Source organism: Sturnus vulgaris, chromosome 2 (assembly GCF_052056855.1).
Source record: "Sturnus vulgaris isolate bStuVul1 chromosome 2, bStuVul1.hap1, whole genome shotgun sequence".
Classification (NCBI taxonomy): Eukaryota; Metazoa; Chordata; class Aves; order Passeriformes; family Sturnidae; genus Sturnus; species Sturnus vulgaris.
The window spans coordinates 106150681-106294859 of record NC_142244.1 but is presented as its reverse complement, the minus strand read 5'-3'; the positions used below and the strand labels follow the sequence as shown (position 1 = coordinate 106294859).

The 144179-nt window shown below is 40.2% G+C and overlaps 3 protein-coding genes and 1 non-coding gene across 8 annotated transcripts in view; 1 reads left to right on the top strand and 3 right to left on the bottom strand.

Moving 5' to 3' along the window:
• POLA1 (DNA polymerase alpha 1, catalytic subunit) overlaps positions 1-38858 on the bottom strand; it is a 184013-nt gene extending 145155 nt beyond the window's left edge. The window contains exons 1-26 of one of the 2 annotated variants that reach the window (XM_014879714.2): positions 38771-38858; positions 37254-37378; positions 36209-36305; positions 35659-35739; positions 34738-34853; positions 34425-34487; positions 32892-32990; positions 31846-32041; positions 31448-31637; positions 30371-30549; positions 26927-27039; positions 26340-26456; positions 19671-19745; positions 19175-19313; positions 17963-18120; positions 16614-16698; positions 15800-15861; positions 14977-15066; positions 13307-13423; positions 12266-12441; positions 11653-11782; positions 11199-11318; positions 10023-10119; positions 9393-9517; positions 7523-7672; positions 7172-7294 (exon numbers count right to left, since the gene is read on the bottom strand). In XM_014879714.2, coding sequence (XP_014735200.2) covers positions 7172-7294; positions 7523-7672; positions 9393-9517; positions 10023-10119; positions 11199-11318; positions 11653-11782; positions 12266-12441; positions 13307-13423; positions 14977-15066; positions 15800-15861; positions 16614-16698; positions 17963-18120; positions 19175-19313; positions 19671-19745; positions 26340-26456; positions 26927-27039; positions 30371-30549; positions 31448-31637; positions 31846-32041; positions 32892-32990; positions 34425-34487; positions 34738-34853; positions 35659-35739; positions 36209-36305; positions 37254-37378; positions 38771-38801 — 3054 coding nt within the window. In that variant the 5' untranslated portion in view covers positions 38802-38858. The remainder of the gene's footprint in view (positions 1-7171; positions 7295-7522; positions 7673-9392; positions 9518-10022; positions 10120-11198; positions 11319-11652; positions 11783-12265; positions 12442-13306; positions 13424-14976; positions 15067-15799; positions 15862-16613; positions 16699-17962; positions 18121-19174; positions 19314-19670; positions 19746-26339; positions 26457-26926; positions 27040-30370; positions 30550-31447; positions 31638-31845; positions 32042-32891; positions 32991-34424; positions 34488-34737; positions 34854-35658; positions 35740-36208; positions 36306-37253; positions 37379-38770) is intronic. The other variant, XM_014879716.2, reaches the window with a different exon arrangement.
• LOC148224948 (small Cajal body-specific RNA 24) lies at positions 9681-9810 on the bottom strand. Its single transcript, XR_015802023.1, has one exon.
• Positions 38859-41887: 3029 nt separating the features above from the next.
• On the top strand, positions 41888-81610 carry PCYT1B (phosphate cytidylyltransferase 1B, choline). Of its 3 annotated transcripts, none has more exons than XM_088160337.1 (8): positions 41888-42184; positions 62285-62384; positions 63737-63853; positions 67014-67165; positions 68019-68097; positions 71148-71290; positions 73441-73629; positions 78646-81610. In XM_088160337.1, the coding sequence occupies exons 1-8, from the start codon at positions 42113-42115 to the stop codon at positions 78850-78852; spliced, it is 1059 nt and encodes a 352-aa protein (XP_088016463.1). In that variant the 5' UTR covers positions 41888-42112; the 3' UTR covers positions 78853-81610. The 3 variants fall into 3 exon arrangements, with proteins under 3 accessions (XP_088016463.1, XP_014735199.1, XP_014735198.1); XM_014879713.2 differs by lacking the exons at positions 41888-42184; positions 78646-81610 and adding exons at positions 50867-51059; positions 77769-78086; XM_014879712.2 differs by lacking the exon at positions 41888-42184 and adding an exon at positions 50911-51059.
• An 8818-nt stretch (positions 81611-90428) lies between these two features.
• On the bottom strand, positions 90429-140902 carry PDK3 (pyruvate dehydrogenase kinase 3). Of its 2 annotated transcripts, XM_014879711.2 has the most exons (11): positions 140681-140902; positions 122120-122261; positions 115420-115491; positions 107700-107884; positions 105502-105591; positions 102116-102193; positions 100015-100091; positions 98709-98810; positions 98017-98127; positions 92874-92987; positions 90429-91853 (listed from the first exon to the last, which is right to left on the bottom strand). In XM_014879711.2, exons 1-11 carry the CDS (start codon positions 140784-140786, stop codon positions 91710-91712), a joined length of 1221 nt encoding a protein of 406 aa, XP_014735197.1. In that variant the 5' UTR covers positions 140787-140902; the 3' UTR covers positions 90429-91709. The 2 variants fall into 2 exon arrangements, with proteins under 2 accessions (XP_014735197.1, XP_088016462.1); XM_088160336.1 differs by lacking the exon at positions 98017-98127 and having other exon boundaries at positions 90722-91853; positions 140681-140900.
• Positions 140903-144179: the final 3277 nt, after the last annotated feature.

Here is a 144179-nt window from a genome sequence, read left to right as displayed (position 1 = left end):
GGGAGTCTGAACAAATTACCTTAGTCTGTATGCCTGAGTTACAACCTTCCTTGCTTATGTTAAGAGATCAGGTATGTTCCAGCTTGTTAAAATACACCTACTTCTCCAGAGCCCTTTGTTTCAACCAGAATTCTTGATGCTACCCACCAAGACCTCCAATATCCTTACAAGGTATTGCACCTGCAGCAGTAGAGACAGTCCATCTTTCACAGATAAATAAAGGTCTTAAACTCTTTCATCTGTCTCATAAGTATATTTCAGTGCTGAAAATAGCATAAGCTGTTCATGCTTATCTTCTAAATTAAGCCAATGAATTTTGGCACAGGCCCAGGGCAAGGAAATAACATGCAAGAGACCACACAACTTAACCTGTACAGTAAAACCTGCATTTGAAGTACTCAAATATTATTTTTTTAGCCCTGAAACCAAAACAGCCTGGTAAGAACAAGTATCACTGCTGACATATCTCCTTTCTTCCAGTTTTCTTCCCTTCAAATGACAAGTTTCATCTGTTGTATCTTGTTGACCTTGGAGATAAATCTCAGTGAGAATCAAAGGAATTTCTAAAGTGATGGTTATAAACAAACTTTAGTTTGAAGGGATCTCTAGACATCGTTTAACCCAACCTCTGGCCCCAGACAGGGCTAGACCTGCCTGGTGAAAGGCTGTGCATCTCTGGGAAGAGTCTGGCTCTTGGAGACATTCCACTTTAAGTTGTTGAAGATCACAGTTAATTCCATCCTCAAAATTTTTTCCAGTGCGAAGGAACCCAGCTTGCAGCTTCTTCCTATATGTCAAAGTAGAATCATCGCTATCCTGAAACCACTACCTGAAAAGAACAGACCTAGTAGGCTCAAATGAGTATTTATCCAAGAGTAAAAAGAACAGATCATTGTGGATGGAACTTCTATGAGAATTTGTGGTGAAAAAGTCAGCTTTTGCACAGTGGGCAAGATTCCCAGGAAATATATGAAAATTTTTGATTATGAGATCAAGGTGTCATATGTTTGAAGGACAGTATGAATATTTATTTAAATCTCGTGGGAGACAGACACTTCAGTTAGACTATTTTTCTATCCTCTTAGGAATAGTACTTGAAAATGAAAATTATTTTTAACTCCCATTTGAAGTATCTTTTCTTTCGAAAATTTTATAACCATCTAGGTATCCAAACCCAGGGTTTCTAGAACAAGCCAACATCCAATTTAAGACAAATGCAAGATGCAAAAGAGTACTAAATGTATGACGCAAAAGGATACTAAAGAACAACTTCTGTGGAAGTCTCAAAACCCCAAGTAATCTTTGACAAGCCACTAATGAACTAAGAAAATGCATACTGCAAAGATATGTAGTGCTAACAAATATACAGGCTGGAGAAAAACACTAACGCATCAGTTAGCATTTGTGCTCTTCTAACCTTAACACGGGGGTTTGGAAAACAAATGTGTCTGAAGACAGAACCAAGGTAGTTTACAAATGGTGGTGTGATGCTGCTAAAGCTCTCAACCTTCATGGTGAAGCACCTATGCTACCTTTTATAAGGTATCTCTGTGAGAGAACATGAAGGATCTCTCTTAATCCCTGCAATATTCTAGATAGGTTTAAAGAATTTCTTTAATAATTCTGAAACTGAAGCATGGCAGACTTTGGAGGGTGCAGGATTCAAGTGGATTTCCCAATACATTATTGAACACCTGAGAGTCCTTCCTGTTACCACTGGATATGTTGAGACATTTCTTCCTCTCCTAATCTTAAGGTATCAGTTCTCTACCCAATACATACAGCTGCTAAAGGGAGACATACCATTACAGTTCAGACACAGAGAATGTTCCAGAGATCCTGCTCTTCCCAGTACTCTGGTTCTCAGTTTTACCACAATTCTGGGTGAGGAGTATCTTGTTGTTACCTAGTCAGCCAGGTTAAGATATGACACAAGGAAAAATCTGTGTCTTTAACAGGAAACCATAAGAAAAAAATAAAAAGTATATAAGAAAGAAAGCAACAGCCAAAGAAAATGTGCGTGTGTTATCATATTAGCAGTAACCCTGCAGTTTCACAGTCAGGTATGAGCTGAAAAATGGCTGGTCATGCCTGACCCCTCCATCTCACACTGGGCCTGCCCCCACTTTCCAACCTCCTCCTTTCCACTAGCTCTCAGAGCATGCAGTGAGTCACTGAGCGATTGATCCAACTGAAATCAATTTGGTTTTCCTCTGGAGTTAGTTTTCAACTCGGATCACCAGGCTGATCCAACACACCATGGGGCCATGCAATTGCTATAACCCATCCACAGAAATCAGCAGTCAGGAAGTGAGAGGCACCATACCTCTTGTAATAGCACAATCTTAAAATAAGCAGTAAAAAAAAAAAAAAGTCTCTCTATTCATCTGACTTGCTGTACAATCAATCTGAATCTGATCAATCTTCCTAAACATTTCTTGGTGAATACCCATTAAATAAAACCTTTCTGTCCAGAAGGAAAAAGAAATACCAACATGCCATCCAAAATAAAATAAAATAAAATATACTTTTTTCCCTTCTCACTAAATTCCTCCTCCCCTAAAATATTCTGGCCATTCTTCTTAATTGAAATGTTTCATTTCCTCTCCTTGGAGATGCTAAAGTCTGTATTAGATCAGATGTCATCTCCTGCACTTAACTACCAATATTTCAACATATGTGAAGATGCTACATAATTTTTCCACTACTTGATACTCAGTTCCCATTTCCAGATTGTACACAGCCTCTCCTTGTGTACTCTGACTCGTTTTGGATATCGGCATGCAGGGTTAACATAAAGAGCTTTTTCACAGGCTCACAGTCACACACACAATGATAAATTTAACAACAGTGGCAAATCATTAAACCTCAACACTTCCCATTTTGGGACAATGCAACTTTTTAGCACTATGTCTCCCAAGATTTTGGGTTGCCATTTTTATATTTAAAAGCAGTTAGAAACTCTTTGCCTAGCCTTCTGCCATCAAGTTTCAGGTCTTCCAAAACTGTTATATTGACGTTGCATTCCCTGTTTAAATATAGATGGCATGCTGATAACAAGACATTAGGAGGCTCCTTTTCCTCTTTCAGCAATCCTCTTTCTCCCACAGTACATCATGGAAGAAACCAGGAGTCTGTCAATTGCCCCATTCACGTGACAACTCTTGCAGACTGTATAACCAATGCTTTAGGTGCAATCAAGAGAAAGCAGCTGATGATCATTTTCTCTGGATGAACAAGACTTTAAAAAAAAAAAAAAAAAGAAATGCCTGGATTTCTTTACAGATCATAATTACAGTAGACAGCCATTAACCTGCTTACCTACCTTTAATTTTTTTAAATGAGCTCATCTTTCTCCACTTCATTTTTCTCCTCCCTCATCCATTCTTTTCTCAGACTGCAGCAATAACATGCTTTTATTCTTTCCTTTTGACTGCCAGGGCCTTAAACTAATTATTAATTGAGAATGTATCTAAAGGATCTGAACGAGAAAGTTGGAATTAACCCAATTGCCTCTTTCCCCCTTTTATTTTGCACATTTGAACACTAGGTCTACCTGTCAGCCCTGCTGAAAACAGCAAATGTGTTGTTTGCCTTTCAAAGGCAAGTTTGCTTGGGCAAAAAATATGCAACAGAAAAAAACAACACAGAAAAGAACAAGTACCTGAAAAAGGCCTCAGCATTGAGTGAAAGCCATTAGCAAGCAAGCTGCCTACAGTTAAATTCTCTCAACAACTTTGCTGTCCTGTAGGAGAATGCTGCAGCAAACGGCATCCTGCATTTAGGAAACCAGACAACTGACACTTCATCAAAAGGCTTGTCCTTTAAAGAGGCGAGAACGGCATGACCCCACACTGCCTGCTGCTGCAGAGCTGGCTGCTTGTACAGCTCCGACTCATCTTGTTTCCAGTTGTTAAATTACATTAAAGGACAGCTAAAAATATATTAAATATTTTCCTATTACTTTTCCATGCAAGCAACTGCTATAGTTACAACGAGAGTAATGTCCAGGCAAAGGCTTAGTAACATGGAGGGGGTGGAGGGGAAAGTCCAGGAATCCCTCTAACAAATTCCTGATCAATGGTTTGCAAATGTAGATTTTTTTTATTATTATTTTGCTGAACTGAGGCATTTCTTACATTCAAAAGATGAAAATATTTACATTTGCCGAAGTGGTTAAACAGGTCTGAGCTATAGTTTTAACTCATTTCTACCCCAAAATTTTTCCTTTTTTTTCTTCCAAAACACACACGAACTTAGCAGTCTACATGTGACACCTAAAGTCGGAAAAATTCACACTGATATGCCCCCTTAAAGGTAACCCACAAATGAAAAACAAGGTAGACCTATTCGAAAAGCCCGAGAATCAACGTTTAAACACTTCGACAAAAATGAGTGTTAATTGACTAAGGATCTCCAGGTCTCTATCGCCATCTAGCGAGCAGTGCCCGCCATTGTCACACTGTCCTCCCTAACGCGTTCGCTGGAAGGACAGACAGGATCCAGCGCTGGAGCAGCCCGGCCAAGGCAGGGATGTAAGGCCCTGGAAGGACAGAAGGATGGCAGGGTGCAAGGCCTAGCTACATTTCTATTCCCTGGATGATGGAAAAAAATCAATCAATCAATCAATCAATCAATCAATCAATCAGGCACTGTCCCATATTTCTCTATAGCTGACTGAAGACAACTGAGCTCCTATGGATTACACTGTCATAGAATCATAGAATGGTTTGGGTTGGAAGAGACCCTAAGGATCATCTACTTCTATGATCTGGCTTTTTAAAAATAGCCTTTCCACACCATATTTAATAACTTCTGCCATCAAAATGAAGTGAACATGTCAAGTTCTACTAGAATAGTTCAGAAGTTCACTAATACAGTCACACACAAATTTTTATAATGGCAATGTGTAATTACAAGTATTTTTAGTCACCATAAGGAACCCCATGGCAGCTCCACTGCTTTTACTGCACCAGCATCTCCAAACCACAAAGAGAAGCTAAGAGTCCAGGAGAAGTGGTATTCAGTACTTGGCATCAGGTGCATGAATCTTCCCACAGCCTCAGTGGAAAGGTTGTCAGTCACACAGTTGAAAAGCACCAATTTACAGGACTCATCAAAACTCATTCCCAGCTACATTACAACTTAATGCTAGGATGAGCTTTAACAACTTCAACATGAAATACATATTTCCCACTTTCAATTATTCTGCTAAGACTTACGATTGAACTGTAATTGTGTTAGTGCAAATATTAAGTTCAGTTTTCATCCCACACAGTATTTTTCCCACTAAGACTTTTACAAGCCTACCTGCATTTACTCAGGTGGCCTTGACAACAGTTAAAAAAAAAAAAAAAGGTTATTAACTGCAGATCATCAGAAAAGGCCATTTAAATTTAGACCATAAATTTTCCGTAATAGTTACTTTTTAATTAACCTTTTCCCATAGAGAACCCAAACCTCCAGATACTTAACATTTACTTCTTTTATATTAGAACTGAGTGGTAAGAAGAAATCTATGAATAGAAAGAGTAATATAAAAATTGAAAGTAATGTTTTTCAGATCAGACATTTCAACTTAAAGCAGAAACCAAAGAAAAAAACAAAATCAAACAAACAAAAACATTAAAAAAATAAAAAAAAAAAGGTGTCCTCATGTTACCTTCTGTGGCAAAAATTCAAATGTGTGCAAAGGCTTGGCAGAAGCCAGCACAAGTCCAGCACCATCCGAATTTAAGAGGTAAGAAATCCTTTCCAACCAAAGATCAACGTAAGAGAAACCATCTCTAACCACTCCCTAGCACATTCCATAGTACCTATTTAGGATTTCTCCATTTTACCATCACTCTGGAACATAAAGCAGGAACATCAGAATTTCACATAGTTATCTCATAACTGATATTACAGACAAATGAGAATAAACTACATGTGCAAACAAAAACGTATTTTCCCATCTTAACATAGGCCAAAAGCTTAAGTATCCATAGAACACCAGGTTTGTGGCAGGTGATCCATATGACATATGGGTATCATTTAAAAAAAAAATCAAAATGTAGAATTCATTACTTTTAAAACACCATTAGGAAATATAAAGGTATGATACTCAGATGCTTTTCATACCAGCCTCAGAGACAACATGAGGTTGAATCTTACATCAACATATGCAATACCTTACTAAAGGAAATACTAACTTCTGAATTCACATGGCTACATGGCACATTTGCAGTTACCAAACTGGGAAATTACTTCTGAGTTAAACAGATGTGTAAGGTTAAACATAAATGCTTACATAAATTGGGAAGACAACAAATCTGGGGCTCTCTCTGGAGAACTGTTTAGATAGGAAGATAATTAAAAATAAAGATGTGTTACCAGAAATAAAACATCCCCATGCAACTGAGCTGGGAATTGCGAAGTGGGTGTGCCCTCCCATCACAGGGAGGATGAGCCTGTCAACAGGGATGTGACCTCACCCATCTCCCTCATCAACCAAAAGACACACCAGCCATCCTGACACAACTGCTCCTGGCACCTTTGCAGACTCCTGCTTGGTGTTCTCTTTCATAAAGAACTAATATCAAACATCATTATGTTTTAAGACAATGAATGTATATCAGTAGTATGTTTTAGATCATTAAAGATTATTTTTCGCACAGGGAAAAAACAAATGTGGTCTGTATTGAGCTACCATCCTAATCAATAGCATGAGTAGTTTTGCCTATTAAGTCAAGTGCAATTCTTAAAATTAAATCTGAGGCTAATGAGAAACTTTATTTTAAGGAACAAACAGTTTCTGAAAATAAGCCCTGATACATAATCCTTTGCCTCCCGTGATTAATTATCCCTATCACAAACTTCAGTGTTTCAGGGAGTGATTTCAGGCCACAGGACAGTCTGGCTACAAGCAAGCTGATCCAAAGCTGAAGCATATCACCATCAAGTAAAACTGGAAATTCATGGAAAATGTGAAAGCAGCCTTGATTTTTTTTTGTCGTCACCACAATCTGGCCCATTGAAACCAAATAGTTTCACAGTACAAGAAAGATAAACTTAAGAGTTCTGAAATAAAAAGCAGGTTTAAGAACAAAATCATTCTTGTATTCAAGGAAAAAAAGCAGGTGGCTTAAATCTAGCCTTTTTACATGTGTGTATAATCTATTTAATGACTTACCTCTCTCCCTTTATGTGTCACCAAAGCAGCCAAAGGCTTGGCATAGAATCTGCTGTAGGAAAATCCCAGGCAGCCATACATGCTGTTAGCAGTGAGTTTCAAGGCTTTCTGTCTGATATCATACTGAAAAGAAACATAACCAGAAAAATGATCTAACCACAGCCATCAGGGAACAGAACCTAATGCTCACAATTACATTCACAGTTTTTTTTATACAATCTGCAGCAGTGATGGGCTACAAATAAAGCACATTACAATCACTTCTCACTACTAATCATCCCTATTCTACAAGGCTGATCAGGGCACTTAAGGGGAGAGGGGGAAAAATCAACGGAGTTCTGTAAAACATACCTGTAAATAGAGGTCAGGATTTAAATCTGGCTGTTTCATTAACTGCTTAACTTGGCGTCTTCTCTCCACCAGTTTCCTGATTTCTTTAGGCAAAATTCCCATTTCCAGAGATGGGTCTGGAAGCTCTGGAATTTCTTCCTCTTCTTCGACCTGTGGAATGATCACCACTGCTTATCATTTTATTGCTTGAAGATTAGATTTTAATGCATTAAGTGAAAAGCATGGGGAAAAAAAAACCAAAACCACACAGCTTGTGCCAATTCCTGCAGAGCACCCAAAGCACAGTTTAGAACAAGCATGAGAGGTTTTGTTGCAGTGTTTAACTGTATTACTTTGCCCCTGCTGGGGGACAGGGCCTAAGTCTGTTTCACTGTTGGAGAAACACAAAGAAGGCATGGACCAGTAGCAGGAAGGTTTGTTTTTTAAATCAATATGTGTGTCATATTTATGTACATACAAATATATATATATATATATAAATCCAGATAAATAGCATACATACATTCTCACTCTAAAGTATATATAGATAAATACTAAAATATAAAGAAAAGTACACATGCAGCAATTCTTTCTGTGCTGAAAAATCCATCCCTTTTTTATCATCACGTAAGTACTTTTGGTGTTGTGGAACTGATACTTAGAGTGATACAACTGACAAAAGTGAAATGGAGCACAGCAGTGGAACAAAAACTCCACCCCAAGCAACTCTTGATTAAGCAAAACAACGTAGCAGAAAGGACACCACCTTAGCATGACTGAAGAAATGGATGATCAGCAAAAATGGAAAAGTATTTCAAGCACAATGAAAGTGACAGAAATGTACAAAGGAAGGTGAGGTTGGCAAGTTTAGTAAAGCAGTCTGAGGAGAAGTGCAACAAGAAATTACACCAAAGCCTGATTAAACATCATACAGCGAGAGAAATCAAAATTAGCTGCTTCAGGTTGAAGCACACTTCAGAAAGCAGAGAAAATCCAAAGACGACTTGAAGGAACTTATTGACAGAGCTCCACATACTTGTCTTCTCATTTCTACTACTGTGTTCATATTTCAGTTGCTACAGGACTAACTAATTCCAACCTGTGAGCTGATACCAATTAAAAACAAAAGCCTCTGGTTTAACCTTTAGACCTGACCAGTTCAATGCTTCAGTTTACAACACAGCTCCACCAACAAGTGATTCAGCACAGCTGAGGAAATGAGAATCTCCAGCCATGGATAAGCCAGAACCAACACAGCTGCTTATAAAACAGTGCATCCAACTGCACCTTCATGAGGTTTTTCAGGTGTATTTAACATAGTCTGAACAGCATGAGTTTTTGTGAAGCTGGTGTCACAGCTCACAGAGTCACAACGTCCCCTTCCCAAGTCACACACATAATTTTCCTGATGTCTAATACGGCTTGAGCTCATAATCATATTGTTTCCTGTAGAAAACATGAGACTTTTGTCTACCTCCATCAGATATATTTGCATGAATTCTGTGTCAACCTAACTTCAGGAAGCCTCCATTAAGCTAGGATGAAATTAGTAAAGGGGCTCAACAACTGCCAGGGAGGACGTGTGGCTGAAAAGGGTCACAGAGCCTCAGTAGAAATCTTGTTTCATGAGGATACCAAGATTAGATGGGAGAGAACTTAACAAGATTCTGTAAGAGTATTACAGAAAGGAAGATCACAGACAAAATATTCAAGAGTCCCAACCCACAAATTAATATGATACATCTTTAAACAAGAATCACTTTTTATGTGTGAGAGGGGACAAAAAAAAAAACAAACAGTGAGAAAGAACAGTTTCTTACGAAGCTGATACACAGAAAACACTCTGAAGTTTTAGACAGTGCAATTTAAGCCACAAGTTAAAGCACACAACCTCTGCCCTTTTCTGTGCTTCTGATGACAGTCGCTGCACTGTGGTAAAGCAGATGTTGAACTCCTGAATAATCGATGGGTACAAGCTGTTGAAGTCGAGAAGCAAAATAAACTTGTCATAAAAACCTAAAACAGAGTTTAAAACAAAAGTCATAATTACTCAAGTCTCCCAAAGGACTTCATACAACTCCACAATTAATATTGAAGTGACAGTAGTATCTTGTACCACATTTCCATTATCTAAATCCCTTCAAGCAGCTGTTGAGATGCACCACTGCCCTTTACAGAAAGCTGTCAGAAGTGGAACGATCCAACCCCATTAACTCACCAGAGTTGAACAGATACCTTCTGTGTTACTATAGGACACTGGTACAGTTTTCCCCACAGAGAGGAGAAACTGAAAGAAAACTTAGTGTCCATTAGAAAATGATACATAAATATACAGTCCTAATTCCTCAAAAGAAGCAATGCCACAATCAATGTTGGGAATTCTGTTGTATGCAACAAGATTCCCCTCACAACCACAACACCAAACACCCACAAACACAGATTCCCCACTGCAATCTCTCTGTATTAATATAACCTACCTGTCTCTTAATTTCATTGAAGAAAGGAAATTGCCACATCTTACCGACTTTGGGATCCAAGACTAAGCCCCCTGCATATGCTGCTTTCTTTTTCCCTATCTTTGATTTATTCTGATCTTCAAAATCTTCATCTTCATCCACCTACATTTGGCATTTAAAAAAAGTCATTATCTAGTGTCTAAGATTTCTGTAACGTTACAGGAGTTTATTTTTGGCAAGTCAAATACAAGTTTGGGAGCCAGTGCAGAATTCCTTTTAAAATATATGCAAAATACAGTGTTTTCATCATGATCCTTACTAAAGCTCTCCACCTGTCAAAACAGCATTTAAACCAACTCCAATAGGAAAAGACTGCTAACAAGATATTACAAAGACCTTAAAATATGGTCATCATTCAACATGGCACCAGAATGCCTCTTCCAACTGGCTGTAAAAGTCCACATTAAGGAAAAAATCAACTCATGACCCAGAAGTGGTATGGTTGCCCAACTAAAATGTTGTTTTTGCAAACAGAATGGCTGGGCTTGAATAAAACAAATAAAAACATTACTACTGACCTAAAGAATATTCTGGTATTTGTTATGTTATAAAAAGAATTCTTCTCCCAGTTGTTCAATTCTACTCTGAATCATTTAGAATTCCAGCGCTACTTTGTTGCAACAATACAATCAACAGAAATCATTGCTTTCAAGTTTGCTGTTGAACTTATTTTAAAATAAAAGACATAATATAGTGAAATAGGAATATTATCTCAAATAATTATTTGTTCACTAACAAACATCTGGATATTTCTCTAATTATTATTTGCACTGGTATTAAACAAAGGATTTTTTTTTAATACCTTTGGATATTTCATTCATATAACAAATTTTTCTTGAAATACTGTTCATCAAATTAACTAAATGCAGATATTGAACAACACAGATTATCTTCTTTACTGTTTCCCCACATAGACAAGTACTTAGCTTATTTTAATTTTAAACTAACAGACTGAGTTTTTATAGATCTGCAATGCAATGGAAAAGCTGTTACACTGTCCCACTCTCATTATCAATTCCACACAAAAACAATGTTTTAATTAAGCATATGCTGTACCATTAAGTTCTACTCGAGTTACGTTTGGGGTTGTGCTCCCATAGAAGAGTAACACACAAAAGATGGAATAAAGTTTTTTCCTTTTTTTTAATAAAAATTCTTGGGAAGATAAAAACTGGACCCACCAGCTTCTGTGGAGGCTTTTTGAAAACTTGTTTGTCTGGCACTATGTAATCCTTCTCATGAAAGGCATGAAGCAGCAGGAACTCGTTACGTTCAGATCGTCCTCCCATCATTGTCCTCGACTAAAGAGGGGGTGAAAAGAGATCTCAAAGCAAAGCACAGAAAACATTGACAGCAAAAATATACTAAGCAATGTCCTCAACTATTAACTTCACCTAGTATTACTACTATTCTGTATCATTACTGTGCACAGAATTAAAATGTAATATTTTTAAGGAAGTTTTACATTATTACTTGATTAGAACATTGAACTCTCTTACTCGTCACAATTAAAAATTTACTGCATCGTGCATTCTAAATTAGTGTTTAGAAATTAAACTCAGCAAATCAAACACAGAAAACATGGAACTGTTTTGGGGGGACAGTGGAGAGGGGTGAAAAGTAATAAAAATGTACCATGACATTGCCAGAGATGTTTGTTATCTGAAGAGCCAGTGGCAGAACATTCAGCTCACACATGATCTGGAGAATGAACTTGGCATCTGTCCAGGTGTTTTCCAGCATGAACAGCAGGCGAGGAGAATCACTAGGGAAAGAAGGGGCATGGCCTAGCAAAGTAAAATCAATTTCCTTTGTACTCTTGTGGAGTTTAGACGTATGTGCTGTACAGAACACATGGTATCTGTAGCACACGAATGATGAATTTTATAGCAAGCTCCTGTAATTGAAAAACCACCCCAGAACTTGGGCTTGCATCTCCTGTTAGTGTGTCTACACCAATGCTCCCACAAATCAATTTGCTTCATACATAATAAGCCACCAGCAGCCACCACAAGTAGCTTGAAACACTATTTTATAATGTAAAAAATGTTAAAATTATTTTATTATGTTAAATGTTTATAATATTAATCATATTCTTTCTACAGGAAATACAATTATGAGCTCAAATCCCAGTATGCTAAGTCAGCATCCCCATGACAAATCAAATAAGCAGAAGTAAAACTATTTGTCAGGGAACCAGCTCCTCTGCTCTCCAGAGAAGGATTAAAAGCCCCAGTCAGCAACATACCTGTACATATTCCGAATTTCCTCTGGCAGAATTGTTACCTTCTCTGTCTTCAAAATCTGATGGACCAGTTCAGACAAATGGTAACTTTTGCAACGAATCAGTTCTTTAGCAGAAATTTCTACATCACAGATCATTCGACCACAGGCAGCATTCCTTTCAGCAAACCCTCCTCGGCCCTTCATCATATTACACAAGGAGAGAAAACCCAAGTGAAATGAAATATACAAACATTAACAAAAAGCATCTACCCACAATATATGTTTATAGGACTCAGTCAACTCAGCAGTCAAGACAGTTAAGTCAAATATTCTATTAAATACCACTAACACTCAAGGGCTTATAATTATGCCCTCAAGGAAGCCATGGTATTTTTCACTGTCCGTAGATACTAAGAAATAGATAGTTAACTTTCACTACTAGTTATATCTTAACTCTTAAACTATCATGCTTTTTTTCTTCCTTCAATCATTAGAATAGCCTCAACAAGAACCTAGGTATGGATTTTGTCTTTCCTCCAAGGATGCTTTTTGAAATAACAGCACGATGAAAAAGTCACAGAACCATACAGAAATACACAACTTGGCCTCTAGGAAGGACAAGAACACAGCCATGTTCAACACTTCAATACTCCAAGCTTCACACATCGTGTTCTCTGAACAAATATGTAACAAGAACTACAGAATTATGAGCTTAGCAGCTCTCTATGGGATGATTCACCCATCAATCCAAATTGCTTTTTCTCTTTTTACAGTTACAGCAGACAAAGACGGTTACAGTAAAGACTACTGCAATTAATCTGTCATTACTATCATCTAGTTGAGATAAGTAAACTAAATTAGCCTAACTTGAAAATCAGTTTATCCTATTACTGTAGTGAAAGTCATATAAACACTCATAATTTCTGATCTGGGACCCATGAAATTCAGCATGACCAACAGTCAAAATACATCAGTGTCACATTTACAATTCCTCGGAAAAACTAATTCATTTTTAATCACATGCAACATAAAGGGGCTTAAAAGACTTAAGCAATCTTATTACCCCAAGCTTTGGCATGTTAGACCTCCTCAGTCGACCTATTTTGGACCAGTGAGGGACTTTGCACAAATTAATTCTTTGAAGCAGCACTTCCAGATCAAATCCATAAATATTATGACCCTTGAAGCAGAAAAAATAACAAAAAAGGTTACAACAAATGCAAATTGAAAGACTTACTTTCACACACTCAGTATTCCTTTGCCCTTTGTGATTTTTTCCAGCTAATTGATGGCATTATCTCTCTTGTAGAAAGCACTTTCCAAGAGAACGTTCATCAACAGTACTCATTAGTCTTAACACTAACAAAGCTGTTCAGTAGAATACCAAAATCAGCTCTATAACTGGCTCATAGCACACACAGTACAGCTTTATGCTTTGATACAAGAGATTAGGATCTAAAGCTTTCCAGAATAATCCACAACATTCTTCATAGAGCATATAAACTGAAGCTAAGAGTAATGCCTTTTCTCTCCATCTGTGAAAGTCACAATACTAGCATCAAAATACTGTAATCTTTTTTCCTTTGGTACTACAACATGAACAGCTGTTAAATCTGGGTAGGAACACCTTGCAAGAAATATTTACATATCAAAGCACTCCAGCAGTATTTTGAACAGTGTACATTGATGACACTGGTCTGTATCCTCAGCTGAAAGCAAAATGCTACCCTGAGGAACATGAGCCAGTCACCAGGAACTGCAGGTCCACTCCAGCAGGTACCTCTGTGCAGTGCAAGACTATGCTACAGAAGCAGCTCCTTAAAACAGCATATAGGAGCAGCATTTCAACAGCACTAATTAAACCAGGTGCAAATTAAACTGCACTAACACAGCTCTGCTGTTTTCAGAATAGAAGCTCTCAGACCCCTGCTCTTGGCATCTTCAATTTTAAGCCACTGGCTGCAGTGTTTCTTCTGATTCCTTGCCATAGCCACTAGCAAGTTTAGGTCATAGGGCAAGCACTGGATACCAACTGCAGTGAGCTGAAAACATCAGGCATTGATTGCTCATTTCATCACATTCCCATCACTTAATTATTTCTATCTACCTACATAAGTTAGGTAAATATATACAACCTAACAAGTTGTATGTAATCAACCTCAGACTTACGATCAACTTCAAATTGTCAGAATTTTATAATGTGAAAGTCAGAATTGCACATTAAAAAAAAAAGAAAATTATTAACTATAATAAACCCTCAGCTGCTAAAACAGTAGAAAACATAAGAATGCTTATTGCAAAACTTTGCTCAGATCTCATGGATTTGTATAGATGATTATTTTGATTTACAGCACAAACAAAAATTATATGAGCATCTGAACTGCAACAGAATCTTAAGTATATCAAGAGTTCCCATTTTTCTAGAAAATCATCAGAGTTTTTTGTTGTTTTGTCTTTCTGAGTAAAGAAAAAAAATGAATTTGTTTCAGGTATTGTGAAAATACTGCCTATTTTAGCTATTATGGGAAATAATAGTATGTATAAAATGCTGTCAGGGAAAATTCCGTATCATCTTTGTATCAAAATATACCTGCTGTCTCATAGGCAAACTCAATTCATAAGGCAGTCTAAGACAAGCATTAAAAAGCCTAAAAGGGGACAAAAGAAAAAGAACAAAGCTGACCAACTGACAATATGCTTTAATTTAACTCTCAAAGTCTCAGAACTACTCACCACAACAACATCTGGGTCAATTTTGTGAATCTTCGCAAGGAAAAATCCCAGCAGTGTTCTCTCTGTTGCAGCAATTTCTATTTTAGCATTCTAAAAGGAGCGAGAGAGCACCTGATTTCAATGACCCGATAAGTTTAAAATGGAAGCATCTCCTCTCCCCTACTAGTTACAAGACAATAACAAAGCACCACAGCGTTCTGCTTTTCCTTCTGTAATTCAAGGATTTTTTTTCTCACTCCCATAGACATTGGAAAGCTTTTTCGCATTCTGCTTTTGAATGCAGGTGTCTAGTGATATTTTAAGAGCCTCCTAAGAATCAAGCACACCAGGAAAATCTCCATATGCATCCTTCACTCACAGACTTTAAGATGACACAGAAGTAGAAGGAAAACAAAAATAGGTTATTTTATAATTCTTTCAACTCTCCCACCACCCTTTAGAAAAGATATCTTCTAAATTTTGACAGACTTTACTCTCCAAGTAAAGACAAAACAAATTCTCCCAGTTTACTACGAGTACAGAGTCAGATATAATGAAAATTAACCACAATTTTCGCCTCTTTCCAAAATCTTTCCAACTCTCCTGTCTAACACCCCGTCTATTTTAAGAGCACAATTAACAGCAGTACTGAATCACAAAGAGCACACACCACTTTTTTACAAGCAACACAGAATAAATACCTGGATTTAAGTTTGCAGAGTGGAAAACTAACTAATTAATCATTCCATTCCTTCGACTATTTCTCTTCACCACCTACCAAAAGCACCATAAAGCTCATATTCTATAAGGCACTGCAATCAGAAGGGTAACAAAATGAAATTACCTTCTTTTTAATGGCTTCTTTGAAGTCATAAGGAAAAATGCAATCACTTGGTTTGGAAACAGCTGCAAAAAGTAATATTTGTGCTTAAATTCAAGTTCCTAATTGTCCCCTCCCCAAAAGCATCCATTCACAACAAAGTGAGCTGAGAAAACTAACCTCCAATTCTGAAACACCAGCTTTAAGTGAATACTGTCTTTAAGATAACCAAGCAATTACTAAAGCATTAACCAATCTGAATCAGTCATATTTGAGCTTATAATTGGACATTAAAACTATGGGCCACAGCTCCTGAAAAACCTCTTCTCACAAGCACTCAACACCTCGTCACTTCCAGTCAGGGTCTGAAACTCAAGGTTTAGCTGCTATTACTGCAATGACACTGCTGCAAGACCTTTTTTAACTAAGAAAACTTAATAAATAATTCTATTCAGAAGATCTGAACAGAAAAATAATTAAAGTGACAATAAATAAATGGTCTAAATTAATGGGCAGAGAAAGATGGAGTAAAACCAATAAAAATTATAAGAAACTGTATAGAGCAGGGTTACTTAGCATAATCTCAAACTAAGATTTTTTTAATTAAGTCTTCAATAAAAAGTCCGTAACCAGCGAAGTTAAAAATGGGGAGAAAAGCCTGTCTGGGAGTTGAAATTTTGTCAGTTATCTGTTTTAAACCATTACTGCTGTAGTGACAGAAATAAATAAAAATTTAAATAAATTAATTAATATAACCCCCCCACAACCAAAAAAGAACAAAAAAAGAAAAACCACGGAATTCATTATTTTTCTTCTCAAAACTGTTCGGAGTACATACCACAGAAGTGTGTTTGAAAAGGAGGCTGAGGTGGAGCCTTATCCAAAGGAAATTTCTGATGAACCAGAGCTGCAAGTGCCACGACCTATACCAAGGAGATATAGAACACACAACTTAATAAACACAAATAAGCATGACTGCTATCCATACTCATTTCTTCCATCTTTTTTAAACTAGTTTCTCATCTCTCTTCCCTTGTTTCTCCAACAGATCTTTCTTAAATTAATTCCAACAACAAACAGTTGAAAAGAAGAAAGTTATCAATTGATCACAAGGAAAATAAAATAGTACTTGCTCCTAAACTATTATAAATTTGAGAGGAAAAATAATTCACTTTGGAAAACTTCTACTTTTTTCAGCTCTGGTTCTGAATCTGACCAGGCCCCACAATGTAAAGGATTCCCTATGGAGTGCAGAGGAGATGTAAGCAGGGCAGAGAAGCTTTGATTCAGGAAGGGCTGCCCCTAAGCAAGCAGTCAATACTGCCAAGAAGCCAAGAGGTTTAGTGTTTGGAAGCCAGTAGCTTTAATGATGCTTTTGATTGCTTTGCTGGCAGGATGGCCTGCCTCCCCACACACTGATCAGGAAAACCCAACAGAAAACAAAGCAGAAAGGCTCTAAAGCATCTTGGCAAGCAGAGTCCTGTTGGCACCTTTGTAGGTCCCATTACTTTGGCCAGAAACAACATATTTTCCATACTTCTACCAAAAAATTTAAGTTCACCAGGAGGAATAATTCTGCTTGAAAAATTTGCCAACCTACTACTCTTCAATTAAATTAGCCTGAAATTAAATCCTATCATATTTGTGCAAACTACATCTCTTCCAACGTTAATGAGAGTTAATATTAAAAAGAAGTGCCTAAGTACACACTGTAGTCTGCAGTCCACAATTGAGAGTGGCCACCTACATCTCTCCTTTCTGAGGAAAGATCTTGCAGCATAACAGCAGGTGATCTAAGATCAAGACCAAATTCTCATTTTAAAATGAATTTTATTAGCAGAAAAGCCTGGTCATTTAACCTATAACCTGTGATTAGCTCTAGCTAAATTAATACTGATCCATTAACAGCTGTGATGAGGCAGTCTCACTTATAACTATAAGGCACAACAGACAAAATAGAAGGCTTGAAAACATGCATAGGATCCACTATCACAGTAAACATTCTCAGCAAGCAGGCCCTCTAGCCCAGACTGAGACCCAGTAAAAATTTCTTTGAAAAGTTCAGAGCAGAGAAACTTTTCAACAGTAAATATATTTAAACATGTTTAAGGAGGCCCCTCCAAGCCTTAGGAAAATTAGTATATGCCAAAGAACAAAACCAAACCAAAATGAGAGCAGATTACTTACCTCATTCTGGTGAGTCTTTGGGTTCTGAATGGTCTTCATGCTGAAGGACATGACCACCAGAGGAGGAGGAGGACAAAGATCTTTAACCACATTCACCAAGGCAGGCTTCATGGCCACAGCCTCCACTTTACACCAGCTAACCGGCTGATTTGAAGGCTCTGAGGAAACAACACAAACCACCTCAATTCTTCTGGGAACCACAGACAAGGCTTCTCTGATTGCTGCACAGAGCACATCCTTCAAATATTTTGCCCTGGTGGGACAGGCCTAGACTCACACTAATCCTGCCCAATTTTTGGTAACTCCCTGGGCCCTGACTTCTCAGTCAGCAGGAGCTATTCAACACCAAATAAGAAAGAGAAGATTTGGATCAAGGTCTGCATAACCCAAAACATACTTCAGGAAGCTTTACACAGAGTCATCTGTACTGGTTATCAGTTCTGTCAGAGCCTGAGCGAGCTGCTGAAGAGGAGAACCCCCCTGGTGTCAGCATTCATACAGTCAGTTCTACCCTGCAAGTGCCCCAAGGAGATTGCAGTGAGAGATGTAGCTTTTGTCTAGGAGGATCAACATCCCTATGTTCATGGGAATATGCAGCATACATTGAATAAAGGGGTCTTACCAAGCCAAAATAAAACAGCATGACCACCTGTAAGTGTTGCACACCACTCGAGGCAGAAAGGATTTAAAACTAAAACAGCTCCACGCCACAAACTTTTCCATGTGTCAGGAAAAATAAATAAAAAGCTAATTCACAAAAAAAAACCCATCTAGCAGCCGTTTGCTCTTAAAATATGTATTTGCAGAAAAAACCCAAATCTTAAGTTATCAAGAGCAGAAAGATGAGTAATTTTCAAGCCAACTAAGTTCAGTAATGTGTATACACAGCATTGAGATAGGCATCAAATAGCAGCTGCTAGGCACTGCACAGTTCCCACTCACAGGCATTAAAAGTTATAATTTCATCTCTACAGTGCACAAATTCATATGGATAGCTGCCACTCCAAAAAAAGAAGAGTAAGTTACAATTTGTACTAGATAATAAAAATTAAACCAGTAAGTTGCAAGGTTATAGATAATGAAAATTAAACTAATAAGTTGCAAGGTTAATGTACAGAATGATAATTCATCCATACAATTTAAATTTCCTTCCCCATGTATAGTTATATGTGCTTCCTAGTAACCAAGTATTTCACAAGCAAACCGCCATACGTGGATTTTTTATTTCCAGCCAGCAAGGTCCTTTGATCTTCTGATTCATCAAGAGAAGTTCCAGACTAGAGGTGTTGGTTCCAAAAACATGAGAGAATGTTTGTCCCTTCAGATCTTGGGGAAGCCGAGGGCATTCAGCCTAACAAGTAACAGAGAGCAGTGAGTCATTTCACCCCACAGAAGTCTTCAAGGTTGACACACCATATTCAGACAGCCCCTTAACAAAACTACAGAGTCCTGAAATCACCATCGTTCCCCACAAGCAAAGCCCTAGTCCATAATATCTTACAGTGATTGAGGAAATCACACTATAGGCTCCACTTAATCAGGACAGTAATGTAAAAACACACTGAAGTTTAAGTTCCTCATCGACACTGGATACATCAGCCAAGACTACAATGTTCAATGACCATTTTAATACAGCAACTGCTCACATTGTAAACTTAATTAGATTTAAAAAAAAGTTATGGTATTTTATCAGATTAATTATACTTACTGAATATTTAACTTCTAGGTATTCAGATTTTGCTGGTACATCCGGAATCTCAAAGGCATAGTATTTTTCCACTTTCTATATAAAACAAAGGTATCATATTTTCAGTATCTCACAATTTAATATTCATTCTGTCCAATAAGAAAGCTAAAGAAAAAAAGGCCAGGCAAAACACACATTTCAAATATCATGGGCTTGATCATGTATTACCAGTTCTGCAACTTATTATAATCAGCTGAAGACAGTAAAAATGTTTTAGTGCCCGTTTTTAATCTCTAGACGTTTTCTTAGCATAAAGAGCTTCTACAGAACTGACTTGCAAGTATACTAACCCCTACCAAAAAAACCACCTGGTAGCTAGGCAAACTCAGAAATATTCTTTAAATTCACAGAATTCAGACATACTCATGAGAACTGGTGGCTGCAGATCACTGTAAAACCCCAAAATGGCTGAGATGTAAAGGGATCTCCAGGCACTGTCTAGTCCAGCTGCCTGCTCAGAGCGGAGTTGTTCAGGGCTCTCCAGCCAGATATGAATAGCCTCAAGGATGGAGACTCCACAGCCTCTCTAGGCAACCTGTGTCAGTGCTTGATCTCCCTTACAGTAAAGCAGTCGTTCACATTCTCATAAATTTCATGTGTTTCAAATGGTATCTGTTGCTCTTGTCCTCCACTGGGCACTAGCAAGAAGTCTTTCACAGTCATCTTTACTACACTCCTTAAATGTTTATATATGAATAACAGATTTGCACTGCCAATCTCTTACTCTGAACCTTCTCTTCTGCAGGCTGAGCAGTCCCAGGTTTCTCAGCCCCTCCTCACATGACAGATGCTCCAATCCCTGTAATTATCTTTGTGGTCCTATTCTGGATTTGTTCCAGTAGCACACATTATTCCTCACACAGAGGAGCTCAGCTGAACACAGCACTCCACAGGTGCTCACCAGGGCTGCAAAGGGGAAAGGACCAACTCTTGACACTTGCTGATAGCCCATGGCAGTCTTTTCCCCAAGAGTACATGGTTGGCTCTTGTCCAACCTTATGTGTACCAAGATGAGCAGGTCCTTCTGTCCAAGGCTGCTTTCCGGACAGCCATCATCTACTAGTGCCAGAGGTTATTCCAGTCTTCATACAGGACTATTTCCTCTTTTTTTTTAATTTGATGGGATTCCTGTAGGTCATAAGATATATTCAGCCTGTTGAAATTCCTTTGACAGCACATCCATCTGGTATATCAGCCTCTCCTGGTTTTGTACTGCAAGTCTGCAGACTTGCTGTGCGTGTGCTTTATGCAACCATCCAAATCATTAACAGGATGCTCAGCAGGACTGGATCCAGTATCAACCCTTGGGTTGCACCCCTAGGGACTGGCCTCCACCTGGATTTTGTGCCAGTGATCACAACACTTTGAGCCCAGTAGGGCAGTTGGTTATCAGCCCACTCCTCTGCCCACTTCACTAGCCCTCACTTCATCTGTTTGTGAGAATGCTATGGTAGGCAGCGTTGACAGCCTTACTAAAATCAAGATAAACAACAGTCACTGCTCTCCTCTTGTCCACCAAACCACTCCATCTCTTCCCAGAAGGCTACCAGCCTGGTTAAGCATCATTTTCCCTCTGTGAATCCACACCAAACAGTAAAGCAGTAAAGACCAAGGTGAAGAAGACATATCACAGCTTATTCCACAATCTCTGTCACCACATCTCCTGTCCCTGTCAGCAGCACTCTTCTCTTAGTCTGCCTGTACCTATAGCAGCCTTTCCTAATGGTCTGTCTCCTTCACCAGACCAAACTCGGTGCAATTTGGCTTTCCTTTCTCCACCACTATGTCCCTTCCATTACTCCATCCTCTAATCCTGACCAGCTCTTTACCCACCTTCAGGCAGGGCTCCATGCATTCCCACTGCTCTGATATACAAAACGGCTTCCCCCTCCCTGCTATCCCAGCCTGTCTTAACCACATCCTATCCCACCACAGAATCCCAGCCAGACTGTATCCCTGTAACTGCACACAACTCCTCCCTTTACACTGCAGGCTTTTGTGTACCAGCACTTCTGAGAGGAAAGAGATGATTTCCCAACCATCTGCCAGCTTTTATCATGTGTTTACAGCAGATCATTTCTGTGGTACTACTGTATTTTTCATTTTAAGTGACTTAGGTTTTACTAGAAAGTAGCCACGTTTGTTTATGTATCTCTAACTAAGACAGATGAAGTCTGAAGTTCAGTACAACTTTATTGAAAGTTAAGTATCACTTCTGCTTTCTTCAAGAACAATAACAATTTTCTACAACAGATACAGCTTGTCAGTTTCTAAGAATAATTACCTTTATTTTCCAAATTATTACAATATCCCTTGCAACAATGATCTGGCACCTGCTGAAATGCCACACTACTGTGTTGTATGTGTATTCTGCCCTGTAATACTTTACAAGCCATCTGTATCACTGTTACATACTATTGTTATTATACAATGTCATCACTACACCAGCACTTTACTTTACTACAGGAATTCCTAGAGGCACCTTAAATTAAAAATCACATTTCTCACTGGACAATGCACTATGTCCATCACTTCATACACAACACTCAGCATACTATGCCACTAGAGCAAGTTTAATAAGAAAACGCAAAATCACCATAAATGGGTATAAAATCTACAAATTAACAAAATACATTCACAGTTAGGCAAATTTGAAGTTATTTGGTTTGGGGGTTGGATGGCTGGGGCTTTTTCCCTTAAATTAACAGCATCAGCAATAGTTCCCTCAGGGTGCTACAAGAGGCAGTTAAGCTTGTTACTTCATGTACTACTGCAGTTGTAAGGCTGCAAAGCCCAGGCAGGAGAGGAGAGGGGCCTCAGCTATAAATAGGAAGCAGATAAATCCAGAAACTACTATGGCATCAACAGTTTCATGGAAACAGAAGTGTAACATAACTTGATAGAAGAGCACCACTATGAAGCCAGATCAGCATTGCAAATTACCATGCAAATGTAGATCTGAACTGCTGAGCCACCTAACACGAGGAGATCAGAGCTGTAACATAATAGATGGCAATGCACTGCTTTTACCACATATCACTGGTGCTCCCCCTCCTCTTTTAATTTAAAAAATAACCTCTCAGGCTGCAAACAAGTTCTTGTTGCAAACGCAAGATGAACATAGTATAAAAATAGTCTGCTGTAGTGTTTCATCTGCGTTATTCCACAGAGCTCAGCTCAATTACACCAGCGTCTGGTCATAACTCAGTGAATGAATGCTTGCTGCAGAATAATCTGCCCTTCAAGTGGCCCTTCAGAGAGCAGAAATGAGCAGCAGTGATTAGCTGCTAAGTTCCTAAGTGGAGTAAGGCTGCTTTCAAATTGATTTGTGAAGACTTGCTAACTTGGCAGCAGTGCAACCCATTGAGGCTACAATTAGCAGCAGGTGCAGCAGGAAATGATATGGCTTAAGTGTGTTCAAAGGGACAAAGTTGGGTGCTGGCAAGGCCAAGATGCACAGACCTGTCTCAGTGTCTCCACATCATCACAAAAAGGGGTATGCTGAATAAAAGAACCCTGGGTGCATGGCAGGGATGTCAGTAACCTTCCTGATTTCCAGCTAAGGATGGAAGAAGAGTGGTTTTCAGTTTCACAGTACTATGCAAACACTGAGACTTCTGGTACCCTGAATGCATTGCTCACAAGTCTTGTGACCTGAGCAACACAACCATTAGTTTGTTTGAAATTTTTCAAAACACCAACCCCTAACAACGCAGCACTGAACCACTGGCTGCATACCACAGAGCAGAAGAAATCTTCTAAAGCACGTTAGCTCTTTACCACATAGTCACAACTAGGTAAAGATCATTTCTTTGGAGCATTCTTTTAGGTGATGCCATAAACCATTTCAATTCGAGAGCCCTGCACACCCCTATGGACACACAAATGCAAGGGCTGTGTAACAACACATTGTCTCTGGTGGTTTGAGTACCATGAAAAGGAGGTTGATGACTCCTTGTGATAAACAGACTCAGGTATATAACCAGGCAAATTCAGGTATCTCAGGGAGGAACAGAAGAAAAGGAGGGCACAGTAATGGGACAACCCCATTACTTCTACAGTTATCTTGCAGAGAGCACAAAACCCCCCTGCTGCAGAGGCGAAAGCCTGGCCAAATTTGGTGCCACTTGTTCACAGTCAATTTTGTGTAATCTGGAATATCTGAGTTACTGTAATAATATCTTTGTCTTTTCTCTTACATCCCATACTACTACTGCCATACCGTCCTACTATCTTCAGTTCTCATTAAACCCTCCCAGAATGCAGTAACTATCAAAATTAGGAGAAAATTACACTAGCAAAATAAAGCTGGATAGCTTTTATCCTTTTAATAAAACTCGGTTTACTTAAGAATTCAACATAATTTGAATTCTTACTGTTCAGAAACAATTCTGGTAGGTTATTTCAGAGCTTCCCTGCACCAACTATCCTGCCTAATTTATTCATGAACTAAAAACTACAAATTGACTCTTTTGTTAAAACTGTCCCTTAAATAGATCTCTTGCTGCTCATCCTCTTTTAATGTTTCTAGAGAGCAAACAGGTCTTATCATTATTCTTCACTTTACTAGCTAAAAAAAATTAAAGCTCTTTCACAGTCATCTCTGGTATAACTGATTCTCCTTTTGTCTCATCCTTCTAATTGCCATCTTTTGTACCTGTAGTCACTTGAGTTAATCTTTCCTCATGAGGGTGACCAAGTATTACAATATTTAAGGGAAAATCTCAACAGTGTCTTAGTGCTCCCACTTCCCTATTCTTATGTTATCTCCAAGAACCCCACATGTACTGTAGCCATGTACCCAGACAAGACTGTTGGGTCTTTTGCCCTAAGTTCTGTGTAAGCTCAGTAAAAGCTTGACAGGTTTTACCTTGATTTTTAAGAGCCATCTCTGAATATTCAACTAAATTAGTCTATTACCTCACTCACTTGGCATATCATGGAAAAGATGGAGATTTCCCAAGGTTCTGTAAGCAGATGGGCATCTTTTTGGAGACCTTTCTCCCTCTTTACTTTCTAGAGTACAAGTGTTTTCATCCTCTCTTTTAATGAAAAATTGTTTTTCTTTGAGTTCTCTCCCTCCCTCACTCCTGAAAGGATTTTTGAACAGTGAGCTATCAGCAACTTGTTTTTTATCTGTTGTTAAATTTACTCCTTTCCAAGTACATATACTCCTGATCCCACGTGGTAATTATAATTAACTATATATGAGAAATAACAGAAAACTGAAAACCTAAATTTACATCAAAGTTTTGAGAAAGAAAATAAACCAGAGGAAAAAAAAAAAAAAGGTTTTATGAAGTACTAATGTCACATGCATTTCCCCTGAACTCTGTAAATAATGCACTAAAGCTACAAGTTGCTGGAAAGATGTAATGTCTTGCATGGCTTTGCTATTTGAGAAACACTGCTCACATTCTCACTTTAACAACTTAAACTTTCAGAATTACTGTAGGTAGCTTTGGATGAGATGACCTCCTGAGAATCTTTCCAATTTGAATCACCACACAAACTGTTTTTATTTTCCCTCATTTACATACTGTTAAATTCCATTCTTCCTGCATTTTTACTTATCATCTCACTTGCTGATTAACTATTCAGGAATGAATCCTGTGAAATCACAAGATTTTCATTAGTTGTAACTTTCCCCATCCTGGCAATCAGCTTTGCCAGATTAATGACATGTTACTTCAAGAAATATAAACTTTTTGAGCACTTCAGTCAGAACAGATTTTTCCCCTAACTTGAATGTTTGCCACATTTCCCCACCCAAGCTTCCCACCTCTGCCCTCCCATGGAAAACACAAATGCTCTATGTAAGTGGATAATAAAGCTCTGACACTAGGAAACTAATTCAGTCCAAATCTGCAACAGTATCAGCTCTTTTCCTGCAGACTTGTGATAAGTATTACATTAATTTTTGTGCAAAGTTTCCATTATAGCGATATTTTGTTTTTCCAATGTCATTTTAAAGATTTGTTGAGCAAACGGAGCACAGCAAAATAACACTTTTAAGACTATTGCCCATAACTCTAAGCACAAAACAGCTTTCAAGACTGAATGACAGTCCCCACTTGTTACCTCCTATATAGCCACACTATGACAATCCACACTCTGAACAGCATGCACTCTAAAAAGATAAATCTACAAAGGTGAGCAGAAGGATGAGACATGCCAAGAGATAAAGTTCAATAAGATATCTGGTCAAATGCAAAGACAGTGTAATCCCAGAGTACTGACTGACCCGCTGGACAACATAATCTTTCATTTTAAAATCTGGCAGCATGAGCTGACACTAAGGCTTTAGGTGTCTGAACTTCTATCTGTTCTGCATTCTCAAAAGCAGCTCCAGCAAGCCAGTCTGACACTCAATCCAGTTTTAAAGAAGCTGATGAGTGAGTATTTACAAAAGCATTGTTTAAACTTCTTGTGGAACAACCATGTTGCAGATTTACCATTCTTAAAGGAATATAGGTATTTAGGATGGTTTTTACAAGGAGGTACACTTACACAAAAGTTATATATTTGCATTTTGGCACAACCTCCCACTCTTGACAGTGTTTCAACAGCCTTCTCACCTTATAAATCAGAACAACAGAAAACGACCAAACAGGCTGTTTGCAAACAAACCTTGGATTTGAACTTCATGATCTTGTACTTTGGTGAAATGCTGTCATTAAATTCCTTGAAAACACTCATTATAGTCACTGGAGTCTCCGTCTCTTTACCAGTAGACAGGTCAATTTCCTCAAAAACAGAAGTGAGGTTTTACAAATTAACAAAAAATGCCAGCAGACATGACAATAAGCTGAATTTTACTTTCAATTATTATGAATCATACTTTTTTTTTTTGGGGGGGGGGGGGAAATAAAATGCAATCAGCCAAGAAATCCCAAATTTAGAAAATATTACTTGAAGCAGAATGTTCAAAAAGCACTATGCTGTCTAGTAATACTTCACAACCACTTCTTTTGCAAAGCACAAAGTCTAAGGGTAAAAATGTGTTTGCAGTTATCAGTTCGGGTTTAGGGGAAGTCACAGGGCTCTACTCTGCAGCTCACATGTGATACATTGTGTACACATTGTTTTTACCTTTACCACCTACATCAGACAACACCGGCTTCCAACAGCTTCCATAAACACACTGCTAAACTCATAACCTGCCATAAGCAGAATGAAAGGTACTTACATCTGACGTGCTTAAAAGTCACACTTACTGTTTCACGTGGCAGCAGATAAACAGTTCTCTCAATATTTTTCACTGTCACACAACAGCTGACATAGGTGGTTGCAGATTCAATCCAAACTTTGCCAAACAAAAATACCACACCTAAGAGAGAAGGGCAAAGAATTCATTATAAAATTTTAAAGTTAATAATTTCTAATCTTGCTTGAAGGAGCTTATAATCTATTCTTGCATTGAAACACAACCATTTCTGTGTTAGGTCCTTGAACAACAAATCTTTCCAATGTATCAGCACATTCTAAATTGTTTTAAACACCAGCTTTACAAGCAGACACCTGTTATCATTCTTCATGTCTCTACCTCCATTGCTATAGTAACATCTGGTATGTAAAATTCAAAATGGCATTTCAGAGCCAGTCTCAAAATTTTGTTCTGATATTCCATTGCTACCTATATTAGTTTGATAATCCCTGGAGAGAGGGAGGAAGGAGAGAGATGTCAGTGAAAGCTGAAGATTATCAGAATGTCTATGCTGTCAATCAATCCTCTAACATGTGTTATCTACAGTATTTCACTCTTTAGCTAGACCAGTACAATTAACTCCTTTCCCCTACACTTCAGTACCATGAGAACAAGACTCTATTCAATAAAGCCTGTAGAAATACACCCTCAAGACAACAATTAGAACCTGATCAGCTTTCAAGTGACTATTTTTAACAAATGAGGACACCAAAAGGTGCACGACATTCCTAGGAATCCTGGGTGCCAAGACAGCAGTTGTAACCAAGGGAGACACTCAGAAAGATTATACAGAGCAGGACTAGTGGCAACTGACTGTCAACAATGTCATTACATTGACATTGAGCCCAGAGAACTTGGCAACAGCACAAAATGCTGCAAACTGATAATCAAATTATGTCAGACTTTAAGATAACATAGTACCAAGCCACCCGACTGCCAGTTTGCAAATTACAACCACAAGAAACTTCCAAGTACAACTCAGAAACCTGGATTTACCAGGTTCCCTTCCAACTCCTAATAATCTGACTGTCTCAGATTTTGGACGATTTTGGAATCTGCATTTCTCCTTGGCCTGGCAATGTACAAACAAGTCCTTGGTTAAGAACTATAATTTATCTTTCCAGGAGATCTATCAGACATAAAGGCACCTTTCTTACTCCATTAGATCAAAGATAAATCAGTGAAGATGTACTAAGATGGATGACAAAGTCAAAGTGACAGGCTATGAAAAATCATTTTCTGAGTGCTTGGAATAGATGTGAACAAGACTACTTTTGTCAAGGACAGAGAATGCTGCAGTTTTGAAGATGATGAGAGCAAGGATACAAGTTTCAGCTGCACAAAGTATCTTAAGAAATTTTAATACAGAGGCAATCTTGAAGATTTAGACAGTTTGAATAGAAGTATCGAGAAAAAGCTCCAATTGCAGATCTAAGTGACAGGGAATATGAAGTTCTTGTCCCCAGCAATCTTTTACTTTTTTGTTAGGGGATAAAAAAAAAAACCACCTAAGATAGGTTTGTATCATATAGAAAGATGAAACTGTGAGACCACAAAACAGCAGCTGATTGCTTGAACAGCTGGAAATATTAAAGAGCATGGAGTAGTTAATCTGTCAGAGGAGTACATATAAGCAGGGGAGGTAGAAAGAAGGATAAATGAGCCAGTCAAAGATAGAGTAAAAAGCTGCCTGGATTGCAAAGACAAACTTCTATCAACTCTAGCACAGACAAATAAATGGTCTTAATAACCAGACTTCATAGAGTCAGATTAATTTAGAATGGAAGGAACCTTTTGAGATCATCCAGTTGAACACTGACACACACCACCACCCCCACAGACAATAAAAGCAGAACTAACTTCAAAGAGTTTTCAGAGACATTTCATGCAAAACCAAAAAAAAAAAAAAATCAACTCAGAGATATTGGGCCCTATCCCCTGCAAGACTATGGAAAGAATAAAGAAAGAAAAAATACGAATAAAGCTTATAAATCGAAACCTGTGAAAAGAAAGAGCATGCTACTAAATGAACCAAAAGGTAAAGTCAAGACACAAGGAAAATGTCTTGCAGAGGGGAAAAAAATAAGGGCAAGTTTTATTCATTATTTCTTTAAAATGTTAATAGGATCACAATTCTCGAGTTCTCTGCCTAAGACCATAAAGGGAATTATGAAAAGAAAGCCTCCAAAAAATCATTAAGTTTGAAAGAGTCTTATGATTATGCTATAGTATTTACTCTTCAGGCAATGCATTTGACATCACAGCAAATGAAGCATAAACAAAGATCATGAACATGTTAAACAAAAAGCAATATCAAAATTTTCCCTTCTACATTACTAATTGAAAGCAGGTGCAGTCTTTATTATTCAATCCTGAAAAAGTCATAATGAGAAAAGAACACTCCTTGCATGCGAGGAACAGAAATCTTTTCATAATTATGTTCCATTCAGCAATCACCGACTTTAAAAGACAAAAAAAAGAAAAATAACAATAGCGGGTTCTTTAAAAGTAGCAATTTTATATTAGAACCATTGATTTCATCAAGATATCTATGATTATTACCACTCCCATCACCAAGCTGTTCAGCCCAGCACAGTCTCATATTTAAGTTTGGCATCTCAACTCACAACAAAAGGTGTTAACAAAGAAATGTATCTGACTCAATGCTTACAGCTTCTACCGAAAAAATCCTCCAACAACATGTGAAAGAACCTTCTGGTAAACACACATGAAACACAAACTAGAAACCCAAGATCCTAAAGCTGCTGATGAAATGAGGGGATGGATGGGAAGTGCTCATAACAGATATAAACACAAACTGTTTTGTCAGAGCTGAGATCAGAATGATGCAATTTGAAGACTATGAGAACTAGGATTCACACTTTAACTGCACAGAGTATCTTACCACTCTTAATTCAAAGAGAATCTTCAAGATTTAGACAGTCTGAATTAGGGGACAAGAATAGAAGACAGACCTCGTATTTTTCAGACCACCTTCCTCACTTGACAGACATATCTTTCCTTTGTGTAAAATCATGCAACTGCTATTGTACAGGCTCCTTATTCACTCACATGAATTTTGAGCTACTTTTCCAAAAACAAGAAAGCATACTCAGTTGTTGCATCACTGAGCAAGAAATTAACAACTTCAGCTTGCTCCAGGAGCATATAAAATGTTAAGAAGGACAACGGGTCACTAACACTGAACAGTGCCAGTAAGTCCCTTTTACTTCCCTACCTCTATACTAGACCAAGAGATGACATTCTTCTCCCAGCCACAGTGCCCTGCTCTGCAGACAGAGGTACAGAAAAATCAGAGATGAACATCTTAGAGCATAGGGACAAAGGGTAACTGGATGTAATTTAGTCAAGTCTGAAAACCCCAATTTTCAAAAAAGAAAATCTGAACAAAAATAATCAGATTAGCATTTTCCACCTTTAATTGAACAGTTACCTGGCTGACTGAACTGATCTTCATAAGCATCCAGCCAATAAAATCTTAAGACTTGATCACCACTTTCCCCATTCACAAGTGGAAGGAGATTGGGGTCCAGCTGAACTTCTGCTGCTAATAGATCAACTTCATCCTCATCAATTTGGTCCCAACACGAGAGACCTGGGAGAGAACAACTTCTGCAGATTTTGCAGAAGAATAAAGAAACAATTAAAATTATGCCTTTGCTATAATCACCACTTGGCTTTTTTTCCAGGCCTATATTCTCACACCTTTTGTTTTTCTTTCCACTACCAGGCAACATTCCCAAAAGCTGGGTTCCCTCAGGTTTCTTCTGAAAAGAGAGATGGAGTAACAAAGATCGAAACCCACATTTAAGTATGGTTCTTGATACACCACACACAGACTTTAAAAATCAGTCACCTGGTATTTCAGCCTTGGTCAATTCAAGTCTTTACCTATCAAATATATCCGTCCATCTATCAAGTTGCTTAGTGGGAACAACAGATTTTTTCAACAAAACTACCTTTTCAGTCATTAGATGTTTAGGTCTTTTTCATCATTCAATTATTCTATAGTTTGAAATATTTTGTTATGGGAACACATGATTTAAGATTTTCTAAACAATTAAAAAAAAAAACCAGGGAAATCCCACCTTTTTTCCTATTTCCAAGGACATAGCTGTTCACCATTACTTTCAGCAACAAAACTTTTACCTACATCTATCACAAAATACTTTCACATTCACTTGGAATAAGCATTGTTAGAAATTTCTTGGTTTTGCTTACTGACATCAAAATTCACTATTCAACATCTACACTGAATCACCTCAGTGTGCGGAAATACATATTGTCACATGCTAGATCCCAAAAACATCAACTACTTTTCAATTAAGTAGCTATCAGCACATCACTATTCCTAATGTAACTACAAAGAAAAAGCATTGCATAGCATTATTACCATTCCGCCTATATCACAATTACCCCTTTGACAAAGACAAATATGAAGCTAGATCTAAGGTTTATGGAAATTGAGAGCCTTCTTAGGGGAAGAAAAAAAAAAGAAAAAGACTCTTACAAGACAGATGTCTCCTTCTTCTCTGATTCCAGCTGCTCTGTCTCTTTCTTCTCAATGTCATTGTTTCTTTGCAAGCTTTCAGCTGTCTCAGGTATAGTTTCCACATGCTCTGCTTCCATAGGTTCATCAAAGTCCTCCTCATCAAAATGCATCATTCCCTGATCGTCATCTGGAAGTGCTGCAGGTAGAACTAAAGGTTTGAATCATTAAAATGGCACACTGCATACTCCAGCAATATGCACAGAGAGCACACTATAAGCATGACCATAAAATACAGTACTAAGATAGCTTAAACATGATACTTTGTTTCTAAGCTAGCATAATTTAACAAGTGTTTTAACACTACTATACCATATTTAAAGAGTTTCCAGAATTGAGTTTTGATTTACTTTTGATACCTTTAGTAGCTTTCTCTTCTAATGCCTTCACTATTCCCTCATTTTCTGTAGGTTTTTGCACATGCTTGGTGTCCTCATTTTCAGAGACTCTGACAGATTTTGCTGTATAATTGGGATGTTTAGGATGAAATGAAGCTGGAGGAAGAGTTTCCTTTCTGACATTAGCAGGAGATTTCTTTGATACAGGGGTGATTACCTGAAAAAAAATTTCCACGAGTTAAAAATCTTGTAAGAGCAAAGAAGAAAAAATAAACAACAAAACCTTTCACTTGCTATTTGCAGATTTAGTAGCCAGGGCTAGAGGAAAAGTTCCACATATTTTGCACCATGATCCTCTCTTACTACATTTCCCCTTTTCTTTAATTGCTTCTATTCTTCTTTAATAGCTGTTATGATGAGTAGCACTGGTGATTATTTTCAACGTAGGAGTTGATGTCACACAAGGTTTCACAAATCAGATGTATCTACACTACTCCATTTTCCTTCTACAGGAAGGAAACCATTATCAACTATCTCATTGTATTTTCAGCTATAAAGTCCTTTCCATCTATCAGAACTCCTAACAAAATGCTAGCCATCCATCCTTGGCAGCCCATCCTCCTTTCACTCCAAAATCTTCCACTAGGGCAAACTTCTATACATACCTTCAATTTTCCATTCGTTTTCCATTTCTACAAACAACTGGTTTCTTATCCTTTTCCACATTCCTGCTTATTTCACCTCCCATCCTGCTCTCCTTGCTACAGGAGTCTTTTCTACTCTTTGGAATAGAGACAGAGCAGAAATTCTCCTTCATGCAGTTTCACCTATCAAATGTAACAGCTACAAATTCCTACTATACTACAGACACAAAACTAATTGTACTGTTTCTGTGTTCACATGAAAGGCGATGTGGAAAAAAGCAAGAAGTTACGGCATAACACTGCTATGGAAGCTAAGGAGAAAGTTAATTTCCAGGAGGAGAAATAAAGTCAACAGTATTCAAATCAACAAAAACACAGATTAGTGCTTATTAATAATGAGAACATTTTTCTTTTCCCCTTTACCTTAGAAGTTTGGGACTGCACAGAGAAAGGATTGAGTGGTGCTCCAGCAGATCTTTTCCTTTTCAGCACTATAATTGGTGGTGGACTTAGCTGAACTGTCTGGATATGGAAAGTACAGAGAAAGTGACAAAAGGAAGAGTTGTTTAGTGTTTTCTTTTGCCTTGGTTAGTAACATTTTCCATTACAGAGAAAGAAGGACATCAATATTTTTGGCTGATGAAGAAAATACCTCCTGATACGAAACCCAGTCCCATAAAATTATGCTACCTGGGCAATCAGCCCATGAAGACACACACTAGATTTTTTGGGGGAGGAAACAATCTGAGAAAAAATGCCATCAATAAGTGAAACAGTTTTCAAACTGAGGGAATTTCAATAGCTAAGCGTACCTTTATTGTACAAGTATCAGAATAACTTGTGCTGTTTTTCATGTCTGCTGAAGTAATAGTTTTGAACATACATGCCTGATTAAAGGCAAAAAGTGATCTTTCAGCACTGTTCTACTAGAGGAAAACACATTTTAACTTATTCACATATACAGATATTTTATACTTAACCTTATTGACCGCTAATAACAAAAGAAATTTTACAAAATAAACAACAAAAAAATCAGTAGCTAACTAGTATTTAAGTAAATGGAAGTCATAGTGTAATTATTATTTTCCCTAATCAATGTTCTACAAATTTGACAGCATTAAAATGCATTTCTTTAATGATACCGGGAGAGGGCGGGGGGGTTATAGTCATGGTGGGTTTCATAGCCTCAATCAGATGTCACAGAGAGGAGTAAAATAAGAAGAGCACAAAACTAAGAATAACTTTACATTGGGACATCCTACTCTTTACTGTGCTGAAAAAAACATGTTGAGCTTACAATGGTTCAACACATTCCACCTCAGTATCTCACCACTACAGCAGTTTTAACATCTACATGTGAGCAATCCTTTTGGTTTTAATAAATCTTGCTAAAAGGGCATTAGGTATTTGAGACAGTCCAACCTTGTCACAACAGCCACCCTGCACTCCTGCCTCTGAGGGAGTGTTAACCTGCTTCTCTGCAGCAAATTTTGGGAAGCAGGAGGTAGACAGAGGTTCAGGTTACATCACCTGCTGAAACACAGCTCCCTCAGCTCCTCCCATGAACCCACACGGGTCAGATGGAGACGTCCTACAGTTCCCTGGCTAAGGTGTGGTGACAAATATACAGCAAGCAATTCAGAGGCAGCCAAGTCCTCTTTCACTCCACAGTGACTAAAACCTTGAAGGCTGCATCAGCATGGGTTCCACATCATCTTAATATAAATCATCTGTATCCAGGTCAGAGAGTTAATGCGTCATCAAGCAATGCAGTCATGCAATATCTGCATGGTGGAGACAACAGGCAGACAGCACACACGCACATAATGAGATGTGCTATAGATTAAGTCAGTCTTAGATTGTCTAGTTTCACCAAAAAAAAGTATTTTCTTGGTATGTTCCATGACAAATTAATGGATTAAGGCTGTTTCCAACAGATTTTATTAACATACTTACTTCAGCACTAATATCTTGAAGAATATCCCCAAGTAAATCATCCTTGGACAAGTCCACAGTTTTCTGTAAGGTAAGATTAGCCAAACAGTTATCAGTTATATGTGCAAACCCAATCAGGAGAAAAGCAGTAAATGAGTAGAGCATTTCCAAAAACACATATAATATTTTCAGAAATGCTCTATACACAAGAGATCATAATAGAAGCTTGTCTCGCTAGACACAAAAAACTAAAATGAGCCTTAGGTTTACTCCACCCCGACTACAACTGTGAACAAGTCAGAAATATTTAAATTCAAAAATGTAAGAAACTTACATCTGTGTTTTTCTTCCCAGCACTGGCCATAAACATAGACTTAATTGTGTTTGGCTTTGACACCACAGATTTTTTCACGTTCTTTTTATCAATTGCAGATGTTTTGCCACCTTTTCCTACAGAAACAAAAAATTAAAAATAGCGAATTTTACAAAGAAAAGTTCAATGTTTACAGGTCCAGTTACTAGCAGGGATAGATAGCCAAGGCAGTCTATTTCTTCTACCTTTACACTTCCGGATGTAATGAAGCCTAGTCATCTTTCAGCTTTGTAGCAGCTGTCATGCATACACAAAAAATGAAAAAATCTTCTCACCACCCTGTCTTTCTTAATCATGTCAGAGATGCCTTTTACATACTCCAGAAAAAGGGCAAAGATACTTTACATGGAAGCGTCTCCAGGGAAAACAAAAAAAAAAAAAAAAAAAAGTGTCCAGGAGTTTGGCACTAGCCTTGGATTCTCAACATCAGACTCAGTTTCTCAGTTTGCCACAAGATTCCATTAAAAAGTTGGGAAAATCATGATCCTAGATTCTTACAAACATGCAGGTATTTTAGTGGTCAAGAGAGACCACACATCCTTTAGCCACTGGCTTTGAAAACTAAGACTCCTCCCAGGTGCATTTTTTCTAGAAGTGAATTCCCATTCCACAGAAGACTGTGAGCAGTGCCCCAGTCGTGCTGAAGCAGTTAACAGTGGTGTGACCTCAATCTGTGAACCTCCATCCTTTGCATCACCGGAGCTGAACAAAATCCACAAGCACAGAACGCTGAACAAAATCCACAAGCACAGAACGATAGAGCTTCAAGTAATCGGTCATTTGGCCTTATTTACCACATATACTGATGACAGGAAGTTGCCCATTTTGGGTACTTCTTAAAAGACCCTGGTAGACATTCTTCAGTGGTCACATGCAAGTTACCTTTCTTATTGGGACAAAGAGCATCATCATCCAGATCTTCATCAAAGATTTCCCTTCCATCTTCTATATAACCCATCCCATCTGTAGAAAAATTGTTTAAAAATTGCAGTTTACATTCTGTCTTCCGATATTCCTTAAGTTTTTACATATTTAAACACTTTTCCCCCTTTAATATAGAGCAAAATTTACAAAAGCAATTATTAAAAGCTACAGCACTCTCAGCTGTATCTTCTATTAGACTAAGTATATTCTTACATGTTTAATTAGAAATTATCAATAACAGTACTTTTTTTGAGAAAATTGTAACACTGATAACCAGAAATAAAATTTCAAGGTCTTCATGGAAAAATATTTTCATTATCATCCTAACAAACTACAATGAGAACAATGCAAAGATTAATTTCCATTAAAAGACTGCCTTTCTCTTGTCTCCTAAATCAAATTTTAAGAATGTACTGACAATAACTTACCTCAAAGCATGAACATTATGAAGCCCAATTGAGTTATAATACTAGAACCAATATAACTCTTCAAATTAATCTTAACTTACCATCATCAACAATCCAGTCATCATCCTGACGGTCTCTGACCATCTTGGAGTATTCATCCTCATCTATTTCATCATAAACACCCGTGAACTCCTCAACCTACAGTTAAGGTATATTGAGAATTAAGTTTCCATACCATCTATAATGCAGATCATCAGTTAAAATATAAAAGTTCCCAAGAATGCATGTAGAGTTCCTACACTGCTACATTGTTCACAACTAGTAAGCAGTTATTAAGTTTCTTTATTGGCAGTGATAAAAGACAAGTTATAAAGTTTTTAAATTATCACAGTATATTGAAACTCAAAATCTACTGAAGCACTAGGAGAGATTTCATTGGAAAATTACTTGCTTTATTGCTCATTTTATACTACCAAAAAAGCTTTTAAAAAAGAAAAAACCTAGCAGTGAAGAATTCTGGCCTTGGCTGTACTCTCAAACACCAATTTGAGCTCAATGAATAGGAAAGGAATTTCATGTACCCAAGCAGAGTGCTCAGAGAAAATTTGCATGTTAATGATCTACGGACTTCTGGTTTCTTTACATTTATTCACCTCAATGAGGAAGTCACTTCCTGTTGGCATCACGATTGGACAATGCTACAGTATCAATGTTACACTCTTAGATTTCAGTTCCACCACTTAAATTTTGATCACTTTGTGGAAACACAGCATACCAATATTAATGGAATTCAGTCACATAAAGCTCTGAAATTAAAGTTTAAAATCATTTGAGATTTTTAAAAAAAGTATCTCCTATCATAACATTAATTATGCAGTTTTAAAAATTGATCCTTCCCTGTGGCATAGCTCTCCAGCAACAGCAAGATTTGATTTGCAGCTAACAAAACTGTGTTAGTTTCGAAAACAGAAACAAATAAATTATATTAGAAAGCAGAAAACTCCAGCTACATTCAGAGAAACATACACTATTAAAAACACAAAAGCCAATCTGAAATTTGCTTCCCATAATTTTATATATCTATAAATGGTGATAAAGCTTCTCAGCTCACGTTCAGTTTTAATTAAGAAGATGAGGAAGTTTCACCTCATATTTTAATTTTTCCCCAGCTTTGGCTTTTTTCAGACGTTCAAGTGCTTCTTGCTGGCCTCTTCTATTCTTCCTCTCACGTCTAGAACGTGATGCTGCCAAACTTCCAGACTCACTCATAGCTGTAATTAATTAAAAACAAGATAAATCAGTTTAACAACGAACTGTTAGCTTTGGTACTTAAATGCTCAGTGATGCATTAATAGATGAATGTTGTTTTGCTTAAAACCAAAACCTACTTGGATAAAAGCACAGTCACAGATGGCTCTTCCTAAGCCAGTTCTGGAATGACACTGAAGGCATGGCCTGACAGGGAACTCAAACAGCCCTCTCATGCCAGCTCACATTCAGGGTGAAGCTATCACCTAGATTCCCAAAGCACCTCTCAAATCTCATCAGCCTTCCCCTGTAAGAGCTCCCCCCCTCAAGCTTCCTTGGGAATTTCCAGCTCCTTTTATTTTGCATGTCTCCATGACAACTCAGGAATACCAGACTTAGAGAAGGCCTGCACTGCTACAAAGCAGTGATGTTTTTAGGCGGTTTCACAACCTTTGAGTGCGACCAGATTGAGAATACCTATTAATTTGTTGACAGCTGACACCCCTTTTCCACTTCCACTTTCTTACCTTCCAAACGTTCTCCCCAGCAAAGTGCTTTCTACTTCTCCTGACCTTTTTTCCTTCTCTTAATTTGAGAGAGGAACACTTATCTGAGCACAGGGAATAAATGGACCCAATCCAATTTCTAAAAGCAAACACACAGCCCAGGGACAAGGCTGCGGGTTCAGTGTGAGCAGCTGAATAGGCAGAAGAGACCTAGGGCTGGCCAGGGGGCCAGAGCAGTCCCCTCCTGGTGGCAGCAGGACATCAACTTGTGACTAGAGCTGAAGCATAGCTGAGACAAGTCCGGATTTGTATTACTAAAGGCTGGGGTAAAAGAGCCATTTACAGTGCCTGCTGCCCCATGGGGGACGACAGCAAAGACAGAGTGCTTTGGGCGCGTTTATCTTCCGTCAATCCTTCGTCTTTACTGTACGCCAGCTCCTGAGGCAACGCGCTCCTCTGGGACAAGCGTGTTCCCAGCCCCAGCCGGGGCCACCCGCGCCCGCCGCTGCTCCCTGGGCTGAGAGTGCTCCCACCGGAGGGGGTGACCCGAGAGAGCCACCCCACGCTGCGGGGCTGCACCGCCGGCGCGGGGCCGTGCGGCCCGAGCCCGCGCCCCGGGCGGATCCTCCGCCCGCAGGGGGCCCCGCCGGGGGGCGGCCCCGCCGAGCCTCCCATGAGGGGCGCGGGACCCTCGCGCGGCGCTGTCCGCCCCCCGCGCGCCCGCCTGCCCGCCCGCCGCGCACGCGCGCTCCCGCTCCCGGTGCGCGCGCGTTCGCCCTCGCCGCCGCCAGCACCGCTGCCCCGTCGCCCCCCCCGCCTGACAGCGAAACGCCGGCGCCTGCGAGGGACGGGGACAAGCAGGAGGACAAGGACAGGGGACCCGGCCGCCCCGCCGCCCACGGGTCTCACCGTCCCGGCCCCGAGCGCCGCTCTCGGCCATGGCGCTCGCGCCAAAGGCTCCCGAAAGTGGCGCGAGACGGGAGCCCCGCGCGCCGCCGCCGGGGCCGCATCCAATCAGCAGGCGCGGGGGCGGGGCCGCCCCGGGCGCGGAGGGAGCGCGGCCCGCGGGAATGGCCCGGCCGCGTCCCGCCCCCGCGGGGCCCCGAGCGGGAGCGGAGCTCCGGGCCGGGCGGAGCCGCTTCCTGCGAGAGGCCTGCACCGCGGGCCGCGACCCAGGCCGGGGCTGGGCCCGCCGCTGCGGCCGCGGCTTTGCAGGCATTTATATGGCGCCAGGGCCCGCCGCGTCCAGCGAGTTGCGTTTGAGGGATCTGAGCAGGGCTCCATCTGCTGCAGGGACCATAGCCCGTACGAGTCCAGTGCCGCAGTAGGGGCAAAGCCATGTTTAAAGGCTTTGTCATGAATATATCACATCTAAATGTCACGTATAAAATACATCCTCTGAGCTGGGAGGAGGCCGTGGTTGATGCCAGTTGGATAAAGGCTGGAGCCAGGCTGGAGCTTGAGGGATCACCCGCAACAACGTTCTCAGCGGGAGAGACTCAGATTTCCCACACGGTTTCCATGGATCTGTAAGCCCTGAAGGCTGAATAGTGATCGTGACAAGACTAACATATGCATATTCTTTTTGCATATTTAAAGTAGGTATGATGATCTATCATAAGTTTCAGGAACTTAAGTAAATTACTCCCTACAGTCTTTCAGAGGCATGTAGTGGCTGGCCAGCTTAGTGACAAAATTTGTTTATATGTATGTGTATGTATATATATATATATGTGTGTGTGTGTGTGCATATTTAATATAAATTTATTTCATATAGTTAAAATTATGTGCACATACAGTTTTATATATATATAATACTGAATGTCCTCCTATTTTCCAAACACCTTTTTCTTTTCATTTTATTCTTTGCTATAAATAGGGAAAAAATAAGTTAAAAATATATATATTCAGACTGGATTTCTGATATCTCAAGAGGCCAAGTGTGGAAGGCTGTGAGAAAAGACCTGCCAGACCTTTGTCCTTGTATACCCTTGACTTGGCCAGGGTGGGGAGATGAGATGTCTTCTCTTCATTTTGATGCTACAGAGATATCTTCACTCAAATGTGTTGAGTACTTACACAACAGCCTTCAGCTGAGGAGCAACAACTGTGTCCAGAAAATGACATATTTCAATTCCAAGCATAGATGGGAGAAGGTTTTAAAAGCTTCAATTAAGACAACTGAAGCTTTACAAGTCCTCTCTTCTAAAAGAGTTCAGATCTGTCTGTGTGTGCATTCAGAAACCCAGGGAAACTGATGGGGTTCGTGCTGTTTCACTACAGATTAACCTCGATATTTTGTCCAAAAACATCAGTGCTGGCCAGTCATTACTCAAAAGATCTACCACCATCATTTGTAGAATTTTGTGGAGAAGCATTTACTGCTCGTGAAGATATGCAGGCACTGACTCCAGCTTCTTGCAAAGGCAGGTGGCACCACAGGGCTCTCTCCTTACAACTGGTATGCTGTTGCAGAAACGTGAACTATGATATTATTTGGTCTGAATACACTGATTGTTTTCAACTATCTGGAGGAGATAATTTATATCGTTCTGAAAATGAAAATTATTTTCCTTCCTTTTCCACCAGGACTCCTTTGCATTGGTAAGAGAGAAATAAAAAACCTCCCAGTCCTCCAAATTTACATAGCCAGGTGCTAGTACAACATTATCCCACTGCTAGACCTAGTCTTAGGTGGAAGCAGAAGAATGACCCCAGCCACCTGTGGCAACTCCATGGTGCTGAAAGGGGCTGCACACTCTGACAGCCAGTGCCCACTGCCAGGGAGAATGAGCCCTCTCTCAGCAGTACCTAGTTAATAGAGCAGCTTAGCTGTGTGTCCTTGGCTACACTGACAGCCACAGGAAGAATGCCTCTCTGATCTGCTGTTCTGGTTTCCCCTGTGATCAATTCATTTTCTTCCTAGTAACTGGAAGGGCTGTGTTTTGGATTCTAGAAATAATCATGCTGATAACACACCAATGTTTTGGTTGTTGCTGGACAGTGTTTGCACCGAGTCAAGGGCTTTTCAGCTTCTCACCCCACCCTGCCAGCAAGGAGGCTGCAGGGCACAAGGAGCTTGGAGGGGGCACAGCCAGGACAGCTGACCCCAGCTGATACTCCATACCATAAGATGTTGTGCCCAGTGGACTGGGGGAAATTGGCCAGAGACCACTGCTTAGGAGCTGTCTGAGCATTAGTCAGTGGATGGTGAGCAATTGCACTGTGCATCACTTACTCTGTATATTCTAATTATTGTTCTTCTTTTCTCTTCCTTTTTTCTTCTATTAAACTGTTTCTGGCTCAACCCCCATACTTTACTTTGGGTTTTTTCTCCCAGTTCTCTCCCACATCCCACTCAGGGGCATGTGGGAGAGTGAATGAGTGGCTGTGTCCTGTTTAGCTGCCTGCCAGGTTAAACCAACAACACTTAGACACAGCCTCTCCTTCACAGGAATGTGATACTGTTTGCTTTACTTCTTTTTTTAAACACGTGCACAATCACCAAGAGCGATGTGAGATTCAAAATCAAAAGTTATTATATTTTTAAACTACAATAAAGAAACATTTATAAAATAACACTATCTCTAAATTCTTCAGTTTGAATAAAAATAGAATGCTACTGCATTTCACATATACCTAGCCTTCACATGCTTTGGATCTTTGAATTGGCTGGATTTTAATGCTTTTGATTAAAATTAAACAGTGCTCTTTGTCAGCTGTCATGTGAACAGTGGCATGTTTGTCATTCAGGTGATGCCATGATTTGAGCCAGTACACAGTGATACAGTTAATTTCCCAAACGGAAGTTGTTGCCATAGCTCCACTGTGGGACAGTACAAATCAAACAAAAGACTTTTTCATGGATGCTAGTTCAATCCTGACATTCATCTCTGGCCATAACAAGAATACATCTGTTTCCCACAGCACAACAAGCATATTTAAATGCTGCAGGGGGAAAAATAAAAGGTGGGGGGAGCAAGGGATGGGCTTTGCTTTGGGAAGGAAAAATAACCCAGCAAGATTTGGGACTTCCTCTGCTAAAGGCTTTATCACAGCACATAGCTTTGAGCTGATCTTTAACCTCCCTTTGGACAACCATACAAGAACAACTTGGACAACCAACAAGAACAACCTTTGCTCAAGTGTCTTTTAAGAACAAGAAGTGGGAATTCTGGTGGTTCAGAGCCAGCAAGATTCCCTCGAGGCAAGTGTGATAGCTGCAGAGAAAACTGCAAGACAAGCATAGTAATGAAGATGGTAGACAGCAAAAAACACAGTACGGAAGAAGAAGCTCAGGAAACTCCCAGATTTCAACAAAAGGTGACAAAGATGTACTTTTTGTTTTGTTTTCTCAGAGCTGTAATTTAAATATGTAAGTTACTAATAGTAAATACTGTAAACTCATTGCAAGCATTCCAAGATAATATAAACGGTAGTTTACATTAGCATAGGGAAGTACAAATGGAATATAGTATCAAAACTAAGTTAAATGCACAAAATAATTACTGTACTGAAGATTATTTTTTCTTCCTTTTAATGACTAGAGCGTGCTTGATCGACTGCAAAAACAGTAGATGCTTTTGATGATGGAAAAAAATCTGTTAAAACTAAGAGTGGTGGTATAAAAACAATGCCAGTAAATCATGAATGACAGCAAGATTGCAAATTCACCTGTACGATGTCTACTTCAAAATGCTTAAACATTATTATAGTGCTGTTAAGTACAGACTGTCTTTGTGAAGAATTGTGTGTGTGTGCTACTCAAGATATGAGTGTCTATGTTCTATGTGTATGTTTCTTACAAACATACACATACAGTATTTCATTATCTTACTTTTAATCCTTACATCGACCTGAATTAATGCATATTATCATTAAATTAACTTAAAGTTTTTCCTTCTAATTTCATCCAGCTCTGACCACTTCTGCAGCTGCTTACTAAACTGTGCTATATATGTGACATTTCGACAATAATTATCTGTTTGGGGGACTAAACTCCTAAAGAAGTACAGATTGCATAAATTAAAAATAAAAGAAATCTCCAATTATTACTTTACAAGCCATCTTTGCTTTCAAAACTCTTCATATATAGTTAATTGACAGAAGTATGAAAAAATAGATGCTTCTGCTTGTGTTTATCAATAATGATAATGCAGACATTTATGTTAAAAGGGTAAATTCCTTGCTTAACAGGCCTCTAAATGCCTTTTTTTCGCTGCACAGCTCCTTTTAATTTCCTACCTGAGTTACTTGCTAACAACAGGATGAAGAGAATAAAGTTGTTATTAGGATGTTAAGGCTCTGAAATAAAACGTGAAATAGAAAAAAGAGCACACACTAATTTCCATTACAACAGAAAAAGTCCATGAAATGAACATTCAGAGACACTTTTTTTCTTTCTTAAACAAACACAATTCAATTCTGATTGCAGTTAAATTACAGTAAATCCTAGTAACTGGACCAGAATTGGTGGAATTATGCTCACTGGAACAGAGAGCACAATCTCATCACCTGCTTGCCTAATACAATATTCCTATTCAAGCCTAGAAGAAAAGTACAAAATATTATAATGTACATTAAATAGGGAAGACAAGTGAGAGCAAACTCACAGAAAATGAGCCCTCACTTAATTATAATGTCTAAGAATTAAGTCTGATGCCAATGGTATTCAAGAGCATACAGTTATTGCCACAGCATGAAAGTCTCTGTTTTAACTACTTTCAGCACTCTCTCTTTATAATTGAACAAAAATGAACAATTAATATATAAGCAGAGAGGCTGTTACATTTCAAGACCTGGCTGAAGATCAAATGTGCTTCCATGGGTGAATACTCTCAGCATTCACTATTTCACATCCCTTTGGCAGAAAGGAGGACAGCATCATGAGATGCTGCAAAGTCTTGTTGTAATCCTCTGGTGCTGGACTGGTGCTGGGGAAGGCTGTGCTCACACTGTGGGGAAGAAACAAGGGCCAAGTGCTCCCTGCAGTAGGGGAGCCTGGCAGGGAGCTGGGCCCTTTTCCCCCAGCCCGAGGAATGTGAGCAGGGCAGCCTGGAGATAGAGTCAGGGTTAGCCAGGACAAGTCCACAGTGATGAGACTGGTCTCAGAACAAACCAGAAACATGACTCAGGGTCAGGTCCTGTGATGGTAACCTGGGTCAGATGCAGCCCAGTGATCACCAGGCAAGTTGTAGAACAAGCTGGGTTTGAAAGAACCTTAAAGGTGATCTACATCCAGCCCTTGTGTCACAGGCAGGGACACCTTGCACTAGAGCAGATTGCTCAAAGCTCAATTCAGTCTGGCCTTGAACACTTCCCCTGGAGAATCACTGGGTCCAGGAAGGCGGGTTCCAGGTCAGGCTAGGGAGGCAGGGACTCGGCTGTGGCTGAGCTGGATGGAGACCAGCACTCCTGCAGCTCAGGTCCAGCAAGGGCCAACAGCACAGGCCAGAACCCAGAGCCCACAAACAGAGGGCAGGGGACCCAGGTGAGGCTTGGTCAGTGCCCTCACAGCGTTGACAGCAACTCCCATTCCCCACAAACAAGCTGTGTCCTCACACCTGAGAACTCAGAAGGGGGAGAGGGATTTGGTTGGTGCCATGTTGTCAGCAGATACCTTTATGGACATTCAACCAGGGCAAGGACAATGACCTGGAAAGGGGCCACAGCAGATGGAACTAGAGGGTGGCAGAAACCCTATAGACCAGCCCCAAGGAGCTGCCAGGTGGGTTCTGAGAGGAGGTTCACTCAGGAACTGGGTCTGGACAGTGCAATGAGGACACCAAAGCCAGTCAGGCTGATGGCACAGGAGGAATTGCAGAAGATCCCATACAGCCATGGGCCAGGCACCACTGTGCTTAACTCAGGACTTAGGAAGGCCTGATCTAGCTGTCACGGTGTAGCAAGGGGCAGCTGCTCCATAAGGACAAAGAGACAATGACATGATATGGCTGGTGGGAGTAGGGGACTTGACACCCAGGGCTACATCCCAGGCAGGGTGAGCTGTCAGGCCCAGCCAAGAGTCCAGATCATCATACAAGATTTTGGACCTGCCTCATCACCACAGGCAAGGTAGAAGCACAAGTCAGGTCAGGCCTGGTGGCGGTGTCTCGTGTGTTGCTGTTCCAGTGGCATTTGATCTCGCTTTCTAACACTAGCAAGTCACAAATTTTTAACTCCTTTCAAATTCTTTTGATTCTTCCTGTGGACACTAGCAGGAAAGTAACTGTGAACCTGAGAGAAAAACTTTCCAGTTAGGTTTAGTACTTGATCTGCCTTACTTTAGGGAAAATGGAAGATGCTATTACAGGAAGAGGCATTCAGATAATAACTAGTAAAAGCTATACTAGCTCCCAGATAGCAATTTTACAGTACATAAAGTAGATGTTTTGCTTTAAATAAAGTGCGTGTGTTTACTCAGATTGTGAAACTTTCCAGTTTAACTCTTATTAAGTTTTTGGTACCCAAAATATTAATGTGAACCCCTAACAATCATTCAAATGCAGTTTACAGTATGCTTTCTTATGTTTAACTTGGCAGGTTTACATTTGGAATACTATGGGAAAAAAGCTGTGAAGGCACTTGCCTGAAACATTGACAAATGGAAAGATAAAGCTTGACAGGAACAGTGGAGAGAAAAAAAAGTATTGGAGACTTGTAATCCTGGAAAAGATAGCGTGACAGAATACTGATGATCAGTCCAAGAAGTTTGAAATTGAGTTGGCAGAAAAGGAAGGCACCAGAGAGATTGAATATGGATAGAAGTGAGTGCAATACAAATATGTTCAAGAAAGGTAGTCTTAGGTTTGTGTGGATTTAAGGAGATTGAAGTGCTTATCTGGAAAGCCAGAAGAAGAGGAAAAGGGACAGAAGGGATAACGACACAGTTTAAATGTAAATAGTAAAGAGATTTTTCTTAAATTATATTTATATATAACAATAAGAAGGAGGCAAGAGAATATGAATAATTCAGACAAAGTTTATACTGAGATATATAAGTAGAGTTCTGTAGCATTCAGTATTGTATTTCTTGGTAGCAGTAAAGTTGCAGCTGTAGTCCTATGCTTGCACCGCTCTGTAAGAAATCTCCTGAGAACCCAAAATAGAGCAGGGAGATAATGGAAAAATTATAACATGTGACCTATGAGAAATTATTGCAGCTGGGACAGTTTAGTCTAGAAAAGTCAAGAGACATGTAATAAAAGTACAAACCTGCCTGCTGAATGCCATCTCTCTACTCCAAATCCTCAAACTATTGTTTCAAAATCACGCTGTACCAAATACCATGTTTTTACTTTTCATAATTTATGAACTGTCATTGCATATAGAAAAACTTTGTGGGTTTAATCTGCATACATCTTATAAGACTATTTCATAAATAGTAAATATTTTTTATTTATTCTGACATAAACAGGATAGTTTCTAAGCATTGTGCATTCCACTGGAATGATGAACTGCTCTTAAATATTAATTAAAGCTACAGTATCAGCCAACATTACATGGAAGCAGCAAAGTGATTGGTGTTGGAGGCTATGAAAACCTATAGGGTATAGTTTAATTCATACCTTTAATTCTCTACCTTTTTTTCACACCTACACAGGAGAGAAAAAAATATCAACCATTGTGGGGTTTCAATCTCAGTCTAAAAATACATGGTTTAACTAATTGATTATCTCAGTTTTAAGGTATCTTTTTCTGCGATTTTTGACTATTAATTCTAGCATGTCTAGAATTAAGATGACATTGATGGATACAGAGACACATAAATACAGGGATTCATGCATACATATATACATAAATAGAAATGCAGTATTTTAACAAATCTGCTCCAGACATAAACCATTCCTTCATTTTACAAAGCTTTGCAGTTGACTTTATGAATTCTTGCAGTTAAAACCTTCAGTATCCAAAATATATCCATTGAAGGAAAATTTATTAAAGCTCATCAGTTAAATATTCAGTAATTTATTATGTTTTCTTGTAGATGCTTGGCTTTGAAGTCAAACACTGTTTAACCACAGTTTTTTTCATAGTTTCCTGATGACTTTTGAACCGAAATTATGTGAGAGTCTGCTTGTCTTCATTTTGACTCAATTATAGATCAGAAGACTTTTGCAGACTGTCTCAGGCAAAGACCGTTTTAAATGCAACTTCTGCTGTGCTAACTGGTGTTTGAGATCCATGAAGCTCAGAGGGGGATCATACTTTCAGTTTGAGAAATGAGAGGATTTAAATGTAACATCTAAATGTATTTCTAAAAATCTTTTATAATTAATTGTTGTAGTTTGAGAACTGAAGTTCTGTATTAAAAAACCCAAACCACTATGTATCAGGTGGAACCTTTCTAATAACTGAGGTTTTTCCCTGTTTGGTGCCTATTCAATTCAGACCATGAAATTAGTGGTAGGAGGATTGGGATAATGGTTTCCTGTCTTGTCTGCCTGTAATTTGTACACCCTTGGACAAGAGTTTTATGCATCAGATGTCTGTTCAACCCAAGCAGCTGTTGCAAAGAGCTCATTCATTAAAGTCCATGGTGATGTGTCCCTGTTATTTGTGAAGAAATGGCAGGAGGCTGCCCAGGAGACCACGATCAGCCTGGCTCAAGATATTGGTTTCAGAAAAGAAATTAGATGCATGGACCTCCTCACCCATGACTCTTGCTCCACAGTTCTTTTAAAAGCTGCCTGACTTGTAAGGATTCACAGAAGATCATTTGTTGAGCTTTTCCAATCAAACCTAATTTGTATTTATTTATTTTAGAGAGTTAAGAAGACACATTCCATCCTTTTGAAAGATCATTTAGCCCCAACAGCTGAAAGATGCAGTTTAGGATACCTTATTCAAGATATCCAATATGATGACTAAGATTTTTAGACAAATTCCATTTGGACAGACATGACAGACCCTACATCCTTCTTTGCCATTATTTCAACTTCCTCTCTCTCTTGTAATGAGGTACACAATATATTTTTTTCATGCACTTCAAAAAGAAGGACAGAATACATGAAATATTTACCAGAGATGGAAATTAAAAAAGCAGCATGAAAAGTATTCCACTTCCACTTTGAAATTCTGGCCCAGCTTAGATAGGTGATAACACTACCGCAAGAGAGATATCATTCTGTAATGTTATATGTATATGGAAAAACCTATCTGTAAAGAAGATTAATCAAAATGCATCTGGAGTCAATAGCCCACTCTCAGCATGAAAGGAAAGATGAAATTTGGACTTTCATAGTAAAAAGAAATAGAAGGCAAAGGAATTTACATTCGCAGTATATTGGCAATCATCCAACTTCAAGAAAGTCTGCTTTCTTTTCATCTCTATTTCCATGCACCTGCCTTGTCAGGGAAGGCTGGGCATTCACCCTGGGTATGTCCATACCTGGTGCTACACCTTCAGGGCAGCAGCACCAATCTCTGAAGAGCTGGCATATGTGGTTGGGTTTATAAAAAGGCTGCCTGCTACCTCTAGCTGTTCCAGTCCTAGCACTGTTCATCTGTGCTGTCCAAATATTCTTCTAACAGCATAATACTCCTGCAAATATTTTTTCCTAAGAAAATGAGCTACAAATTTCAGGCCGAGTGCTGCATTAATCATGGTTTAATCATTTCCCTTGAGTATGCTTTCCAGAATGTGTGAGTAGCTCTTGCAGAATCACTGATAAAGGAACTTAGTTAATAAGGAAAAGACTCAGCTATGAGATTCACTTAGTTTGGCTACCTGTTTTTCTTGTTTAGTCACCTCTTTTGACATGTATTTCCCTTTTTTCTTGACAGCTGACTCATTTTTTCTTCTGACATTCTCTTTTCTTTCTACTTTCTTTCTCATCTCCTCTTATTTACTTATCTGCCCCTTTCCCTTTCACCTAGTTCATACATCTTTGTATTACACTTGGTTTTCTTTGAAGATGTGCAAAAGATAATACGTTTGAAATTCAAGTCTCAAGGGGAAAGATCCTGAGGCACAATTCTCCTGTAACTCCTCACGGGTCTGGATGGCCTTAGACATTTGTGTCCTCTGATGAAGTCTGATTTTTAAAAACGACACTGATGGTGCCTATTGAAGCTAAGTACTACTGAAATCCACTTTTTTGATTCTATCAAGGTTAGCAATAGCCAATGGAGCCTCTCTGTTCTAAAAATTTTTGGCTTTATATTATTTTGGTCATATTCTCATGCTATTTAAGTGTAAAAAGGATGGTAATTTCACTTCAGCAGTGCAGAAGCTACAGTTGTGTGTGCTGAAGCAGCTGCACAGCACAACCAAATATGTAGTCATAGCCCCTGGGCAGGTGTCAGCTAGGTTCCATGTGAAAAGCCTGGGAACTCTCAATTTGCCTATGATTAGAAGTATTTTGCTGCGTTTAGTGATGCCTGGAGAGGCTACCTAGAACAGAGGCTAGACAGTGTTAAAGGAATAAAGTAGGTATTTATTAAAAAGGCCTTCAAAGTATACACCTTGGGCGGCACAAGAGCCCAGCCAAGGCTACACTCGAGATGAATGATGGATCACACATTTTCACACTTGTATAGGTTTTGGTCCATTGTCATATTGGGGTTAATTGTCCAATTACAGCTTCAGGTTATGAAGTCCCATCTTCGCAGATTGCTCTTATCAATTCACTGTTGTTTATACTTTTTGGACCTGAAGCTGTATCCTTGGTTCTCAGGCTGGAAAAGGATTGTTTTGTCTAACTAAATTGTGAAGAGAACTTGGTAACACTTTATGTGAAATTCAGAGTTATATACTAATGCAGTAGAGAATCTGGAAAATATGAAAGCTGAAACTTAAGGGATCGTTAGAGAAAGCTGCTACTACGGCCATGCTCTTTATCCATCTCTCGTCAGAACAGAACGATGCTTTTGCCAAAAGTGTTATAATAGCTTTAACTAAAAGGTAATTAATTTCTTCAGCACCAAGAATTTGATACTCCCAGCACCGTGCTCCTCCCCGGGTAGGAGCGGGCAGTGGCCCCGGGCAGCCCGGCGGTGCAGGCGCCCCGGGAGCGCGGTGCGGCAGGCGGGAGCTGTCCGGTCAGCACCGCCCAGCCTTCGGCTGCTGCCGAACCAACCAAACCTCAACGCGGGTCGCTGTGAGGGGGTACCGGGACAGCCCGGCCCGGCTGTGCAGCCGCGCCGCCCGGGGTCGGGGCGCACACAGCGATGCGGCTCCCGAAGGCCCGCACCGCTCCGGCACCGACCGCGCCTACCGTGCTCGAACACGGTTGGGGCTTGAGCCAGCAGTGCCTTGGGGCCAGGAGGGCCCAGGGATCCTGGGGTGCATCAGGGAGAGCATTGTCAGCAGGGAGGGGATCCTGCCCCTCCACTCAGCCACATTGACGTGTGCCTGGAGTGCTGTGTCCAGTTCTGGGTTTCTCAGGACAAGAGAGACATGGCGATCCTGAAGTGGGTCCAGTGGATGGCAGCAAAAATGATTAAGGGACTGGAGCATCTCTCTGACAAGGAAAAGCTGAGGAAGTTGGGCCTGTTCAACATCTACAAGACAGGACTGAGAGGGATCCTCATTAATGAATGTGTATACATATCTAAAGGGGTGGTGCCAAGAGGACGGAGCCTTTTGGAGGATCCTCTCGGGGTTGCCAAGCTTAGGACAAGAAGCAACTGGCAGAAACTGATGCACAGGAAGTTCTACCTGAACATGAGGAAGAACTTCTTCACTGTGCAGCTGACCGGTCAGTGGAACGGATTGCCCGGAGAAGTTGTGCAGTTTCCCCTCACTGGGGATGTTCAAGAACCTTCTGGACGCACTCCAGTGCCATGTGCTGTGGGACAGTCCTGCTCGAGCCGGGAGGTCGGAGCCGGTCACCGCGGCGGTCCCGTCCAGCCCGGCCCATTCCGGCCTCCCGAGACTCGCGGGGGCGGGGTCCGCCCGCGGAGCCGCCGTGGGCAGCGCGCGGTGGCGCGGCGGGCCAGCAGCCAACCAGGAGCCCGCATGCAGATGAGTGAGCCCCACCCCCCGCGCGCGGAGTGGGGCGGGGCCCGGCGGTTGCCGTGGCGACGCGAGCGGCCGAGCCCCCGGGCGGCTCCCGGGGAGACCCCCCGCGCCGGGCGGGCCCGGGCGGCGGCCATGCCAGTGCGTGCGGCCGGTGCTGAGTCAGGAACGGGCATCCCCAAATCCCCCTCCGAGACCATGGAGGAGCTGGAACACACCTGCCCACAGCCGCGCCTGGTGAGTCGGGCCCGGCCGCGGCCCGCCCGCTCGAGCCGCCCCGGGTGTTGCGGGGCTGCTGGGCCGGGGGCGAGGGAGGGAGCCCCCGGGCGGCCGGTGCCGCCTCACTGCGGGTCCCTTTGTGCAACGCCAGGGAAAGGGCGAGCGAAAGCTGTCTGAGGTGGGCTGTGCCGTGCTTTGCAAGAACTAGGGGCAGTATGGTGACAGCCAGGCAGGATTCTTGGTCCACCCGTTAACAACCCGGTTCCCCCGCGCTCCCGACGGGTCCGGGCGCGCCCGAGCACCGACGCTGCTGCCGCATGTGTGCGGGTGGCGGGAGCGGCGGCGGGAGGCATGCGGTGCCAAGCCGTGTTACGATCTAAAAAGCTGCCTGTTCCCAGTAGTGAATGCAGAGGAGCGGCCCGCGCTCCAAGGAGCCGGCGGCGGGGAGCGATGGCCGCTCCCAGCCTCTCCCGGTGCCGCTCCGCCGGGAATGGCAGCCCCCTCAGTGACCCCCCGGCCCCGCTCTGCCCTGCGGGCCGGATCTCGGTCGGGCTGCTGCGCCCGGGAATCGCAAATCCCGCTTTTTTCAACTTTTAAGAGTCCGGTGAGGAGTTGCTCGTTTGATTCAGGGTGCGTAGGGAAGAAGAGAGTCTCGGAGAGGTGCGGATTTTGGGGGGACAGGAGAATGAGGGAGGGCCGGGAGAGTGATGCTTAAAATAACTCCTCTGATGTTCTTTGCTTAAAGACTCTCTCAGATCGTGTAGGCAACTCTACAAGGCTGCTGTATTCCAAGAGTAGAGGTTCTGAGAACTGTCCTTCTTTTCATGTGCTCATTTGAAATATTTTGAGTGTTTCCTTCCTTCTTACTTAAATCTGTTATTATTCCCACTAGGAAAGATCTCTCCTTACCCCAGCATGGTATGCACCATTGGCATGGTGGTAGAAAGTTAATAACAGCAATACATAAATGCAATCACAGAATTGTGGAGGTAGTGTCAAGATGTGAAAATGCATGATGTATGCAACAGTTTAGTCCTGGAAATTAGATGATTTAACACCAGAATTCAGTCGCAGTGCTAATTAAAACATATTTAAACATCCAACTTCAGTAATTAAATTCAACACTATAGTTGAGACATTGTTCTGATATGACAAGAAATAGCAACAGTCATTGGAGCTGACCTAAATTAATGTTTTCTTCCTGCTCATGTTATAATTAGATTCAGCTTTAAAGAAGACTGTTAATTTGTTCATGGAAAGCTTTTGGAGCTATTTTAATAGGGAAAGTTAGCTCAGGTGTAGTTACTGCCGTGTGTTCGTACAGGCTGTCTAAAATTTCTCTGTCAAAAGCTCAGATATAACAACCTGTTTGAATATATTACTCTGTGTAGTCTGACATTTTAAAAGATTTTAAAGAAAGGAATGACAATATGATATCAGTATTTACAGTATCATGCATTCTTGTATAATTTCTGTGGAAATTAAGGTGACAGTTAGAGTGCATGAATGAAACAGGAATTCATTACAATGTTTTAGATCTTTCTGAGTACCAGTAATGGACAATGGAGACATTTTAAATAAATGTTTGTGGAAAGTGTGGAAGGTGCACACGTGAAGAAGTGATATCTCATCAGTCATCAGATCTGTGTTATCTTCGGGCTAAAAAAAAAAAGTTGTCTGGTGAAGTATAATGCAATACACTGAACTCAGAGCATAGGGAGTGAGGCAAACAAGTGTAGTGAAGCAGTGCCTGAAGTGAGAAAAATTAAGGGCAGGTGTTCTGAAGAGTTAAAGTGAATCACCCCTTGACAAATGGTCTAATAACATGATCATCAAGTTCCTATCAGATCTTTTTTAAGATCTTCAGTACTTGGTCTGACCTCATCCTTTGAAGGCAGCACGTGCAGTGGGGGGCCAGCAACCTTGTCACATAGATTATTAGTGTAAGGAAAGAGGGTGTCTCAGGTAACATTTTAGTATTGTTTGGTACCTCAATGATATAACTGATGGCAAGTCTGTGAAATTTACAGATGACTTTTTAAGGCTGTTCATTGTTTCTCACACATGTCTAAAATTAATTATCAGGGCTTTCATGTTATATATAGGTCAAGTTGTAGGAAGCAGTTTTTCTTGAGAAATCTCCTCAAATTTTCGAAGGTGGAAAAGGGTTGGTTCTTTCCTGAAGCTGTTGTCATCCTATTCATTGAAACAGGAAATATTTCTTTAAAGCCTTAAAACTGAATATTTTTAATGGCTATCTGCCATTAGACCTCTGATTTTAGGCTATGAAGTCTGCTAGCTTGTCAGGAACTGTCATATTAGGACTAAAGGACCTGTGTCCTTCAAAGATCAGGAAATCAGGGGACATTGAAGGCAGTTCTAGGGTAAGTTTCAATGTGTATTGAAGCCTGATGTTTTCCAGTGCCTGGTACTGGTTTAATTATAAATTGCCATTATTTTTTTCCCCAATACCCTCTGCATTTTCTTAACCAGCTGAAGCATTAATGAGCGTTTGTGTTGCTTCAGTCAATTTCTCTGCTCAATCTCTGACTTAATCTTTGCCTTCTTTATGTTCTCAACTTCCACGTATCTTACATTTCCATCACAGTACTTAATTTAAGAAACCAGATAAAATAACCCACCTGAATTAGCTGGGGTGAACTACAGAGGAGGAGAGGGAATACATAGCTAGGTATGTGTTTGGTTTGGCCCATGCTCACAGGCACATCAGTGGGTACAGGGCAAGGCAGGAGGAATTAAGCAGCTGTTTTCATTAATTTAAAGTGAATCTGTCTTTAAGATGATGTAAAGAAGCAGGTAAGTGCTTTTTGTTCTGTCTGCTCTGCCCTAGGCAGTGCTATCCCCAAAATAGTGGGCTGTTCAAGGGTATATGTCATCCATACTACCCTTGGATGTCCTCAGGCAGCTGAAGCTGTGGCCAGATCTCTTTTCTTGTACAGAAAGTGGTATTGGGGCTCTGTATGGAAGTACCCAAATAGTTTATTGGGAGATTTTTTCCATCATCATTTCAAGGACAGACTAGCTGGATACTTTGTCTATCCATATGGCAGATAAAACATGTTCTGCCAAGGCACTGCAAGTGTCGTGGCCATTTGAGTTTCACCCTTGCAATCCCAGCACTGCTCCAAAGCCCAGATTTCCTTCTGTAGTGTTGTGAGATTAAGAGGCCTCAGGCTTTTACAGGTCAATAGGAATTAGGTATTAAGTACCTTGGGGCCACTGAATCGACTGTACTTGGAGAAGAAGACTCAAGTACAACTGAATATGACAGATCTCACATAATTTTAGGTATCTGCTACTTTAGCCATTTTGTTTATTTTCTTGATTTTTTTATATAAAATGAGAGTACATGAATTCAATTTTCCCAGTTATTCAAGTACATTTGGAAAACGCTGTTGTTTTTTTTTATTTTATTGAAATGTAGAGGAGAACATTTTAGTGTTTGCACACACTGGAGCTGTATAATGGTTCAAGGAGTCACTACTTATTTAGACAATTTCTTGTTGCTGCTGTTAAGCAATGAACTCAAACACAAAATTCGAAATAATTGCAAGGAAAGTGTGCATGCCTTGGATTCCTGTGTTTTCATCCCATCATATTTACAGAGACTGTTTTAAGAGGTCTGATGCAACCCCTAGAATAATTTCAGTATTTTATTTCCATGAGCTTTCATAGATGTTCATATTCATCTTTCCTATATCACTGGAAGGCAATTTTAATCAGAGGAGCCAATGATTAATGTGGGGGGGGTTTATTGTGGTTAAAAAGCGTCCCATGCATCTATTTCTCTCTCACGTGATGTTATGACAGGGAGTCTGCCATCTGTTTACTTCAATGTGGAATTAAGCATAAATAAATATGTAAATAGCCTTACATTTAAGGAACCCAAAATTAGTTTATTTGACTAAATATTTATTTGGTCCTTTAGAAGTTTGGGTTTTGCTCTGGATTAATTTTCATTTTCATCAATGTTGGCTACTATATAAGACCACAAACCCATAAAAACGTGCCAAGTGAGGTTTGTGCTTGGGGACATGTAGCAATTTTTGCTGCACTTAAAAAAAATAAATTGCCCATAGACATGAAAAATCTGGTTAGATTTCCCCTTCTTACATCAGAGGACATGTAGTTTATATACATTCAGAAATGTCACCCTAGGACATACAGTTTCTGCAAAAAAACATTGCAATACATATGTGTCAGATGCACAGAACTACAGGTATCTTTTCAGGAATCAGAAATGACCCATAAACACAGGGAGAAAACATTACAGTCTATATATTGTATTTTGTGCTTGCAAATGCAATGGCATTTTAGGAACGGGTTTTATTAGGAGAATATTACCAACTTCTTAAACCGTGCTGTTGCCATTACTACAAAGGTTTGTATCATCTTTAAAAAGGAGTGGAAAACCATTGTAAATAGATTTTCTCTGCTCCCTCCTCAGGAACATAAACAACATTATAATATAGCATATGTACAAAATGTAAAAAGAACTCAGCACATGAGTGGATGTGGAGCAGAAGAAATACAGAAATTAGGAGGCAAATACTGACTACACAGGCAAGAATGTGTATAGTGTATACTCACACATCCACAATCCTGCACAAACATTGAGTACAGCCATAACTGTCTATCCCAGTGTGTCACTTGTTTCCCTGTAATCTGCTTTCCTGTTCTACACACATATAAACAGATGGTATAAGGTGGAAACCTCTTGAGAAAGGCACTGGATGAATCAGGGATCTTGTAAAGAAGCCCATCGCCCTCCCTGTGGGTAAATTGATCTTCCCAGAGTTTTTCTGCTGACAGCTGAGGGACTGCAGAATATGTATCTCCTGTGCAGAAGGAAAAAAAGGGTTGGGATTTTTTTGCTGCTTCATAGCTCTGTTTCTGAGTACTGGTTTGTACAAAATGCTGTCCGACATCTGACATGAGAAAATTGATAACTGTAAAGTATCTCTGTAAAGAAGTACGAGTAGAGATTGATTATTGGGCCAAATTCATCCAATAGTTTAGCTGAGGTGATCTATAACTGTGTATAACTGATATATATACAGATATATAGCTATATAGCCGAGTTGCTTTCAGAAGATTAACCCTTGACTGTGTTAATGCAGAGTTGGGTTCTTTTAGCCATATATTGGGTAAATTTGCAGATGACACTAAGGGAGGTGGGAGTGTTGATCAGCTTGAGGGTAGAAGGATCTAAAGAGAGACCTGGACAGATTCATCAGTGTGCTGAGGACCGTTGCAGGAGCTCAGTAAGGGAAAGTGCCCTGTCCTGCACTTTGGTCACAACAACTCCATGTGCCATTACAAGCTGGGGGAGCAGTCGCTTAAGAGCTGCCCAGCAGAAAGGAACCTGGGTTGCCAGCTGACCATGAGCCCATGAGTGCCTAGGTGGCCAAGAGGGTCAATGGCACCTGGCCTGTATCAGCAATAGTGTGGGCAGCAGGACTGGGGCAGTGATTGTTACCCTTACTCAACACTGGTGGGGCCACACCTCGAGTACTGTGTCCAGTTCTGGGCCCCTCACTTCCAAAAAGATAATGAGGTACTGGAGTGTACCCAGAGAAGGGCAGCAAGGCTTCTGAAGGGTCTGGAATGTGTCCTGTGAGGAATAGTTGAGGGAGCTGGGTTTGTGTAGTCTTGCCAAGGCTCAGGGAAGCTCATTCCTCTCTACAACTTTAGTGAGGTAGGAGCTGGTCTCTTCTGCTATGCCTGCAGTGAGTGGGCCAGAGGACATGTACTTAAGATGAGACAGAGGAGATTCAGATTAGATATTGCAAAGATTTTTTTCAGTGTTAGAGTGGTCAGACATTGGGATAGGTTGCCATGGGATGTCTGGAGTCAGCATCCCTGGAGGTGCTCAAGAGGCATCTGGGTCTGGTGCTGGGTGATGTGTTTCGGTGGTTTAGGGGTTACAGTGCTGGGTTGACAGTTGGACTGGATGATCTTGAAGCTCTTTTCCAACCTTCATGATTCTGTGATGCTGTACAGTAATGTACAAGTAAAATAAATGTGTAATAGACATTCAAAACACAGGAGCTGATGTTATCACCACTTGAATTGATCAGTAAAACACAGAGGGGCATTAGAGCAGGGGTTACACAGTTTTGGTCTGTTGACCATGGCCAACCTTCAGCATTACTCCTGGGCCAGCAAACACTTGCCACTGGGCATTGAGTTGCAAATGCTCCACAGCCAGTTTGGTTCTTGGTGATGGTGTCTGGTGCCCCTTTGAAGGAGCCACAAGTTTCTTTATCCAGGAATGCTGTGTGTCACTCCTCAGTGCTGGCGTATCTGACAGCTTTCCTGTCTGTAGCCATCAGGACAGGAGAACATCCAGGATCACAGGCTGCACAGTGCCCTGCTTTCACCGAGTCCTGCCTGGACCACTGGCACACAGAGCTCCTTTCAGCCATGCCAGGGGAGCAGGCTCAGCTGTATGAGTTGCAAGGGTTGCATTTCACTTCCAGCTAGTGTTCATGGAGGTTGAGGTGCTTCATTGGCAACTCTTTCACTTGAACTCTGCTTGACTTGGGGCCCATCCTACCTCTAGGATGATTTTGTTTTCTAAGTAATGTGTTCCAGTTCAGTCAGAAGTCATGGCTGTCATGCAGGAATCTTGTAAAAAAATTATTTGGCCTTTTGCAAATATTAGACTAGATTACATAATAGTTGTTCTAGTTTCATAATCTATGAATATCTACATATATGTATGATTATGCTTCTTGAAAAGGCAGTGGAAGCTGCTTTTCTTCTGCAGTATCTTCAATTTGTAATTTCATCTTGAACTTAATAATTACTGACTTAATACTAATAATGAGCAAAGTATATTCGGTTGAAAATAAAGCCCAGAAAGAGCAACAAAGATAATTTGAAATGCTTGCAGACAGAATGCTGAAGTTACTGTTCTTATAAGGTTAGTTTACCATATTTTTAGTTTTCTCCTCCCTGGTTCAGCAGAACTGTGAGACAGCAGGCTAGACTTTTTTTGATACTGGCATTGATACTAGAACTGTTTGTAAAAAGTTTACCAGGAGACAACCACCAGTAGCATTCAATTACAACTTAAATGCTCATAAATTTACATGTTTGGGTCAAGGTTACTGACCCAAACAGGTAGGAGACAGCGTGGTTTTCCTTTTTGACAGTGTTTGCTCCCTGAACCTCTAAGAGGAGACCTTGGTAGTCCTTAACACGGCCTTTCCACTTACAAAACTGTTCATGCCTCAGAAACTTGGCATATATTTACTTTGCAATAATTTTGATAGTTTTTTTTTTCTTAAATATTCCTTGAAACTGATGTCAGTGTTTCCTGCTTTGTAATTATTGTTTCCCAACATCAGGAGCAGATTGCCAAAATAATCATTCCTCATATGAGTAGACCTTATCCACATGATTTGTTCCAGTGAAATCACTTATCTGTTTTAAATACTGCCTCTGAGACAAAAGGTGGCTACAGCATCAGACCTCCTGCAGAATTTCCCTGCCAGTTTAATTTTTTCATAAGCACAGGCTCACCTGCTTTATCAAGTATTGCCTCTGTAGCTGTACTGGTTCATAATCTGAATTTCACTTTGTTGACAGCAAAATCTTAGATGGCAATACAACTTCACCAAGAGGAGGAGAGAAGGTACTGTTGCATGAATTAGAAAAAAAAGCAGTAGCTCCTTCCATGAGCTATGTTTCCTACAGTCACCCTGCAGGCAGAGTTACAAAGGCAGGTGCACTGTGGCTGGGATGGATCTACATTTGCCTGCTTAAAATAATGTTTCTGTCTTCCTTGTTGCTGTGTAAAAAACCCAGCCCAACTCCCAAACATACAGAAAGCAAGCAATAACACAACAGACTGTAAACAAAAGAGAAACTGTGGGTGTGCCTATGCCTTGACCTGTTATTTCAGTGATAGGACTCTGCAAATCGCCAACAGCTTTCCTTTTAATCATTAGAAACACAAGCATGAGTGTTTATCTTATGCCTAGGAACTAAGTTAAATGGCTACAGTAGCCTAAAAGACTGTAAAGAGTGATAATAAAAAGGCAGCATCAAGATCCACCTGAAAATAATATGCTTCTAGCTGTCATACAGGGTTTCTTCATGAAATGTCCTGGCCCCAGAACCAGCTCAGGGCTATCAGCCAGACTGTGCTCTCTTCTCTGGGCAACTGTCTCACCAAACAGAGCTGTGGGTTACAAAGACGTTGCTGGTGCATATGGAGCTGTGAGGTGCTTGCTGAGAAAGCCCCATTATCTACCTTCTATCTTTTAATGTCCTGAAGTTTATTGAACACCATTTAGTTCTTTTGCAAATTTCCTAGAAAGCAAGTAAGACACTATTTAAACTTCTCATAGAATGAACAGCTCCTAATATGCAAGGGTTACTAAAAATGATGATTTCCCATATTTTCATTTTACTGAATGCTATGTCTTCATTTCCAGCAAACAGGACTCTTATTGCAAGAGCTTTTTATCATCTTCTGAAGTAAATATCATTAATAAGTCCTAGTATTACCATGACTTCTCCATTTGTGACATGTGATAAGCTTTCTCTCACATATTACTACAGGACGGTGCAGGTCTCAGGAGCTTACCTTGGTCCAAATACAAGGCTAATTTCACTTGTTAGACTAATTGGAAAATGTAAATGCCTAGAATATAAGGAAGGCAGAGATGAAGGGAAAAAATCTCTCAGAGAAAGACAGAAGTACAAAGTCTGTTTAATCATCTGATTATTGGCAAAACTAAGCAAACTTCCAAAAAAACTTTAGTGGATTAACCAAAACGAAAAAGTTGCTATATGAATTTCTTGCTGTTTTCTCACAATTCTAATTATTACTGTCAAGAAACTGGAAAGAATACAAGTAATTGTATACAAACTGAAAAGGTTTGATAAATTATTCCTGGGTTTTAATAGTTTCTTGAAATATTTTTTCTTATGGGCTTGTATACAAACCAAATGGTCTCATTTTACTCATGTTTTTGTTAAGCTTAGCAATAATTTTTCTAGGACAGATAAAAGAAAATAGTAGTGAGTAATCGTTTGGAAGCTATTACTATAGATTTCCTTTGATCTGTCAGCACATGGTGTTTATGCTTTTCTCTGTATGGCTTTGACAGAATATGGCTGATTTTAATCTATTGCATTTGATGTATTTTCATATCCAGTAACTGAGAGGTAAGAGAGTAAAGGGAATATTGACAGGTCTGGTTCTAAGCCCTGATCTTTAAAGTGAGCTTTAATGATGAATATTTATAAAAGCTGGACCGATGGGAAGCTAATAGAGGTTGTTCCTATTGAGCAGAGACTGAAAGAAAAATCTCTGTGTTGCAAAGGTGGTTACATGGATGAAAAGCACCACTGTGTTTGCCTGGGGGAAAAAGAGATATCTTCCTGCAAACCTGGCCCATTTTCTTCAAATAACCTCCAAGGAAACAACCTCTACCAAGCTAGGAGCTGATTACCAGTTGCAGGCCTCAGACCATAGCCATTATTGTTTTAACATTTCTGCCTTCCTCTTTATCTCAGCAGGAACCAGGCTGTATGGGCTGCTGTGTAACTTGACCTTGCTTGGAGATAAAAGGACAGATTAGCACCCAGCAATAGCAAAGCCAGAAGCAAAAAGACAGTATTTAGAAAATAAAGGAAAGAGCTGGCACTGTATGATTATGTGTAATGTTCTACACTGTGCAGCGTAGGTGGCCTGATGAACAGGTTCCCTCTATGAAACCCAGACAGAAACTTGGGCTTGGTCATAATTTCTCCATTTTTAACCTTGTCTGTGCAGAAATGCTGTGATTTTCGTCATGAAGATACTAATGATGATGATTTCCTTTAACGTTTGAGAGTATGGGGAAAAAAATTAAAAAAGAAAAATGGAAAGGAAAAAAGGAAACCTACTTGCAGTAAACAAAATGAATAGCAAATCAGCAGAAAGAACTGGATATGAATCTTAAAGTCTTTGTTGTTTTACTCTTGTCCTCTGAGCTTTCCTTGCAACAAACTGGTGAGCCCAGAGATCAGCAGCAATTAGGCATAACATGCCCTAAAATGTCTCAGAGATGCTCAAAAATGCTGAATACTCAGTGACTAATTATTCAGCAACAAAAATCTGAAAAAACACGGGACGCTGTTGTGATCACCCATGGGTACGCAAACTGGAGTGAGAATTGTACATCAAATGGTCACTGTCAAAACCCAACCAAACCACAGCTGCACAGCCATGAACTTCCAGTGAAATCATGGTGGAGGCAAAGTGACAGATTTCCTTCAGCTTTTCTCAACCACCACTTCATCTCAAAAACAAAGCAAACCAAAACTCAGCTATGTTTTTGTAAAGATTTCAAGCCAAAACCTATAGAAGCATGTTTCTTTCCTGTCAGACCATATGGCAGATAATAAATATCTGAGGGTCAGATGCTGATAACTTCCTACATAGACACGGGCAGAAAATACAAATTCAGTAATCAAATTTCATGACAGATAATGCCACGTCAGTGTTCACACATCCTCACACTGTGTCATATATCTTTAGGTTACAAGCTCCTCAGAGCAAGTACCCTTGTGGTGCTCTGATTACAGTTAGAGTATTTTAGTACTATTACAAAATGTGTCAGACCAAAAAGGAGTTGCAGCTCAGTCAGCTCTTGTTAAATGGGACTTAAGGTTGCATCCTTGCCTTTGTTTTGAATGGCTCCTCAAAATTATAGGCGATTCTAAAACCACAACAAAACCACCTGTACTCCCAATTATCTTTACTGATGCCAGTGGCAGGAAAAGGTGCTTGTTAAGAGGTGGCTCATTTGCAGCTTTCTAAGTCCCATTTAGTTTTTCCACCTGTTACTTACAGGTATCAGAATACATTTTTCCTTAGGCCTTTGGAGTCACTGAGAAGGGTTAAGCTGCTCACACCATCCAACCTGACTTTGTTGTGCAAATAGAAAAACTGTGTGTGCCTTCACCCATCTCAAAGATAACCAAGCTTCTCTAACAGAGACAAAGAATTCAGTTACCTGACACTTTTAAAAAGCTTTGTTTTCCTCACCATTCTACTTTGTGTTAATTGTGTGTTCGGGGGTGACCAAAAAGCAAAAATCCCCAGAGAACAAACCGGCATGAAGTCTGGTTACAGCATTCTGCCACAACTAAATGGTTCTTCTATAACTACTTGGTGGTGAAAATAAATTTACTTTCTTTGTGCTTTTTCCTCCTTCCAGACTCTGACGGCACCTGCTCCATTCGCAGATGAAACAAGCTGTCAGTGCCAAGCACCCCATGAGAAGTTAACCATTGCACAAGCCCGCCTGGGAACACCAGGTATGTGGAGAAAGCTACACCCACAGGATCATGGGCACTGCCAAAGCACTGCTTCTTCCATACAGACATCACTTAATGCTTACTTGTGCCTTCTACTCAAAAGTGAAAGCTAAAGTCTAATGTCTGGTGCTATCAGGTAATGGAGAAGAAACCAGCAACTACAGAACCACTATGTTCTATTAGAGAAACAACAAGAGAAAACATTTCAAATTAGAGTTTGATGTTTTTGTGGATGTTGGTTAGAAGGAAGGCTTGCTAGCCCACTCCAGCCAACCTGTAAATTGTGTTATGTAATAGCTACCTTCTGGATTCTCATCTCATACTGCCTCTGTATGCTAAAATACTCTTCTTTCACTGATTTTCCTGTTAATCACATCAGACCTTCAGTGGCCTTAAAGGTTATTTGCCAATTTCTTTATCTGGGCATCTGTGACTGGACTGGGGAAGCAGGATGATTTCACATGAAGTCCCAAATGCATCCTTCACACCCCCCCCGCCCATATTTCAAGAGGTTATTTTTTAAAAATATCTGTTTACTTATTCTACTTATTTAAAATAAGCTTTTAAACTATGTATACATTATAGGACACATTATAGGAGCAAGCTGCAGCTTTCCATTCAGCTGTGCAAGGAAGAGTGTTCTCCCATGGACCCTTGGGTGTCCTGACTGCAGAGATATCTCTCTGCTCTCACTGAAACACAGTCCATGGAGATTTGAGCTCTGTTGCTTTCATCTCCACTGTGCTTTTGCTTGGATGTGGCAAAGCATGTAATTTGAAATGGCAAGTCCTTTTTCAGTCTGGAGGCTGCTGCTGAAGATGCTGTACAGAAAGAGTTATAAGGGTGATAGCATGAGAAAAAGAAGTTATAGGATCACTAGAGAGAAGAACTTAGGGAAAGTCTGGAAAAAATGAAGTAAAATGTTTACATAGAAGAGGTAAACAATAGACTTTTACAGCAGTAAACTGTGGAAAAACTTAAGGCAAGAGGGGAGGAAAGGGAGATGATGGGAAAAAATCCATAAGGCATATCTTATTAGAAAGGCAGAGAGAAAAGAACAAGACATATGGTGGGACTCAGAATGAGGCAGGAAGATGACATTTTTGCTAAATTAGAATATGAGGATGATGGATGATAATAAATACGGTAACTCTGAGGGAAAACAGCAAAGAATACAAAGAACAAGTGATGTGCAGTATCAAAAACTGCGGGTTCACCTGTGATGCTTTTTAATATCAAAACTGGGGTAAATCTCTGAAATCATCTGATCTGGGGACAAAATGCCATCCACCAGAATTAAGTGCAGCTTGTTTGGGATCTGAAAAATCACAGTTGTGTTTCTTTCTCCACAGTTGACAGACCTGTCAGAGTGTATGCAGATGGAATATTTGACCTCTTCCACGCTGGCCATGCTAGAGCTCTTATGCAAGCCAAAACTCTATTCCCAAATAGCTACTTATTAGTAGGAGGTAAGATCAGAGTTATTTATTGCACTGTAGTTTTGCTTCTGTGCTTCACTATCAGAGAGTTATTGCTGTGCTCCCACCCCCAGCTGTTTGTACACTATGACTGAATGCTACTTTCACTCAGGGGCTTTCTATAGGTGATTTGCCTTGAATTACATCTTAAAATTGCATCAATTAAAGTAAAAGTCAAATTCTGCCCTCAGCAGCACAGGCACAATTCCTATTCTAGTTAAAGCAGGTGCCTGCATGGCTCTGAGCCTAAAATAGCTCCATATGAATAATTTACCTTTTTCAGTTATTTGCTCAAAATTGTTCAAGGATGGAGATGAGTGAATGAGAACAGCAATTATTTATTTCTGGCTCATTGGTCCCTTTGCCCACTAGGCACAGACCATAACCTCTGCCTGCCAGGTCCAGACCCAGCCTTCAGCATCATCACAGAAGCTAAGTCTGGCCTATTGTTATTGAAGACCCAAATGTAGGTCATGAGTGGAACGTAATTTCAGTTCACAGGTGTCCCCAGGCAGGTTACTTTCTTAATTTTTCTTTTTTGCTATGAATATCTTCTTTTCTTGCTGAGCCTGGCTAACAGCTGTTCAGCAGTTGGCCTGTGCCAGAGGAGTCACTGGAGGGTGGCTCTTTCCTACCTAGTTGGCTGTGCAAGCCCTGCTCTCATAAAGCCTCATAAATGTGCAGTTGGTTCCATTTTCCTTGCACCTCCAGGGCTGAGATACTCCTCGCAGAAACATTTCACAGCAACCTTCATTCAGCTGCTCAAATGCTTTACAGTGAACATGATGCAGCCTTCAGGTACTATAAGGTGCATTATTTTGTATATTTGTGCCAAACAGTTGAGGCGGGGGGGAAAAGACCCAACACAGAGGAAAACAAAATCTCCTTATAAACATGTTTTTTAGTTTTACTCATGTTTATGAAATGTGGCAGTTCCCATGGAGCTTCTTGTGAGGTAAAGGACAAGTCCTGTTTGTTATGAAGGAAACATTAAAGATTCTCTGGGCCAGACAACTTGCAGAAGAAGCAAGTGGAGGCACAAGACTGTGAGGTTTAAAAAAAATGCAAGTTATGTAAATTTTGTTGTTGTTTTTAAAGGATTAGGGGTTGCTCCAGATAAGGGAAGGAGCTTTGGGGCAAAAGCCTGGCTCCTTTGAAATTCATTACATAGCTTCACTTTGCCCTTATTTTTGGTGTGAAGGACAAAGCAGCCAGCACTCATTTTCACCTTCTCCCGGCAAGGCACTGTGTGTTAGCATGTTTAAAAAATGGACACCTTCCCACACCCACATACAATTTGTGCTGCAAAAGCACCAGTGTCATATGTCTTTGTGGGCATCACAACCAACACCTTCTATTTCTTCTTGTGAAGACAATTATTTGTACCTGAGATAACTTTTCTTTTTAAAATGGACATTTATACCTTCCCAACTCAGTCATTAGAGCAGGATGACAGATTCAAAAGAAGTACAAAGAAAGATATTGTGTCTGTATTGTACATGAACAAATAGTAATCAGAAAATAAAATCAAACCTTTCTTCAGAATTCAAGTAAAAATTACAATTTTCCAATAATTTTGGTAGACCTTTTCTTCTAGGAGAGGGTAGCCTAAAGATGTCATAAAGGCTGTAAATAAATACAAATACAGTCTCTGAAGGGAACTTTCTCCTGAAGATGCTTTGATCACCATTAAGTTTCTTGTCAGCAGGCATCAAAACTGACATAATAGGACAGAGTAGCATTTTGCTTGGTGAAATTCATACATATGTTATTATCTGGCTTTGAATTTTGCACAAGCTTCAGGGCTATCTAAGCCTTTCTACATTTTTCCTACTTTGAAAGTCCTTAATGACCATCACAGCAAGAACATCCATTTCAGATCTCAAAAAGCCTGCATCTTTGCCAGCACCTTGCCTGATAGGTTGATATTTTCAAATTAGAAAGAAGCAGCAGCTGTAGGGCTGCTCTCACACTTCACTGCAGCACTGGTAATGTTGCATTTATCATTTGTCAAGTACATTTACAGACAAAGATCCAAAGGCACAGGTTTGACCTGTGGTGAAGGACAACCACTGGCAACCCAGCTATAAAAGGATATCACATTATTCCATGTGGGGTGTCAAATGACTGTTGTAGCTGTAACGTTGGACGGTGATGGTTGTGGAGAAGGTCACTGTTTTTTACACAATGTTATGTGGGTAGAAAGAGAATATCTAACTTTTACCATCCTCTGGTAATGTGAGTGTTGCTGCTACTCATTTTAAAAGTAATGTGACAAAGTATTGGTACATCCAGAGTTAAAGATGTAGGATTTCTGGATCTTCAACTCTGCTCGTTTCACTAGAGCATATGGCTTCTCCCTGTCCTTTCCTTGGGGCTTCCTTCAGCAACTTTCCATTTGAACATGGCACAAGCCTTGTTTCTCTTTCTGTGAAACCTGCTGAACTCATTGCTAAGCTCGGAGATAGATTCCTGTAAAGTTTTCTATGACTTGTTTTCTGTCAGGGTTTATTTAATGAGAAACTGTCCCACTGTTATTTTGAGCTTTGTTAGCATATTCACCTTTTAGAGTGTTGTTTACATAAAAATAAAAAGCAGGAAGTGGAGGCCCAGAGAGGCTGAGGGGTCTCCATCTTTGGAAACCCAACTGGACATGGCCCTGAGCAACCTACAGCTGACTGTGCTGGAAGGAGGGGTTTGCATTAGGTGATGTCAAGTGGTTTTCCTGCCTTGACCATTTCGTGATACCTGAAGTTAGTGAGCGCTCTGTGATTGTCCATGCTGTGTTCTTTGGTTGGTTTCAAAGCACTGGCCATCACCCGCACTGGCCATCACCCCTGAAATATCACAGCCTATGAAATCTCCACTTAAGAGTGGGATTGTTTTACCTTAGCATGTAAAGGATACACCCTGAGGTATCTTACAATATCCTACTTGGCCTCTGGCTGCAGCTCCAGAAAGAGAAGGTTCTCTCATTATTACACAGTTGTATCTGCTAACTCCAAGCAGAACTGTTATGAGCCTTGAAACACCCCAAAAATTGCTAAGCTAATAATTAAGTACTTAATGGATTTATCTAGGAATAATCAACTCCTGGTCATGCTGATTTTACTGAATGTAGAGCCATTTTGCTCATACTTCTATATTTTAGTTTGCAGTGATGATTTAACTCATAAATTCAAAGGCTTCACTGTGATGAATGAAACTGAGCGATATGAAGCCCTCAGACACTGTCGTTATGTGGATGAGGTCATCAGAGATGCACCCTGGACACTGACACCTGAGTTCCTTGAAAAACATAAGGTACATTTCTCCCCTTCTCTCTCACTTCCCCTTTGTAGACAGGCAATTGAGAATGAGCGAGTCTGAAATTCTATTACATGGAGCAAATTATTTAATTGTTAATTCCAGTTGCTGAAATTAGGTACATAGCATTCCTTGCTTCCATCTCTGTCAGAAAACATTATATTTATTTTGCCTTTTTTCCTCAATATGCTGAGATGATTTCCCTACTGGGACTTTTGAAGAGGTAAAAAAAACCACTGTAAATATTCAGAAAAGGAGATGATAAACCAGGAAAGCTGTCACCTAGTGACTGAAGTTCTGAATTAAAGGCTTGTTCCTTATTAATGGCAACAGGTGCAATATGTAAAAATGCCACGTGCCCTCTCAAAGGCAGGATGGAGTGTTTTACATGCTATTGATTGCCTTGCAACACATATGAATCCTAACAAAAGCATAATTAAGTAGGATGTAGTTTAGTGTCTGCATCACTGGGTGACAAAATGACAGCATGACAGTACTAGGTATATTTGTATATATGCACAGCCCTAAGGACCCAAAATCAATTATCTTGCCTCCATGGTTTTGAGAGCCAAGGCTTCACCACTTGCTTTTGCAGTAGGAATAAAAGCAGGAGCCTGTGTCTTGGGTTTTGTACTGCATATCACACTGAGCCAGTCAGAGTGATATGGTAGTGGCAGTGCTTTTGGAGAGAAGGTTTCTGTTTTTTGATAATGGATCATACAACACAGCAGTTGCAGGCCCAAAAGCAAGTTAGCTGAAGTCAAGAAAAGAGAGAACTCTTCATAACAATCCCTCAGTGAACCAAAATTTGGTGATGGTGGGATGTGATTCTTCTTCTTTTCACTGGCAGATTGATTTCGTAGCACATGATGACATCCCGTACTCTTCCGCTGGATCGGATGACGTGTACAAACACATAAAGGAGGCAGGTAAGGGCAACTTTACAGTTTTAGCACCTTCCTTTTCAGCCTCAGTTCAAATTCTTTTACTGTCTTTTAACCACAACTGCTGGGAGAGAAGCAGTAGAGATAAGACCACATTGTCTTACACCCTAATGGTAGGTACTGGTGACTTGAGCAGAAAGAAAACCTCGAAGGACATTCTTGGCTGCATTCTTACCATAACCCCAAGGAAACCATTCAGATCTAGCACAAAATAGTCCCATTTTTGTTTTTAAAACTATTTCATAATGCTTGATTAAGACTTTTGAATGGATGAAGATGAGTTCAGTTCCTACAGCAGCCCAACCAACTCTAGTCAGTTTTTGATAACCACAAACTGACATCTCCTTGACACATCCCAGTCCTGAATATGGGCAAGCACAGGCAATCTTCAGGAGCCATTAGGATACACTTGCACTGAGGGTTCTTTTCATTACACTGGCAGAGGGTTTAAATCAATATCAGAGTAATTAATTTGCCATAATTGTTTAGCAGTTTGGTTGACTACCATATTACACTGAACATGAAGATGCTGAACTCATTAGGAGTTTATGTCTCTTCAGTTCAAGGAAGATGAATTAAATCTGAGGAGATAACTTTAAGCCACTCTTTACCAGTAGCAGCTATCCTAACACAGTGGACAGTGCAAGGAGGAGGAACAAATCACATCCTTCTGCTGCTGCTCCCTGGAGATGCTGCTTTGAACCCTGGCAAATCCAGCCTCTGTTCTGCATAAACATGTATATTGGAGGCTTGAAAAAATTCCACAGCAATCTGCCTGATGGTAATATGCCATGGAAAGTGACCTTCTCAAACTGTACAGTGACATCTGTAGACCAGGTATTGACCTGAGCTGAAGGAGTAAGCTTTTTATAGCAGCAGTTCTTGATCTTTTTCCACCTGTGAACCTCCCTGTGGTATCAGACTCACGACTCTCCTTTGGGAATGACTGTTCTATAGTTTCAGAGCCAACGCCGGCTTCCTTCAGTAGGCAGTGAAAAAAGGCCCCTCTGGTAGGAAGGGGTCACCAAGGGACATACTGCACACATGCTGGACAGGCAGCTATTCTGCTTTTCTTCTGAAAGGTGCTGAGTGCACAGGACAAAATGACAGGAGCTCTTGGTGTCACTGGATCGTTATTAGGCTTGGTGTGAGTGCCCAAATCTGTCACACCCTTCTCTGCTGTCATTGGGCACAGGCATGGTGCACACACGACCCAGTGAGAAACTCAAACTTTGCAGAAGAGACTTGCAGCTTCAGGGTCTTGTGGTCCATTGTGTCTGTCACCACAAGATACCAGAGAAGCATCTTGAGTCTTGTATGGCTGAATTTTGCTACATGTGAACTGGGAATAATGTTAACTTATTTGTGATGAGTTTTGAGATCCAGTGCTGTAGTAGTCCCTAATGCTCCGGAGCAGCATTATTACAATAATGAATTTCCCCTTTCTCCTGGGGGTTGTGTTTTAAATAGACCATGCTGTTTTAATAGACAATGCTGTTGATGCATTCACACATTTTTCCATAGTTCCAGTACTCCCATTTTCCGACATCAGGTTGTTGGAGAGCAGAAAAGTGGATGGGAACTGGGGAACTCCTTGAGTAGATTCTCATGGGCCCCCAATTCCCCACTACCTTCAGTGGATGGGAGGGTGTATGGCTAACAATGCACTGACTAAAACTGTGCACACCTGTGAACAATTAGCTTGGAAAGCATGGATCAATCCAACACATGAAGCAGATGAAAGCAAAGTCAGTGACTAAGGGTAATGTCCCCCTACAGTTCCACTTTCAGCTTAACAGAGGTGGGATTTGGATTTTTTCCATGTATTCTTGTAACTCCTATCTATAAAGGTTTCAGGCTCAAAGTGGGTTTCACTGCATTCAAAAATAATTTCATGAGTGACTGCTGCAAGCCTGAAAAATAGCAATCAGGGAAACATGTCTGCTCATGATAAAAGTAATCTTTTTTTTAGCAGAGTATTAATTAGAGATCAGAAAGAAAAAATATCACAAACCATTTAGTCACAACAGGCTGCTAAGCTTCTTGATTCCATTTCTGTTTCTAACCCTGTAAAATTAGGTACCAATGCCTGCTTATTCTAAGCGAACATGTGAGGATTAATTTGCCAGGAACTGTAACACTGTTTTAAGACAAACTACTGCTTTCTTTTCCCAAACTATCCCTTCTCTCTTGTTCATCAACAGCTTCGTGTTGCAATTACATATAACTGAGAGTGGTGATTTTTTGTAACCCTAAATAACTACTAAACCAAGGTGTGCCTGCACTGTGCTACTATTGCATTTGTGAATTGCATTAACAGTTTAGGTGCTCCTGCCTTGGTGAGGAGCAGTTGGAAAGCCACGTATATTTCAATTGTGTTGAGGAAAGTACAAGCAGTATTGGTAAATGGCCAGTTTTCTTGGAGACTGATTTGTCAGAACAGAGAGGATGGTTATGCAGCCACTGGCATGGCTGGATGGACATGAAACACTAGCATTACACTTCATCTTCCTGTTACAAACCACTAGCACCTCCAGGGTGTTTTCCAGTTACTGTCATGCATCTTTTTCCTGGCTTTTGTCAAGGCCAGACACTGGTCTGTTCTACTCAGCAGAACAGAGACTGTCAGATGATGCAGCACAGGAGTGAAAATAAGGAGAGCAGCAAACCTCCCTGCTTCTTTATATAACATAAAATAAGGGCTGTGCTTATGGAAAGAACTGCTCAGTGAATTGGCCACAGCTGTGAAGTTTGCCCTTCCTGGCTTGGGAGCCCCTGCCAGTCTAATAAGTTCCACATCACAGTTGACACTCTACAGAGGGCAATTTTTAGTCTTTCTAAAGATTTGAGAAAAAAACAAGTAGTATAGCAACCTTGCCTTCTCCAAACTCGCACAGAAACAACAGGAGAGAACTAGCAATAAGGCAGCATTGCAAGCCTCTTACCTTTGTCAGGCATTTTTGTGTTCATCCTCAGCTCTCTGCCGCAGTCCTGCCAAGCTTTATCAGTAGGCTCTCTTTTCCCACTTTGCTCAGGAATGTTTGTACCTACGCAGAGAACCGAAGGTATCTCCACGTCGGATATCATCACGCGCATCGTCCGGGACTACGACGTGTACGCCCGGCGCAACCTCCAGCGAGGATACACCGCCAAAGAGCTGAATGTCAGTTTTATAAATGTGAGTTCACTCATCCACATTTGCTCCTCAAACGCTTCTCCTAGCATCCTGAATTTGAAGTAAAGGTTAAGAAATTATATATTCCTCCTGTTGCTTTTAAAATAGCTGGAAATAACTTAATTTAAGAGAAACTGGTAAGCTGAGGATAGTTTTAATGGTTCCTGTTAATTAGCAGCTTTTTTTCCATCTTACACTTTTAACAAAGCTGCTGCTCCCCATTCCTCCTTGAGCTGTAGGTGACAATGACACACTAGGAAGGAACCCACCCTACAACCAGAGGCTGCTCAACCATTCACCCAACACACAATTTCTTTCTATATTCCTATTCCAAGAAGGCAGTCCAGAGAGCATAAATTTTGAGATGCAAAATTTCTCTACAGTGTGATAGGATTAAAAAACCAACAAAACAAAAAAACAAAAAAAACCCAAAAGCAAATAGCAGAGCAGTGAGATTACTAGGGAAAGCTACAATGATTTTCAAAAGGCAAGGAAGTATGCTAGGAAGCTGGTACATAAATGATGCTGCTGTAGAACTCAGAAAATGGCAAAATGGCAAGAGAGCCATGTGAAAGGATGGCTCAGATTATTCATCTTCCACATGCAGACCTGCCCCTCCAGTGAGGAGGAAATTTGACTTTACCTTCTTTAGTGTTCTGCCTCAAGTGTTGACTTAAAACCTCAAGATAACCCATATAACTGAAATCTCTGTTGTGACTGAGATGGCTCACAGCAGGACTGCTCACCTCCTTCCCTGGAGCTTGGAAACCCCCTTGTGAAGGACTGAATTGTGTCATTTCATTAGTTTATCTCTTTCTTATTTTGAATCTGGCAGATAAACCTCGGACCACAGGGCATAAATATTTATTTCACTGTGCTTTTTTAAAAAATCTACACCTTTAAAAAATACTGCTTGTAAGTTTTCCACCCAGAAGAATCACTATTGCAAATATCCATTAAAATAAGGCATGCTGGATGCCTTGGAGGTTCTCAAATTTATCCTTTAGCAGCTGTGAGGTTAAGATATTGTTACATAAGTTATGCTTGCCCCCATCTCAGACACTGATGTCTCCTGAAGAGCCTCCTGACATCTGATTGTTTAGCTTACAGTAATTTAAATGCAGAAATACTGATTTGTACCGGAGGCTATTTGTCTCAAAATTAAATCCCCAGGATTTCACAAGAGCACTGGTCTTGTTTGTAGAAGAGCACTGGTTTCCTCATTAAAGGGCTGATCACCCTTTAGGTACAGAGGGAGTGGGGTTTCTTTGGACCCTGGAGATTTCCTTTGTGCTTGTGGCTTGCAAAGACAGTTCTTCTACTGATTTGTGAGCTGGAATAAACTCCACTTGTTCAGTGCTTTTTTTTTTTAAAGTAAATTCAAGTGGAGTTAACAGAAAATGAAAAGTCAGTAGTGATCTGTGCTTCTACACAAACCACCACACCTTCAAGAGCACAACCTTGCTTATTTTCTTGTACCAAAAATTTGTGGAGCACACTAGCATTTCAAGACAAAAGCTCTTTAATCTTGAAGTATTTCAGAAGCTTTTCTCGGGAATTTGCTAATATTATCTTCTCTCTCTCTTTTTCTGTGTGACCTAGCAATTAGGAGTTGCTCCCTTCTCTGTGAAGTTTGCTGGCCACAAGCCACTGGCCTACACACATCTGTATTGCAGCCAGAAGCTCCTGTATTAGCCAGGCTCAGAACTGATGAGAGTTCTCTTTCTGCTCTGCAGAAATCCACCCGAAGAAACATTTTGGTCCAAGTTAACATCCAGGCTGGCAAGTCAGCAGCATTTGCTAGGAAACATAGGGAAATTTGCTTTTTGCCTACTGTTAAGTTTGAGCTGTTAATTTCTCAACTCCTATCCTTTACAAGATTCACATCAATTTCGCAGTGCATTCAGTTTGAAAATACAGAAAGATTAATGTAGTGCACTAAACACAGTAATCACACAAGAAGTCATTTCAATATGTATCTTCTGCACTTCATTCCACAAATGTTAAACTTGCATTTATAAAAATAACGTGGGAATATCTAACCAAGGCCATATGTATTAGGATGCATTAAGGCAATTTTTTCTTTCTTCTTTCAACTGTCTGTGGCTATTTCTGAGTTTTTTTATTAATCTTTGACCACACTTTTAAAACAGGAGAAGAAATACCGCTTTCAAAACCAAGTGGATAAAATGAAAGAAAAAGTCAAGAATGTGGAGGAAAAGTCAAAAGAATTTGTTTACAAGGTGGAAGAGAAGAGCCATGACCTCATTCAGAAATGGGAAGAAAAGTCCAGGGAATTTATTGGCAACTTTTTAGAGCTGTTTGGACCTGATGGAGCTTGGGTAGGTATTCTGCCATTCCAGGAAGTCTGAGTGCTTTTATTTCTCCTCTCTAACACAGGTCGAGAGCAGATACTTTTGCTGCAGTCTTTGTCTCAAAAGCCAGCACAGCAGGATAATGGCAAACCTGCTGAAGCCATTAATGTATACCAATACTGCAAAAGAAGGATTTGCTGCTTTTGGCTGTTGCATGTTTGGGATAATATCTGTATTTTGTGAAGGGGTGATGCTGAACATAATACTGCATTCAGCAGAGCTGCATCACAGCACCACACGAGCAAACAGGCCAGTACAGTCTATTGGTCCCATTAGCATTAAATGTAGCCACTCAGACATCAGGGATATACACTAGAGGTAGTGAGGGAAAATAGGACCATTGAAAAGGTTTTCAGTAATTCTCTTTATGGTCTGTATTCAGCAGTAGAAGATTCTGATTTTTAACTTTGAAAACTACTGATACAAAGTTCCAAGAAATTATTTTGCGTGTCAAGTTCAGGCTCATCTAACTGACAGCAGGGAAGGCTCAGGTGGGACTGATGCACTTGCAAAGTTCTCCTTGGTATATGCTGGCTTCACAGCTGGCTTCACCTTACTAAAGGTCCTCAAGTGCCTTGGAAAGGCACTTCAGAATCTGCAACAGCATCTTTCTGAAGAGAAACCTGCTCAAACCAAACTCATGCACTGAGTGGTGAATTGGTGACACTTCAGAGCCCCAAAAGAGGCTTGGTCTCCATCTGTCAGTTCTGATAGCTTGCCAAACCTCAGGAAGCTGTTTGCTTGTATGACTTTGCTTTGCTGCATTGAAACCAGTAACAAAGCTTAAATTGAATGTAGAATTTATCTGTGTTGGGATGAAAGCCCAGACCCTCCAGTGCAGGCACCATCTTAGACATACTGCTCTGGTTGCAAACACTGGGTGAAAAAGGCACCTTCTGTTAGAAGGAGCTCAGCAGATATTTTGTTTGTAAACAAACACGTAGGAAGAGTCACAGAGCTTTTGTGAATTAAATAGCTCACATCAGTGCTGTGTCACAATTCAGCGCTACCAAGTCATGCAGTACTGGAGTTCTCATCTTTGCACTGACTTGCTGTGTTGATTACCACTCAGTTGAGAAAAACCTAAAATTAGGCTGCGAAGGCTTCAGAACAGAGACTGTGTCATCTTACAGCTACTTCTGTCCATGCAAAGGCAGTGATCACTGAACAACACAGGCCCCAGCCACATGAACAACGACTTATTTAGCAGTTTGTTCATTGACACTGTCATGTTCGGGGGGTGGTGCAGGAATGTAACTCTTCTGATGAAAAGCCCTGATCTACCTGCCTTGTCCACATCCACATGAAGCTTCCTCTGTGAGTTGTTGCCCATAGAGTTTGGTGTGTGTTCCCCACGTGGGATAGTCCTTTGGCCATACATGCTGAATAACTAAAGCTGATGCTAACAGAGCCCATGACATCCACAGGAGGTGAGATGAGTTTGGCTGTACAGAGAGGAAAAGAATTCAAAAGCAGTTGATCCTATTTCCTGGCTCTACCCACTCAACACTGCATGCTAATGGCGTTTTTAAAAACCATTGCTGATAAAACATTTTACCAAATTCAGTTAAGGAAAAGGTGCTCTGCAAAGGTCTTTTAAAATCTAGAAACTCTTATTGTTTGACCACAGAGTAGGAAGTCTGGTGCAATCACAGAGACCTTTGCTAGGAACAAGAGGAAATCTCTTCACAGTGTTGTTGGAAAAGCATCAGTGACAGCAAGCTGAGAGGTGGTATAGCCTTTTTAAAATCAGTTTGAGCCTTGGCAACAGGAAAGACTTTTAAAATAATGATAACTTAGTATTAGTGTCAAAACTGTTATTAATGTTAATTTGCCTTATCACTGTTAGTTAGAAGTTGCTTTTAATGTTGACATTAAAAGTACAGGAATCATTATGGGCATGCTGGATTCCTAGATCAGTAATTTGCATGCCATTAATATGCTATTATTATTTCACAAATAATTATTATAATATACTTTATGCTAGCATCAATTTTCTAAAAGTAAGGGCCATGTAACCCACAAAAAAATGTCTGTTTGTGAAAGAGGTCAGAATGTCAGTTTTCAGATGTCTAGATGTCAGTAATTCATTGGCAGTTTTGCCCACCTGTGCAATCCCTTGTGCATGTGTTTTCTGTAAGAGTCACAGAGAGGTCAGAAACAATGATTAGTGTGGCATGAAACTTTTCTGCAATGTGAGACAGGACCACCACACAGCCTGGCACGCAGGGCCTAATGGCAGAGACACCACTCCAGGGTGCACGTGTCCATTCCAGCTCCTCTCAGACATGTACAAGCAGCCACCTACAGCTGAGGTCAGTGGAAAGCACAGCTCATAGGGCAGCCCAGTCTCTCTCAGAAATGTCCCTTCAAATGAGGTGTCCCTTCAAGGAGCTGGATTCCCCCTGCTCAGCACACAAGGGCACTTGGGGAAGGTTGCCTTCCAAACAGCTGAATCACTTCAGACAGCAGCAGGGGCCCAGATAAGACAGATTGCAACTGGAACCTGGGGATGGTGTTTAGGCCACACCACGTGTCTGCAGCCGGGACCTAAAATGGCCTTGGAACAATCAGCAGCTCAAAAGTAGAAGCCTTCTCTAATACCCAGCTGGCACTTGTTTGTAAAGCAAAGGGGTATCAACACACAGGCAGTAAAATTCAGAAACAGGCAAAATATTTTTTTCCAGTAGTGAGTTTGCCAAAAACAAACCCTAAACTGGTTGGGTGTACCTTATACTTGCTGGAATCAAGGCTTTGAAATTATTTCCCTACCTCTGGTAAAGGACCACAGTACTTTCAGTCTTGTCTAACCCTCCAACACTCCAGGGAAGCCATTGACAATGGCCCAGGTAGCTCCTTGCCTGCAGAGGGCATGGCTTACTAACCCTGCTAGGGCACAGCTGGAGAGTAGGAGGTGTTCTGAGGCTGGTGAGTGACACCACCTCCTCCTCCTGCAGGGCTGTCATAGTCAGCAGCCTGGTGGTTCCAGCACTAATGCAGGAGGCAACGTGGAGGGGCTGGGCAGTTCCCGCTTCCTGCTGAAGGTGTGAGTGCATCAGTTTGTTCAAGCAACAAACTCTTCACTGAAGGCCTGGGAAGCAGGTGTCCTACAGCCTGACTGAAGGACTTCACAGGAAGTTGGGATTCCCCTTTCCATCCTTGGCCTCTGTGACTAAGGCACAGTTGAGTACTCCCTGCCATATGGGACGGTGCAGGCCAAACTAGGTGGGGCACTTGGATGTCCTCCAGCACTGCTACCACACCACCACAAAGTGCCACTGAACTGTTTGAAGTGACAGAAGGAAGCCCAAGTATTTTTATTGGCCAGGAACAAGATATTTCTTATCAAACCTGTGGTTTTTTGGGGGGGATTATCTTCAGTAAGAGGGTGAAACAAGCCAACAGAACCTCACATTTCTGTGATCTAGAGAGAAATTTTGCACCCCTACCACTGAATTGCAAACAGGCTCTTGGGCTTTGCCAGGCCTGGCGACATCCCTGCAGCTTTCAGCTGCAGAAATCCTCCCCCATCTAAATGCTTCCTGGCACTATTTATCAGGAGCAACCACCATCTGCTAACTGTTGAGATTTTAGGAAGTCTTGACTAATTTGGACCTAGCAGTAGTACAGGGCTAGGTTACACACCATGGGGTTTTATGCATGAGTGTTCCGCCACTCCACACTGCAGCAACATCCAGGCTCTAAAACTAAATCAATAAAGGCTAATGTGGTGAGGATGTAAATTAGGAGAGGGAGGTCACAGAGGAACAGTTAAGTTCAGTATTTGTGAATACTGAACGGTATTTATGCATTTGCTTGATTTTTAAGCCCTGGGATTTAGCAAACACCCGGAAACCAACATCTGCCTCTGCTGGCAGGGAATACTGAGTTTCAAAGAGGAGGAGAAAGAGCAAGATGGGCAGCCAGAAACTCTGTGTCAGCACAGAGCAGTCACTGCAGAGAGAAGGGGAATAGCAACAAGATGAAAAATCAGCTGAGATGAAGTTTGCAGTTGCCCAAACAGGCAAACATACATTCTGCACAAGTATTTTCCTCTCAGGCCTGAGTGGTAACTTAACTTTGTCGGGGCTGGATCTTCCTTTCAGCCAAGCATCGCCTGTGACTCGACTCCCAGTTCTTCAGCCAAGGTTGACGCTGCTTGCTCCCCACCCCCAGCAGGAGCAGCAGGGCACTCGGATTTGGGTTTTTCCACGTGAAGCCTGCAGCAGCTGCACAGCACACACCACGTCTTCCGTAACCCAGCATGACACAAGGCCACATTGCTGCTAACGAGTAGAGGCACGTGCCTTAGTGTAGCAGATTGCTCGACTGCAGAGTTGTCTCTTCCACCCCACCAGCTCTGGCAAGCCTCCACTCAGCTTTACAAAGCAAAAGTGACAATAAAGCTCCAAGCAGAACACAGAGCCTGCAAGTGTTTTCTCTTTTCAACAGACACCCAAATTCTGACATTCCCACTCTCAATTTATGAGTTTGGGTTGTGCCTGCTCCAGGGAGCTGGGGAAGTGGCTGCCAGTATTTGGCAGGCACTGGGCTGTCTCTCTTGAAAAGGGACAGAGGAACAAAGGTTGGGAAAGCCAGGAAGCTTAGGAGGAAAGGGGTGTTCCTTCCTAACATTCTAGAAGGAAAAGGCTGTGGGAGCTAGGAATGTTGGGTGTTTAGGCAGAAAACTGACCTTTGGAGGCAAGAGTGTGACCAACACATAAAAAAAGCACAAAGGGAGTCCCCGATGTGTGGCTCAGGCCAGTAGACACACTGTTCTCACGCTGGGGGTGGCCCAGCTGAGGTAAAAACTTGCATGCAAGGACCACGTTACCATGAGCACGGCAGAGGCAAACCAGCCATGCTCCAGGGCTCTGGCTCTCTGCTCACTCCCCAGTGAGAGGCACAGTGCAACCCCTGCCTGCCCACAGCCTTCCCCTCTGTGCACTACTCAAAGAGCATCTTTTCACTTTGCTTTTGCAGAAGCAGATGTTCCAGGAACGAAGCGGCCGAATGCTCCAGGCTTTTTCTCCCCGGCAGAGCCCAAACAGCAGTCCTACGCGAGGCCGCTCTCCATCCCGTTCTCCATCTCCACCCTGGGTCATCAATAAGACCTCCCCTCCCTCTTCTCCAAAAGCTGCCTCTGCCTCCCTCAGCAGCATGAGCGAGGGAGACGAGGATGAAAAATAAAATATATATTTTTTTAACCATGAGACAGAAGAACAAGATACGAACTCAACCACTGGATGGGGAGAAGCATGAGGAACACCAGGGGTTTCTCTGACAGCAGGGATCGTGCTCTGGGAGATGTCAAAAATGAACTGGAGCACAGCAGGGGAGATCTCAGGAAGAGCTTATCCCATCCCCTCTCCCTCAAGGTGCTGGAGGCCCAGCCAGCAGCACTTGCCAGGCACAGCCCCAGGGACTGACAGAAAAACACACCCATGTGCAAGTTCCTGCTCCTGTCTTGCTGCTTTCCAGCTGCTGTTCCAGGCCAGGGCCGTGAGAGCTTTGCACCGAGGAGGGCTGGCAGGAGCCATCCAGGTGGCTCCTGATCCAGACCCAGCACACAGAGAAGTGCTGGCTGCAGACTGCAGAGAGAGAAGATGCAGTTGTACCCTGCTGACCTTGAGCTCTTCTGGCACATGAAGGAATGGCATTGCTGCAGCAAATATGTTGAGAAACAGGGAACAAAATTGGGGTTTTTTTCCTTTTGAATAACATCTGCCCCAGAGCCCAGATCATGCACTGAAATGAAGAGCTCTCCAGGCAAGTTGGTGGAAATCTATTTAACATATTCAGTGCTGCTTGTTGACCAAGCCTCTGTGTGGGGTGTGTCTAAAGAGTTGGGCTTTTTGCTTTATCAAATCACTCTCCATGTTCCTAGTGCCTGAACAACTGCCTAATCAATTCCAGGTTTGCTCCCTGGCTTTGCACTTCGAAGGCAAGAAAGTAAATGAAAAGACAGCCCTAGCTGGAATGTGGTGGTGTAGGAAATAAGAGAGTTTGAAGATGCTGATGGCTTTTACTGGTGAATTATAAAAATATCCCAAGGCCTTGGGACATGGCCTCCTAGGAAAACCTGCTGCTCCCAGCTGTGTATCAGCCAATGACAAGCAAACAGTGCTGTTGTCACATGGTACTCAGCCAGTTGAACAAACTTCTCATCAAACTCTAAACAAGATGTGTTCACCGACACACTGCCCCTGCAGAGGATCCCAAGGCTATTCCTCTACACTAATACAGAGGAAAAAAATGGAAAAGGAAACTTTTTGAACAGGATTAGGCACAACTATTTTTTTTTTCCTCCGTCAATGACACCTTTACAACCCCAAACAGAAACACAGAGGGTAGCACAGGTGAAGCTCTCCCCTCAATGCTGATCTTTCTAGCTGGCAAAGCTAGTCCCACCTGACATCTGGTCCCATGTTCAGATGTCATGAAGATGTCACCTCAGTCCCTCAGTGGCTGCAGGAGCTGGCAGGATTCCTGAGCCCTGGGGCTGCTCTGCCCCACAGCTGCAGGAAATCCCCAGTGCTGTGGTGGGGCTGTGCCACTGATGCCATTTGGCTCCCAAGCTTGCCTGGCACAGCTGCCTCAGCACACAGGCACGTCTGAGGCTCTCCAACTCTCTTTGGTGGCAGGCCAACAGGTAAAGGCTGCCAACTGCCCCTATCTCACAGGCAGCCTGCTGGGCACAGCCTCAGGCAGCCCAGGAGGGGGCCTGCAGCCATCGAATCACTCCTGTGCCACTGCTGCCTGGAATTGCAAACCCACCAGGATACACTGGCTACTGTGAGCAGCACCAGTCAGCACTTGCTGGTTCCCTGCACAGACAGCACAGGAAATGCTGAGGAAGGGAGGGCTCCTTGTAGCTCTTGGGAAAAAACTGAGGCACCAGGATGCCTGAGCATGTGGGGTGATTGTGCTTGTTGGCAGCAGCACCACCCCAGCTGCTGTCCTTACCTCGCTGGGTGACCTGGTTGGTAGGTAGACTCCTTTCCAGATACTCTCCTGGGCAAGTAACTTGCAGACCTTGGTACTAGGCACCAAATTAGCCCCACACTCTGCTCACTCCCTACAGCTTTCCTCCCTCTTCCACTATGAGGTAACCAGTTTTTCTTTGGGAACATTTTGCCAGACACTTCTCAAACTACCACAAGACCAAGTACACAGCATCTTGTACACTTTGTCCTCTGGAGTCAAGCTAGTTCCTTCACAGAGCTGCAAAAACAGGTGAGCAGGAAATAGGGTGGAATGTGCAAAGGGACAGCCACAGCTAATTCAGCTGCCACCAGCTGTGTGCCCGATGGGATGATGCAATTAAGACCTTTCTCAGCCTTAGGCAACCTGTTACTGTAATTTCATACCTGGGATGCACTTGTTAGTTTTTCTGATCCTTTGCAAGTCTTAAGTCTTCCCATCACAAACCACTCCTCCACCACAGGAACTGCCTGCTTCTATTGGTGCTGTTGATAGACGAGCCATGTCCAAATGCAATGGAGGTGGGCAAGGATTTGTTCTTGGCTTTTACTTGTTTTTGTTCATTTTACTTCCCTAACACTTACTGTTCAGCAGCCCTTGCTCAGTGGTTTGAATGGAGACAGCACCACGACTTGTAAATGGGAACTAGAGAAAAACTCACCAGTGACCTGTTCTTAACAGAAGCTGTTTCTCAGGGTCACAGGTGGCTACCCAGCAACAAAGCCATATTCTGTACCAGGTGTCTTGTTTGCATTTAGGATATCACTAAGCTGAAGGCCTTTGCCTTGCTGGTACATTCATGTGCTGTCTCCAGCAAACCAGAACCTCATGGTGTCTGGACATGTGGAAGGCAATTTTGCACTTCTGAGTCATGGTTGGGTTTTCCTTTTCACAAGTGTTGCTTTAATTTAGTCCTATTTATCAGCCAAGCTCCATATGAACAATAAAGTGTATGACAGACGCAGCTGCCTCTCCCCTTCATTTTACAGCTTCTTTGGACACATGAACATGCTGCAGAGGAAACCCCACTGATGGCACAGTGCCTGTCACCCCCATCCTTGGTAGCCCCCAGGGCTTTACATCCCCACAAACCCACGAGAGCAGCTCTGCCAACATGCCCAAAATGCTGCTGCTTGAGTTCTGCTGCTCTCTGCACAAACACATCACCTGTCCTTGCTTCTACCCTGCATCCAGAAAAATGTGGGTCAAGATGGGGAATTGCTGTCCCAGCTGGAAAGGTGCAGCATTAGACATCGGCAAATATGATCCCTTCTTTACCCTATCCCGGCACAGTGGAATCAGGAGCCACTATTTTAATTCTTCAAAGTGGAAGAAAGAAACAGTGCTTTTGCAGCCACTCTGATTCCACTGCTGAAAACCATCCCCAGCAGCAACTGAGTTGCTCTTGTGGGTGCTAAGATGATGTATGGCTGTCAGATGGAAAACTGCAGCAGCAAACACGAGCCACAAAAAAAACACAAGCCACAGGGACAAATCCTGACACTGGCTTTTGGACTTGACTTTTCCTTGAACCAAGTCAGTCTGGTGTATGAATATTCCTGCTTTGCTCTTTCCTGTTTGTCCTTTCTGTAAAAAGTCAGTACCTGCAGCAGCTCTAAAGATTATTTATTCAACAGTCCTGCCTCAGGCAGGGAGAAGTTGAAACAGCGAATGGAGGCTCAGGACTTCCTAGCCAAGATATTTTTAATTACAGAATAAGCAAATTTCAAGGTCACTGAGCATAGAAGAGAAACCAATGGAACAGAGTCCACACCAAAATGCTCCCAGATTACCAAGGTTACCTCTATCACCTGAGATGGATTTGGGTCTGTTTTCAGCAGTGCCCTGGTCCGGTCCCACTTGGGAGATACATAAGGAACATCCCTGGGAGTGAGCTTAGAGTGTGCAGCCCAGTCCAGAGGGGACCCTTGTTCTGGTTCACGGCAAAGCCCTCAGGAACAAGGCAGCCCCTGAACCAACACCAGTCCTGTCAGCTCAGCAGGAAGGAAGGGTTTGGTGCTACAGTAAATTTGCTTGTAAAAGGGTAGCAAACCATCATGGAAAGTCTCCTTATGTGTGATACCACATAACCTGACCTTCTCATAAAACAGAGCTGAAAATGAGACAGAAAATGGAGCCAGGGCTTTGCCTCTTGCATGGAGATCCTTTCAAGTACCAAACCATCTTAAGAACTCCTGACTGGATTTTGACAAGAGATTGCTTTCCTCTCAAAACAATGTGTGTCCTGCAAGCACACACACAGGTATTTTCTGCCCTTTCCAAAGGGAAGGTCCTTTCCTTGTATAAGGAAGGGCAGCATTAACATTTCTAATCCAAATGGAAATCAAGGCCATGGCCTCATGGCTCAGCCTAAGGGAAGAGGAGGCAGATGTAGACTGAAATAAAAATAACTGAAAGCCCTTGTACATGCACTTTTCACTGTGCTAATTGGAGAATGTGGGACTGAGACTCCAGCAAAAACTGAGGTGCTTCCTGGGACAAGTGCATTTGCCACATCTCCCTGCAGAATGCAGCAGGATCTCATGTTACCATCAGTTCCTCTAATATGAGACCTGAACTTCCCTGCCCTAGCAGTTATTCATGGCCAGTTCAAACGGTTCTTTCACACCTGGTATCTCCATCCCCTTTTAGATGCTCTCTCCAACAGCATCAATCCCTGCTTCAACAGGGAACGGGGAACTGCAAGTTCTGAGCCAGATGAGGCAGTTCTGCCTTTCACAGAAACACAATTTAATTTTTTAAACGTTTAACAGGATTGATCAAGACAAAAATGTTGCATTATGTCAAAGCAATTATTCCTGTGCCTAAGCACGTGACAGCAGGAACACTCAAAAGGAAAATCCTCCCTGGTGGCACTAACCAGGCTGCATGTGCACATCAAGTCTCACACATATTTCAAATTCTAGAAACAGCTTTGATAGAATAAATTATGTCCTCTTCAGCACATTTTGTGGGGTTTTTTTACCATATTCCTGTGATTCTCTTATCATATTTCTCTACAAACACTGTTTTTCCATAAAATAAACTGATGGTGAACTGCAAAGGCATCATCTGCTTAGTAAAAGCAGATTAATTATAACCTGCTCTTTACAAGTCACCAGCTCTGATTACCAACGGGGGATGTTATTTTAATGTTCTACACACCATACTGGGCTCCATCTTTTTCATTTCAAAACACATTATTCAGTAGGGATTCCAGTTACTTTGCTACTTCGTCATACTTAGGATAGTTTATATCATCAGTTTAAAAGTTAATGAGCTTCATTTTTATCAGTGTCCTAAGCTTGCACTTCTATGGTATTTCATTAAAAGCCAAATGCCAAAACAAAATGGGAAACTATCCCTTGAGGGAAATTTTCATATTTCTTCTACTCATCCCTCCTTGGTTATCTAAAAGGCCTCTCACAAATGACTGCATTTATTCCAGAAAAGAACCAACCTAACATTTTAAATATCCATATTCTTCACATGCAAACAAAACTGCATAAAAGCCATATCCTGTGTAAGAACTAACAAAATGCCCCCCAAATAGCTGGTTCCAAATTAAATCCAATTCCAACAGCATCACAAATCTTGTGTGGCTTGTTTTATTTTCCTTTTTCTTCCTCAAAAGAACTTTTGCTTCAAGTGACCCCACAGCACAAACCTGTGTCACAGCCACAGACAGAACATGAAGAACTGTCAGGGAACACACAAGCTCACAGTCTGTATCTTTCAAAGAAACTGGAGAAAATATAATGCTATGAGGTCAAACACCTCTATTCTGACACCTTTAAACTTCTACTTTGGGAAGTCAAATCAATTTGTCATTAAAAATGTAGAGCTAAACCACACAGGAGCTAATTACAACCCAGCCATTATGCAATGAGTGGTGGTAGTACCATGCCATCAGCAGAACTGACTCCAGCCATTCTAACCCGAATAAAATTGCACGCACAGAGAACTATCCAAGTTATCTTCTTGCACGTTTTACCCAACTGTTTACCAAGAACCCAAAAGTTGACATTGGTTATGTATTTGACATAGACAATACAGAACAGCAAGACAAAATGCATTTCAAAAGACCAGAACAAAGCATAACTCCAGCCTCTTCACCCATCACAAATGACTATTTGTGAACTAGTTCATAAGTGAAGCCTTGTCCATTATAACATGCAGGACTTCGTGATTTTACACAGGCAGTTTTCAAGTGCTGCATCACACTGACCACAGACACCATTTACTGAAGGGACACCTGGATCTGAAAACCAAGAAGGAAGAATGGTTTCCCTGGGGGAAAAACTTAACCTTTAGTGTAGACAGAAACTACTACACAGCCATGACTCACACCTGGCACACACAGAGAACCAGGTTCCTTTAACTCCGTGCAAACCTGACCATGCCTCGAGTGTTGGACCTCCACCAAACCAAAGATCCCATATCAAGCATTCCATGTCTACAAAGAGATTGATTAACCAAAGGGTGAAGAGCCAACTGCATCAGGCAAGGAAGGTGCTTAGGGGCAGCCATGCACACCCACAAGCCCGAGACTGCCAGGACAGCTCTCGTGGCACAACGTGCAGCATCAGCTTCCACAACCACAAGCACGTTGATGAAACTTATCTGAAAGCTTCCAAATACCAAAACAGTCAACGTGTAACCTTGAAAATAGGCAGACCTGAAGCTTTATTCTGCAAATAATCACTTAGATCAGTGTATTGCAGGTACCTGCACACTTACTAATTTCAGGAAAAGAATCCACAGTGGCAGATCAAAATAGAAAATAATTTTACAATATTCAAATGCTGGCTCCAGCTGCACACTGGCAGAAGCACAGTGATGTGCCTGCTGCCTTTGGACTAGGAGACATGTGAGGGGAGTAGCTTGGGCCAAAGAAATACAAAAATTAAGCAAGTTACTAGGATGGAAAAGGACTTTGAGATTGCTGTGACACCATTTTGAAATGGCTGCTGCTCTTAGACAACACACAGCAGGCATTATTTACTACACTCCATGTAACTCCCAGAGATGGCACAAAAGCTTAAAGTAAAAACAGCCGCTGAGTTAGATCACGAATATAAACTGAACTGACATTAAAGTAAGTTTATTTTTTCCTATCAAGTATGGCTGACATGTTTTATATGTCTCACTCCATTTAAAAACTGTCTACTGCAAGACTTCTTTCCACTGAAATCAACAAGCTGAAGTACTGAGTAAGTCTACAGCCATCTACAAAAGGCATGAATTGTGTAACAAGAAACTGATCCCTTATTACAAATTGTTCTCCCACATATGCCCGTGTCCTAAACCCATAAATCTTCATTATACTGCTGCTGCAACTGTTTGCTTTATCTCCTACAGGCAGCAACTGTCAAATATGCAGTACATGCTGACACATTTTGCAATTTTGAGCTACTTAACTACTCAGCTCCTGTGAATACGCCGTCATGGCAAATGGTAAGCAGTGAGAAAGTACAACACACAGATTTCTTCTCAGCTGAAGTTTTAAAATAAATTTTTCATTTGAAAGAAAATTATCTCAGTTCTAGCAAAATTCTGGCCATCTGGAGCCTCATTTATTACTTAATAAGAAAGCTAACGAGCCAAGCAAGATGGGTCCCCAAGTATTTTCCTGCTCTGGAATTGCTTGGTAACAAACTTTGGGTTTTCTCATCTTCTTGAATAACTTATGAATGCATATAAAACTTCATGGAATGTTGAAGAAATTTGGGTGTTATGTATCTAACAGCTATTTTGGCTTTCAAGAATAATCTGAGAATTAGCTTTTGGGAGGCTTATATAGCAGAAAAAAACCCAAACCCAAAAGCTGCTCATACACTGAAATTCCTCCTGAGCTCCCAAGAGCAGCTCTTTGAAGATGCCCCTCTGTAGGCATGTGAGAAATTGACCTTGGACTGCCAAATCACAAACTGAGCTCCATATTATGTGAAACCAACCAGTCCCTTAAAAATGTCAACATGTATTTTTTTTACGTCATTTTATTTGTCAACCACTGAAAGAAAAAAAGGAGTATACACAAGTCAAATACACAGGCAATGCACTAGAAACAAGACAAGTTACAGAAGATTCAAAAATAAATTTAAAATATTGCCAAGTAATCTCATGAAAAATAACCTTCTCACTCCTCCATTACAAGTTTAGTAGATTCAAATGATGCCACCTCAGAGGAAAGGCACCACGAGACCACTTTCCCTCGTGCACACCAAGTGCAACACAGAGCAGCTCACCAGGAAGAGCTGTCCCGTATCTGACCTTGAGAACAAAGGGACTTCATTTCCCCCCCCCCCCGTGACAAACTCATCACACCCCAGTGCAGGGTCAGTGCACCTTCCATGTGAGGTGAGCCAGACTGCAGGTCCCTGAGGATAATCCCTGCTGCAGTGCCCAGACCACTGAGGGCACTGCCTGCAAACTGTCTCTGCCTGATGGGATCTACAGAGGCCATGGATTTCAAAGAACTGTGTCCAACACCTTTTGGCAGTATTCAATTCAAAGGAAAAATTCAATAAAGCAATTAACACCAGAAGGACAATGTCAGAATTACCATACACTCATCAATCCTTCTAGTCCTATATGAAAACCCCTCCAGATTTAAGAAGCAAACAAGTTCTCTGTGCTGATTCCTGAGAACTTTTAAGGCAACATAATACTGCAATTAAAGCACATGAACTTTAAATGTTCTTATTTATTTTTAATTAGAAAGCTCCTTCAATTACACAAATCTTCATTCTTTCAAATTAATATCAACAGCCTGAGTCCTGATCCTGAGAACTGATTCATTTAATTGGCATTCCTCCCATACACTGTTGACTTGTGCAAGTATTTGCAAGATTCAGCCCTGAACTCACTACACAATTTACAGCTACGTTCTCCATTTGTGAACAAACTTAACCTCTGAAGTCAATAACACTTTGTTCTGTCATGTGCTATCATATTCTCTTAATTAAATGTGTAGCAAAACACATTTACATATGTTAATCCACAGACAGGTGTGTATGCCAGGAAGAAGCAAGGAAGAGCTACCTGAAACCATGGCAACCTGGAAACAAGGAAAGGGAACACTGCACAGTGGGGCATGGTTATCCTCAAGATAAATACTAACACTAAACATTTAGGCTGTTTTCTACAGAATTATTTTAATGAACCTTGACCACTTTTGCAGCACCTCACATAAGGATCTAGAGGTACCTATTAATAAAATGAGGAGGGAGGAAACCTCTTCCATATCAACAATGTCAAGATACCACCTTAAATACTATGTTGGGTGGAGGTGAACAGGAGATTGCACTAAAGATCACTCTTGCTCGTTTCTTGGAAAAAGAGAACAGTTGTTTCAAAGCAAATGCTACTGAGGACAAAGAAAAGAATGCTACCCAGTTGCAGCAGTAAATGTACCCTCTAATAGCCAAAAAGTAGCCTGACTTTTCCAAGAACACTACAATTGATATCCATATTCTTTAAGCATGGATCTGCTTTAAACACAGCCCAAGAGGTAGCACTGACTGCAGCAGGACAGAAACTTTCTTTGTGTTCTCCTAGGTCATCACAGTCAATTACACAGGCAAAGACTGCACCTGAGTTGCAAAAGAAGCATTTTGGTATCTTCTGAATGTTTCTTATCAAGTGCAGCCTCTGAAAGACCCCTTGTTGCTTCAAAACAAAGCCCAGAAAAGCAGGGAGCACAAATATGTACGTGATTAAGAGACTTCTGTATCTATTAATATTAAACTAGGCAGGGGATTAATAAAATTACATTCAAGACACATACACCAGAAAAATGCACAATGGACAAAAAGTAAACTATTTGTTACACCATGACATACAGAAGTTGTTTGTAAATTCTCAGGAAGAATCAAGGGGCAAACATCTCTTGTTCATTTGTTAATCACTAAACACAACAGGTAAGGAACATTTTCACTGAGAACACTTTTTTGTATTTGTGTGTCCTGTAAGTCAAGACAAGCAGGTTGCAGTGACGTCAGCAGGCCATAACTCTGAAATTCATAAAAAGGAAATATACTTTTGTATCATCAGAAAGTTTGGAATTAACAGCACTAAGAGATTAAAACGTAGTTATAAGAGATTCCAATCAAAGGTAGAAGTAACTGAAAAAAAAAAAAAAAATCAGCATCAGTAGTTAAACCAACTATATTAAAAATCCACCCATGCTCATCTTTCAGGCACAGCCATGGAAAAACCCTCTCCTAATTGAAGGTCTGTTGCTGCTGCTGCTCCCTAAAACAGTTTTCAGACTAATACCCCAATGTAGAAACATGGCATAAGGACAATGAGTGGAGAACAGTTGATGGCACACCTGGGATTGCCACTAAAGCACAGGCTGGATAAGGTTAGAGAGAAGAAAAGTTGCTTCTCTCTCGTATTCATTGTAACACCCCCATGAAGACCTCGGGGAATGGAAAGAAAATTAATTTCTTGTGCTCCACCCTGGTGCTGTGAGGTGTTTGTACAAGCTCAGGGTTCTTGGAAATGGAAGTCATTTCAGGGGAGTTCAGTTCTCAAGTACTGGAACACTCCAGTCTTGAAAGTCAGCCAGTTGTTCTGTGGATCAAGAAGTGACATCTCTAATACACCATTAACATCCCTCCACGGTATCTTCAGCTTTTGTTCACAGTTTCCTTGGTTTACATCCCATGGCCTACATTCACTTCATGAAAACAAGTCCAATATGTCAGCATTCTTCTTTTGCTTTCTGTTCCCTCTCCTCGTCATGTATAAGGAGACAGCCAAAAAGAAGTGCCAGGTCAGGATTTACTACTTCAAAATACAATTTCTAACAAAAGCTGAAACTCATGTTTCTAATGCAGACTACCTTATTCCTTGGAATGTTTTGGGTAATGTTCTATAAAAAACTGATCACACGCAACTGAGGAAATACTAGTTTCTTCACAAATTTCTATCTTTAAGCAAATTCTTTTGCAATTACTATAAAACATACGCAACTTGAAATAATTTTTTAAATGGTACGAAGTTACAGATGGAGGCAGAAAATAAAAGACTAAATTTTAGTAGATATGATATGCAAGCAGTGTTTCAGTCAAACCATTCCCCTGGTTTCACCCCAGCAGCACAGCTGTATTGCTTGAACAGCACTCTGCCTTCTCTGCAGCAGTGCCTGCAGTGCTGGGAAGCTGCTGCTCTGGAGGCCAGGGCCAAATGAGTCCAGTTTGGGAACAGAAGGGCCCCGTCAGCCCCCTCCTCTTTCTGCCTGCTGGCAGAGGCGGCTCTGAGGGCAGAGCCTTCAGCAGCTGCCCTGCTGCCACCTGATCTGCAGGGAAGGGCAGCAGCCCATGGAGACAAGGACCCAGTGCTCCCACGGGCCTGATCCAGTCCCTGTGTGTGGGAACACCCACGGGACCTCAAGCCCTGCGAGCTCTCCACTGCTCACACGAGTTCAGGAACTCACTGCAACAGGCAAGGCAAGAACTTCCGACTCCTCAGAAATGGGGCTCTATGGAGTTTATTGCTCAAAGCACTTTATAATCCTTCAATGAAATGTGCTATGAAGTGCAAAGTACTATTGCTAAGTCAAACTAAGATTCTTTTTCTTTTTTAAAAATACCTAGGAATTTCTCAGTGTTTCCCTAATAAATCAGTTATTTATAAAAATAAATACTGGGAGGACAAAAGGGACAATTCCCCCACAATTTTAGTAAACAAGGTTCATTTTTCCATGCTAAAATCTCTATTATCTTTCCAAAATATATCAAAACACCTAAGAGAAATTGAGGGTGCATCAGAGCTGCTTACCACTCATCTACTTTATTGCCACAGCTAATGTATCACCAGAACTTCTAAATTTCACAGGTTTTTCTGAGAGGCCATATATCAGAAAGAGAATTTGGCAAAGACTTTGTGAAGAACAGTTTTCTAATAGTCAGCAATGACCCTTCAATAAATTTAAGGGGAAAATACTTGGATTTTTTCCGTCTTTGATATTTTTAAACTTAAACCAGGTACCGGCCACATTTTGTCCCTCCCATTTCTACTGTGTTTCCAGTTTCATGTACTCAGACCAATGACACATTTCAAAAGCTGGTGTACAACATCTTTATATACACTACAAATTCAGACTACCAGACTGAAGTCAGACATTGAATGTATAAATAACTTTGCAAACTATTTACAGGTTTTAAACTAATCAGGTTTCAAGCAACCAACACTCTTAAGGCAAATTCATTTGTATGACTGGCTGTCTGGCGTCTCAGCATTTCTGTCCCCTCCCCAATTCCCCTAAAACGACAGGCAAATAGGAAATTGAATTACCCCCTGCCCCTGTACTGACAGAATTTCCAGTAAGGAGAGATGATCTAACTACTTAGGAGCTTTCCTCAAAACAAGGAAAAATGCATAGAAATGCATTTCTGTGTCAAGAAAATCATTAAGGTGCATACTAAGAAGTGGAAGTCCTACCGTCTTATAACAACACAACTTTTGTATGCACATGACAAATGGGTTTGGGAATTCGGAGAAAGCATCAGTTTAAAGCTGTACAACCCTTTTTAGAACTATGCATTTATAAATTCACTAGAGATCTGAAGAGCTCAAAGGGATTTTCTCTTAGGGGTGACACTGTGCAATACAAAATGCTGCATGAAGCACACGTTTAACTACATTAGAATTTTTCTCTTACACCATATTGCTGTGCAAAATACTATTCACCACTTTAAGGGATTCTGCACACCTTATCAATCCTTAGGTTGGAATAAGAATTGGCCACTTCAAATAGTATCTTTTTGTTACAATATTGTGTTCCTAAGTGCAATCACAGTGCCATCCCTTTTGTCAATGCATGACTGAAGCAACCAAGCGTATTCTGGTGAAGTACACAGGATTCACATACCAAACGTGCTCAGTGCCTTCCTGTAAGTCCCAATCATCACTTTGTTCTTAGTATTTTTCAATGCCCTGATTAGGTCTTTGTTTGGAAGTAATTAGCTACTGTGGTTTGAGGGATTTTGGAACAAAGCAGAGACTTTATACTGAATGCAGAGGTCATCTCCAACAGAGACAAAGGTGGCAAATTATCGATTAGCTTTGTATTTAGAAGCATCCCTTGGTTCACTGCTAGGATTGCTCCAGTCGTCTGCTTCAGGTGTGGTCTTGTAGTGCCTCCATGCTGACTTATTAAAAACAGGAAGTCTTTCAAATGATTCACTTGAAAGGGCCTATGGGAAAACAAAAGCAATAATTAGGTATCACTGAAGATACAAGAGCAAAGTGATACTCTGGGGAGTTCTACAGTTACAACTTCTGTACCCAACAAGTGTCACAGTTATCTCAGTGTTACACCTCACAGCACTACTTTGAAAACACTTGAGCTGTGACTTGTAGCTCTAGTCATACTCAAAGTCCCAGTCAAAGTTAAAATAACAGCATTGAAAAATATTTCCATTCTTTCCAGGGAGTGGTGTCTACACCGATAGCAAGAAAAAGATTTTTGGTCAGAAACATTTTAGTGAGATTTGTCATGACATAGAGCAGACAGCTACTCCAACATTTCCCCTCCCCAATGCATTTGGGCTCTGCCAGCACACTGACCTGTGGGGGCTGACCCAGTTCAGTGCCCTGGGCCACCCTTTTCCTCTGAAAAAGACCAGACCATTTTCCTCCACACATACATGCAGAGAGTGAAACCTTGCTATATACAGCAAGGCACAGTGACAGTGCAAAGCCAACAACCTGCACGAGCTATACACTCCATTCTTTTAAACTCCCTGATGGAATTCAAGCAGTGTCAACCTTTAGCCCCTGAGTAGCCCGGGATCTCCCACAAAATGACAACAGGATCAATAGTCTGTTGCATCAAGAATTGCATAGAATAGAACATATTTACTAGTCAGGAGTTGGCCATTAGTCTTCTCATTTCTATTATGGCCAAAACTTAGAATCAAAAAGCATTAGCCAAAATGATCTCTTATCATAGTTCTTGGAAGATCCACCACGTATGGTAGATTAATAAAGTGCAACAATCCAACACAGGGACTGAAAAAAAATCAAAGCAAACAAACTAGTATTCGTGCCAGATTAACATATATTACCTTAGAGTTTAGGATTTTATATAACTGATTTAGGTAAAAGTGTCAAAGATAGCAAAAAGAAATTTGAAAACAAGCTGAAGAGTGAAAAGAACCTGCTACAAACAACCTGCACTGCATTACTAGTTTATAAAAAGGTGAAATTCATACCTTCAAATAAATAACAGCATCTGAACCCACGCCTTCCATTGAGTAGAGTTTAAGGTCACCTTGAAAGTACCTTGCATACAGACGAGAAATTGGCAATCCATAGCCAAACCCAGCCTGCAAAAGCAAGAAAACAAAAGGAAAACCATGATGAAAAGTTTAAAAGGTGCAACAGATCTTCGTATTAATTTGCAAAAGAGAGGATACCTAAAGCATTCCTGAAGCATTCCTTTATTTTGCAGCTTATACTCTAAGTCCATATTCAGCCTTTTGAGCAAGCTACTTTTTTCCTGTGCATTAGTTTTTAGTACAAAAAGGGCTGAGTCCTTTGCTAGAACTCTCTTGTCCATTTACATTTCTTCAGGGAGGTGAAGCATACCGCATCTGCTGCCTGCAACCAGCAAAACAAACCAATGCTCTACACAACTTCCTCACTGTGATCACCATTGCTACAGTATTGCATTCTTTCTTTGGTAAAAATCAGAGTTTTGACAGCACATTTTTTCTCACCCAAGCCTGTGATTATTATCTCAAATGTCTCCACACTCAGGAGACTACACAAGAAAGCCAGAGATAACTCTTGTCTGCTTCATCTAGGTCACACTATTAAGTGACTGCTGATGCCACTGTGCCATAGAGTCCTTCAGAAGAACACACAGACAAGGCAAAGTGATAAAAAAATTGAAAAATTGAAAAAAGGTAAGGCAAATTATCCTCTCTGTTTAACAAAAGACCAGGTTTCCACAGCACTGAATGATCTCCTGAGGACTGAGACACAGTACGGTCCAACACAATTTTGAAAGCAAAATGAACTTGATGGGTACAAAGTTCAGATTTTAAATTGACAAAACTAATATTTGTAACCATGCCTGCAACAAGATCAATCAGTTGGCAACTCTTCCAACCCTCCCTTGTCAGAAAAGTTGTAAGAAAATCCTCCAAGTCTCTCTCACTGGAGCCAGGGAATAAGATTTTGCTCAAAAAATTACTCTTTCAGATGACTGGCTATGTGTTGAGAACCACAGTGGTTTGTTATGCACCCAAATCCCACCTGAATTTTTCAGGACTATCCAGTGCAATAAAGGAATTATTCTAAACACACAAGCATTTGGAAAAAAAACCTGCAAATATATACAAGGCAAGGTAGTATGGGTGGACTACGAGAAAAATGAGACACTTGAAGCTTTCAGAAAACCAATAAATTTGTTCCAAAATAATATTTCTACAAAAGCAATCTGACAGAACAGTGATAAACATGCCCTGAATTCTATAAACAAAAGCCTAAAATGATACAAAAATGAGAATGCTAAGAAGGATTCGCAAGCATTATATACAGTTAATATGTGGTATCACTTATAAAAAAATCCCTTGAGGGAGAAGTGAACATTAAAGAACTTGTACTACAGTGTCCATCACAAATTCTCTTGCTGTCTCCTATTGTCTACTACAATATCTTTTGGCCTTTTCTGCCTTGTTTTTACAGAATTCTAAATTTACTATTAGATTGGTTTACAGTTGCTCACTCCATTCTTCTGAACAAAATGAGAAACAGAAATGCCAAATATGCCTTTTTCAGGCCGCTTGTCATAGTCCTGAGTGTCCATTAACAGAGTTAAAGCAGTTGCTTAGCTGCACTTTTCCCAACGTCATGTTTTACATTGCTCAAAGAGAAATTTCCTCTCCCACTAGACACATATGCCTCACTTCCAAACACCTGGCCTTGAAACTTGAGACTTTTTTCTTAACCTCTAAAAATTTGATTTGACTGTCTTAGAAAGAACTAAAAAAATATCAAAAGCTGACTTTGTTTTCTGGAGACTGGACAATAAATAGATTACAGAAATTATAAAGCACAGTGACTAAAAGGGAACTTGTGGACAGTCCATACCTCAAGGCCCAGCTCAAGTAAAGGGCAATATCAAATAATACTGAAAACATTTTATACTTTCCTCACTCCAGAACCACCCCTCCTTAAAACTCAGCTTCTGTTTGGCTCTTGTTCCTTTATGATCTGTGCTAGCCCACATCGTTATTTCATATAACCTTCTTTCAAGCATTTCCTGTCAGCCTCTCTGTGCACTGCCTTTAGGGTGCTTTCCAAACCAGGTAACTTACAAGAAATACAGAGACAAGACACCCCAGATGAGCATCTTGTTAAATGCTTGCCTTGAAAAGCTTCTATTTTGCAAAAGATAATTAACAGGAGGTGTTTACTACATAGATCTGTATTTGACCTAGAGGACAGAATAGTCCAAGATTGCACATGTGCCTTGAGAAAGGAAAAGCTCCTTAGAGCAAATTTATCATTAAATGTTAGGGTATGCATTAAACAAATAGGAAGTTATTACATTTCTGTGTTATTAGCATCAACAGATTTAAATTAAAACTAATTTAAGCCACGTTTCTCCTGTTATAAACAAATGCTGTCAGAGAAAACCATTAAATTCCCTAAGAAAACCTACTATCATTAAACATGACCATGTGTTTTAATGTGTACTCTATGTGCAGTGCAGATGAACCTAAGACCTGCTAGAATCTGAATGCTGCCATGGTAACAAACTTTCTCAGCAGGATTTAAACAACATTTGCAATGAGAGGCAGCAAAAATTTTCCCCAATCAACAGAAGCATAACTCTCTTCCACTGCCCAATCCCATGAATGTTTCATAAACTAGACAGGGGATCATATAACAAGGGGAAGAAATGCTAGAACAGAAAAATATGTCTATTTACACTGCACCTCAGCTTAGCTTAGAATATTACCTAAGTCAGGGATGGCACACTACCAACCTTCTGCAGCACTGTAATTCTTTAGTGGTTTCATCTTCGGCACTAAACAATAAAGAAATTCCTTCTGTATGGACAACAAAGAGGATTTATATGGAACCTTTCTGCTGAAGGATTTTTATTTCCAGACCGACATACAAAGCATTTAATAATTGTTTTTACAACTGGATCTGGGCCATAATACGTAACTTGTCAAACTTCACTGCTAAGTCCTTCTTCCTCTTAGAGGCAAGATATGGCACAGACTCCCAGTTTGACATTTTTCTTTTTGCACACACATATAAAAAACAGAGCTGAACAGCTTTTCTCAGCATTCAGTCTTGTGCAGGCATTGGTCAGGCTCACAGGGCAAAAGCTGCCAGACTCACAAAAGAGGGGAATCCTTTGTAGGTTTGAATACAGTAGCATAGACTGGGAAAGGAAAATAAAGCCTGAAAATGGGATACAGAAGAAGAATCCCAAGGATAAATGCCATAGAATCAAAGTAAGCAGTTCTGAAGATGAGGAAATAAACATAACAACACATTGCTAAAGATGCACTGGCAAAAGAAAAAAGTATAGTGTCAGTCCTAAGATGAACACATTTTACAATCAGAGCTACAAAGGAAGAGACAGTTTAATAGTGAATACAACTGGTAATCAAGGTATAAGTTTATCCTGAGAACAAGTTTCAGGAACTCCTTGTAGTCTGATACAGTAAATTGCTGATCAAAAGTGAGACAGAACGAGGATAGATTATGCATCAAGAGAGATTCTACCATTTGTGAAAAAGAAAAAAGCTTGTATGTGAATTAAGGCCTGTTCCCTCTCACTCATCACATTCAAGAAGATTTTCTACGAAAAAGAAGAAGTTTGAAACATAAGACTCAGATGTGCTGTAGAGGTAGGAGCTGTGAAGGATCAGTACCAAGTCAGTGCAGACACAGGACTGGGCTTCACACCTCCCACAGTGCAAAGGGGTAAACCCAGGGCAATGCACTGCCATGCCACAATGGTACCCACTGTGGACCAAAGCAGCACCATGAAGACTTTCTGCTTAGAAGCTAAGAGGAAATTTATTACCTCTGAGTCACTCTGATTTTACCCTTAGTTTACTTAGTTAAATATTTTATATCCAAAACAGTCATGTGGACAAGAGGGAACAGCCCCAAGCTGTGCCAGGTTGGACATCAGGAAGAATCTCTTCAACTGCAAGGTTTGTCAAGAATTGAAACTGGCTGGTCAGGGAAGTACTGGAGTCAGTCACCATCCCTGGAAGCGATCAGGAACAACTGGACATGGCACTTTGCTGTGGTTTAATCCACATGGAGGTGTTTGGTCAAAGGTTGGACTTGATCTTGGGAAGTCATTTCCACTCTTAATGATCCTGTGATTCCATGCTCTGCCCCACATCCTATTATCCATCTGAAGGCACTTGAAGCACAGCAGTATCAGTAGGGGAGAAAAAAACCCAACCATTTAGGAACATGCTAGATGAGAATGCTCCTAAGCAGGGAAAGGAAATTTCTTAGAGAATCAAATTCTCAACAGGCTTAGAGATAAAGGATTGCATCAGAAGCAACAGAGATGAGAAGAGGCAAAATACAGTATCTGTATTAATCCACTTACTGAAAACCAGTCAAGTGGAACAGTAGCTATACAATTTTTATCACAATGAGCCAATAGGCAATTTAATAAAACAATTTTGAAATACTATTTTAATTTTTTTAAAAATCATGCTTGCTGAAAGAATCTATACATTCAACACTGAAATAATTTCCCTGCCTAAATGAAAATATGGGGAATTATTTTTGTTTGAAATATGGTGCATCTCAGAAAGGAGTATCACATAAGATATTCCCAATTAAATAGGAATATACCAAATATGTTCATACCACATGCAGGTTCAGGAACGTATTTTGATGTGTTTTTACAATCCATAACTTACAGTAAAATGATCTTCAAGTCTCAGTATAAGCTTGTGCAATGCCAGAAGGTGGTTCTCAAGTGCTGAGCAGCGTGGCCCAGCTTTTTAATACATTTATGATAGGAAACTTAGATTAACAGTAATTTATACACCAAAGAGGAGCTCATTAGGTCATTCACCTGCTCAGTAATACAGCACTAAAGATCCTGCCCATTAACCTGTGAAAACACTGTGCTTATGCAGGTTTTTTATGCTTGTTACCAAGAATGTAATTTTCTATTCTGTAGACTAAGTGATGATAACAGAATTCATTTTCTCCTGTTCTACCTGGATAGACTTGCTAATGATAAATCATTTCCTCAATGGAAAATCTGATCCAGCAGATTGCAGTGAAGAGAAATGTAAAATCAGAGTGGTGCAAAGGGACATTTAAATACATATTTCAATTGCTTACCAAAGGCACAGCCCTCGAGGGCTCCAGACTGGGCCTGGGTGCTGTTGAGTACATGTAGTTAAACAATCTGTCTATTTTTCTTAAAGGTACACCTCCACCTTGGTCACTTATCTAAGGAATGAAAATTGAAGAGTTTTAAACATTAGGTTCTGAAAAAAAAAACCCACAAAATATCAAGAAGCATTATCTAAATTACTTTAGAAATATTAAAGGAGCAGTTAGGCTGTCTGCTTTGGAGAAAAGAAGGCTGGAAGTGACCTTGCCATGGTCTCCAGCTTCCTGAGGAGGGAACTGGGGAGGGAGGTGCTGATCTCATCTCCCTGGATCCAGTGATGAGACATGTGGGAACAGTTCAAAGTTGCAACATCAGGGGAGGTTTAGAGTGGACAACAAGAAGCAATTCTGTATGGGAAGGGTGGTGAAAGAGCAGAAGAGGTTTCCTGGAGAGATGGCCAATGGCCAAGATGTATTTGCACACTCCCCCTCACAAACATGCTTTGACTACTGGTCAGCCCTGAAGTGGTCAGGCAGTTGGGCAAGACGTTCCTTGTAGGTCCTTCCCAAATGAAAATATTCTGTTCTAATGAATATGAAGCAGGTGATACAATAATTAATTTGCTTTTTCAAATTAAAAGTCAAACTACTCTAAACCTAGCAGGTTTGCAAGCTGTGTATTATTTTTAGGCATTTACCTTAATAGATAGATCTTCTTTCCCCAAAGTGACTAAGGTTTTGATCGATGGACAGGCTTCTTTCTTACCTTCATGCAATTCCACTGTAGCTCTCATTGAATTCTGAAGATTAAAGAAAATACAGTCTCTTTGATTCTAAGTTTAACATATAAGCTTTTTATGACAAATTATAACTTGAATTTGTTTTGTAGCATCTACTCTGTCCTACAGTTGTGTACAAGATAGAAAAGGCTGTATTTAACACAAATTTAAGTGCCATCAAGTCAATGAATTCCCCAGTAAATTTTTACATTACAACTTGTTATATATAACTTTTATTCATTTGATATAGTCAGAGAAAAGAAAGCAGGATTTTTTTTTTCTCCTCGTGTGAAATTAAGTAAATATATCTTCAGAATGAAAACATCCTTCACCTCCATCATGCACCACACCAGCAGTGATGTTCACCACAGAAAGCTAGTTTTCATTTTCTCAGCCTGGGTCACAATTTATAAGTTATCATATGCCAATCGGACTTCATGTTAACAGAGTTCCCACTGCCAGTCCCTCCCAGTTCTTTACAGCTACAACTTACTGGCTTCAGCCTGTTTCATGACTTGTACTCAAAACATACTCACATGTACTATACAAATTCTCATCTGTTCTGCCTCAAAACTAATGTTACAAATGGCAAAATGGGAGAAGACTTAAATAAACATAATTGACAAATGTCAGAAATCAAACCCCAAAAAATGTTACTTTGAAAAAGTTTCTCTCTGGCCAAATACAAGGTTTTCCCTCAACTTCTGGTCTTCAGCTGCACCAGTTCAGAGACCTCCTCTCTCATTTCAAACCATATAACAGCGCTCACATGTTCCATTTTCACTCTTGTTCCAATTATTCAGAAAACACAAAATCAAAACAAAGAATATCATCTACACTATTCAAAGATACAGGGTCTGTTTTCACAATAAAGACACTGATCCTAACCAGTCCTCAAATATGCAATAAAGAAGCAAGCTCATAAAAACTGCAAGACTATGAATATTCTGTAACTGCCAAAGTAGAATATCATGAGTGTTCTAAGTTAAACAAAAAGGTACAAAAGCACAACAGAAGTGGGAAACCAGGCAGTTTTTAAGCACACAAGGTCATAAGAGAGAGAGTTGAAGTCTGGCTTTTAAACCAGCAAAGAGTGTTTGAAACTTAAAATAAGTTTAAGAAAGGAAAACTGAAAAACCATTTAAGAGCTGTAAGTGAAAGGAATCTCATTTTCAACAGTGATAGAGTCACAAAACTCTCCCAAATATTAACAAGTGCAACCTACCTTGAATAATTCAAATAACATATGAAACAAATGAGAAGGTACATAGACTACTTGAATAGGCTTGTTTGGAGCTTTAGCTAAAAAAAGAAATAAAGATGTCAGATTATTTTTCTTCAAAACAGTATTTTGTATCATTGCCCTTTACTAGAATAACATGTAGGCACAGACAAGTATGTAACCATGTTTTAATTTTCCTATGAAAATTAGTTCCATGACGTAAAACCAAATTTTAGTCACTAGCTTTCTGCTAGTCACCAGAAAGAACACATTATAATTATGATCTTCAAATCCATCCAGTCAGCAGACTTTGTTTAAATATGAAGCTTCACTAAGCAGTGGCAGGTTTCATAAAACAGTGTATGTTAACCAAGAAAACTTTCCTACTTACGTGGGTAACTTTCACATGCTCATATACTATTTAAGCATAATATTTGCTGCACAAAAAGATTCCTAAAGAAAAACTCACAGTTTAAATGTTCTAAAAACTACTACATATTCCCCCTTCATTAAACACACAAAATGTAAGTATTCATAAAAATTTTCAAATATACTTCAAACAATATCATAGCTTCCATATTCCAAACCACCACTGAATTGTTTGTCCTCTGCTGTCCCACTGTGAGTGTTTCAGCAGAGGGGTATGGCTTGGCACAGCTCTGAATGCCAGAGTGCTCATTGATTGCTTGGGCAGGAAATAATACAGCTGCATTTAATACATTCCAGGACAGTTCTAGTGCTGAAGATGAAGTCATCCCTGAAAATTCAAGTATCTATTGGCATTAAATTATGCAGTGACAGAGAGTCAGACTGAGCAGAAGTTCAGACTGAAGGGAAGTCTCAAATTGTCTCTTCATAAATTCCAGGAAGATATAAATATGCACAAAGAACATGACTGGAGTCAACTTAATTCTTTTTGGCACTGAGGGCTGGTAATAATACCAGTCATTATTTTCAGAGACATGGTAGTGAAAACTCCTTGGAAAAGGAGAAGACCAAAGCAACGCTCTGCAAGGCAACTTGATATTTTATTTTATTAATTTTGTCTGTTCATACTCCCATTCCCTTATGCCTCACCTAAACCAAGGCAAACTGATTCACACTTGTTTGAGACAGAGATAGAAAATGAGTTATTGTTGTTCTTGTGAGGTAATTGTTGCTTTCCTCATTTTGATAATAAGCTGCTTTAAAGGAAACAGGTAATTCTTTATTCACTTTTTTTTCAGCTCCAGCAACTTGCTTTCTCTACTGCTGGATCTTTTTACTTATGCCTTCAGATGAATTTTGCATTGATTGATTCCTCTGCTGCAACACTCAGTACTTTTATCTCTAGAATCACTCGGTTTAAAAGGGGAAGGTCAGGTCCTTTGGATTTGGTAGAGATGGGTGGCAATGCATCATTGCTGACAGTATCACCTTGTGTAGAGAAATATTTTTACACTACTCAGTAGTACTGTGAGCAACACATATTCCATTTATCACACTCTCCCATTGAGTGTTACTTATTTCTGAGACTTTTGCAATTCTTCTGCTGAGGTTTGGAACCATCTTAGTCTTATGTTTGGCCGCTGTCCAAAATCTGAGAGAGGATCACTCAGGAAATTTTTTTAACTTAAAAAAAAAAAAGCTCCCTTTTGTCAATAAAATAATGAACAAAAAGCAGTCAATATGCTGACAAGGCCTGTCTCATCAGTTTTGTGTCATCCAGTTTTCATCTCTGCAATCAACTTGAAACAGATTTACAGATTTTCATGTGAGAAGTTTATGTTAGGACTTAAAACAGACTACTTAATAAAAATTCCAATTTTGCCATCTTACACAGAAGGGCTCACCACTCTGCTGAGAGTGCCAGTGGAATTCACGGGTTTATAAGCACACTTCAGAATGAAACAAGTTTCAGTTCTGTTAGAAGATTAAGAAGGCAGGCATGTTTCCTTCTCAGTTATGAGGAGTCTTGGTTTATTTTTTTTAAAGTGATAGTGAATTTAGGAGATAGAACTCTTCCTTCAGCATAAAGAAGGAAACATCATGATGATAAACTAATAATTCAGATACCAGAAATTAATTTTCTTACATACATCAGTTAAACTGATTTCATAATTACCATTGAATTCTTCAACTTCCAGATCAGGTGCCATTGTATAGTACTGTTCACATAACATTTTAGCTGTTTCATAAGCATCTACAAAACAACAGAAAAAACACTAATTTATGAAAATCTTCTAGCAATGATCAGCAGTGTTCATCCTTCCTGTAAAAGACCACAAACAGAACACTCACTTTGAGCACTAGTTTACAAGCATGAAGCTGGTATTCAATCTATTCCTTTTTTCTCTGTACACTCATAGCCCAGTTGAAAGGGAAAACTCTATCTAAAGCTCTACAAAGAAAAGCACAGTACTGGAGAGAAGCTATTTTTCTTCTTTGTTCAGGGTTTGAAAAACGGAAGGATATAATCTTAGGCTGACCATAAAACCTACTTGGTTTTATTTCATGATCACAATTTAATACTTGTTCTTTCCATCTCCAATAAAAAAGGATGACATTGCAGTCATAAATTCAGGTTTCCCAAACACAATACTGTTTACAATACTTAATTTTCAAGATCTTTTTGGGGAAAAGCTGGATAAGATTCTTAATTCCTTCCCATTGAACCAAAAATTATTCCCCCTGAAAATACTTCCCCATAGCCCAAATCACATAGTGTTGAAACACAGGTAGAAAGTTTAAGTTACCCTTTGTCACTAGTGGTGGCCCCCAAGGTTCAACACTGGGCCCAGTATTGTTTAACTCATTCATCAGTGACTTGGAGGAAGGGGCAGGGGCTCCTCAGTGAGTTCACTGATGGCACAGAGCTGGGAGGGGTGGCTGAAACCCCCAGAGCTGTGCAGCCCTTCAGAAGGGCTTGACAGGCTGGAGAAATGGGCAGAGGAATGGTCTGGAATTCAGCAAAGGCAAATGCAGGGTCCTGCCCTGGGGAAGGACAACCCCAGGCACCTGCACAGGCTGGGGCCAACCTGCTGGAAAGCAGCTCTGCAGAGAAGGGCCTGGGGGTCCTGGTGGACAACGAGCTGTCCATGAGCCAGCAGTGCCCTGGGGGCCAGGAGGGCCCGGGGATCCTGGGGGCATCAGGGAGAGCATTGCCAGCAGGGCAGGGAGGGGATCCTGCCCCTCCACTCAGCCCCACTGAGCTGTGTCTGCAGTGCTGTGTCCAGTTCTGGGCTCCTCAGGACAAGAGAGACATGGGGACACTGCAGTGGGTCCAGTGGGGGGCAACAAGGATGATTAGAGGACTGGAGCATCACTCTTACAATTAAAGTCTGAGGGAGCTGGGCCTGTTCAGCCTTGAGAAGAGACAACTGAGAGGGAAGCCCATCACTTTTTAAAAGTATCTGAAGGGGAGGTACCAAGAGGATGGAGCCTTTTGGAGGGATCCTTTCTGTGATGCTGAGCAATAGGACCAGAGGCAGGAATTGATGCACAGAAGTTCCACCTGAACATGAGAAAGAATTTCTTCCCTGTGCAGTGACTGAGCACTGGCACAGATTGCCCAGAGAGGGTGTGGAGTCTCCTTCACTGAAGATGTTCAAGAACCATCTGGACACAACCCTGTGCCATGTGCTCTGGGATGGCCCTGCTTGAGCAGGGAGGGAGGCTGGATCACATGACTCGCTGTGCTCCCTTCCAACCTGACCCATTCTGCAATTCTGTATTTGAAAGATTTCTTACTGGTTTCTTAGCAAATCTGGGTCAAATAGTCTGAGTGCCATCTAACATTTCATCTTCCTCTAAAAGCCGACTCTTTGGCAGAGTCCTAAGACTGTGAAAGAGACTGTGAAGTTCAAAGCATGCTTCACGGTGTGGATGGAGATTAAGTAGCAATAACAGTGAGGGATATATTGGTAAATGCAAAATCCTGACTCCAGGAAAAAATGTGAATTCGCTGTCAGCTCAGAAGTCTTATGCAGGACAGCTGGCAAGACAGAGACAGCCACCTCAGGCATCACAGACACAACACTTGGTGTAGCTGCTTGAAGGAAGAAGTGGCTGTTTAAATCATTTCTTCATTGTTTGAAGGGCATACAGGGCTTATAGCTGCGACATACAGTACCAAAATCAACATTTTTAACTGATAAACTGCTCAGAATGCTGCCTGTGAACCAGAACATTTGGGAGCTAGGACAGCATCCAGAACATAAATTAACCCCTCCACCAATTCTACAAGGAAAAGGCCTCAATCACCTTGACTCCTTGACAGGACTATACAGTCCCTGTCTTTAAGGACATTTTGTTTCTTTGAAAGGCAACACTGGACACTGCTTGCTATGCCCTTGTTTGGTCAGTGTTGTGTACAATCTATTTTAGCTACTTGCTCGAAAAATGGACTTAGCACCTTCTGACACTATGCACTCCCCTGTCCAAGGCAGCAACTGTGAATCTGATGATCAAAATTCATTCAAATATTGCTATTAGAAGGCAAAGCTAAATAAACAACATAGCTGTAACATATAAAATGCTGAGATCAAAGTGGAGTAAGGTCAATCAAAAGAAAAAAAAGCTGCTGAAAAAGGCCACCTTAGGAGCCAAGATGAGCTAGAAAAAAAACTGTAAGAGAGCTGTAAAAATCATTACAAAGTGAGCTATCATACAGGTCAGACTTAAGAGATAAGAAAGGCTTCCCTCCCTCTTCACCAAAGGCTGAGAGAAAGTGAAGGGGAGAAGCACATTCTTCCCACCCTTCGCAGCTGCACAAACAGCAGCCAAGGACACAGCCTGGAATGCTCTCTTACAGCAAGACCTGCATCTGCAAATAGACACACCCAGACTGTGAACCTTCGATGGAGTTCTTGAAGCAGCCAGCATTGCCTCATGCCTCCTTGCTAACATTCTGAAAGCATGAAAACCTTCACAACACACAGCAAACAGGACTTCCAGTGTGACTGTGCCAGATCAGTCAGGTACAACCATCACATCCATGCCTTCTGCAGGAGACAGAACAAGCTGTGGTATGATCAGATGACAGAGCCAAGTGGAGTTTCACTGGGAAATCTGTACACCTGAGCACATTTTACTGAAAGGCCTAGCTAAACAAAACTAAGCAAAATGGAAATTTCACTTACTCTCAGTTTTCTGTAATACCAGCATGTGATACAAATGCAGGACATGAGAACCTCTAAGTATTTCACAAAGAAAATATCTGAAGTTTAACAAAACATTTAGACACTTCATCTGATATTTAAAAGTACAAATACTAAAAATCAAATTGCTTTCTTAGTTCTGTTAACAGACCAAAAATTTCTCTCTTCTCAATAATGAAGATATTAGAAAGTCTCAGTAAGCCTAGGGCTTTATTGTGAGCAGAACTTTCATTTAATAAAACAAGAAAAGATATTTATTTAAATCACTTTCAGTTTCCTGTATCTCAATAAAATCCTTCTGAATATTTGAAGTTGGGAGATTTCAGTTACAAAAATATTAACTTCATCTTACCTTTAACCACCTCTGCCACATCACAATTAGGATCAATACTTCCAATATGTTTGGGATGAGCAGGATTAATATCTCCACCAAACAGAAGTGCTAAAATAAAAAAGAAATGGTAGTAAATTATTTATTACCCTTGAGGCAGGCCTGAAAGTTTCAATCTGATGGTATCTGAGATTTATTGGATACTGTATCATTTTGTAAAAAGATACTCCAGAAAATTGCCAGAATCCTCATTTAAGAAGACTACTTGCCTAACTGCTCATCTTCCCTCCCTTTTTTTTAAATCTCAGTTTTTACAGTTAAAACTATTTAAAACAGAACTTGTGATGTGTGAGGGTTAAGGTGAAAACCTAAATTTCAAAGCAGATTATAAAAAATTAGACAAAATTAAAATGTAAACCCATTCATTCATACCATTATGTCAGAACAGAAGCATTCACAACAATGAAAACATTACAGTAAAAAGGACTGTGGAACTGTAAGGCATCATTAAAAGCCTTTTACACTCACCTAAGCTGCAATTTCACAGCTGGCACAGAGGTCTCACTCACTCACTCGACTTTCTCCCTGGATCTCAGCAGTATGATCCCCACTCCCTCTTTGTACAAGGGTCTGGTACTCACCAAACCCTTCACCAAGAGTTTAAAGGAGACTCTCAAAGAAGTAGAAAGGTTTTGAACTTTATTTCAGGAGTGTTTTTCTGCCATTTTAGCAAGTTAGTGAGCTCTGACATGAAGCAGGTGCAGCATGAGGTGAGCAAAAGTCTATATCTGAAAGCTTTTCCTACCCTGGGCACAGCAAGCTCACACACTGGGCACTGTGTCCTGCAGAAGAGTGCTGCAGGAAACAGTCTGCCAGGAATGTAGGAACAGAAATGCAAACTAATACAACTTGGGTTTGCATTCTGCTTTCCAATTATCTTTTCCTTCAGTGCTTCAAGATTAGTATTTGCCATCACAGACAGACCACTAACACTGCTAACACACTGACATTATACAAGGTTAACTAAACTTTAAGCATCTACAAGCAGTTTTAAGCTCCAATCAGTTAGAGGAGGATCCACAGGAAAAGCTAGTTCAGTTCAATGAATCATGTTTAATATTTTAGAGTAAGTGCAAATTATGCTAGCACTTAGCCCAAGAATTCTATTAGGACAATGTTTGTACTCTATTGCTAGAACTCTTCGATGAAAACCTTTTAACTTAGTTTTATGTCTGTCACCTCTCTGCCCAGTTGCAAGTAAAGAAAAAGCTGTATATTCATCTCATTTTGTATGCTTAGCCACATTCAAGTTATCTGTACATACACAGGAAGGCATTTGTTAGTCACATGAAAGGTTACTGGAAAGACATACAACTTGTAGTAAAACACCTCATACTCCAGCATCCACATTATCTCTAGCGTACAACAATTTCTAAGAGCTCAGAAAAGCAGAATACTGAGCAGAGAACGAAGCTCTAGAGCTAAAAGGCACAGACACACTAAAACAGACCAGAAGACTGTCCTTAACTTTATACAGATCATTTTCTGCATGGTTGCACATACTGGTTAATAGGAGCTGTGCAAGTAGCTCCCTTCACTCTGTAATACGAATATAAAAAAGTGAGTTTATTAGTAACAACAAATGAAACAGAACCTAATGACAAAGGATGACTAATTCCAGCATTTATCCGTAAATAGGAAATAGAAAGTAAGGGAAGACAAGAGCTATAATTTAAAACTTTAGTCAGAAATACTTAACCTCTTTAGAAGGCAAGAAAGTCTAGATAATTTGCCAGAAAAAACAATATGTATAGTACCCAACCTATTCAAAATTTACAGCATCTTTGCATTTCATTATGAAATAAACATGAGCTTTACAAACTATGATGAAAGCTTTGTGAGCAGGGAGATACAACTACTCTACTACTACCACCTAAAAATATGTCATGTATCCCTTCCCAAGCCATCTCAGCCAACAAGATTAAAAAGCGACAGCCACACTAAACAAAGACTGACAATTCTAAAAGAAAGCACACTGGTGTTTTGGATTCATTTCTGATCATTGTAAAGTATCAAATTAACCAGCTGCCAGTATATCTTTCGCCATAATTACCACAGAATAGGCATGAGAAGGAAAAAAAATGCAAAAGAAAGCTTTATCTTCAGATTTACAAGCAATAATTAATGAGTTTTCAAGGAAGAGAAAAGTAATTACTTACTGTGTTGGTTAATAAGCATACGGAAAGAGATGCGGTTGGTGTAGAACCTATCTAGAAAATACTGGATGTTACTGCTAACAAATGGATCAAAGCCATATTTTTCCTTGTATTCAATCACCCCTTGGGCCATGGTTGGAACCACGTCATTGTGTCTGTTCCTGACTTTAATTAAAACATCTAAAAAGCTGGAGGAAACAAAATTAGAAACAGATTGTTAGAAATAAAATTAAATTCAACAACAGCATAACCATATTATCTGTTTACTATGCCTCCCAGTCAATAAAAAAAATATCAGAGGGAAAATACAAAAATACAGTACCTAAAAACAAGCCTATTTAAAAAGAAGTATTTGATCAACCTCTCACTCAGAAGACCAGTGAAGCATTTAGAGCCCCAAATTAAGTTATTCCTTCCCCAAATATTCCTTGAAATTAAATTAATCTCTCTTCAACACTGACGGATAGTAAAAGATTCTTTCACTGTGATCATATGCACCACCATAACTGTCATCCCCTGCAACTTCTAACAGCAGCTAGGAGATTGGAAAGGAACTCAGGAAAAACAACCTCAGCATCCTTTATAATTTCCTTAGAAAAATTCATGTTTTCTTCCCAACACCTCAACCCATGCAGTGAACTTCGAGTGCACTTCCTTCACCGGGCATCTCTTGGGCTAAGTTAAAATCTCAGGACATTATGTGACATTGTGCAATTGTGTGACTCGTGTTCAGTTTCCTCTGACACCACTGGATGGCAGAGTGAATACAACGGAGCTCTCTTCCAGAGCTCGGCAACTTTTAGGATAACAATCCCATCGCTTTTAACAAGCACTTCCTTTGAAACAGCTTGGAGGATTTCTGTTTCTCCTGCCAAGGCAGCTCAACACCTATGATCTCCAATGTGCTCATCCTTTTTTCCCCCCACAGGCAAACCCATACATACTTGAAATACCAATTATTAATAGCTTTCTGAAGTGGAAACACAGAAAATCAGTACTACTCAACTCTGCTACATTCTCCAATATTAATTTAATGTTAACACCACAATATTTATGTAATGCTATTTTAGAAAGCACAAACGGTGAAATGCAGCTTTCCAAAGAAAGCAGAGCTGGAAGACTTGTTCAGCTATGTCTGTATCTGCAACTCTACAGATCCTTTTCCAAAAAACATCAATAGAACATTCTTTGTGGATTTATAATGAATACTGAAAAGAAATGTATTAATTATTTTTATCAAAAGTAAAATATACACCAGCTAATGAAAGAATCACAGAAATCACTGAAAGGTCTCTTAGTCCAATCCCCCTGCAAATGAGCAAGGGAAAGAACAAAGACCAGAAAAAGTAGAAAAGACCAGCCATTCACCAATGGTCACCACATATAAATCAGATGTTTTCTTCCTTTTCAGCACCACTTAGTCAGGCCAGTAATTTTTTTTTACACCATTCTTAACAAATGATACATTTTAAAATAATTTCTCCCACTCTACACTGCCAAAGGAATGTAGGATTCATTTTTACTAGTTTTTTCCTGATCCTAAGACTAGCTGTCCGTTTTTGCCTGTGTATTAACAAACAGTTCACCAGTCTTTCAACACTACTCTGTTGCATAGAAAAGGGGAAGTTTTAACTGCCTAATTCCCCTTCTAAATACTATCACAGGACAGAATGACTGTTCTCTTTCTTACCAGTCTTGCTGACTGGGCAGCTTGGAACATTTAATGCCCAAAAAGTTTATAGATTTTTAGTGTTTATTAAGTCTTGGCTCTGTGTGATCTGTTACCTCTGAGAGGTGATGTTAGAGACTGGTGCCTGGCTGTACTTGTGCTGCTTCTCTGTTTCTGAGCAACAAGACTCTAGTGAAGAGCAGAGCTGGAAACAATGTTTGCAGTCACATCTGAAACAGAACTGACAACACTCTTTCCTGTTGTTTGCTCTGCTATTTGTTTTTTAAATACCTCTACTATCCCCAATACATATCTGATGCCAAGAGGGCAAATTGTTCACTGATATCCCACTACCAAAGTGCTTAAATGCACAGAGCATGCCAAAGGGCAAAGGGCTCAGGTTTATCTGTTGCAGACGAGCAAAATCATAGCTGAAGCTTAGTCAGCATATAATTAAATATATAATAAAGGAATGCCTCATTATTGCACTTATATGACAAACCCCTTGTTCCATCTTCCAAGAGAACTGAGTTCACTCATGTGCTTCCATCAAGCAAATGCTTTTAAAGGGACAAACACAAGAAGAATATATGTACATTTCAAAGTAGCAGAACACAAATAGCAACACATCTCCTCAATCTTAACACTCATTACTTACAGTCCCTCTACCTGCTACACCCCTGAAAGCCACAAAGCTTTTATTGCAGTCAAACTGTGGGAGACCATATCAAGGAATTTTTTTAATTGTTCATGGGATTAACTGGGAATACTCCAAACCAGCTCTGAAAATGTTGCTTACCGATTATTTTTTTGTCCACAATTCTGTGTATTTTCAAAACCACAAAGAATAAATAATGCCATTGGTTTGACAAATGAGAAATTATTAATAAGAAGCTACTTTAGTTAAGTGAGCTTCAGTGGTTTCTGTATTAACAGAAGAATACTTAAGGCATTACCACAGGTGTTAAATAAACAAAGGCTTAAAAAATCATGCAAATAGAAATAACTTGTGTTGTGACATTCATTAATTAACTTCCTAATAACCTGTATAAATTATTCTATTTTGCTCTATCGCTACAGTGCAAAAAAACAAGCATAAGAAAGTCAACATAAAGACAAAGGGATTTTTTTTTAGTATCTCTTATGGATAGTATTACCTGAAAGATGAAAAACACGAATGTGATGAGTAGAATAAAAACCCTTTTAAATGCAACAAATGCAATGGTTTGGGGTTTTTCTGAACAGCTGCTCTTTTTTGAATCAGTGCTAGCTGGCAGCTGAGTATCACCAGAAAGAGAGGTGAAAGTTCACACTCAAAGATTTCTGTACTAGAAAGTGTATCTACTTCTAAAGTTCAAAATTAATTACAGTAGCATTTCACATTATGTAAAAGTAACAAAATGGCACCTTCCTAATCAGATGTACTCCAATATTTATTTAGCTGAAACTGCTTATAGAACACTATTTTGATTGCAGTGCTGCAGAAAGGAAGGGTCCTTGTTTACCAAGTTCCTTGTGGCATGTTATCTCAGACATGCTGGCAGCTGATGGCCTCAGTGGCTCCCAGCTCTAGGACACTCCCCTCACACCCTCCCTTGAGAGGGCCACGAAGTGAAAAATCAGCAAAGAAACTCGAGGGTGTAGAGGCTGCACTAAGTGTCCTTTGAGAGCACACGTCAACAGCATGTTTTACAAACCCTTCGATTTTTGAAACACAGCTTCAACCTCTGTGTTTACTGGATCGTGACATCTTGGGAAATTTCCAACACTTCTGCCTGCTTGCACCCTTCACCAAGCGTGGACACTTTATCTCAGGGCTCCTGTTATCACACTGTTTGGCAGAACTGCAGAAAAACTTCCACCTGACGCCTCTACAGCTCAAAAAAAATATTTGTGTTACCAAAAAGGTAACCTACCATTTGACAAATGCCCATACTACTGACAGTGACAGAAATGTGGCAATGCTGCAGTGAGGCTTCATAAGGTCAGCTAACCAACAGAAGGCAACAGAGAAATTGAAATACTTCTAAAATGCTTCTTTAGAACAACGCCAAAGAAAAAAATCTCTTCAAAGGATTTGCCCAATGTTCACAAAAAGGTAACGCCCAAGAACATGCATCTGCCCTCCAATTCATACACTAGGAGCACAGAGAAGCTGGGCAACTCTGAAAAACACTAGGCTTTAGTTTAGTCTCTGCACCTACTCCTATAATCACTCACCCTCTCCATTGCAGGGGCGTTGCTGCCTCTGTTGGCCACACTCTCTAACATTTTAGGGACCACAGAGCTGAAAGCAGGCTATCCTTCCACTACATCCATTTCCCAATTCACTTCACTGTGTAGCCTCACACACAGCTGTGCCACTGCATGGATGACATCTATAATACTGTAACACTAATACAGAAAATGCTTTCCTCAGAAAGTGAGCCCAAACTCTGAGAATACCAGACAAGCGGCAATAAAACCACAAATAGTCAGGGGACAGTTTTCTGTTCAACTGATTAAAAAAAAACAGTAATTGAAGAACTACTGCCAACACTGATAGAGCATATCTGTGGATATCCAACCTTCTTGAAGGATCAGTTTCTGTTCTGGCTAATCCGGGTAACAGAAGCAGAGGAGAGAAGGGGAGCTAAACTGAAGTCCACCTCAGCTGACAGGAAGGCACTCTCACTTCAAAAAATCAACTTGTCTGTTATTCTTCATGTTTTTTGAGTGTCTGAGGTGGACACCAGCTCCAGACAGAAGGTGCTGGGATGGAACTTGAACAAAGGCACTTCCACCCGGGCAAGACTCACATCTTGTGCACTAATTAAGGGAGAAGAGATGGGGGCCATCATGAAATGCCTAAATCACCTGATATCCCACAGGCCTCAGACAAGGATGGGCATTCGATGGCCAAAGGATGCAAGGCTGGGTCTTCTGTCCTATGAGCCACATACCCTGTAACATTAACATGTAAAACCTGCTGTTCTACAGCATGTTCCATACAGGAACAGCATAGTGGAAAGGAGCCAAGAGATGAAGCTGCTCCAACCCCTCATTATAGGCTGCTCTTGGCAAGGTACTCAGAGATACCCCACAGGTACTGCCTGCACAAAAAAGGCTTTGGTCCAAAGGTCCAGGCATACCTTATCTTCTAGGATTTTCTTTAAGCAAACCAATTTGGTTGAAGAACTATTCCTATTTATGCATCCCTAAAGACATTTAAAGTCCCAGACAACACTCAAGTTCCCTATGTAATGATACGTGCAATCTGAAAAGAACAGAAAACTTTAGTGCAAACTTAATTGAACTCAGAAATGTGGGAGTTTTTACCACTGAAAAGCAGCTCATTTAACTACCAGGATTCCTGATATGCTTCTGACCACAACACATAAAAGTAGGATAGGGCTATGTAGCAGCAACATGGAATACTGACACAGGAGTTGAGAAATTCGTTAGATGTATCTGCAGGTTGTTATAAGATAAATATGGACACAGTTAAGAGTATTGTTGAAAGACAGTTTGTAAAGAATATTTAAAAATTCTAATTACAGGTCAATATGCAATTAAATGGCATAGCCTTCAGTAAGTTAGGAATAGATGACATCTCAGAGCAGGAAAGTAAATCTGAATTTCTAATCTTAGATAGCCTATCCAATACTGCCAAAAAGAACAAATCTTCTTCTCTTTAATTGGATAATACATTTTTAATCTCTTTTCACAGGCCAGATGCAGTAGAGAAGACAATTCTTACTATCAAAGAGCCTAGCTGAACTTCACCTCAATAGGTAGCAATAAATTCCATGCATCCTTATTATACATACTTAATCACACAGAATACAACAATTGCAAGATTTCAAAACTTTTAACAAACAGTTATCCTGAATGATATTGATATTTGCTTCATTATGAAATATTTGTTCTGCCATAATCATATAGAGCATTGCAAACAGTATTTGCAGTTGCCATGAAACAATATCATGAATGCCATATCATATGGCAGAATCAGATAATTCATGTGTTAATTATGACTCTAAAAATAGATCTCCAAGAGAACTACTCATTAGCCTTTATAAATATATATATTTATTATACTGTAATCTACCTTCAACCTCTGAAGTTCATAAAAAGCTGAAATTCAGTTACCTAAATACACCAAAGATGGTTTCAGAAGCTACACAACCACCTTGCCTCAACCCACACATCCAGGACATTAAAGGCCTAAGAGGACCTGTGTTACATTTGCCAAGCTCAGTCAGATGTTTAGGACAGCTCATGCCATCTCAAAGGGCAACAGATACCTTAGTTTTGGTAACTTAATCCCATAAAGGAAAGCCTACTGATAAACTAGTCACAAATAGAAATTCCTGTGTCATCAGCAAACAGTAAATACAGAATCACAAAATATAACAGCTAGCAGTGGTTGAAAAATTGATTTGATTTATCCTCAACAGAATAAGCACGTCTAGAATGCCACTAAAAACTATCTATTTACAAAAGCTTTTAAAATGGGAGGCTCTATACCCTTCAGTCGGTTCTCATTCATATTACAGTCTTTACTTTTTGCCCATATTCTCAACTTTGCCTATATTTTTGAACATATTCTCATCTTTAATAAAAACTAGACAGTTTTTAATTCTCCAGTTATTCAGTTAGAGCAACCAATTATCCTTTCTTACAGTGATATTATTTTTCTGGCATACACAGAGTTCCAGTGTCTCCACAATAATTTTTTTTGCCAGTCTAAACAAATGCCTTCAGCATTATTCAGAGGTGGAACTATCCAAGTCTCTAAATCTTGCTCCTTTCACATCAGTAATGTCTGTGAGTGTTTTAATTTCTTAAAAGGTAATACCCAGAACTGCAGGCAGCATTCCAGCATAGCACTCACTCTGAGTAAATGGGTACTTTCCCCTTTTTCAATAGCACCACAATTTAGTCAGTCTGTAATCCTTATGGCTCCTTCTACAGCTCTGCCATGCAGGTAACTTCCTGGCCCTGCACTTGAGCTTCTCCTACATGTACTGGTTGAAACACAAAAGCTAAAGTGTCAAAATCTCAGATAAAACACTCACAACCAAAAGAGCACAACATTTGAAATGCAGCACCTCCTAAAGCCCTTATTTAACCTAATGTAACATGACAGCTAATGTATCTGAAATTTGCTGAAGGCAAAACATCATTTTTGCACAGCACAGGCCACATGGTGCACAAACAGAGTAAGATGTTTTATGAGACTCTCTATAAAGCACTGCTTGACCATGCAGGATTTCAGAGCTTAAAAAGAAATCCGAAATACAAACTATCCTAAGAAAGCTAACTGATGGAACAAAAAACCTGCAATAAGTAATAGCCTGAAACAAATTGACTGCTGTAGGTACAGGGTAACAACAGACCCTAGTGTTGGACAGGTGTGTGTGTTTTTGTTGTTTTGCTTTCAAGTCTTTGATGCATATGTTGAACCTGCTGTTCTCACATGTGGGGTTCTTTTCTGTTTTATGCATATAGATTTCAAGGAAACATTCTAATAGCGATTTCAATATGATTTTGTTCATAAAGAAAATTTTTTAGGTTTTCCTTTCTTCTCAAGTAATGTTATTCAGTGAATTAGGTGAGCACCAACTAATTGAAGTCCATTAAAAAAGCTTTTAGATAAAAACCAATGACTGACACATTAGAATGCTTTCAAACTGAAAAAAAAAAATCCAACTATTAATGTGTTAACATACTCTCCACAACAGAGCACTAAGCTCAATGGATACTAAAATGACATTTTAGTTTTAAGGAGCTGATACACAAGTATAATCTCACATCCATGCTGTTTTCTCAATATAGCCTTGGAGGAAGCATTTCATTCAATTTCTTAAACTACCAATCTGCATAAATACAAATTACATTGTTAGAAAGCACTTAAATACCTATATTCTACTCCAGATTACAATTTTGGCTTTTGCCATACATATTCTACCTTACAAATAAGGTTTCCTATGTTTTCCTATATTACCAAACCATTTGGTATTTGAGACAACTTATTTTAAAATGGACTATTAGAATAAATAAATTACTCACTCATCCAGAACATGAGGATCCTCAGGACTTTTATTTTCGTATTCTAAAAGCTCAAGGAAACTCTGCATGTACCTGAAAGATGCAAAAATTATAAAAAGAGAATTAAAATACTTAAACCCAAAATACTTTTGAATTTCTTTAATTTTAAGACTACAGGGTGACATAAAAGTAATAAAAGCACAGTACACAGCTCTCTACAAAGACTAAAAGTAAGTTGGATGCTGCAACAAAGGAAAAGAAAGCAACTACAATATATTATACTAAATTTAAAAGTATTACTTAATACCTTACAGTCTGCAATTCAGGAAAACTGCTATATAAATTAAACTAAAGTTCACAGAAGTAAAACCTCTCCACAGATAAGTCTGTAATTTCAGGTAGTTTGTCCCTGTACTTTGGTTTTTCCACTCTGTACAGATGTTAGTTTGTTTCCATATTCCTCAGAGTGCAATCCAACTTTTCTTTCAAGATAAAGCTCAGGGGAACACCCCCCAGAAAGCACAATAACAGGACTGCACCAAGCTGGTCCTACCAGAGCACTCCAGGAGAGCACACCCATTCACAGCTCCCACAGCTCCTGCGTGTGACACAACCCTCGGTTTCATAAAAACCCCTCTTACACAACACAGCTCTCTCCTGCTCACATTTGGCTCACATGAGATGAACTAAGGTTTAGAGCCCCAGAGGTAGCACAGAGGACCCAAATCACAAGCCCTCGACACGAAGGTGGCCAGCCTGCTGTGTAGGATACTGGCCCAATAAAGTATAAATTCTGCCACCACACACAGCACTGGCCAGGAGCAGGTATCACCCCTGGAGTAGATGCATTCAGCAGCACCAATGGAGTTTTAAGAACTACAGAACCAGGACTTGTTTCCTGAGGTAAATCACACAAGGTATCAAGCACACATAAAAGGGAAGGTTTCAATGTTACCCTCCCTTCTTCACTTCTGGTTAAGCACTGCCACTCAAACTATGATATCAACACTAATTAGATGTTCATCAGATGTGCATCAGGAGCTCCAACTCCCAGCAGTGGTGAAATAGATAAATGAAAAATCAAACAAATCTTTCTCGAACATGAAAACAAGTAATTGAAAGGTCTAAACAGCTAAAGCTAACACGAGAGAAAAGATAACCATAGAGCCTACACAAGGAAAAGCAAAACAAGTAACCAAGCCTCTCTCTTTACAGTAGCAGCTACCCAGTAGATTAGGTCAGCTCAACAAAATGACCTGTGCATAAACTCTTTCGGTAGCAGTTCTATGTTAAGACCAGCTTATTAATAAGGCTATGAAACTTCACCCTGCAACTTCAAGCTACAGCGAAGCTTAGGACAGCACTGTTGTCTATGTGACTCCCTCCAGAACCACACACCACTTACTCCACCCCCACTTCAAGCTGCAACCACAGGTCACTGTGACATTCCTCAAGGACACTTGACATTTTCAGCACTGTCAGCACGGAAACACCAGCTCCTGTCCCTCAGTGCATTTGTGTCCTCCTGTAAACATCAAGAACCATTACAGAAATCTCCCAAATATTTGTCACTTGCAAGTAGGGCATGTAGCTCATACCTCTAGTATTGCCTATTTTAGAAGATGTTATTTTATGCTGCTAAGAGATGTCACCAATTCACAACCATCACACTCTGAACTCGCCTGATTCACATGCAACAATTAAATCATGATCATGCTCACTCAAAGAGATGTATGTTCTTCAACCTCCACTTGTCATCATGTAATACCAGCAAAGTCTTGCTTCTAAAAGACACCACCACACAACGTAACAGGTTGTTTCTAATACAGACTTCCTACCATAAATGTCAAACATCAGCAACCCTGTGCAGACACAAGGATAAAACAGCAATAAACGTTGCCAGTACTGAGGGTAGCTGATACCTGATTTTTGTACTATGTGATTTGACTAGTTGCCATTACTGGTGAAATTATGGAAATGAGCAATGCTTTTCCTTTAGAGGTCTCTCCCTCTGATTCTAAAGTAAAGGAAATACTACTTTAGAAATCAAGTTCATTAGCAAAAGCACTGTATCCAGCAAGCTACCTCAGACAAAAAGGTGCATTTCAAGCCTAAGTTACTCAAATTTCTTCGAAGCCTGTGACTAAATCAAGCTAGAAGAAAATCACTTTATGTCAAACAAACCTAACCCACTGCTCAGTGCCTATCACTTTACATCACCCAATCTGGGACGTTGTAATACCCTTCGTCTTAAATCTCTGAATAGAAACTCAAGAGCTGCAAATGCTGTACACCTTTTTCTTTTATGCAGGTGTGATTTCCAGTCTGTACATGAAATTCAGCCCTTCACACCACACCTTCTCTCCTAAACAGCTCAAAAGAAATTTAAAAAATATGTTTAAAAGGAAATTCATAATTGTTCTTAATCACTACCACCATTACACTCTGAGGACAGGTGAGCAGCCAACAATACAGTTCATTCCTGTGAAAGTGTGTGTGAAAAAGTAATTTCCTTTTCATACAATCCATCTACTTCCTTGCATTTTCTTCTAATTTGAACTGTAGGTGCAGAGAGGGATAAATGAAGGTGGTAACTACTGGATTTATCAAGCAATGAAAAGCAAGACCTTGTGATGTTTAAACATAATTCACATACAATTACTAGCCAGAAAGAACAAAAAAAGAAGTACCAGAATAATGCGTGAATTGCTGTATCATTAAGAAATCAATACAACTATACAGAATACAAAAAAAAAAAATAAAATCCAGCATAGATAAGAAAATGTCAGTTATATTTTGCTGTATTTGGTGAGTCATCAAAAGTAGAAATCAAAGTCTATGCCCTTCAAACATATTTTCATTCTGGTGTAATTTTTTATCACAATGCACTACAATTCATTGGGCAAGATCTTTGGTTTCAAGAACCCTTTTTGCCTTGTTCTTCTGTTAATTACTGCCACGTAGAATGAATTCTTGTTAGTCTGTCATATGCAATAATTTTAGAATGGCACATTTCATACAGGAAAGCACTGCAGAAGTCCATAATGTCAGCTCTGGGTTTTCTTTTCTTAAAAAATTCATGCAACATACTTCTGTTTTTTCCCTGATGTGTATTTTACAAAGATATTCCTTTACAATCATTCTAATACCAAAGCACTGAAATGAGAAAACCAATCTCCATGGTAACACAATCTTGTTAGCATAGTCTCAATACAGAAAGTAGAGGAAAAAAACAATTATTAATCCCCAAACTGTACTTATTTCTCTAACGGGTCTTCCCCAAGAGAGCAATGGAAATTTATAGCATTTTCTATGGAAAAGCACTAAAGAAAAATAGAGAAATTTGTCCAAGGCTAAATAAAATGTGAATTTTACATATAACTGAGTAACATACTGTGCAAACCTCATACCTACTTTTGATATTTTATAAGCTCTAGCCATATCCATTGTAAGGTTTTATTGTAACTATTTTGCCTCATCACATTCGTGACCATATCCTTTATTAAACAATTCTGCCATATGTTCAGTATCCTGACTGCACTTTAGCTATAGTGCCCTCAAAGCTGGCCTTGAGAAGACCCACTTCTTTGGATCAAGCAAATGGCCCATTGAACTTGAAAAGCTGAAAACAAGAGTTGAAAACAAGACTGTCGATCTGTCTGCTATTTGGAATCATTGCAGTTCACAGCCAGAACATATGAACTGTGTTACTGTCTTGAGTCATTTTATTCCTTTCCTATTCCTTGCAAAAGATACACAGAAATTAAGCTACAAACTCGAACTGAGACAGAGTTGATGTTTTATCTTTACTGAAATGCAAAACTATTCTTTTTGGTTTGTTGAGCTTTATTCAGGAATGTGTAGCTGAGCAGTATAAAGGAAGGACAGTAGTCCTGCCTCTCCTCAGTGCCACACACACCAGGCTGAGGAGCCCAGAAAGGAAGGAGAAAAAACCAACAGCACCCTTCCCAAGAGCAATCAAGCAATCAGATGTAAAATCTGATAGGCAGCGAAGCACAGGAAGCAAAGTGCCTCCAGCACGGCCATGGAGATGGATTGGAGAAGGAGAGAACAGGTCTTGCCTGCAGCAGGGAGCAACAAAACCAGGCTGCCTCCCAAGGGAACCATAAGGGGTAAAACACAGAGACAATCCAGAATGTTTGATGGCTGGAAGCAGAGAGGATTGATGGGAAAGGATCCATGCTGTACTGTAGGTAAGGCTGATTTTTTATTCCTTTATTTACAGAGCTGCTTTAATTTAAAAGTCTAATGAAACTCATCCTAAAGATAGGACCTGTTTGTATTAATTTTTGGCATGCTGGCATTAAGGAATAGATTGGGAACTCAAATGTTAAATCTCCAGTTAATTTGGAGTCCCACCAAAAGCATATAAAAATATAAGTTTTCTAGTGTAAAATCGTAGTAAAAGGGAACAAAACATGCTTAAAACTATATAAATTATTGAATATTAGTAAATAAATATATTAAAGTGAAAAAAGAGTTAAATGTCTTGCTCTCTTGTGGCAAATGTACAACAGATTCCTGTTTGCCTATTAATGAACTGCCAAGCTTTTTAAACCTATGGCATAGCAAAAACAAAGGATCGTGAAATCTGACCCTCAAAAAAAAGATTTTCTTGAAGTAATTTTGAAGTGCATCGAGAAGAGGCTTTTTCATTTTACAAGGTCACAAAACAGCTGAACAACTAAATATATATTTGTTAATTCTACTACATAAAACTCAGGAATCTCACTCTGGGTATCTCTAAACTTTAGATTAAGCAACTATAAATGTGTTTCAAAACCTGCTATCAGCATAACACTCAAGGTCATTCATACTGAAGTTAAAAAGATCAAACCAAAGGTTTTATTAAAAGATAAATTTAGAAGTAAATTTTGCCCAAGGTTCATCATCAGGACTGACAAATGACAGGTCAATGTTTAATTAAGCAATTAAAAACCTCTGTACAGAAAAATAAGAACTAAGCTCTTTAAAGTCCACACCTATAACAAGGGGAAAAAATGCTACAATTACTTTTCTTACTCTTGACATAAGGTGATAAAAATATTCTTACATAATGCAGATACTCCTTTTCACAAAAGCTCTTAATTATGGATCAAAATTAGAAGAAAATTACAGAAAACGCTTTGATTTCAAACTTCCATCTCTTGGCTTGAAGTCCATTCCAACTTCTTCAGCACATTACAGCTTGGTATTTTAGCCTGTCCAACAGATAACTATTGGCCTACAGCTGTGATAGTGTAAATCACTTTGCCATATAACATTTCGTACTGCTTTTTTTCATTTGGAGTTTTGGGGTTTTTTTTCCTTTTTTTCATCAGTAGTATCTATTGTGGCCATAGAAATCATCACGACTCCTCAAACCTCTTCAACAAAAATTCTGAAGGGGCCCTCCACTCTGAACACCCATTCAGTTCCTTTGCCAGAGGGATCCAAATGTTGCTTAGCTCTGTTCAGGCAGGGCAGAAGCACAAGCCACAGCACAGACATTTGGACTGGAAGTATTATGCTGCAGTCTCTATGGAAAAATTATTTCCTTTTCTTCATTCACCTGTTTGTCCACATTTCATTAAAGACAGCTTCATAAGTCAACCAGATTAAAAAAGCCTAAAAGGCCTGCTCTTTTCTACAAGCAAAACAACTTCCTGTGACATCAGACAGACAAGCCTTTAAAGCTTGCAAGCTGCCACTTAACCACAAAGTGACTGTGTGGCCCCACAGTATTTACACTCACTTGAAGCACTTCAGCACAATACTTGAAGTAGTCATCAAGACACCCACTGTTACCTTGCAAAGACAAACACAGTACCACATACCGTAATTTATATTTTCTAAGTCTGAAGCTTGATAAATAGGAGACCCAAGCCAGCAGTCAACGTACAGCACAGAAGCTCTGAGCACAGGGGCTATGACTGAATTTAACACAAGCCTGCAACATTAGCTACTTTTACATTAAATAAACTGCTACTCAAAGGGACTTCTGTTGCATATTGCAAAAATATTTTTACAAAAAGTCTTTGGAAAAGTATTAACAGGTAAATGGACAATAAATATCCCATGAACAATGATTTTTTTGTGCTTAATGCATCCAAGGCAGCAGTCTCTATATCTCGCCGAACATGCAATTAGGCTAGAAATTAATTACTGTGGAAAAGATGGCAGGAGTTTGAATTGCTTTAGATCTATGCTAGTTTTTACAATGAAGAATGTTGTTTACTGGATGACACCAGATTTTTGACCCATTCTATAACTTCCACTGAATACCAGGTTATGTTTTTAAAGGTCTAGCAGGTAAGAAAAACAGATGAGATTTTAATTTTCGCCCAGAATCTTTGACAAAGGAAGAATAAGGAGAAAGAGCAGCTATTTCAAGAAGCCACAAGCACAATACAGTAACGAATGTTTAAAAAGCTTGCTCTTGGACGTTATAGACTCATTTTAATTACCTGGGAGACAACAGTATGTTTTTACTAACATACAAGACTAACTTACAAATCCTTAGCTAGGATCCAGATTAGAGTATATACTCAACATTAGACAGAAGAAAATGAAACTTCATTTGACAAGACACAATATGAAACAATTCAAGGCAGAAAACTGATTGATTCAGAAGAATTCAACGATCCTCTGTTGCAAGCAAAACAACACATACAGTGTTAGTTTTACAATAACCTTTCAATCCACTTTTGTTTAAACTTACCAGCTCTGTACCAGCCCCACCGAAGGCCTGTTCAGTAAATTATCAGGCAGCAAATTGACTTCCCTCATGGTGTTCGCCAGTCGCACAGGAAGCTCCTTCCGCAGGAACATGTACGACGTCTTCTCGCAGGCATTGTCACGACCTGTGAGAAGGAAGGAAAAACAGATGCCCATTGCAGCAGATCAAATTGTAGACTTCCTAATGTTAGAAGCTTTAAAAAAAACCACTGAAAATAAAATTTTAAAGCAATTTCAGTACTCGCCTTTACTTTCCTCTCACTCATGAGACACATTTTAAACTTTTACCTTCCTAGAGCTTAACCCTTTGTGTCTGACCTTCCTCATTTCACATCATCTCATTTTCCCTCGCACAAACAAAAATCTCTCATCCTAGAAATAAAATCCAGCAAATATCAAATATTTGATATTACCTGGAAATAGGATCTCAAGATACTAGCTTTTATCCACACAACTTTCATCTTAAAGTGAGCTTCAAAGTAAATGCTGTACACATAAGAGAGTAAGGAGTGAAAACAAAAGGACAAAACAATGATGATGTTTCATGCCACAAGTCCTTCAACTTAAACAATCAAGCAGAGCTGGTGAGACCAGCACAAGCCATCATCCCTCCTAGGACTGGCCTACAAGAGTCTCAGTAGAGACTTGGAAGGAAAGTCCAGTGCTTATCACCATATTCTCATTTGGAAAGGCCTCAGCTAAGATTATCTTTAATTTAACTTTTAAAACACAGTTTTATCTCGGCTAGTATTTTGAAAATAAAGCACTAAAAAAATCCCAACCATACAGTCAGAAAGCAAATAAAAAGATCCAGCAAAATAACAATACCTTCCTGCAGACCTAGCAGTAACAGCATTCATTTTCTGAAGCCATCCTATACAAATCCAAAGACTGACATGACTAAGAGCAATCTTAACCAATCCTTAACTATCCTTCACTAAGGATACCTATAAAATTTTAACTACAAATATTTAAAAGCACAAGATATTAAGCCACTTGCCCGAGTAGTTCAGATGGAAGATCAGACTTCACTTGACATAGTTTTTTGTATTTTGCATCATGGGAAAGTCCCATCATAACTAATTTCTAAGGAATCCAGGTTAATTAAAATTTTTTAAAGTCCATGTTTTACTTGTAATGAACAGCCAGGATTCTGCTTTTATCTAGAAAGACAGGTCTTTCCTGTCTTTTGTGATGATAACCAGTTCAACAATCTGCAAAATTTCTCAGTGAAGGCATAATGTAAGAGCTAAAAATTATGTTCAAGCAAACCAGAAAGTGTTAAAAGCACTGCTAGGCACATAATCACTGAGATTTGCAATTTGCAAGATTCAAGTACTGTGCAACCAGCACAATCAAGGAGATACTTTTAAAGACAGTTCCATTACAATCACAGAGTTTTCACCTTCTTTGCATAGGTAACGTGCATTGATGGATTAGTTCCCAAACCCTAACATTAGCTTGGAGAATATGCAGGAAGGATTAGGATTTCCTTTTTTTCCTGCTCATTTAGGTATCATCAGTCTGGGGCTCATTAAATTCTGATAGTGATACCAATTCCATTATAGTTCCTCTAGTAAACATTTGGACGTATTTTACTTGCTCGCATTTTCACATCTCAATTACAAATACACACATCCTGTCAAAATTAGACAAAGGAAACAAGACATTACATTGTTTTCTGTGAAGCACAGTAATGATTTCAGAGTTCAAGCCTTCAAGTAAATCAGATACCAATACACCTACAACAGACGACAGACACGTGTTTGATCATAAATCACTGTATACAGCATTTCTTTAAAAACTGAGGCTGGACAGTAGGAAAGACTCTCTGGCTCAGCTCAGCCTATACCTTCTGAGCTGGAAAATTCCTCAGAACAAAGACAACAACTGCTTTGTCCCAAGAGTGACTGAGAGCAAATGCAGGGATTCACTAGGTGACAAAAAGCAAAAGGAATAGAAGACAGCACATACGGAAAATTAGAAAATTAGTAACAAGAACCCACAGCTCATGGGTTTGTGCAAGGCAAACAAAAGCTGCTACAGGCAATCAGGACTCACTGAAGAGACCCACATGTTCTCCTCCCACATGCAAGGGCACATCTCTATTCAACCTATCTCACCCCAGCAGCTCTAAGCCATCTCTTTTTAAGGAGCTGCCTTGCCCTGTTGTACAGTTACATCTTAGGTACAGAGCCCTTTGGGTCCATTTGCATATTCAGTGCAGGAACAGGAAAGGAAGCTCTAGTTTAGCTCTAGTTTAGTTCCCAGCTTACAAGTTTGCTTCAGTGTAAGTTCAGCTCATCTGTTTGGTGTGGGCACATGGTCCTTGCATCAGCTCCTTAGCTGCAGTCAGTTTATCTGAGAGCCTCCTCAGAGCTGCTTCAGCATTTAGCATCAGGTCAGTCACCTGCCTGTCAGACAGCACATGGCAAGAGAGAATGGCTACCCACCAGGAGCAGCAGTAATTAAATACCTTCCAGCTTTCAAAGCAAAAGCAAACTGTGTCCTAACACTGCTCCTTGGCTGCTGCTCCTCACAGCAATACCTGTATTACCACTTCCATCAAAAGAAGGGACATCAGATTAAGTAAAAAAATCCCTTAGTCTGTATGTTAGGTATTTTCTTAATATAATTTATTATCAGTTGTATGATAGTTGCATGTATGATAAAGCATAACTTCTAAAGATATTTCCAGAAACAGCATTCTAATAAGCTGCAATGAGACTTCTGCACATTCAGGCTACAGTCAGCTTAATTTCTTTTCAAAGGCTGGCTTTAATATTGACCTAGTAATTCCACCTATTTTTCAAAATATACAGCAATCTTTCTTAATTTTGTTCTGACTCCAGCTGCGTCAATACACATTGCCAGCATCGGGCTTTTGTCTTAAGCAGTACAGGCTAAAGCCAGTCTAAATCTACCAGTTTCAGTTCAAAGGAATTTGAAATCACTCTCTCAGGATTAAAGTGCAAGATAAGTTTGTGAATAATCCCTCCTTGATTTACACTGCAACCCTCAACAAGTTACTTGAGAAAACAAATGTATGAAACAATGACTCGTTTACCTTTGTATGAATTCAAATGGCAGAAAGAATACTCATCCTACATCCTAGTGGAAACTTCACTGCACTAGACATCAAGGGCTATATTTAGCTTTATTTCCAAAAATTTAAACTGCTTAAAAGTGTGCTATTAAGAAACTGAAAACTAGAAAACTCGAAGAGAAACATTTCTTATCCACAAAGCCAAGAAGAAAGTAAAGGCATCTCATGATATACAGGGTACAGAATTTTGCACACTCCACCACCATTGGCTTCCCATTGTCTGTAAAACAGCAATTCTTGATTGCAATTGAAAAATAATTCAGTTTTGTGGCTTAAAGTGGAATAATTGTGCAGACCAAATTCTTAAATCAGGCGTTGAAACAAGTTTCTTTCAACAAGTATCACATTAAGGCCACAAAAAGAATACACCAGACAGGATACAATCTCTTTGTTACAGGTCTGTTCTACGGCAGGGAACAAAGCAATCCCATACTATTCTTCCTGGTAGAAAACCCTATAAAGTAATTACGTTTTCTAAGGGATTAGGTGTTAACTCAGGGTCAAGAGGCCCTCAGATTATCTTCAGATTTTTACTCTTAGTGAAGTTACACTTGCAAGCTGATTTAAAAACTATAAAATCGTACATACAGTGCCTGTAACTTAACCCAGAATTTTATCCAACAAGATAAAGGAAAAGCACACATAAAACATCCCACTCTACTGGTAAATTACATTAATTTTTGAGCATCTTCTAAAAGTATAGATGGATGAAACAGAAATCAAGATGACAACAAGAAAACAGTCTGTGACACAAGAATGAGTGAATCTGATAGATTTACCTAAGAAGAAATAAAGAAAGAATACAGCAATTCTCTCCAAGACCTCACAGTTCATTGCAGAGAAGGCAGCAGTAATTGTGCCCATCAAGAACCAAACAAGCATTAGACTCAAACTGCAGAAGATTCAACACTTAATTTACAGAAACTTCCTGATGGCAAACACTGTGAGAGCAACCCCATCGGATTTAGGCAATGTCTTTTACTAGTGCAGTAGACATCTGCCCAAAATTATACTAAGCTAGTTGATTCAGTCTCTGAAATGAGATTAGACTGAACACAGCCTAACATTCTTTGAAGGCCTAATTCTCTCACAACCCAAGAGGAAGAAAGCAACCGCCTCATATTTTTGTGTAAATTTGCACAGGGAAGCAAGCAAAAAGTGGAAACTCTGAAGCAAGTCAAAGTCTGCAAAAATACAGCATAGACTGCATAAATTAAGCTATACAATAATAGTTACTTTGACAGAAAAATGACAATAAAAAGCAAGATATTTGTGAAGAAACTAATCCTCAAGTTATTACTATTGCATGCATAGCTAGCAGAGAAACTGAAAGAAATGTCAAGTGTCACCATGAGTTTAAAAATGGTTTAATAAATGTTCTACTACCTTCAATCTTTTGAGCAATCTTACCTGTCTGGGTTCATCAGTTACCCTATATAAAAGTCACATAGAAAATCATATTAGTGGCCTCCTCTCTGCCACTTTCAAACCTTCATCTCAAAACTAGCACCAAAGAGAAACTATGATGCCAATCTTGAGACTATTTTGTTTAAAAACAAATCAATGTAATGGATTGACAATAGATACAGCCTTCAACATCGTGAAAATAAGAAAATATGTCAGCAATACAGCAATCTCTTGGACCTTACATCAAACTCAGGTCAGTGAAAAATATTCCATGGACAACCTTCAGTGTAGCAAAACCTACACATGACAGACACAGGGGAGTGGTACCTGTACAAACACTGCTGCATCTGGAATGGTCACTGCTCATGAGAGTCAATGTTGGTGGATTTGCTTATGCAGTGAAATACGATACACCTGAAGAATGATGTGACTGCCACAGCACAAGTTTAAATTGAAAATATAAGTAAACTTATACATTAAAATTTAAAAAGAAGTTCACCCAGCAGATGACATTTAATATTAAATCAGTTTTTCCAGACATGAAAAAGTGTTACATGTTTCCACCAAAAATGAATCATGACATTTATTCAACTAGACAGGTACCAGAGGGAGATAAAAACTTAAGAAAAACATTTGAACAAAACATGATCCAGAACCTTTGAGGTAGCACAGGTCACAAAAACAAACTTGAATTATAACTGGTTATTACTGGTCGACCTTCCATTCAAAGCAAACTCAGGAAACAGAGTTCTATTCTCAGTTTTCTCTACTACTCTCCTCTCTTGATTCAACTCTTCTCTAACATTTACTCATCTCTTCTGTTTCTCACTTTTGTCTTTACTCCACAGTGCTAAGAAATAGAAAACTAATTAGACAACTCTTGCAAAGCCTCACTTAGACAAAGCTTTTGTTCTGGTTCCTGCAACAAGAGGCACAAACAATGCAGAGACTTTTCACACACATGCAGCAGGCCCTGATCCAATTCTGGCAAATTGTACAAACTGACAGAGCAATACTGTTCTGTCCAAGATTCCTATTACAAAAGGGTTAGTTCCACACAGAAGGCTCTGCACAAACCTCCACTTAGCTGCAGAAGAGGGCAGAAATGCAGAATGAAACCCTGAACTCTGGTTCCAGCGCTCTCAGTTCAGCTGCCAAATTCCCACATTCGTGAGTACCCGCTTGAGAACAGACTCCAGCAACAGTCCTTCACAAGGATGGTCAAAGTCACCTAGTTCAAAAACCTAATACAATTGCCACATCCCCAGGTTGTCACTGGACTGCCAAGGCCACATTATAAAAGCATCAGTAGTTTCTAAATATTAACTCATCTGTCAGTGAAGGCAGGAAAAGAAACAAAGCACTCTTTTCAGTCTTTGCACTTTGCAGGCTGAGTTCTAGTTCTCTCCATTAACTATGTACTGAACAGCAGAGACAGACACTGTATTACTTTAAGATTCAAAGTCCCACCAGTTGTACACCAGAGACAAGGGACTTCATCCAGAATCCATAAAAACAAGATCAGAAACTACTACTGTTGATTTTAGATAGGGCAAAATAAAGGAAGAAAGACAGGAAAGCAGGAGTGATCAACCATATCTACTCTCTTCTCTTGAGCTTCTCGAATATTTCATAGCTCCTGTATAGGCAAACAAAACAAAGTAAAGCAAAGGATGAATAAATCTTCAAAAGAATATGCAAAAAGATCAGTGCAGAGCAGACTGAGCAAAAGCTAAAACTAATAACTTGCTGCTGAAGGTAAGAAACCAGAACTTAGGAAGAATAGCTGAATTTCACTGATTACACACCATTTCAGGAACATGGGCTATTTATTAAAAGATGAACAAGCTATGCCTGCACAGTCCCAATAAATGTGGCTACAAAACAAAACCAAGCAAAACAAGTCTGAGCTTAAAATCATTCCTATTCCCCAATGGAAATAGTTATATTTTCAGCATACTCTCTAGATATTTATCTCACCAAGCACTAAAAATACCAATGTCACAAAAAGTATACAGGGTTTGTTTGCTTGCTACCAGACAAGGCTTTGAAAAATCCAATGAAGATGATGAAGCAAGTGGAAAAGGAACACATAGAACGTAATAGGAGATGTGGACTATTATTGACCCTCACTCCCTACCACAGACTGCATCTATGAAATCCGTATTTTGAAACTGGACCTACCATGCTGTGCTACAGAATAGCAACCACAGCCTGTATAGCTGTTCTGACACAGGCAGCCTGCAGGCACAGGATCTGAAATTTAAGGATCCAAGCCACACTACCTCAGGTACTCAGACTTTTTAGACACCTCAGGACTAAGCTTTAGCCCAAATTCCATTACTGCTTTCTAAGGCTACTTCCACCAACCCTTGCAATTGTTTCATGCAAGTGTCCTGTTTTAAGGCCATGCTTTCACTTGGCACATTAAGAGCTTGTTTCTATGTCAGCATGGAAACCAGAGAAATTCCAAAGTTACAAAAAATGAAACTTGAAGAATTGAAAACAAAAAGTATTTTTAGATCTTACTGAACTATAATAAACATATCACTTCTATGAAGTCAACTAAGTTCTGTCAAAAAACTACTGCCAGAAGACCAGCCTAAAGCTGCAAGTAATCTTTCCCAAATACTTGTTGCTCTTCTTCAGCCCAAATCCCCTGACTACTTGGGCCTTTTCAGCCTAGGGGAAAGCACACCAACAGGGGTGGTTGAGCTTTCTCAGTCTAGATGGATTATGTTCACAGATGATAACTCAGTTATTACCACTGTATGGCCTTTGATTTGCACTCTGCCATTTCACTGCTAAGTGCAATCCAACTAGGAAGCTCACATGTTATTTAGCTTTCCAGTTAATTCTCCAACAGTCACGTGATAGAGCATATGGATAAAACAAGGGCTGAACCAGTGAAACAGTTGAGCTTAATAAACCATTTCCAATTTATGCAATTCAAATACCACATTCAAGAACTCTTTGACTGGCAAGGCAGCTGCAATGCTCACTTTCTGCTCCAAAGGAAAATTTCAGCACAGCATTCACTCGGGAGAATACGTTAGCCTATATCCTGGTGTCTGAATGACCAGACCAAATCCCATTCATAATCGAGGTCTAGACTTTTGAACGTAAGCAGTTAAAAATAAATACAACTACTCTTGAATTTGTGTAAGAAAAAATTACTTATCTCCACTTATTTCCAAAACACCTAAGAGTGAGCTGGTTTATGTCTATGTGTATTAATTACAATGCCCATGTTAAGGAATACCACCGGCATCAAGAAAAATTCAGTTCATATTTTCATATAAACACAGGTAAATATAAAATGTCAGTTAGCTGTCCTTAGCACATCAGAACAGCTCAACATGGAGTGAATAATTACATTTACTATCATATTAGCTATAAACTAATTTAATAATAAATAATAATAACAACAATATATAACCTGTCAACTTCAGTAAACCTATTTCAAGTAAATGGTGCTCTGTATGAAACTGACTGTGCTGGAAAGCAGCTTAACTTACTGCTGATCTGGAACAGATCAACAGGAGGAATTAACAGATGCACTGCAATCATTAATTTTAACTCCTACAGCAACTGCCTTCCTGTCACAGAAAAGACCCAAGTGAAAACACGTCTGTCCCTCTCAAAAGGAATGGATTATCAGATAATCACTTGTCAAAGCTGTAAACCAACACTGTGTACTTTTAAACAGAACAACCCAAAGTAAAATAAAAGCAGGAAATTATTTTAAAATAAGCTTCCCTCATCTAAAATTAATGTTTAGCTGCTTACCACTCGGTTCTAACAAAATAACTTTTGGAGTATTTTAATGCATTTGCCAAGAAACAACACAGTAATCAAAACTATCTATAATGTTTAATGCAGAGGCACTCAACCAGTTACCCACAGGCTGTATTATTTTTGACATATAGACCCAAGGCTGTATTTCCTTTGAACAATTTGGGAGCAGACTGAAAGTCAGGTGAATCATTTCAGCAGCAAAGCTCTGTCTCACCATTATCACAGGCACTCCCCACAGAAAATGACATGCAAAGAGCCAAAATGTTCTCAGGAGAAACCCTGGCCCTGATCTGTGCAATCCAGCCTCCTTCCCTAGCCAGGCACCAGGGGCTTCTAAAGCAGACAAACAAACCCAAACAACGTGGCTCTGCAGGCCACATCAGCTGCTCTTCCACCAGTGCTCCTGAGCCTCAAGCAGGGAGCAGCCAGCCCGAGCAGCACAGAGAGAAGGGCACAGCAGCCCTGGCCTCCACTGCCAAGGGGCTCTGTGGCTTTCAAACACGAGACTCTGGACAAAACAAATCTTGTGTTTTGCTCTGGTGGCACAAAATTTTAGAACAAATTTTACACTTGTTCTTTTTTTTTTTTTTTTTTTTTTTTTTTTAGATGTAGATGAGGCTTAAAGCACCAAGCCAAAGAAACCTTATTCCCCTTTTGATGATCTGATCAGCTTCTGTTACAACAAACTGACCAGAAAAGACTGAGTTCTGCTGCTTGGGTCTTACAATCACCTTTTCCTCCCATAAGAGGTAAAAATCTATTTCACATTAAAGATTATAATTAGATGTTCCAAATTTTTAACACTCTCCCTAAGCTCTCAGAACTTTGACAACTTCCTTCCTAACCTTTATGAAAAACTTCCATACTTCTCTCTAACCATTCCAGAAAAATACAAATCCCTGCTTTATCCTCTAGTTCCTGACAACCTGCCAAAGAAAAAGCTATTCCAAATCCCCAGCATAAATAAAATTCATGTTTATGAGCAAAGACTCACACAGTTAAAACCAATTACATAAAAATACTGCCAATACCACATGCTCCAGTTTCCCTTCAGTCTCACTTAGGTGAAATGCATTATATTATAAAACATCATGTTTCAAAACACTTTTGATAATTAACAAACCACATTACAAAAAAGATTAGAGGATTCCCCTATGCCGTTGCTAGTTTTCAGAGTTTGAAGGTATTTTTGCAGTCTATAAAAATCTTTCAGAAAAGCATAAACAAGAACTAAAGCAAACAAGTAGCAGTTAAAATGTAAATTATTTTTAGCAAAAAAATTGCCTCTCTCTTTATTCACAGTCTTAAACCTAATTCTGAGAAATACCAATTATAATTTGCACCAGCCGACTATTTTAATGAATTAAGTCAGTGAAAATATTTATAATACTGTGACACTTTATGTTGATTTCAAACTAACAGAAAATAATTTACACAGAACAAAGAAACATGAGAGAATGTCACATTTACATAGAAAGGTTTAAAGGAAACAAGAGCCAATAACATAGTCTCTTAAAACGCACAAAGCATCAGAAAAAAGAGAACTATACCTCAAGTGTCACAGTTCAGTGTTCTAATTCATCCTTTCAACCTAATATTTCCAAAAAGAAAAATCTCATTTAACTGACTCCAGGAAAACACAAGAGCCTAAACATTTTTAAAAGGATAAGTAGCAGCCTGAAAAATATTTCAGTAGTTTTGAGAAAAAGGTGGCTTTTAATAAAGGCCATAATATTAAGCAGAACTGGCAACAAGCAAAGCTGTTCTACTATAGTAACTGTGGAACTACATAAAACAATTCCTAAATCTGATTTTATGATGGATTATGCTGATAAGAGTTAAAGGAGACTGGAGACATACCATTCACTCTTCACAACACAGTCCTGTGAAGATCAACGATTGCCAGTGTAACAGAGTATTTATGGATTCTTCTTCACCCACATTGGTGTGAGCTGGCTGCTGGAGCCAGTTTTGCTCACAGGGCCCAAAGGGGCTGTGCCTTGGAGCTGTCGCTGGAAGCGTTGGTGACAAAGCCGTGTTTGGGCTGTGGCTGAACAGGACCTGCACAGCATGAAGGGTTTCTCTCTCCCCTGTACTCATTCCCTACCCCAGCAAGCAGGGCTGGGGGTGAGTAACAGGCTGGATGGGGACAGAGCAGGAGAGCTGACCTGAGCTGGACAAAGGGATGTTCTAGATGACATGATGCCATGCCCAGCAATAACAAACTGGCTGGCTTTGTCCCCCAAGATGTCCACCACACAGTGACTGGCTGGGCACAGCTCTGCTTCTGGGGGGTGGTGAGTGACTGCCTGTGCATCACTTGTTTCTCTTCCTCTTTGCTCTACTTCTTAAACTGTCTTGCTCTCAAGAACATGCCAGTGAGGGGTGGAAGGAGGAAAGCAAGCACCTGGGTGGGTGCTCAGCCGCTGGATGGGGTGAACCCACCATAACACTGAACATCTGATGTAACAACCTCACTTTGAAGTTGTTCCATTGTTTTGTACATTGAGTTTTGTTTGTTTGTTTTTAATTAAGAATGTCATATGGGGCTGTACCAAACTTCGTATAACACCTATTGCTACTGCCTTAGCACACACCAAATAACTTGGAAATTAGACCAGGCCAACACAATCTATTATCTCTTTACTACCTTATTATCTCTTGGTGCTTATCTATGTATTACTTCATTATTAGCTCCATCTCTTTTTTAGCTACTTCAGACAACCTGATTTAACACTAATGTCCTCCACTTCCTTTTTCTGAAAGATAAGCAGGGTATTTTCCCACTTCCAAAACCCTGGGGCCATCACGATCTTCCATGGAGCTAATAAGCAGGGCACACACATTGGCAGAAAAAAAGTGTTCAGCTACTCACAACACACAGAACTGATTTACTTCCACTGGAACCCAGTAAGCCAAGAGGATCTAGACATATTTTAGCTTATCTAAAATTTGGGTCAGGGAAAAGTCCTGATTTCCTTTATGTTTCTGGATACAATTCATCTTTTTCTAAAGACCAAAGCAAAGATGAATTCAACAGTCTTTATCATTATGTACTTACCTTCATCAAGTAAATGTTTCATTTCAGCATTCTTCCCAATTCCTATAAATTATCTCAATATCTTCTTATCTGCTTTTCTATCCTATGACTTTTCACCTTGGCTGTTATTTGTACTGCAACCGAAGACAGATGTCCTTGCTCCCAACTTTCATATGTTTTTTAATCAACAGTATTTCTGGAAATCGTAACACTGCTCTATTGCTTTCTTATCTTTTGTCTGCATCAGAATTGTTCTTCCTCAAACTGACATATCACCTTATACTCCTCCTTATGTCTTAGGAGAGACTCTATCACCCTGTTTTCTTGGCTTGTAGAAGTTATGCTATTTTTAAATCACTCGCTTCCATTCCAGAGAAGGAATGCTACCAAATTAATGTTCATTTTAATCAAAATTTAATTTCAGATTTTCAAGTGCCTCCTTATTAGCTTAAATCTACTCTGAAGAAGGCATTTCAACAATTTCCACCAGTTCCTGGAAGAAAAACACGTCCCACACATTCTTAGATCTTCAAGAGCTACAAATCCTATCTTTTTGTCCTTCTAGAAAGAAGCTTCCCAAGCCCTCAAATTCTGTCAAGTAGCATTCTCCATTGCTTCTGCTACTTGCTAAAAAGAAACAAACCCACTGACATTGTTCATTGCTTCATGCAGATAGGAAGTTCTTGTCTTGGGTGAGAGAGGACATTCAGCCGTGTGCTTAAATGCTATACCATGTTCAGAGAATACAAAAAAAAGTTCAAGCATGCAGACATGTCCATGTGCAGGCAAAGATCATTCCCTTCCCAGCATCCCAAGGCAGAGGACCGCACAGCTCCTCTGATCAGTCACAGACAAACAAAACACAGACTGAGAAATTTTCTGCTGTTTTGGGAAACAAAACTCACACAATTCCATCAGCTGAAGGATGCTCACTTGTAGACTACCAGCCTATGTTTACAGGCAAGAGTGGCCAGTCAAAACACCTACTGAAGGCAGAATTTTCAATGCTTAGGCTTTATGAGGAAGAAAAAAACCTACCTTGGTGATCCAGTTTGATCATCTACAGCAATTTACGGAATCTGTACTATAACTCTACTAAAATATTGCATTCAGGATAGGTCTCAATTAGTCACAAAAATTAGTATTCATTTATTGAATAAATAGCCTGTAAAAGTGACTGATACAGATAATTCTGTAAATGAAATGTATCACAATCTAGTATTACACAGCACTCCCACACACAAATATCTCTATCATATCAGAGTTCAAGAGTGACAGCTGAACAGTTACCTAACCACAATGACTCTTCCAGACCTTCAAAACAATCAATATTAGGCCTTATAAAACCCTTCAATATTATATATAGTATTGGAACATCACTGCCTGCCAGCAACTGGCAGTTGTCAACAGGAACAGGTTATAAATAATACTTGCATCAGAAAGGCTTCCAGCTTACTTGCTGTGCTACAGCCCAATCAAAGAAAAGCCTTTTTAATGTTCTGAAATGCACACTTTATTCATGCCCAGATCCAGGGAATGAAGGACTGGACATGGAAAAGAGGTAACTGCAAAAGAATTCAAAAACAAAAGCAGGCAGACAATCCAGCTTGCATATCCAGCTGTCACTGGTAGCCTTTCAAGGTAAAAACTAAATAGCAGTAAACCAGTTTTATTCCAATGTTCCACAAAACTCCTAAAGGGATTCTATTTAAAGCTCTAAATGACATATTTGAAGAACAATACTGAAAATTCTGGAAAAGCCACAAAAGTTAATTCCATGGTATTTTCATAAGGCTGCAAATAGTTCATTTCGTGTATTTATCTTCACAACATCAAGAAAGGTAACTCCATCACAATGTACATACACGACACAGTGAAAATATTCCAGGCATCAAAGGATCCCAGTCTACCAAGAAAAGCTCTAATGAAACTGCTGGATGGAAGCTGAAGCCAGTCAGATGCAAATAAAAGACAGTAATGTCTGACTAGCATTCATCCTCCTGATCCCACTCAGTGGTCGGCATACCAATGGTTAACATTCGTGCTAAGAGGACATTTTTTCTTTTGAAGATGCATTTAAATCAAGTCTAAAGTTTTAAGAACAATGCACAGAGACAAGCAGAAAAAGCACAGCCGTAAGCAATAAATAGCAGGTAATTATATAATACCTTTTAGCCCTGAACTTTGCAACTGCTATAGATGCACTGTCTCTCCACTAATGTTCTATTAAAAAAATTATAGAAATCTTCCAGTACCTTTTTGTGTAGAAAAAGCTTCCAACAGCCATCTTCTATAAGAAGATTAGTAATTATATTTGGAAACATAAGGCAGGTTTTGATCTCTGCTTTTGTACCCCACATGTTGTTGCTCAAATTGTATCTGCCAGCTACCTTTCCAGTGGCAGGCTTTCAGCTCAGATCCATGCCTCCACCAACAAGGCAACACGAAGCATAAACACTTGAAAAGTCCAATCTAATATTGCTCGCATAAATGGCAGCAACCAACAGCAGTGCTGATACCTGGTTTGCTCTTTTTATCATTTTGGAAGAGGCCTACACATTTCCCCAAGACAGGTAAGTTTAATAGGTACCACATAAACTAAACAATTTCATACCAAAAACTGTATTTAAAAATGAGAAGGATCTATTGATCATTTTTTCCTCCACATATGCCCCAGGGCACAACAGTTCCATGCACTCATTGTGATTATCTGCTGCATGCTCAGCTGTTCTCAGTACAGTAAAATTACTAAATTACAACCTTTGTGATATTTTTCAATGCCACTAACTACAGCAGTCACCACAAATATTTTGATTATAGCCTACAAAATCAGGATCTCCTAAGTCACATTCCACAAGAATTCACTGTGATTCACTATCTTCTGTCTTCAGCACAAGCACAGCTTTTTTATCCAAACTCATTAGTAACTCTATAGTACATGAACACTAATATATGACATATTTAAAGAGCTAACAAAAAACAAGTCTTAACTCCTTAGGTACCCAATTCATCCAAAGCATTTAATTTGAAACTTGAAACAAAAAGGGCTAGAATATAGCTAGGTACAACTGGCCAAGACAACTTCAGTAGTAAACAAGCCCCAAAAGCAGTTGTTTCACGTTTCTGACAAAACACACCTCAGGCTCAGGTGTCAGACACTTGGTCAGCTGAGCAGCAGCAGCAATGAGAGGATTACATGAGTACAGTACGCATTCACAACACAGCCCGAGCACAGCTTCAAATGACTCTTTCACGAACCATCAAAGGATTACACCATTTATACTTCACTGTCTCTTCATTTGTGCTTAATTATATGCAAGCCGTTGCAGTACAACCATTCATTTGACAAAACATTTGTCAGTAACTTTACAACTGAGGTACCCCGACCTGAGCAAGCAGCTTTGTGGAGCTTGCCAGCTGGGGCAGGGTTCAGCACTCGTGCAGCTCTCCCGGGCTGGCTCAGGCCAAGGACAGGCTGCAGTGCAGGCACCAGCAGCACAGGTCTCTGGGTGTCTTTTTTAAATGCCGAGATACTCCTAGAAAAGCAACTCTAGTTTCCTCAAACAGACAGCTTATTACTTCCCCAGGCAAGAAACTGACTGATTGGTTACACATGTGGGTGGCTGCTGATTAGGTATTGGGTATTTTGGATTAACCTGTCACTAAGGCCCACCTTACATGCTGAAGCAAGACTAAATTGAGATGCTCCATCAACATGAATCTCCAGAATGGGCATTTTTTCTCTCAAACAGTCTAGCTCAAAATGTACAAAGATCCACGGACCTGAACGTTAGATGACATCTCTACAGACAAGTTCATTTCAGAAAAGATATTTTAGTAATTAATTTAGTCTGGGTCATTAAGGTATGCCTGCACTTGAAAACCTACCAAAACAACTTCCAGAGGAACTACATAGGTGAATCCAATTGTTAGATTTTGTATTTTTTTCCAGAGCAGAAAAATTATGGAGGTCTGGATAAACCTGGAGCGACATGCTAGTATTAAACAAGGTCAAAATTTGTTTATATTGAAACTCACTTACAGAAGGTCATTCTTTTGCAAAGGAATGAGGTTGCACAAGAACCTTGGGAAATGCACTCCGTAACAAAAGAAACTGTCTGAACAGAGTTCAGGAGCGTGCAAATAGAAAGTGTACACACAGAAAGAAAGAAAAAAGCTGCACAGAGTAAATGCTCAGACTTTCTGATACAGAGGTCCCAAGCCCACGGCACAGTAACCTCTGACACTCACGGCAGCTACAAAGACAGCTGCAAGCTCAACAGAACATGGACACAAACAGGACTCAGCTACAAAAACAAGCGAGTGTCACTGCTTTAACTACTGCCTTCTGGTTTGCTTCACAGGTTTTTAGTACTAGCAAACTATTTTAAACAAACTGTCTCTTATAGTGGTTTAAATAGAGGAATTAAGCAGAGAAAGTTTTAATATAAACGACATTAATTTATATCACTGGAAAGGAATAGAGACTGTACAACCTCACTACGCACACAACTGTGTTCCATACAACCCACACTGCTAGTCAGTAATTAAAAAAAGCCAAGCTGTACCTCAATATACATTGCTACCAACTATCTTCGAAGAGACTCTTCAGCTCACAAGAAATACAAAGTTTCTCTTCCCCAGCTCACCAGAATTTTACACGTTTGTAAATCAGCTTAATCTTAACCAATAAGACAAATACAAAAAGCAACATAAGGAACACATTGTAGTTTCGTTATTCTCAGAAATTAAGTCGAAAAACTTTCTTCACATAAATCCGAACCATAGTGAGTGCAAATTCCATATAAGAAATGTACATCAGACAACAAAATCAGATAGCCATGTTATTCACACATTTCCTTTGTGCTTACTCTTCTTCAACATTTGTTGAAAATTCAGTTATGTTTTTGTAAAACAAGCACCACATTCACTAGCTCAATTAAAAAGACCATTTCTTTTGAAGTGAGACACTAAATAGACTCTCTAAGTGACCACAAAACAGTGTCTTCTTCCCATCAAGTATCCTTACAAATGAACAAAACCAACTGAACTGCACCCTGAGTATCGTGCTCCTTATGTCTGGCATATTTGCTCTCTTCAATACTTGTGTTCAGCAGCACCAGCAAATTCTTTTTTGGCCAACTCAGATATAAGTAACACAGCTCCCTGATATGGTGCATATTGTCCAGGCCTTCCACACTTCAAGTGGGAAAACTTTTACACTGTCACTTAGATTTTAATATAAATTTTTCCTCTAGGCCTATAAGACTCCATCTGAACTTGAAATTACCCAAAGCTGTAAACATTTAGGATCACGTAAGTAACTACATTGGGTTTAATCTATTTGCTTAAACTGTTGTAATTTTCCTACTTGAGTTTTCCCAAATAGAAACAGGCACTAAAGAGTAAGTAAGTGGAGATGTTAAGTGGCCCATAAAACTTATTAAGATCAAAGTGATAGGTTTAACAAAGTTGATACAACATAAACCTACTAATTTTAGAAACTCCTGGTGACCTTCCAAGACTAAACCATAGACCTTTTTTTTTCTTCAGAGGTTTTAAATGTCAACAACTAGATAGCTTCCCATCAGTCTTAAGACATGAAGACCCTTAAATACATAGCCAGACACACACAGAAGATTCCAATGACACATCCAGTGACAACTGGAACACGTCTAAAGAATAAGGCTGGCCAGGCTGTAACATCCTGTTCTCACTCTGTTCATTCCCAGTAACATAAGCCAGGCTTAAAATTGTAAAATAAAACTACTTCTTCTGGAGAATCACAAGACCATAAAGTAATACAGTCTCTACAATGTTAAAACAAATGCAGCATTATGAAAAGGCTGCCACAGAAGAGATGTTCAAGGCAAACATTAATGCAGGACTACACAGAACTCCAGAAATCAAAGAAAAGAAGCAAAGTTTTGTCCAAACACCCAAAGCATTAAAGCAAATCCTGAAATCTTTACACGTCTTTAGTCCCAAAGAGGCTCATAAACACCAATACTTATCCAGCAACAATTTACAAACCCAACTTTCAAATAGGCAAAGGTGACACAATCTGTTTAGTGCCAGGGCTAAAATAAAGATATTCTAAGTTTTAGGCCATTGCCCTTGCCAGTATAGAAAGACACAGTGTAAGAAGCACCAATGCTAGAGAAAAAGCCCAGCAGTACAGAGAGGGATGGGAATGAGATAACAAACTCAGGTGAGTGGAGACCAGAGAAAGAAAGGACAGCTTCTAGTCAGGTTCTCCTTTAAGTGGAGACAAGAGGTTTGGGGGGGTTTTTTAACAGTACAAAATCCTGTTTCACTGAGACGGTATATCAAGCCCATTACTGGCTTTCTGTATTTCCAGCATTCTTTCACTAATACCATTGCCATAATTGTGCAATTGTATCCACTTTTAATCACTTTATAGCTGAACACTGGCTCATTTTTGTCCTTTTGTACCCCTACTGTAAGAGCGGAATGAAGGAGCACTCTGTTAAGCTTCAGGATGTTACACACGGCCTCTACATTCATTCTACCAGCAATATTTGTATGACAATAAAATCTCAACAACTCTCGTGTCAGAGAGCAAGAGTCAAATAACCTCCAATACAGATTTGGGTTTATCGTTATCTAGATGGAAGTATGTTTTTTAACATCAACACAAGCCACACCTGGATTTCCTTCCAGGGCTTCTGAAAAGCAAAAAGCTATTTATCAGCAGCAGCATTTCCTGAAGTGCTCCTGAATTTTACACAAACAGGTCTCCTATACAAGCGCAGTTAAGAGTTCATGTCTGAGCTTTAAGTAAGCCGATCTCTGCATGGCAGATTTAAATTTTCACGCTCATGACCAGTAATTCACTAAGCTCACAAAACGTCAGGTCAGGAACCCTTATTTTGAATCCCATCCTCATGGCACCCGTGTGAGGGGATAAGGCAAGAAGGCGAGGCAAGCCCGCCTCTCCCGGCCCCCGGGGAGGCGAGCAGCGGCTGTTTGCTGGCTACCGGCTGCCCACACCGCGCCCGGGCCCGGGGATGCCAGCGCGGGGCCTGTGGGGCCGGGCCCCGGCCGCGCTCCCGATGCGGACCGAAGAGCCGCGGCCGAGCACCGGGGCCTGCGCGCCGGCCGCCACCGCCGTACCCCGGGAGAGCCGCGGCGACCCCCACACCCCCTCACCCCGCGACCCTGGCACTCACCGAAGTCGAGGAACTGCTTGATGGAGAGGGGCGAGGGGGAGAAGCGCGAGTAGTACTCAATCTGCTTGGGGATGGGGTTCTTGAGCAGCGCCCCGCACAGCCGCATGGCGCGGCCCGCCCGCCTCCGCTGCGCTCCCGCCGGCGGCGGCTCCTGCCCGGGCGCGGCCGCTCCGCGCTGCCCGTCGCGCTGCGCGGCCCGGCCCGGCCCGGCGGGAGGGGCGAGCGCCGCGCCCGCTCCGCGCACGCGCACGTCGGCGCGCGGGGTGTGGGGCGGGGCGGGCGCGTGAGGGCAGCGGGAGCGAGGCGCGGGCCGTGAGGGCAATGTCGGCACAGCCCCGGGGCTCCGGCAGCGCTGGGGTCACAGCCACTGCCCTCAGCCAGGTTGGAAAGGACCTCTGGGGTCAAAGAGTACAGCCTGAGACCCAACGCCGCCGTGTCACCTACACCACGGCGCTGAGTGGCACGTCCAGTCTTTCCTTAAACGCCTCCACGGACGGTGACTCCACCACCGTGTTGTCCACAAAAATGGGATTCATGACCTGCTGTGTAACAAGCCAACAATAATACTCGCGAGGGAGATTTTTTTTTTTTTTTTTAATTTCAGAGTTGTGCAAGCTTGGATGCTCAGTGGTATTCCCTGAATCAAGCACAGTAATTATCAAAACTTCTTACTAATGATAGATTTTTGCAAACAAAAGAATTAGTGGATATTGGCTACAAGTTACATATCTCTCTTATTAATCAGTATTCTTCTATTGGTTAATGATTCTCTCGCCTGTCATGCTAATCAGCTGTCATGCTCAGTCTCCCTGGGTCAGTGGTCCCAATCTCGCCCGGCCAGAATTACCTCTTACTCAGCTGGAGCTGATTTCACCACAGTTGCCGAGTTGGCTTTATTAGTTTCTTCTTGATGTTGGGAGTTCTGCCAGATGTCCTTGTGGTGTGTAAATTCTGCATTCCACTGTCAAGGGACATCTTTCTCCCCGTGCTCTGTTAACCTCCCTCTACATCTGACATCATCACAGCATGTCATGCCCTAAAACTTAACAAGGCAATTCTAGCAACAAGTTGTTTTTCTGACAGCTGGGCATCACTTAGAGCTTGATAGCTAGCTGCTATCTGTCTCACAGATCAAATCTCCCTCTTGTTGATTAAGCTTGAACATACACGAAGATCAAACATCAAAGAACATCCTTTCTTGAGCAAGTTTTATATATTCCACATTTTGCAACACCTTGGCAGTCTGCTCCATTATCTAATCACCCCTTCTGTGAAGAAATTCCTCCTGATGTCCAATCTAACCCTCCCCTGGCAGTTTAAGACTGTGTCATCATGTCCTGTTGCTGGTTGCCTGGAGAAGAGCCCAATCCCCACCTGGCTGCACCCTCTGTTCAGGTTTCAAATGGACCAGTTAATATATCCCAGTTGGTCCATAAGACAGCATTTGCCCATCTGGCTTCCAGCCAAAATACAGCCCTGGGGTATCCAGTACGTGTGAGGCTGGCAGAGCACTATATGTGATAATAGTTGAAATTTTCTGGAAAAGTCCCATTTTTATCTGAGAAAGCATCTGAATACAATTTAGATTAATTTTGATGACTAGACTCAAAAGTGAAGTCAGGTATTGAGGAATCAAAATGTATCACTGAATGCAGTCACTGACTGATTTTTGCTATGATGTGGTTTAGATACATTTAAGACAAACAGCTGGTGACCAATTCCTTATTTTTCTCCAGTGAATTCAAGGTAAACTTCATCAGGTAGTATTACTCTAATTTTATAACTGATTTGCCAAAGAAACCAATATTCTTCAGTTACTGGAAGTCTCTCTTAGTCCTTTCTGTCATGATTTGTCCTTACAAAATTTGAGACAGAGAAATCCTGACCTAATGTACAAAATAACTGGAAAGCATTTTAAAATCACTTCAATTGCAGCTTATAGGAATGACTCGCTTGAAGAGTCATGCCATGTAATCAAGACTGACAAAATGAAACATCTACTGTAATTCTAAAGCTTTTTTGGCAGGTGAGGAAAAGTGTTTTAAACTTTTGTTACATACTCATCAGGATTTGATTGTGATTCATTTACATCATAACTCTGAAATCAGTTGTGGAATCATCTGGCAAAAAACAATATCTTTTTTTGTTAAAGACAGAACAACATCTCCCAAATTAAGGTGAAATTAGCAACTTCAAAGGACGATTCATTATCAACATTTAAACATTACATTATTATGTATCTTTCACATTTGTAAGTCATTCTAGTGTGATTTCAGCTTCAAAAAGTAGCAAGGCAACAGTTAACCATTGAGTTGTCTTTCTAAACACAAAATAATTTTTGCAATATCAAGTGTCACAGCATCTTTTCTTTTGGAAATTTCTTAAACCTCTATTAGCCAACCCATGTGAAAAATTTGAATTATTTTTGTCTATGGTGATACAGATTAAAACCGCAATGAGGACATGCACAAAGTCACTGCAAAAGAGAAGTGTGCTCTTATCAAACATACTCCCAATAGCTTCTCTCAACTCTGGAGAAATCAATGACATAACCAACAGATCAAATTCTCCAAAACCCGTTCAAACACACACTTTAGAGACATTCAAATCCCAGACCCACCCTGCAGCTCTTCATGGCCTTGTACTTAAGAAGACTGCAAGACTTGCTTGAGAGAACATAAAATGTACATGGGAGAGGCTGTGGTTTTACCAATGCAAGACAGCAGCAAGCATGCACATAAACCTAGTTCTTAAACAATCAGCCTAAATAAAGAGAAGTCAGTGGCATAAACCATGCAAAATACAAAATGTCACTAGTATCAATAGGTTTAAATGATAAGCTGAGTTTTGTTTTTTGGGCCAGTTGGATTTCTCATACCTGATACTTGCCTTCTTTATATGTTTCAGAAGACATCTGGTGCAGAAAAGCTTCCTGAACTCATTCTGTAAGAGCCTCCATGCATCTTTGTTTATATGTTAAAAAACCTTCTACAGGCACACAGGAAAGAAATTACGTGCCCCTTAAGAAAATATAATTTTAACATTGATAATGCCTAACACTGCTGAATTTTTCTGGTGTTTTCCTCATCTCTCTTTTACTGAGGGTATTATTTTCATATTTTCCAGTTATATTCAAATCTGGAATAACTAGAATTAACCAAGGGGTCAAAGATGACCCACTTTTACATGGCCATTTAGAAGCCATAACAACTTAGTCCCTTGTTCAATTAAAATCTGTGAGCACACAGGCAACTGGAAACCTCAGCACCTGGAAGGGAATTAGGGTCTTGGTACGGACACCTGCCAGAACCCTGCACTGAGGACAAGATGCCTGTGGTGTCCTGGCCCAGAGAGCACCACCCAGCCCCAGACACATCAAAGAATCGATTTTTGTTGGGCCATCACTGTGACAAAGGAGATGGATAATTAAATCTGAGTAAACACTCTTGCCTTAATAATTCTTCTTGGTTTTCTGTTGGAGTTGGTATAAAATTAATGC

Excerpts from the sequence above, each read along its gene's own strand:
- PDK3 (XM_014879711.2), bottom strand. The coding sequence starts at position 140,786 with ATGCGGCTGTGCGGGGCGCTGCTCAAGAACCCCATCCCCAAGCAGATT. Across the intron at positions 105,592-107,699 it reads TATGCTTATTAACCAACACA|CACTTCTGTTTGGTGGAGAT; the intron begins GTAAGTAATTAC and ends TTTTTATTTTAG. Across the intron at positions 91,854-92,873 it reads ATGCTGTTATTTATTTGAAG|GCCCTTTCAAGTGAATCATT; the intron begins GTATGAATTTCA and ends GTTTTCCCATAG.
- PCYT1B (XM_014879712.2), top strand. The coding sequence starts at position 50,958 with ATGCCAGTGCGTGCGGCCGGTGCTGAGTCAGGAACGGGCATCCCCAAA. Across the intron at positions 63,854-67,013 it reads TAGCTACTTATTAGTAGGAG|TTTGCAGTGATGATTTAACT; the intron begins GTAAGATCAGAG and ends TCTATATTTTAG. Across the intron at positions 68,098-71,147 it reads CAAACACATAAAGGAGGCAG|GAATGTTTGTACCTACGCAG; the intron begins GTAAGGGCAACT and ends CACTTTGCTCAG.